The sequence below is a fragment of the Salmo trutta genome, chromosome 23 (genome assembly GCF_901001165.1).
Source record: "Salmo trutta chromosome 23, fSalTru1.1, whole genome shotgun sequence".
Taxonomy (NCBI): domain Eukaryota; kingdom Metazoa; phylum Chordata; class Actinopteri; order Salmoniformes; family Salmonidae; genus Salmo; species Salmo trutta.
This window is the reverse complement of record NC_042979.1, coordinates 49,724,138-49,868,316: the sequence shown is the minus strand read 5'-3', so window position 1 is coordinate 49,868,316 and position 144,179 is coordinate 49,724,138. Positions and strand designations below refer to the sequence as shown.

Sequence of the window (144,179 nt, the reverse complement as noted above, 5' to 3'; positions counted from 1 at the left end):
GCTGTTCTATCTGGTATATCTATGTACAGTATAATAAACAGTCTGTTCTGCTCTGTTCTATCTGGTATATCTACATACAGTATAATCTACAGGCTCTTCTGCTCTGTTCTCTGATACATCTATATACAGTATAATCTACAGTCTGTTCTGCTCTGTTCTATCTGGTATATCTACGTACAGTATAATAAACAGTCTGTTCTATCTGGTATATCTACGTACAGTATAATAAACAGGCTGTTCTATCTGATATATCTACATACAGTATAATAAACAGTCTGTTCTATCTGATATATCTACGTAGAGTATAATAAACAGTCTGTTCTATCTGATATATCTATATACAGTATAATTTACAGTCTATTCTATGTGATATATCTATATACAGTATAATAAACAGTCTGTTCTATCTGAAATATCTACGTACAGTATAATCTATAGGCTCTTCTGCTCTGTTCTATCTGATATATCTAAGGTTGTAGTCAGTAGTTCGCATACACTTAGGTTGGAGTCATTAAAACTCATTTTTCAACCACTCCACAAATTTCTTGTTAACAAACTAGTTTTGGCAAGTCGGTTAGGACATCTACTTTGTGCATGACACAAGTAATTTTTTCCAACAATTGTTTACAGACAAGGTATTTCACTTACAATTCACTGTATCACAATTCCAGTGGATCAGAAGTTTACCTACATAATGTTGACTGTGCCTTTAAACATCTTGTAAAATTCCAGAAAATTATGTCATGGCTTTAGAAGCTTCTGATAGGCTAATTGACATCATTTGAGTCAATTGGAGGTGTCCCTGTGGATGTATTTCAGGGCCTACCTTCAAACTCAGGGCCGCTTTGCTTGACATCATGGAAAATCTAAAGAAATCAGCCAAGACCTCTACAAGTCTGGCTCATCCTTGGGAGCAATTTCCAAACGCCTGAAGGTACCACGTTCATCTTTACAAACTTCTTTGTATGTGAGTATAAAAACCATGGGACCACGCAGCTGTCATACTGCTCAGGAAGAAGACACGTTCTGTCTCCTAGAGATGAACGTACTTTGGTGCGAAAAGTGCAAAAGTCGATATGTTTGGAAGAAAAAGGGGGATGCTTGCAAGCTGAAGAACACCATCCCAACTGTGAAGCACGGGTGTGGCAGCATCATGTTGTGGGGGTGCTTTGCTACAGGAGGGACTGGTGCACTTCACAAAATAGATGGCATCATGAAGTAGGAAAATGATGTGGCAATATTGAAGCAACATCTCAAGACATCAGTCAGGAAGTTAAAGCTTGGTCGCAAATGGGTCTTCCAAATGAACAATGACCCCAAGCATACTTCCAAAGTTGTGGCAAAATGGCTTAATGACAACAAAGTCAAGGTATTGGAGTGGCCATCACAAAGCCCTGAACACAATCCCATATAAAATGTGTAGACAGAACTGAAAAAGCATGTACGCGCAAGGAGGCCTACAAACCTGACTCAGTTACACCAGCTCTGTCAGGAGGAATGGGACAAAATTCTCCCAACTTATTGTGGGAAGCTTGTGGAAGGCTACCCGAAACGTTTGACCCAAGTTAAACAATTTAAAGGCAATGCTACCAAATACAAATTGAGTGTATGTAAACCCACTGGGAATGTGATTGAAAGAAATAAAAGCTGAAATAAATCATTCACTCTACTATTAATCTGACATTTCACATTCTTAAAATAAAGTGGTGATCCTAACTGACCTAAGACAGGGAATTTTTACTAGGATTAAATGTCAGGAATTGTGAAAAACTGAGTTTAATTGTATTTGGCTAAGGTGTATGTAAACCTCCGACTTCAACTGTATATACAGTATAATCTACAGTTTATTCTGTTCGGTTCTAAATCTATTCTGTTTTATTCTGTTTTATTCTATTCTGTTGTATTCCGTTCTATTCTATATTCATTTTCAGTCTATTGCATCAAAGCTGGAGTGTGTACCAACATTATTGCCTTAAGTGGAATTACAGAATAGGGGTCATTTTAACGATTTAACATGGACTGAAAAAGCGAAAGAACATGATCACTGAACAGGGGAAGATAGAACAAGATCACTGAACAGGGGAAGCTGTAATATCAGTCTACAGCGATAGAACATGCTCACTGAACAGGGGAAGCTGTAATATCAGTCTACAGCGATAGAACATGTTCACTGAACAGTGGAAGCTGTAATATCAGTCTACATCGATAGAACATGATCACTGAACAGGGGAAGCTGTAATATCAGTCTACAGCGATAGAACATGATCACTGAACAGGGGAAGCTGTTAATAGTAGTCCTAAAGCCTCTTCTATACCTGGTGCTGGTCTAAAGCCTCTTCTATACCTGGTGCTGGTCCTAAAGCCTCTTCTATACCTGGCGCTGGTCTAAAGCCTCTTCTATACCTGATGCTGGTCTAAAGCCTCTTCTATACCTGGTGCTGGTCTAAAGCCTCTTCTATACCTGGCTCTAGTCCTAAAGCCTCTTCTATACCTGGCGCTGGTCTAAAGCCTCTTCTATACCTGGTGCTGGTCTAAAGCCTCTTCTATACCTGGTGCTGGTCTAAAGCCTCTTCTATACCTGGTGCTGGTCTAAAGCCCCTTCTTTACCTGGCGCTGGTCCTAAAGCCTCTTCTATACCTGGCGCTGGTCTAAAGCCTCTTCTATACCTGGCTCTGGTCCTAAAGCCTCTTCTATACCTGGCTCTAGTCCTAAAGCCTCTTCTATACCTGGCTCTAGTCCTAAAGCCTCTTCTATACCTGGTGCTGGTCTAAAGCCTCTTCTATACCTGGTGCTGGTCTAAAGCCTCTTCTATACCTGGCGCTGGTCTAAAGCCTCTTCTATACCTGGCGCTGGTCTAAAGCCTCTTCTATACCTGGCGCTGGTCTAAAGCCTCTTCTATACCTGGCTCTGGTCCTAAAGCCTCTTCTATACCTGGCTCTAGTCCTAAAGCCTCTTCTATACCTGGCTCTAGTCCTAAAGCCTCTTCTATACCTGGTGCTGGTCTAAAGCCCCTTCTATACCTGGCGCTGGTCCTAAAGCCTCTTCTATACCTGGTGCTGGTCTAAAGCCTCTTCTATACCTGGCTTTGGTCCTAAAGCCTCTTTTATACCTGGCGCTGGTCTAAAGCCTCTTCTATACCTGGCTCTAGTCCTAAAGCCTCTTCTATACCTGGCGCTGGTCTAAAGCCCCTTCTATACCTGGCGCTGGTCTAAAGCCCCTTCTATACCTGGCGCTGGTCCTAAAGCCTCTTCTATACCTGGTGCTAGTCTAAAGCCTCTTCTATACCTGGCGCTGGTCTAAAGCCTCTTCTATACCTGGTGCTGGTCTAAAGCCTCTTCTATACCTGGCGCTGGTCTAAAGCCTCTTCTATACCTGGCGCTAGTCTAAAGCCTCTTCCATACCTGGTGCTAGTCTAAAGCCTCTTCTATACCTGGTGCTAGTCTAAAGCCTCTTCTATACCTGGCACCAACAGGCATCGTGGTCTTGTCTATTCTGTTCACTTTCAGGCATGCGTCTAAATTGTGTCTCGTTATCAGTCCACTGTATCCGCATTGTGACAAGATTTCCTGGTCCCTCCCTGTATTCAAATTATTTGACATAATGTATATTCTTTAAGAAATAATATTTATTTATGATTTTTGATTCACATCTTGATGCCTTAAGACAGGATATAGATTATTTAAATGTATTTTACTGTCCATCTTAAAAAATGCATTATCCAATCCCATGGTGGAATATAGTGGCTTTCAGAAAGATCTCAAGGTGACTTTCAGAAAGATCTCACGGTGACTTTCAGAAAGATCTCACGGTGACTTTCAGAAAGATCTCACGGTGACTTTCAGAAAGATCTCACGGTGACTTTCAGAAAGATCTCACGGTGACTTTCAGAAAGATCTCACGGTGACTTTCAGAAAGATCTCACGGTGACTTTCAGGGAGATCTCATGGTGACTTTCAGGGAAATCTCATGGTGACTTTCAGGGAGATCTCATGGTGACTTTCAGTCAAATCTCAAGGTGACTTTCAGAAAGATCTCACGGTGACTTTCAGAAAGGTCCCATGTTTACTTTCAGACTGATCTCAAGGTGACTTTCAGGCTTCCAGTATAGCTTGAAGCGAGGACTGAGCCAGTGCTGGGGGTGACTGAATGTATAAGTGAACAGCCAGGGGCTGTCTGGATCTGAATGTGAAGACTAAAAGGGTTTCTGTACATTTGCTGGTGTTTCTCCCTCCCTCCCTACTTTTGTACCTCGCTCCCTCCTATCTCCATCCCCAGCCCCCCTGTAGGTCTGTCTCTCTTCTCTCCAGACCAATCTCTTCATACCACTAGTTGTTACAGTCCCCTGTATGTCTGCCTCTCCCCTTTCTGCCCTCCAGACCAATCTCTTCATACCAGTAGGTGTTACTTATCTGATTGCAGAGACCCTGTTTAAGCAGTGAGTGCTGCTCTGCACAGCTCATACTGTATATCATACTACAGTCTATACCACTATCTCCTCTCTCCTAGCCTTAACCCATACTATAGCAGAACACAGCCTCAACCCCTACAGTACTGTAGCTAGCAGAACACAGCCTCAACCCCTACAGTACTGTAGCTAGCAGAACACAGACTCAACCCCTACAGTACTGTAGCTAGCAGAACACAGCCTCAACCCCTACAGTACTGTAGCTAGCAGAACACAGTCTCAACCCCTACAGTACTGTAGCTAGCAGAACACAGCCTCAACCCCTACAGTACTGTAGCTAGCAGAACACAGTCTCAACCCCTACAGTACTGTAGCTAGCAGAACACAGCCTCAACCCCTACAGTACTGTAGCTAGCAGAACACAGCCTCAACACAGCCTCAACCCCTACAGTACTGTAGCTAACAGAACACAGCCTCAACCCCTACAGTACTGTAGCTAGCAGAACACAGCCTCAACCCCTACAGTACTGTAGCTAGCAGAACACAGCCTCAACACAGCCTCAAACCCTACAGTACTGTAGCTAGCAGAACACAGCCTCAACCCCTACAGTACTGTAGCTAGTAGAACACAGCCTCAACAGTACTGTAGCAAGGGGCAGCAGTGAAGGCTAACTCAGTGAAAGTCCCGGCTTGAATGTGAGACACCACTTGTTTACAGCTCCAGTTTTTAGCTGTTGCCTTGTCCAGGGTGGTAGGTATTGGAAGGGACAGGATACTGTATCTGGGAACAACAGCACACTGCTTTAACCCTTTGCAGCGGCAATGAGGTGCAACGGCAATGGCTGACAGGCTGTGCTTAGGGAAAGACCCTTTCTAACAGGCAATGTCAGTCAGACTGCAGTTCCACACCAGCTGTTTGTGTACAGTACAGGATGGATCCCAAATGGCACCCTATTCCCTATGGTGTGCACTACTTTTGACAGGCCTTGTTTTAAAGTAGTACACTACAGTGCCTTCAGAAAGTATTCACACCCCTTGATTTTTTTCTTCCACATGCTGTTGTGTTACAGCCTGAATTTAAAATGTATTACATTGAGATATTGTGTCACTGATCTACACACACATGAAATGTCTTCAGTCAATGTATTCAACCCCTTTGTTATGGCAAAACTAAATAAGTTCAGGAGTAAAATGTGCTTAGCAAGTCACATAATAAGTTGTATGGACTCATTCAGTGTTCAATCATAATGTTTAAAATGATTTCTGTACCCCACACATACAATTATCTTCCAGGTTTCTCAATCGAGTAGTAAATTAAAACAGATTCAACCACAAAGACCAGGGGGGGTTTTAATGCTTCGCAAAGAAGGGCACCTATTGGTAGATGTGTAAAAAATAATTTAATATCCCTTTTAACATGGGCAAGTTATTAACTTTGGATGGTGTATCAGTACACAGTCACTACAAAGATACAGGCATCCTTTCTAACTCAGTTGCCAAAGAGGAAGGAAACTGCTCACAGATTTCACTATAAGCCCATTGGTGATTTTAAAATTGTTACAGAGTTTAAGGGTTGTAATATGAGAAAACTGAGGATGGATTAACAACATTGTAGCTACTCCACAATAATTACCTAATTGATAGTGAAAAGAAGGAAGCCAGTACAACGTTAAAAAAAATCCAAAACATGCATCCTGTTTGCAACAAGGCACTTCATTAATACTATAAAAAATGTGTCAAAGAAATTAACTTTCTGTCCTGAATACAAAGCGTTATGTTTGGGGTAAATCCAACACAACACATCACTGAGTACCACTCTTCATATTTTCAAGCATGGTGGTGGCTGCATCATGTTATGGGTATGCTTGTCATCGACATGGACTAAGGAGTTTTTGTTTAAAAAAAAAATTATGAAAACAGCACAGGCAAAATCCTAGAGGAAAACCTGGTTCAGTCTGCACTACACCAGACACTGGGAGACAAATTCACCTTTCAGCAGGACAATAACCTAAAACACAAGGCCAACTCTACACTGGAGTTGCTTACCAAGACAACATTGCATGTCCGTGAGTGACTGAGTAACAGTTTTGACTTAAATTGGCTTGAAAATCTATAGCAAGACTTGAAAATGGCTGTCTAGCAATGATCAACAACCATCTTGACAGAGCTTGAATAATAAAACAATGACAATGGGCAAATATTGTACAATCCAGGTGTGCAGTAGTTCAGAAGACTCTGTATTCGCCTCCAAAGGTGATTCTAACGTATTGACCCAGGGGTGTGAATACTTATGTAAATCAGATATTTCTGTATTTCATTTTCAATAAATGTTTAAACATTTCTAAAAACATGTTTTTACTTTGTTATTATGAGGTATTAAGTGTAGATGGGTGAGAAAAAAACATATTTAATACATTTTCAATTCAGGCTGTGACAATGAAATGTGAAATAAGTGGCGGCAGGTAGCCTAGTGGTTTGAGCATTGGGCCAGAAACTGAACGGTTGCTGGATTAAATCCCCGAGCTGACTAGGTAAAAATCTGTCATTCTGCCCCCTGAACAAGGTAGTTAACCCACTGTTCCTAGGCCATCATTGTAAATAAGAATTTGATCTTATTTGACTTGCATAGTTATGTAAAGGTTAAATTTTAAAAATGTAAAGGGGTCGTGAATACTATCTAAAGGGGTGTGAATACTATCTAAAGGGGTGTGAATACTATCTAAAGGGGTGTGAATACTATCTAAAGGGGTGTGAATACTATCTAAAGGGGTGTGAATACTTTCTAAAGGGGTGTGAATACTATCTAAAGGGGTGTGAATACTTTCTAAAGGGGTGTGAATACTATCTAAAGGGGTGTGAATACTATCTAAAGGGGTGTGAATACTATCTAAAGGGGTGTGAATACTTTCTAAAGGGGTGTGAATACTATCTAAAGGGGTGTGAATACTTTCTAAAGGGGTGTGAATACTATCTAAAGGGGTGTGAATACTTTCTAAAGGGGTGTGAATACTGTGGTGGAGAAATCAGAATTAGATAGTTAAGATGTCTTATCTGCAGAATATGCTGATGTGATTCAACTGTTGAACTCTTGTCATTAGAATGTCTCCTTTCGGACCCTTGTGATGACAGCTGTACTTCCTCCCTCACATGGGCCTCAGTCACCTTGGGCCCAGAGAGTGGAGCAGTCAGGCTTCTCTATCGCATGTCCCTGTTGCTATGCAGAATACCAGAAATAGAATAGGGCAAAGGAGGTCAGAAGGAAACATTGTTTCCTTCTGTGAATACGTGTCTTTACCTATTGCAAACCATGTGAAGGGATGGCGTGAGTAATGGAAACCGGGCACTTGTCTCCACAATGTCTGTACGTCAGTCACCCCTTTATTGGGCCTTGGGGGAGATTGTTCTCTACCCTGGTTCATTTTTAACAAGGTGGAAACTAAGGAACAACAAATTCACTTTTAAGATCTTAGCACTGAAAAAAAAGAAGAAGTTCTTTCTTCCTGGGGCCTAAGGTCTGGCTCAACGTGTGGGTTTAGTGTCTGGAACCATTGTACGTCATCTCTGAGGTTGCACCTATCCTGAGGTAGTATATAACCCAGAGGCTCCACTCGACTCAGTGGGCTCTGACTCTATCCACTCTATGTGCATGTTGTGATGGATTACTTATTAATAAGTACAATAAAAAAATTTGATCAGGTATAATTGGTGATTGTTTCTGGCTCTCCTCATTTGGTAATTTAGATACTTTCAAAAGGGGTGTGAATACTTTCAAAAGGGGTGTGAATACTATCTAAAGGGGTGTGAATACTATCTAAAGGGGTGTGAATACTATCTAAAGGGGTGTGAATACTATCTAAAGGGGTGTGAATACGTTCTAAAGGGGTGTGAATACGTTCTAAAGGGGTGTGAATACGTTCTAAAGGGGTGTGAATACGTTCTAAAGGGGTGTGAATACGTTCTAAAGGGGTGTGAATACTATCTAAAGGGGTATGAATACGTTCTAAAGGGGTATGAATACGTTCTAAAGGGGTGTGAATGCTATCTAAAGGGGTGTGAATGCTATCTAAAGGGGTGTGAATACTATCTAAAGGGGTGTGAATACTATCTAAAGGGGTGTGAATACGTTCTAAAGGGGTGTGAATACTATCTAAAGGGGTATGAATACATTCTAAAGGGGTGTGAATGCTATCTAAAGGGGTGTGAATATGTTCTAAAGGGGTGTGAATACTATCTAAAGGGGTATGAATACGTTCTAAAGGGGTATGAATGCTATCTAAAGGGGTGTGAATGCTATCTAAAGGGGTGTGAATGCTATCTAAAGAGGTGTGAATACGTTCTAAAGGGGTGTGAATACGTTCTAAAGGGGTGTGAATATGTTCTAAAGGGGCGTGAATACTATCTAAAGGGGCGTGAATACTATCTAAAGGGGCGTGAATACTATCTAAAGGGGCGTGAATACTATCTAAAGGCAAAGGTGCCTTTTGAGACACAGGGTCTCCTGCTCTGTCACCACATGGCTCCTGTCTTCTCTTCACTGTTCTGTTCTCTGTCACCGCATGGCTCCTGTTTTCTCTTCACTGTTCTGCTCTCTGTCACCACATGGCTCCTGTCTTCTCATCACTGTTCTGCTCTCTGTCACCACATGGCTCCTGTCTTCTCTTCTCTGGGGCTACAATTTAATTAATTTCATTTTTATATTACCTTTATTTTACCAGGTAAGTTGACAAAGAACACATTTTCATCATTAAACTAACATATGGAATTATTTTAAGATGGTCAGACCATGAATCATTTAGCTATTAGATTTTGAATCGTAGGACTCCTTTAGGCTTCTCCCAAAAAATGTACAACTATTATTTCATAAACTTTTGAATTTGACCTTTACTTCTATAGTCCATAGAAGCACATTGAATAACACATTCAGAATTGGCAAAACAGACAGTGAAAAAAATAAATCAAAAGGAAAAAAACATTTTGAAGTGTCGTTCCTATATCTAGGAGATATAAGAAAGCTCAGGAAATATATATTTAGACATATTTAACCCCATATTTTTTTGGGGGGGGCGCAAAACGACCTTCATACTTCCATTTGTTTGAAAGGGTTATTTTCAGACGAGTCTTGTGACACTTGTTGGAGATCAAAACTAAGAACACCATTGTGTTCGTGAGAGTCTCCCGTTTCCATAGAAACTAGGCCAAACCGTTCAGACTCCACAGACGTTTTCATGAGAAGACCAATTTTTGGGATGTCTCATGGTCTGTAACAATGGAGTAAATCATGCTTCTATTTTTGATTCTGATGGGGCGAGAGAGTTGAACTAAGCACATGAGATAAATCTAAGCTATATTCTTCAATGGGTATGAACAGTTGAAATCGGAGGTTTACATACACTTAGGTTGGAGTCGTTAAATCTCGTTTTACAACCACTCATCAAATGTCTTGTTGACAAACTATAGTTTTGGCAAGTCAGTTAGGTAATCTACTTTGTTCATGACACAAGTAATTTTTCCAACAATTGTTTACAGACAGATTATTTCACTTATAATTCACTGTATCACAATTCCAGTGGGTCAGAAGTTTACATACAATAAGATGACTGTGCCTTTAAACAGCTTGGAAAATTTCTGAAAATGATATCATGGCTTTAGAAGCTTCTAATAGGCTAATTGTCATAATTTGAGTCAATTGGACGTGTACCTGTTGATGTATTTCAAGGCCTACCTTCAAACTCAGTGCCTCTTTGCTTGACATCATGGGAAAATCAAAAGAAATCAGCCAAGACCTCAGAAAAAAATTGTAGCCCTCCACAATTCTGGTTCATCCTTGGGAGCAATTTCCAAACACCTGAAGGTACCATGTTCATCTGTACAAACAATAGTATGCAAGTCTAAACACCATGGGACCACGCAGCAGTCATACCGCTCAGGAAGGAGACGTGTTCTGTCTCCTAGAGATGAACGCACTTTGGTGTGAAAAGTGCAAATCAAACCCAGAACAACAGCAAAGGACCTTGCGAAGATGCTGGAGGAAACAGGTACAAAAGTATCTATATCCACAGTAAAATGAGTCCTATATCGACATAACCTGAAAGGCCGCTCAGCAAGGAAGAAGCCACTGCTCCAAAACCGCCATAAAAAAAGCCAGACTACAGTTTGCAACTGCACATGGGGAAAAAGATCGTACTTTTTGGAGAAATGTCCTCTGTTCTGATGAAAGAAAAATAGAACTGTTTGGCCATAATGACCATTGTTAAGTTTGGAGTAAAAAGGGGGATGCTTGCAAGCCGAAGAACACCATCCCAACCGTGAAGCACGGGGGTGGCAGCATCATGTTGTGGGGGTGCTTTGCTGCAGGAGGGACTGGTGCACTTCACAAAATAGATGACATCATGAGGATGGAAAATTATGTGGATATATTGAAGCAACATCTCAAGACATCAGTCAGGAAGTTAAAGCTTGGTCGCAAATAGGTCTTCCAAATGGACAATGACCCCAAGCATACTTCCAAAGTTGTGGCAAAATGGCTTAAGGACAACCAAGTCAAAGTACTGGAGGGGCCATCACAAAGCCCTGACCTCAATCCTATAGAAAGATTGTGGACAGAACTGAAAAAGCGTGTGCGAGCAAGGAGGCCTACAAACCTGACTCAGTTACACCAGCTCTGTCAGGAGGAATGGGCCAAAATCCACCCAACTTATTGTGGGGAGCTTGTGGAAGGCTACCCGAAACGTTTGACCCAAGTTAAACAATTTAAAGGCAATGCTACCAAATACTAATTGTGTGAATGTAAACTTCTGACCCACTAGGAATGTGATGAAAGAAATAAAAGCTGAAATAAATCATTCTCTACTCTTATTCTGACATTTCACATTCTTAAAATAAAGTGGTGATCCTAACTGACCTAAGACAGGGAATTTTTACTAGGATTAAATGTCAGGAATTGTGAAATATGGACTTTAAATGTATTTGGCTAAGGTGTATGTAAACTTCCGACTTCAACTGTTTATATAATTAATTTAAAAGTGCAATCACAGATTTCCCTTTTAACAAAGGCATTACCTGTTCACAAATAATAACATTGTTATCGTCCATTGTCTATCGATATGTTTATATCTTCAGATAGTCTTAGAAAATAGATTTGATCCATGTAATAGAGGTATTGGGCTTAGTTGTCCACAACAGTACTGTAGGGGTTGAGGCTGTGTTCTGTTAGCTACAGTACTGTAGGGGTTGAGGCTGTGTTGAGGCTGTGTTCTACTAGCTACAGTACTGTAGGGGTTGAGGCTGTGTTCTGCTAGCTACAGTACTGTAGGGGTTGAGGCTGTGTTCTGCTAGCTACAGTACTGTAGGGGTTGAGGCTGTGTTCTGCTAGCTACAGTACTGTAGGGGTTGAGGCTGTGTTCTGCTAGCTACAGTACTGTAGGGGTTGAGGCTGTGTTCTGCTAGCTACAGTACTGTAGGGGTTGAGACTGTGTTCTGCTAGCTACAGTACTGTAGGGGTTGAGACTGTGTTGAGGCTGTGTTCTACTAGCTACAGTACTGTAGGGGTTGAGACTGTGTTGAGGCTGTGTTCTGCTAGCTACAGTACTGTAGGGGATGAGGCTGTGTTCTGCTAGCTACAGTACTGTAGGGGGTTGAGGCTGTGTTCTGCTAGCTACAGTACTGTAGGGGTTGAGGCTGTGTTCTGTTAGCTACAGTACTGTAGGGGTTGAGACTGTGTTCTGCTAGCTACAGTACTGTAGTGGTTGAGGCTGTGTTCCGCCTTAGAGTTGTGTTTTGTTCAGACGTTGTGAGTTGTTTTTGCGATGGTCTTCGGGCAGCAGTCTCCAGTACCTAATATCTAACGTTCAGTAGATAATGAACAGGAGACAGTGGGCCTCTGAGTTCTATGAAATAGTGGTTTTGCTATGCAGGTGCTGTATTGTGGTTGGGAAAGTTGACCATCGACTGAAAGGTATTATATCTATGGACCAGACTGTTAAAGTTGTGGTTAGACCAGTCTGTTGTGATGCAGCAGTCTACAATAGAAAGCGTCAATAAAGAGGAACCTAGAGAGGTAATGTATTTGTGGGACCTGGGCCTCGTTTCCCAGTTGTAACTTAAGCATTACGATCATCGTACCAGTTGTATCGTTATTTACAAACCAACTTCTAACATTTGAAAAATATAAATAAGTACATGTGATTAAGTGTTTCCCAAACAAGCACGTGGACAGACCATTTCTAAGTGCATCATTAGACCATGTGTCGATACTGATAGTATCGAAAGAAAAGCAACGCTTCTCTCAAATCAGCCAACTCCACTCAAATCTTACAGTATTAACATTAGATCTGCCTTCTGAAAGTATTCACTGTGTTCTTGGTAAGCAACTCCAGTGTGGATTTGGCCTTGTGTTTTAGGTTATTGTCCTGCTGAAAGGTGAATTCATCTCCCAGTGAGGAAAGCAGACTGAACCAGGTTTTCTCTAGGATTTAGCCTGTGTTTAGCTCATTCCGTTTCTATATTTGACTTGTTATGCAAATGTTTACTCATGAACTTATTTAGACTTGTAATAACAGAGGGGTTGAATACTTGACTCAAGACATTTAAGCTTTTAATTTTCAATTAATATGTAAACATTTCTAAAAACATAATTCCACTTTGACATTATTTATTTATTTATTTATTTAACTAGGCAAGTCAGTTAAGAACAAATTCTAATTTTCAACAACAGTGGGTTAATTGCCTTGTGCAGGGGGCAGAATGACAGATTTTTACCTTGTCAGCTCTGAGATTCGATCTTGTAACCTTTCAGTTACTAGTCCAACACTTTAACCAATAGCTGCTGCCCCATTATGGGGTATTGTGTGTAGGCCAGTGACACACTATCTCAATTTAGTCCATTTTAAATGCAGGCTGTAACACAACAACATGTGGATAAACTCAAGTGGTACGAATACTTTTTTTCACAGCAGAGTATTCCACAGCTCCTAGAGAGATATTACCACCTATGGCTGCAAATAGGCTATGGAGGCGACTTATTCTAATGCATACCCAATTATAATGGACACACTCACAGATTGGACACATCGTTGCACATGATATTAACGCTACGAATGCTCTTGGAGTCGTCCCTCATCATACCTCATCTCCATACTGCGCTCCTGTGAAATTAGATGAACAAACTGTAGCCAGTGTTGCTGACTAATCTGCATAAACAACCTTCGACAGTTGTTTTGTAAATGTATTTTATGAGGCAATATGTTCAATGGATGTGTTTTGTGGACATGTTTTGTGGATGTGTTTTGTGGACGTGTTTTGTGGATGTGTTTTGTGGATGTGTTTTGTCAGACGTGAGTTACATATCGGTGGCTGGCGTTAGTCATTTAGTTTAGTTTAACATAATAGTTCAGCCTCATTAGTTCAAAGTAGAAATGTAATAAATGAAATGCCAAAGTGCTTTAACACGTTTTAAGGTAGGACCCAGGTGCAGACCGTTTTGAAGAAACAAAAGTGTATTCCTCAAACAGGGGCAGGCAAACAACAGGTCAAGGCAGGCAGGCGTCAATAATCCAGAGAGGGTGTAAGGCACCGGACAGCAGGCAGGCTCAGGGTCAGGTCAGGCAGAGGTCAGTAATCCAGAGAGGGTGTAAGGCACAGGACAGCAGGCAGGCTCAGGGCAGGCAGAACGGTCAGAACCGGGAAACTAGAAAACAGGTGCATAGAGCAGGCGGGAGCAGGGGAACAAAACGCTGGTAGGTTCTACAAAACAGGAGAAAAAGGGCTGTAAGACATGGTTTTAATTCTAGACACAGGAAAGGTAGGCGGTATGCGGAGGGTACGGGGCAACAGAGGACCAACAGAAGAGGGGCAAATGATCTTGGAGCGGGGGCAAAGGTCTAGGCTTCTGGGGGTGTAGCCGCGGGGCAATAGCAGCTGGCCAGCGCATCTGGATTGATCCTCTTGGATACCGGTCAGTGCTGCGGAAGCGAAGTGGCCTGGGCCTTACTGAACCCCTCCCGGAGGTCCTAGAACTCCGCGGAGAGGTCCGGGGAAATTTCCAAGCCCCCAGGAAGATTTATTTATTTTTTATTTCACCTTTATTTAACCAGGTAAGCTAGTTGAGAACAAGTTCTCATTTACAACTGCGACCTGGCCAAGATCAAGCAAAGCAGTGCGACACAAACAACAACACAGAGTTACACAATGAAAAAACAAGCGTACATAACACAATAGAAGAAAAGAAAGTCTATATACAGTGTGTGCAAATGGCATGAGGAGGTAAGGCAATAAATAGGCCATAGGAGTGAATAATTACAATTTAGCAGATTAACACTGGAGTGATAAATGAGCAGACGATCATGTGCAAGTAGAAATACTGGTGTGCAAAAGAGCAGAAAAGTAAATAAAAACAGAATGGGGATGAGGTACGTAGATTGGGTGGGCTATTTACAGATGGACTATATACAGCTGCAGTGATTGGTTAGCTGCTCAGATAGCTGATGTTCAAAGTTGGTGAGGGAAATGAAAGTCTCCAGCTTCAGCGATTTTTGCAATTCGTTCCAGTCATTGGCAGCAGAAAACTGGAAGGAAAGGCGGCCAAAGGAGGTGTTGGCTTTGGGGGTGACCAGTGAGATATACCTGCAGGAGCGCGTGCTACGGGTGGGTGTTGTTATGGTTACCAGTGAGCTGAGATAAGGCGGAGCTTTACCTAGCATAGACTTATAGATGACCTGGAGCCAGTGGGTCTGGCGACGAATATGTAGCGAGGGCCAGCTGACTAGAGCATACAGGTCACAGTGGTGGGTGGTATATGGCACTTTGGTGACAAAACGGATGGCACTGTGATAGACTGCATCCAGTTTGCTGAGTAGAGTGTTAGACTATTTTGTAAATGACATCGCCGAAGTCAAGGATCGGTAGGATAGTCAGTTTTACGAGGGTAGGTCTGGCAGCGTGAGTGAAGGAGGCTTTGTTGCGAAATAGGAAGCCGATTCTAGATTTAATTTTGGATTGGAGATGTATAATATGAGTCCGGAAGGAGAGATTACAGTCTAGCCAGACACCTAGGTATTTGTAGTTGTCCACATATTATAACTCAGAACCAGCGTAGTGATGCTAGTCGGGCGGGCGGGTGGGGGCAGCGAACGGTTGAAAAGCATGCATTTGGTTTTACTAGTGTTTAAGAGCAGTTGGCGGCCACGGAAGGAGTGTTGTATGGCATTGAAGCTCGTTTGGAGGTTAGATAACACAGCGTCCAACGAAGGGCCAGATGTGCACAGAATGGTGTTGTCTGCGTAGAGGTGGATCAGAGAATCACCCGCAGCAAAAGCGACATCATTGATATATACAGAGAAAAGAGTCAGCCAAAGAATTTAACCCTGTGGCACACCCAATAGAGACTGCCATAGGTCCTGACAACAGGCCTTCCAATTTGACACATTGAACTCTGTCTGAGAAGTAGTTGGTGAATCAGGCGAGGCAGTCATTTGAGAAACCAAGGCTGTTGAGTCTGCCTATAAGAATGTGGTGATTGACAGAGTCAAAAGCCTTGGCCAGGTCAATGTAAATGGCTGCACAGTACTGTCTTTTATCGATGGTGGTTATGATATCGTTTAGTACCTTGAGCATGGCTGAGGTGCACCCGTGACCAGCTCGAAAACCGGATTGCACAGCGGAGAAGGTACGGCGGAATTTCGAAATGGTCAATGATCTGTTTATTAACTTGGCTTTCGAAGACTTTAGAAAGGCAGGGCAGGATGGATATAGGTCTATAACAGTTTGGGTCTAGAGTGTCACCCCCTTTGAAGAGGGGGATGACCGCAGCAGCTTTCCAATCTTTAGGGATCTTAGACGATACAAAAGAGATTTTGAACAGACTGGTAATAGGGGTTGCAACAATGGAGGCAGATAATTTTAGAAAGTGATGGTCCAGATTGTCTAGCCCAGCTGATTTGTACTGGTCCAGGTTTCGCAGCCCTTTCAGAACATCTGCGATCTGGATTTGGGGAAGGAGAAGCTGGGTAGGCTTGGGCAAGTAGCTGCGGGGGGTGCGGAGCTGTTGGCCGGGGTTGGGGTAGCCAGGTGGAAAGCATGGCCAGCCATAGAGAAATGCTTATTGAAATTCTCAAATATCATGGATTTATCGGTGGTGACAGTGTTACCTAGCCTCAGTGCAGTGGGCAGCTGGGAGGAGGTGCTCTTATTCTTCATGGACTTTAGTGTCCCAGAACTTTTTGGAGTTAGAGCAAGGCATATTGACATTTGAGAGAGCCATAAAGCGAGGCATAAAGCAATCACAGGTGTTGATTGGGAGAGCTAGCTAAGACAACAAGAGGTACGACAACAGGGACAAAGATGTCCCGGGGCAGGCAGAGCTGACTTCAGGCAATGAGTGTGGCAGGACGGACTCCAGCCCACGATGGCACCAGTAGCCCAGTCAATAGAGGGATTGTGTCGCTGGAGCCAAGAGAATCCCAATACCACGGGAAACTGCGGAGACTCAACTAGCAGTGCTTTAACATCCATGGGAATGGAGAGGGGTTGAGTGGGGATGCCCAGCTCGACGCCAGGGTAACGTCCATAAGACTCACATCAGCCCCCGATTCGATGAGTACCTGGAGAGACTTGGACTGGTCACCCCACAGCAGGGTAGCATGGAGAGGGGGCGAGTAAGGGGAGAAGAACAATTATCTTTATTTTTTGTCTTCTCTCCTCTTCTCTCGGCTTGGCTTGTCTCTCTCCTCTCCTCTTCTCTCCTCTTCTCTTCTCTCCTCTTCTCTTGTTTTCTCTTGTCTTCTCTTCTCTTGTTTTCTCTTGTCTTCTCTTCTCTTGTTTTCTCTTGTCTTCTCTTCTCTTGTTTTCTCTTGTCTTCTCTCCTCTTCTCTCGGCTTTGCGTGTCTTTCTCCTCTTCTTTTCTCTCCTCTCCTCTCTTGGCTTCTTTTCTCTTCTCTATCTTGACTTAGCTTGTCATCTCTTCGCTCCTCTCGGCTTGGCTTCTCTGCTCTTCACTTGGCTTCTCTCCACTTCTCTTCTCTCCTCTCGGCTTGTCTTCTCTGCTCTTCACTTGGCTTCTCTCCACTTCTCTTCTCTCCTCTCGGCTTGTCTTCTCTGCTCTTCACTTGGCTTCTCTCCACTTCTCTTCTCTCCTCTCGGCTTGTCTTCTCTGCTCTTCACTTGGCTTCTCTCCACTTCTCTTCTCTCATCTCGGCTTGGCTTCTCTCCTTTCCTCTAGGCTTGATTTCTCTCCTTTCCCCTGGACTTGGCTTGTCTACTCTCCTCTCCTCTTGTCTCCAGTGTTACCATAATAACTACAAGCAGAAATGTGAAGAAGAAATACGTGACCAACCAGCTCGATTTGGTCTTATGTAGCAAAATTTGAAATTGTGTTTTTTACGTTTGGTAAAAGTAGAGACTCAGAACTAGAATATGGTATATCATACACTACAGTTGAGGAACAATGGGAAAGTAATTCTGCTGTGAAAGTTGATACACTTGTACCCTCACCTTTGAGAAAATGGCCCTTGAATATTTTTGGTACAGCAGCTCACTCTGACCATTTTACTCACCCTAGCAGAACCATTTTACTCACCGTAGCAGAACCATTTTACTCACCCTAGCAGAGCCATTTTACTCACCCTAGCAGAACCACTTTGCTCATCCTAGCAGAACCATTTTGCTCACCCTAGCAGAACCATTTTACTCACCCTAGCAGAACCATTTTACTCACCCTAACAGAACCATTTTACTCACCCTAGCAGAACCATTTTACTCACCCTAGCAGAACCATTTTACTCACCCTAGCAGAACCATTTTACTCACCCTAGCAGAACCATTTTACTCACCCTAACAGAACCATTTTACTCACCCTAACAGAACCATTTTACTCACCCTAGCAGAACCATTTTACTCACCCTAGCAGAGCTGGTTAGGCTGTTCACATGTTATCCAGAAGGCATTTCTGCGCTTCTGTGAAGTAGTGAGAAGCGACATACGCCTAGTTTCCTGAAACGAGTCACATACAGTTAGAATGTGCCATATGATATACATATAATCTGACGTAAGACATTTTCTGAAGGGCCCTTAGAAGTTGTATTGGGATATGCATCTTAGATCACCTGGGTTTGTCTTTGTAATGCTGTAACTCGAGCCCCTCCCAGTAGGCTACGGGTGTTGTGTTAGCAGAGGATCAATCCCTGAGGTCAGAGGTACTGTCAGAGGTACTGTCAGAGGTACTGTCAGAGGTACTGTCTGAGGTGCTGTCTGAGGTGCTGTCTGAGGTGCTGTCTGAGGTGCTGTCTGAGGTGCTGTCTGAGGTGCTGTCTGAGGTACTGTCTGTCAGACAGAGAGAAAGACAGTGGTGGTGTGGTGGTGGTGGTCTACCTTTTGGGAGGAATCTAAGAGGAAGGAAACATAAACCAAACTGACAGTTCATTCCTGTGGCGTGTGGATAATAGACTAGGATTCATCCCAAATGACACCTACTGTACTACCTTTATAGAGTACTGCTTCCCTTTATAGAGTACTGCTTCCCTTTATAGAGTACTGCTTCCCTTTATAGTGTACTGCTTCCCTTTATAGTGTACTGCTTCTCTTTATAGTGTACTGCTTCCCTTTATGGGGTGATGCTTCTCTTTATGGGGTGATGCTTCCCTATATAGTCTACTGCTTCCCTTTATGGGGTGATGCTTCCCTTTATGGGGTGATGCTTCCCTTTATAGTGTACTGCTTCCCTTTATAGTGTACTGCTTCCCTTTATAGTGTACTGCTTCCCTTTATAGTGTACTGCTTCCCTTTATAGTGTACTGCTTCCCTTTCTAGAGTACTGCTTCCCTTTCTAGTGTACTGCTTCCCTTTATAGTGTACTGCTTCCCTTTATAGTGTACTGCTTCCCTTTACAGTGTACTGCTTCCCTTTATAGTGTACTGCTTCCCTTTATAGTGTACTGCTTCCCTTTATAGTGTACTGCTTCCCTTTCTAGTGTACTGCTTCCCTTTATAGTGTACTGCTTCCCTTTCTAGAGTACTGCTTCCCTTTATAGTGTACTGCTTCCCTTTATAGTGTACTGCTTCCCTTTACAGTGTACTGCTTCCCTTTATAGTGTACTGCTTATAGTGAACGTCTCTGACCTGTTTTCCTAGGCAGAGTAAGAGAGGCAAGGATGGGTCATCTTTACCTTAGAGACAACCAGAGAGACAGAGATCCAAACAGACAGTCAGACAGACGTCACTGTGTTCGTGGTCCCCTGCCTGTACCTGTCTGTCCCTGCCTGATACGCCCTGTCTGCCCCTCAGAGGGCATCGGGCCAACGTCGCCATGGCACAAAGACACCAGAGAAACATGAATGGTTGAGTTGATAACAAAGGAGACAGAATTATGCCGGCAATCAGATGTCATTTCTTCAAAGGAATCGTTATAATAAAGTTAGAGTGGTATCTGGACAAGAAAAGAACCTACCAAGACTCTGACTGAGAATTATGGTAATATGATGGCTGTGAAAGTGGCCTGGATGATCTACACACACACACACACACACACACACACACACACACACACACACACACACACACACACACACACACACACACACACAGTCTACAACATTTTTATCACTGAAGAGGAATTATCAACAGAGAAGTAGTCTGAAGTTGAGCTGTCCTTTTATAATTCAGTCATTTTATATCAGTATGTATTTGACCCGCTTCTATTTTTCTCTTCACATCAACATCAAGAATCCTAATTGGGTCCATGCTTTGAACAGTGAACTATAAAGCCCTAATTGACCTGCTACGGAGCTGTATCTACAAAATAAAGAAAGAAAAGGAAACAGCTGCACACTGCTGCTCATGCTCCCATGGGATTCTATTATAACAACGACGAAGATCCTTAGGTCTTCATCATCCACCCTTAGGTCTTCATCAGGCATCCATATCCCAGTTGGGGCTGGAAGGTCCTATTCAGTGCCTTCAGAAAGTATTCAGACGCTTTGACTTTTTCCACATTTTGTTACATTACAGCCTTATTCTAAAATTGATTATATAGTTTTTTTCCCTCATCGATCTACACACAATACCCCACAGTATGCAGACCCTTTACTCAGTACTTTGTTGAATCACATTTGACAGCGATTACAGGCTGGAGACTTCTTGGGTATGACGCTACAAGCTTGGCACATCTGGATTTTGGGAGTTTCTCCCATTTTTCTCTGCAGATCCTGTCAAGCTCTGTCAAGATGGATGGGAAGCGTTGATGCATAGCTATTTTCAGGTCTCTCCAGAGATGTTCGATCGGATTCAAGTCTGGGCTCTGGCTGGGCCACTCAAGGACATTCAGAGACTTGTCCCAAAGCCACTCCTGCATTGTCTTGGCTGTGTGCTTATGGTCGCTGTACCGTTGGAAGGTGGAAGCTTCTCTCTGGAGCAGGTTTTCATCAAGGATCTCTTTGTACTTTGCTCCGTTCATCTTTCCCTCGATCCTGACTAGTCTCCCAGTCCCTGAAAATCATCCCCACAGCATGATGATGCCACCACCATCTCATCACCTTAGGGATGGTGCCAAGTTTCCTCCAGACATGACGCTTGGCATTCAGGCCAAAGAGTTCAATCTTGGTTTCATCAGACCAGAGGACCTTGTTAATCATGGTTTGAGAATCTTTAGGTGGCTTCCGTCTGGCCACTCTACCATAAAGGCCTAATTGGTGGAGTACTGCAGAGATGGTTGTCCTTCTGGGAGGTTCTCCCATCTCCACAGAGGAACTCTAGAGCTCTGTCAGAGTGACCATCGGGTTCTTGATCACCTCCCTGACCAAGACCCTTCTCTCCTGATTGTTCAGTTTGGCCGGGCGGCCAGCTCTAAGAGTCTTGGTGGTTCCAAACTTATTCCATTTAAGAATGATGGAGGCCACTGTGTTCATGGGGACCTTCAATGCTGCAGAAATGTTTTGGTACCCTTCCCCAGATCTGTGCCTCAACACAACCTGTCTCGTAGCTCTACGGACAATTCCTTTGACCTCATGGCTTGGTTTTTGCTCTGACATGCACTGCCAACTGTGGGACGTTATATAGATAGGTGTGTGCCTTTCCAAATCATGTCCAATCAATTGAATCTACCACAGGTAGAAACATCTCAAGGATGATCAATGGAAACAGGATGCACCTGAGCTCAATTTCGAGTCTCATAGCAAAGGGTCTGAGTACTTATGTAAATAAGGTATTTCTGTTTTTTATTTTTAATATATTTGCAAAAATGTCTAATAGCCGGTTTTTGCTTTGTGACTATGGGGTATTGTGTGTAGATTGCTGAGGAAATTTGTTAATTTAATATATTTTCGAATAAGGCTTTAACGTAACAAAATGTGTAAAAAGTCAACGGGTCTGAGTACTTTCTGAAGGCATTGTATATAGGGGCAGTGCTCAGTGACATCACTTCCTGAAACAGGAGGTAAAAATATATAAAATAGGTTCACAATATCTGTCACGATTACGCATGGAGTCAGGAAGCAAGTGCAGAAGGAGAGTTTAATAACAATGTTGAAAGGCAAATGAACAAACAGGAGAAATGAACATGAAAACAAACCAATAGTGCCTGATGGCTGAGGCCTAAATAAAGAGAAGGTAATCAAGGTAATGATGAAGTCCAGGTGTGTGTAATGATGGGGAGCAGCTGTGTATAATGATGATTTGAAAATAAGGGAGAGCCGCACACTCTAGGAGCTCAGATGCAAAAATGTAATATCCAACGTTTCCACAGCCAAGCTGTCTTCATCAGGGAATGATCACAAACACTGAGAGATGACTCGTTTATATAGTGTCAAAAGACACACAGGTGTCTGTAATCATGGCCAAGTGTGGCCTAATATCATTGGTTAATTCTCAAATATTAAAATGGCATTCAAAGAACACCATACAAAAAAACAAATAGATAGCATACGATCATAGATGAATTTTAGACTACACAAGCTAACAAACAATTACAATGGCAAAGTCACAATAATCACAAGAATGGCTTCAGATCAAAGTCTATGTTGAGACTGAAGGGTGCAAGGGTCTTTAAGTTAAAGATCCAGGCAGCCTCTCGTTTTAACAATAAATTATCAAGGTTCAAGGTCTCCCTCTCCTAGGGAGGATGACATGTTCGATGCCAATATAACGCAGAGACAAAATCGGATGGTTTGCTTCCAAAAAGTGGGCCGCAACTGGGTAAGTCGAGTTTTTGCACCTAATGGTGCTACGATGCCCTGAGATACGTACTTTTAATTCACGCTTTGTTTTACCCACATCATTTTTACCATAAGGACAAGTTATAAGATAAATAACTGCCTTAGTGGAGCACGTAATAAAACCTTTTATTGGGATCGATTTCCCTGTTTGTGGGTGTTTAAAGGATCTACATTTATAAGTGCCATTGCATTGAGCACAACCATTACACTTGTAAGTTCCATCCAGTAGGGGCGCAAATAGACGTTGTTCAGGAATATCCTGGGGTGGTAAATCAGAGTGTGCCAATTGGTCTCTGAGATTTCTGCCCCACGAGAATACGACCAAGGGAAGGTCAGAAAACACATTACCGAGACTATCATCGTATTTTAGTATGTGCCAATGTTTGTGAATGATCAAATCAAATTTATTTATATAGCCCTTCGTACATCAGCTGAAATCTCAAAGTGCTGTACAGAAACCCAGCCTAATACCCCAAACAGCAAGCAATGCATGTGAAAGAAGCACGGTGGCTAGGAAAAACACTCTAGGAAAAACTCCCTAGAAAGGCAAAAAACCTAGGAAGAAACCTAGAGAGGAACCAGGCTATGAGGGGTGGCCAGTCCTCTTCTGGCTGTGCCGGGTGGATATTATAACAGAACATGGTCAAGATGTTAAAATGTTAATAAATGACCAGCATGGTCAAATAATAATAATCATAGTAGTTGTCGAGGGTGCAACAAGCACGTCCAGTGAACAGGTCAGGGTTCCATAGCCGCAGGCAGAACAGTTGAAACTGGAGCAGCAGCATGGCCAGGTGGACTGGGGACAGCAAGGAGTCATCATGCCAGGTAGTCCTGAGGCATGGTCCTAGGGCTGAGGTCCTCCGAGAGAAAGAAAGAAAGAGAGAATTAGAGAGAGCATATATAAATTCACACAGGACACCGGATAAGACAAGAGAAATACTCCAGATGTAACAGACTGACCCTAGCCCCCGACACATAAACTACTGCAGCATAAATACTGGAGGCTGAGACAGGAGGGATCAGAAGACACTGTGGTCCCTTAATTTGTTCAGTGCACTTTGAATAGCGGGTAGTTAGAACGCAAGAATGCGTCTTTTTGCGAGACTGACCTTTTGAGTGACAAAGTGAGTTCTGGGTATACTCCGCCCAGGGAATGAACCGGGCCCACCACTCCCCGTGTCGGTCCTGGCAGTGAATCCTTAGGAACCTCCCCAGCTCCTGGTTCGTCCTCTCCACCTGCCCATTGGACTGAGGCCGGTACCCGGATGTCAGGTTGGTCATGGCCCCCAGCTTCTCCATGAAGACTCTCCATACCCGCGACGTGAACGATGTCCCCCGGAAGACCTGCTGAAACAGTGCCTCAGTGACCTGGAGAGCGTTAGGGAGACCAGAGAGAGGGATAGAACGGCAGGATTTGGAGAATTGGTCCACAACAACCATAACAGTGGTGAAACCATCATACGGGGGTAGATCAGTAACGAAGTCTAGATGGGAGATGAGACAAAGGCCACTGAGGCATGGGAAGGGGAAGTAGTTTCCCTGCTGCAGCCCTCACTGCTGGATACCTGGGTGTCCCTCTCTAGAGCCTGATGGATGTCCACATCTACGTCCCAAAACACGGCCAACGATACGGGGGGACCAATTGATGGGCTGGAGGGCACTTACAGGACTCTCACCTGCCATGGAACCACAGAGCAGGTCCTCCGGCATCCTGGTCCCCAGGCGGTGACTTTCATCCTCGACCAGGAGATAGTGGGGTTGAGACATGGGAGGCCGAGGATTGCTTTGTATACAGGTGCGGTAGTGATGAGAAAGGGAAGGCTTCTCTGGTGCATGGTTCCATAGGTGAGGGTGAGGGGTGCTATGATGTGCGTGATTGTGCCGGATCCCAATGGTCACTTATCCAGGGCTTGAACCAGAAAAGGAGAGGAGAGCAGGTATGAGGTTATGTTCAGGGAGGATGCGAGGGGCTGGTCAATAAAATTCCCTGCTGCACCGGAGACCACTAGAGCCGTAGAGACAACATTGAGGGACAGCTAGCGAGTGAAATGGGAACCAGAAAGGGTTTGGCGGAAAACGATGATATGGAATACTCACACCTACCCTGAGAGAAGGAAGGACATAGGGACGCCCCTCTGCCCTAGTAGACCCCGGGTTGGGATGCACCGGACAATGCCCAAGCTGGTTCCCCTCCTGGCCGCAATAGGGACAAAGCCCCAGCTGTCTCTGCCGAGTGGTGTGTGGCCCCTACCTCCATGGTTTCAGGCTCTGCCTCAGGACAGCCAAAGGAGGGGGGCGAGTGGCGAGGTGGGCACCGGCGCTCCCGAAGAAGGTTATCCAGTTAGATGGGTTGTCGTCCCGACACGCCAACTCCGTCTGGACCTCTTTTGCAGTCCTCACCGGAATAGAGTGCAGAGCGCCGGCTCTTTCCATCCGCTGGAGGCTGCCACAATCCGAAAAGTGAGGGCGTACTCCGCAGCGGTCTGGGCACCTTGCTGGATTTGGAGAAGTCGCTCATCTCCCTCACTGTGAAGACCGCCCTGAGGAGGAACCCAGATCCTCCTCTCCCCTCTCCGAGACGGCCGTAGCCCACTCCAACGCCCGCCCGGTGAGTAGGGAAATGGCAACCTTGGACCTATCGGTGGTGGGGCTCCCGTCTGATGGGTGAAATAGAGGGAGCACTGGAGTAGGAAGCCATGGCATTTTGATGGAGTACAGTCAAACTTCTCCGGAAGGGTTGTCGGCAATCGCTGATCTGGGCAGACGGCTGGGTAGGCTGGGGGACTGGTTCACTGTGGCAACCCATGGTAGGAGGCCCTCTAATAGGGGTATAGAGAGCCTCGCTGGTGGTGTCTATGCTGTGGAGAACGCGGAGGACCTCCTCCATGGCCGTACCCAGTTGCACCAACTGGTCGTGGTGTTGGTGGAGTAGATGACCCTGTTCGTTGACAGTCTGGAAGATGGTTTTATCTTCTGCTGCTTCCATACTGCGAGGCAGTATTCTGCCACGATTATGCAGGGAGTCAGGAAGCAGGTGCAGAAGGAAAGTTTAATAATAAATGAACAAAACAAGGGATGTGTACTGAACATGAAAACAAACCAATACTTCCTGATGACTGAGGCTACTGGGGGCTAAATAAAGGGAAGGTGATCATGGTGATGATGAAGGTTAATAATGGGGAGTAGGACCGGTTGTTTGTGGTCCGTGTCGTCGAGTGCTGGAGAGGGGGAGCGGGTATAGGCGTGACAATATCAACATTGGGATCCGGCAAAGCTGTCATCAAGGCAAATGGTGGCTACTTTGTAGAATCTCAAATATAAAATATATTTATATTTGTTATTAATAGTTGTGATGTCTTCTCTATTATTCTACAATGTAGAAAATAGTAAAAATAAAGAAAAACCCTGGAATGAGTAGATGTGTCCAAACCTTTGACTGGTTCTGTAGATCTTTTGTTAAAGTACAACTGATCAGTAGCAATTGAAGTCTGATTAAAGTAAACAATCTGGAGACATTTTATTAGTCCCGAAAAGGTGAAACGCTATTTCTAGGGGGTTTAGGGTTAAAGTTAGAATTAGTGTCAAGGTTAGATTTAGGTTTAAGGTTAGGTGTAAGGGTTAGGGGTTAGGGAAAATAGTATTTTGAATAGGACTGAATTGTGTCCCCACAAGGTTAGTTGTACGACACTGTGTGTGTGCAAGGAAATCAAAAATGTTGACTCACCCTACTTGCAGACAGCAATGCCATCCTCCTCTCTTTCATGTTGGCAAAACGGTCTGTATCTGTCATGCAGTACACTTTTAGTTTTTGCTGTCATAGGCTACCTAGCTAAAAGGCTTGCTAGCCTTCCTCAACAATGACCCAGCTAAGTTAGCTAGCTAGTTAACGTGAGCCTACTAGGCTGCATCTTGGCTACATATTGAACTTCAATCGTCTCAGGCCAGTGGCACAACATATTCATTTATGGCTAGATCAAAATCGCAATCATAATCATTGGCCTGGACAGATAATGAAGTCAAAACCACAAGTCCAAATCTCCATATCATCCATGGTTTTGGAAATGGACGATTTAGCAAGCTAGCTACTGCAGGACATCAACACAAGCAGACCAGAAACAGACACGTTTTTCTGACATTGATGTTTTGCTTAGGATGCGATTTGATTGGTCTGAAGCCAAATCCAAACTGGTCTCCCTTGGGGGGTGTTTTGCTGCGCTAGGACAACCCATAGTTGAGCTCAACTAAATGCTGATTGGCTAATTATTTAAAACCTGTTGGGGATAGGGGGCAGTATTGAGAATTTTGGAAAAAATATGTGCCCATTTTTAACTGCCTCCTCCACCAACTCAGAAGCTAGAATATGCATATTATTCAGGTTTGGATAGAAAACACTCTGAATTTTCTAAAACTGTTTGAATGGTGTCTGTGAGTATAACAGAACTCGTATGGCAGGCAAAAACCTGACAAGGTTTCAAGCAGGAAGTACCCTGTCTGACAAGGAGTCGTGCGTCTTGCATCTGTTTATTGAAAAGTAAGGATCTTAGCTGTAACGTGACAATTCCCAGGGCTCCGATAGGCTCTCAGAACCTGGGAAATACCTGAAGGTTGACGAGGGAGCCTCAGGCTGAAACACATTATCGGCTTTGGTAAGTGGCGGCTCAGAGGACCTTTGAATGAGGCGCGTGCACGATTCGCTCCTGAGGAGAAATTTAATTTGGCTGTTTAGGCTCAATGCATATTCCCGGTCGGAATATTATCCCTTTTCTACGAGATAAATGGCATAAAAATTGGTTTTAAACAGCGGTTGACATGCTTCGAAGTACGGTAATGGAATATTTAGACATTTTTTGTCACGCCAATGCGCCATGCGCGAGACCGTGATGAAGCATTCTGATAGTGTCTAGATCTCACGAACAAAACGTCGCTGTTTGGATATAACGATGGATTATTTGGGACCAAACCAACATTTGTTATTGAAGTAGAAGTCCTGGCAGTGTATTCTGACGAAGAACAAGCAAGGTAAGAACATTTTTCTTATAGGAAATGTGATTTTGGTGGAGGCTGACCTAGGTGGGTGTCTAAATAGCTAGCCCTGTGATGCCGGGCTATGTACTTAGATTAATGCAAAATGTGCTTCATCCGAAAAGCTATTTTAAAATCGGACATATCGAGTGCATAGAGGAGTAATTTATCTATAATTCTTAAAATAATTATTATGCTTTTTGTGAACGTTTATCGAGAGTAATTTAGCAAACTGTTAGTAAATTCCCCGGAAGTTTGCGGGGGTTATGCTAGTTCTGAACGTCACATGCTAATGTAAAAAGCTTTTTTTTTTATATAAATATGAACTTGATTGAACAGACATGCATGTATTGTATAACACAATGTCCTAGGTGTGTCATCTGATGAAGATCATAAAAGGTTAGTGCTGCATTTAGCTGTGGTTTGGGTTTATGTGACATGATATGCTAGCTTGAAAAATGGGTGTCTGATTATTTCTGGCTGGGCACTCTGCTGACATAATCTAATGTTTTGCTTTCGTTGTAAAGCCTTTTTGAAATCGGACAGTGGGGTTAGATTAACGAGATTCTTGTCTTTAAATAGCTGTAAAATAGTAATATGTTTGAGAAATTGAAGTAATAGTATTTCTAACGATTCAAAAATCGCGCCACTGGATTTCAGTGGCTGTTACGTAGGTGGGACGAGTTCGTCCCACATGCGCCAGAGAGGTTAATTAATTTTTTTATCAAGGGAGACCAAATGCTTACTGGCATCAATCAATCAAATGCTACAGCGGTAACATGTCTCTTTTGGTCCAGACAAAATCAAATACATGGGCTACACATACTGAGACAGAGGGGCCCTGTTTCTCTTGCTCAGATGATTTCTCTGGTGATGTTCAGCCAGTTGGGAATTGATGGAAAATTATGAAAAGACAAAAGATCGAGATGAAAGCATCGAGCTAAAGGCTAGAGCTGCCGCTTTTAAGGAGCGGGAGACTAATCTGGGCGCTTATAAGAAATCCCGCTATGGCCTCAGATGAAGCATCAAACAAGCAAAGCTTCAATACAGGATTAAGATTGAATCCTACTACACCGCCTCTGAAGCTTGTTGGATGTTGCAGGGCTTGAAAACTATTATGGACTACAAAGGGAAACCCAGTTGCGAGCTGCCCAGTGACGTGAGTCTACCAGACGAGCTAAATGCCTTTTATGCTCGCCTCGAGGCAAGCAACACCGAAGCATTCACGAGAGCACCAGCTGTTCTGGATGACTGTGTGATAATGCTCTCGGGAGCCGATGTGAACAAAACCTTTAAACAGGTCAAGATTCACAAAGCCGCTGGGTCAAACGGATTACCAGGATGTGTACTCACAGCATGCAAGGACCAACTGGCAACTGTCTTCACTGTCATTTTCAACCTCTCCCTGACCGAGTCTATAATACCTACATGTTTCAAGGAAGCGAAGGTAACCTGCCTAAATGATTACCACCCCGTGGCTGAAAGGCTGTTCACTGACAGGCTGGTCATGGCTCATATCAACAGCATCCTCCCAGACACACTAGACCCACTCCAATTCGCTTACCGCCCATACAGATCCACAGATGATGCAATCGCACTCCACAGCTCCCTTTCCCACCTGGACAAAAGGGACACCTATGTAAAGAATGCTATTCATTGACTACAGCTCAGCGTTCAACACCATAGTGCCCACGAAGCTCATCACTAAGCTAAGGACTCTGGGACTAAACACCTCCCTCTGCAACTGGATCCTGGACTTCCTGACAGGCCACCCTCAGGTGGTAAGAGTAGGCAACAACACGTCTGCCATGCTGATCCTTAACACTAGGACCCCTCAGGGGTGTGCACTTAGTCCCCTCCTGTATTCCATTTTCACCCACGACTGCGTGGCTAAACATGACTCCAACACCATCATTAAGTTTGCTGATGACACAACAATGAGACAACGATGAGACAGGGAGGTCGTCAGATTACTGGCAGTGTGGTGCCAGGACAACAACCTCTTTCTCAACGTGAGCAAGACAAAGGAGCTGATCGTTGACTACAGGAAAAGGCAGGCTGAACAGGCCCCCATTAACATCGACGGGGCTCTAGTGGAGTGGGTCGAGAGTTTCAAGTTCCTTGGTGTCCACATCACCAACAAACTATCACGGTCCAAACATACCAAGACAGTCGTGAAGAGGGGACGACAAAACCTTTTCCCCCTCCAGAGACTGAAAATAATTGGCATGGGTCCCCAGATCCTCAAACGGTTCTACAGTTGCACCATAGAGAGCATCCTGACCGGTTGCATCACCGTCATCATTATGGGGTATTGTGTGTAGGCCAGTGACACACTATCTCAATTTAGTCCATTTTAAATGCAGGCTGTAACACAACAACATGTGGAAAAACTCAAGTGGTACGAATACTTTTTTTCACAGCAGAGTATTCCACAGCTCCTAGAGAGATATTACCACCTATGGCTGCAAATAGGCTATGGAGGCGACTTATTCTAATGCATACCCAATTATAATGGACACACTCACAGATTGGACACATCGTTGCACATGATATTAACGCTACGAATGCTCTTGGAGTCGTCCCTCATCATACCTCATCTCCATACTGCGCTCCTGTGAAATTAGATGAACAAACTGTAGCCAGTGTTGCTGACTAATCTGCATAAACAACCTTCGACAGTTGTTTTGTAAATGTATTTTATGAGGCAATATGTTCAATGGATGTGTTTTGTGGACGTGTTTTGTGGACGTGTTTTGTGGATGTGTTTTGTGGATGTGTTTTGTCAGACGTGAGTTACATATCGGTGGCTGGCGTTAGTCATTTAGTTTAGTTTAACATAATAGTTCAGCCTCATTAGTTCAAAGTAGAAATGTAATAAATGAAATGCCAAAGTGCTTTAACACATTTTAAGGTAGGACCCAGGTGCAGACCGTTTTGAAGAAACAAAAGTGTATTCCTCAAACTGGGGCAGGCAAACAACAGGTCAAGGCAGGCAGGGGTCAATAATGCAGAGAGGGTGTAAGGCACCGGACAGCAGGCAGGCTCAGGGTCAGGTCAGGCAGAGGTCAGTAATCCAGAGAGGGTGTAAGGCACAGGACAGCAGGCAGGCTCAGGGCAGGCAGAACGGTCAGAACCGGGAAACTAGAAAACAGGTGCATGGAGCAGGCGGGAGCAGGGGAACAAAACGCTGGTAGGTTCTACAAAACAGGAGAAAAAGGGCTGTAAGACATGGTTTTAATTCTAGACACAGGAAAGGTAGGCGGTATGCGGAGGGTACGGGGCAACAGAGGACCAACAGAAGAGGGGCAAATGATCTTGGAGCGGGGGCAAAGGTCTAGGCTTCTGGGGGTGTAGCCGCGGGGCAATAGCAGCTGGCCAGCGCATCTGGATTGATCCTCTTGGATACCGGTCAGTGCTGCGGAAGCGAAGTGGCCTGGGCCTTACTGAACCCCTCCCGGAGGTCCTAGTACTCCGCGGAGAGGTCCGGGGAAATTTCCAAGCCCCCAGGAAGATTTATTTATTTTTTATTTCACCTTTATTTAACCAGGTAAGCTAGTTGAGAACAAGTTCTCATTTACAACTGCGACCTGGCCAAGATCAAGCAAAGCAGTGCGACACAAACAACAACACAGAGTTACACATGGAAAAAACAAGCGTACAGTCAATAACACAATAGAAGAAAAGAAAGTCTATATACAGTGTGTGCAAATGGCATGAGGAGGTAAGGCAATAAATAGGCCATAGGAGTGAATAATTACAATTTAGCAGATTAACACTGGAGTGATAAATGAGCAGACGATCATGTGCAAGTAGAAATACTGGTGTGCAAAAGAGCAGAAAAGTAAATAAAAACAGTATGGGGATGAGGTAGGTAGATTGGGTGGGCTATTTACAGATGGACTATATACAGCTGCAGTGATCGGTTAGCTGCTCAGATAGCTGATGTTCAAAGTTGGTGAGGGAAATAAAAGTCTCCAGCTTCAGCGATTTTTGCAATTCGTTCCAGTCATTGGCAGCAGAAAACTGGAAGGAAAGGCGGCCAAAGGAGGTGTTGGCTTTGGGGGTGACCAGTGAGATATACCTGCAGGAGCGCGTGCTACGGGTGGGTGTTGTTATGGTTACCAGTGAGCTGAGATAAGGCGGAGCTTTACCTAGCATAGACTTATAGATGACCTGGAGCCAGTGGGTCTGGCGACGAATATGTAGCGAGGGCCAGCTGACTAGAGCATACAGGTCACAGTGGTGGGTGGTATATGGCACTTTGGTGACAAAACGGATGGCACTGTGATAGACTGCATCCAGTTTGCTGAGTAGAGTGTTGGAGACTATTTTGTAAATGACATCGCCGAAGTCGAGGATCGGTAGGATAGTCAGTTTTACGAGGGTAGGTCTGGCAGCGTGAGTGAAGGAGGCTTTGTTGCGAAATAGGAAGCCGATTCTAGATTTAATTTTGGATTGGAGATGTATAATATGAGTCTGGAAGGAGAGATTACAGTCTAGCCAGACACCTAGGTATTTGTAGTTGTCCACATATTATAAGTCAGAACCGTCCAGCGTAGTGATGCTAGTCGGGCGGGCGGATGCGGGCAGCGAACGGTTGAAAAGCATGCATTTGGTTTTACTAGTGTTTAAGAGCAGTTGGAGGCCACGGAAGGAGTGTTGTATGGCATTGAAGCTCGTTTGGAGGTTAGATAACACAGCGTCCAACGAAGGGCCAGATGTGCACAGAATGGTGTCGTCTGCGTAGAGGTGGATCAGAGAATCACCCGCAGCAAGAGCGACATCATTGATATATACAGAGAAAGGAGTCAGCCAAAGAATTGAACCCTGTGGCACCCCCAATAGAGACTGCCATAGGTCCGGACAACAGGCCTTCCAATTTGACACATTGAACTCTGTCTGAGAAGTAGTTGGTGAATCAGGCGAGGCAGTCATTTGAGAAACCAAGGCTGTTGAGTCTGCCGATAAGAATGTGGTGATTGACAGAGTCAAAAGCCTTGGCCAGGTCAATGAAAATGGCTGCACAGTACTGTCTTTTATCGATGGTGGTAATGATATCGTTTAGTACCTTGAGCATGGCTGAGGTGCACCCGTGACCAGCTCGAAAACCGGATTGCACAGCGGAGAAAGTACGGCGGAATTTCTAAATGGTCAGTGATCTGTTTATTAACTTGGCTTTCGAAGACTTTAGAAAGGCAGGGCAGGATGGATATAGGTCTATAACAGTTTGGGTCTAGAGTGTCACCCCCTTTGAAGAGGGGGATGACCGCAGCAGCTTTCCAATCTTTAGGGATCTTAGACGATACAAAAGAGAGTTTGAACAGACTGGTAATAGGGGTTGCAACAATGGAGGCAGATAATTTTAGAAAGTGATGGTCCAGATTGTCTAGCCCAGCTGATTTGTACTGGTCCAGGTTTCGCAGCCCTTTCAGAACATCTGCGATCTGGATTTGGGGAAGGAGAAGCTGGGTAGGCTTGGGCAAGTAGCTGCGGGGGGTGCGGAGCTGTTGGCCGGGGTTGGGGTAGCCAGGTGGAAAGCATGGCCAGCCATAGAGAAATGCTTATTGAAATTCTCAAATATCATGGATTTATCAGTGGTGACAGTGTTACCTAGCCTCAGTGCAGTGGGCAGCTGGGAGGAGGTGCTCTTATTCTTCATGGACTTTAGTGTCCCAGAACTTTTTGGAGTTAGAGCAAGGCATATTGACATTTGAGAGAGCCATAAAGCGAGGCATAAAGCAATCACAGGTGTTGATTGGGAGAGCTAACTAAGACAACAAGAGGTACGACAACAGGGACAAAGATGTCCCGGGGCAGGCAGAGCTGACTTCAGGCAATGAGTGTGGCAGGACGGACTCCAGCCCACGATGGCACCAGTAGCCCAGTCAATAGAGGGATTGTGTCGCTGGAGCCAAGAGAATCCCAATACCACGGGAAACTGCGGAGACTCAACTAGCAGTGCTTTAACATCCATGGGAATGGAGAGGGGTTGAGTGGGGATGCCCAGCTCGACGCCAGGGTAACGTCCATAAGACTCACATCAGCCCCCGATTCGATGAGTACCTGGAGAGACTTGGACTGGTCACCCCACAGCAGGGTAGCATGGAGAGGGGGCGAGTAAGGGGAGAAGAACAATTATCTTTATCTTTTGTCTTCTCTCCTCTTCTCTCGGCTTGGCTTGTCTCTCTCCTCTCCTCTTCTCTCCTCTTCTCTTGTCTTCTCTCCTCTTCTCTTGTTTTCTCTTGTCTTCTCTTCTCTTGTTTTCTCTTGTCTTCTCTTCTCTTGTTTTCTCTTGTCTTCTCTCCTCTTCTCTCGGCTTTGCTTGTCTGCTCTTCACTTGGCTTCTCTCCACTTCTCTTCTCTCCTCTCGGCTTGTCTTCTCTGCTCTTCACTTGGCTTCTCTCCACTTCTCTTCGCTCCTCTCGGCTTGGCTTCTCTGCTCTTCACTTGGCTTCTCTCCACTTCTCTTCTCTCCTCTCGGCTTGTCTTCTCTGCTCTTCACTTGGCTTCTCTCCACTTCTCTTCTCTCCTCTCGGCTTGTCTTCTCTGCTCTTCACTTGGCTTCTCTCCACTTCTCTTCTCTCCTCTCGGCTTGTCTTCTCTGCTCTTCACTTGGCTTCTCTCCACTTCTCTTCTCTCCTCTCGGCTTGGCTTCTCTCCTTTCCTCTAGGCTTGATTTCTCTCCTTTCCCCTGGACTTGGCTTGTCTACTCTCCTCTCCTCTTGTCTCCAGTGTTACCATAATAACTACAAGCAGAAATGTGAAGAAGAAATACGTGACCAACCAGCTCGATTTGGTCTTATGTAGCAAAATTTGAAATTGTGTTTTTTACGTTGGGTAAAAGTAGAGACTCAGAACTAGAATATGGTATATCATACACTACAGTTGAGGAACAATGGGAAAGTAATTCTGCTGTGAAAGTTGATAAACTTGTACCCTCACCTTTGAGAAAATGGCCCTTGAATATTTTTGGTACAGCAGCTCACTCTGACCATTTACTCACCCTAGCAGAACCATTTTACTCACCGTAGCAGAATCATTTTACTCACCCTAGCAGAGCCATTTTACTCACCCTAGCAGAACCATTTTACTCACCCTAGCAGAACCATTTTACTCACCCTAGCAGAACCACTTTGCTCACCCTAGCAGAACCACTTTGCTCACCCTAGCAGAACCATTTTGCTCACCCTAGCAGAACCATTTTACTCACCCTAACAGAACCATTTTACTCACCCTAGCAGAACCATTTTACTCACCCTAGCAGAACCATTTTACTCAACCTAGCAGAGCTGGTTAGGCTGTTCACATGTTATCCAGAAGGGATTTCTGCGCTTCTGTGAAGTAGTGAGAAGCGACATACGCCTAGTTTCCTGAAACGAGTCACATACAGTTAGAATGTGCCATATGATATACATATAATCTGACGTAAGACATTTTCTGAAGGGCCCTTAGAAGTTGTATTGGGATATGCATCTTAGATCACCTGGGTTTGTCTTTGTAATGCTGTAACTCGAGCCCCTCCCAGTAGGCTACGGGTGTTGTGTTAGCAGAGGATCAATCCCTGAGGTCAGAGGTACTGTCAGAGGTACTGTCAGAGGTACTGTCAGAGGTACTGTCTGAGGTGCTGTCTGAGGTGCTGTCTGAGGTGCTGTCTGAGGTGCTGTCTGAGGTGCTGTCTGAGGTGCTGTTTGTCAGACAGAGAGAAAGACAGTGGTGGTGTGGTGGTGGTGGTCTACCTTTTGGGAGGAATCTAAGAGGAAGGAAACATAAACCAAACTGACAGTTCATTCCTGTGGCGTGTGGATAATAGACTAGGATTCATCCCAAATGACACCTACTGTACTACCTTTATAGAGTACTGCTTCCCTTTATAGTGTACTGCTTCCCTTTATAGAGTACTGCTTCCCTTTATAGTGTACTGCTTCCCTTTATAGTGTACTGCTTCCCTTTATAGTGTACTGCTTCCCTTTATAGTGTACTGCTTCCCTTTATAGTGTACTGCTTCCCTTTATGGGGTGATGCTTCTCTTTATGGGGTGATGCTTCCCTATATAGTCTACTGCTTCCCTTTATGGGGTGATGCTTCCCTTTATGGGGTGATGCTTCCCTTTATAGTGTACTGCTTCCCTTTATAGTGTACTGCTTCCCTTTATAGTGTACTGCTTCCCTTTATAGTGTACTGCTTTCCTTTCTAGAGTACTGCTTCCCTTTCTAGTGTACTGCTTCCCTTTATAGTGTACTGCTTCCCTTTATAGTGTACTGCTTCCCTTTACAGTGTACTGCTTCCCTTTATAGTGTACTGCTTCCCTTTATAGTGTACTGCTTCCCTTTATAGTGTACTGCTTCCCTTTATAGTGTACTGCTTCCCTTTATAGTGTACTGCTTCCCTTTATAGTGTACTGCTTCCCTTTACAGTGTACTGCTTCCCTTTATAGTGTACTGCTTCCCTTTATAGTGTACTGCTTATAGTGAACGTCTCTGACCTGTTTTCCTAGGCAGAGTAAGAGAGGCAAGGATGGGTCATCTTTACCTTAGAGACAACCAGAGAGACAGAGATCCAAACAGACAGTCAGACAGACGTCACTGTGTTCGTGGTCCCCTGCCTGTACCTGTCTGTCCCTGCCTGATACGCCCTGTCTGCCCCTCAGAGGGCATCGGGCCAACGTCGCCATGGCACAAAGACACCAGAGAAACATGAATGGTTGAGTTGATAACAAAGGAGACAGAATTATGCCGGCAATCAGATGTCATTTCTTCAAAGGAATCGTTATAATAAAGTTAGAGTGGTATCTGGACAAGAAAAGAACCTACCAAGACTCTGACTGAGAATTATGGTAATATGATGGCTGTGAAAGTGGCCTGGATGATCTACACACACACACACACACACACACACACACACACACACACAGTCTACAACATTTTTATCACTGAAGAGGAATTATCAACAGAGAAGTAGTCTGAAGTTGAGCTGTCCTTTTATAATTCAGTCATTTTATATCAGTATGTATTTGACCCGCTTCTATTTTTCTCTTCACATCAACATCAAGAATCCTAATTGGGTCCATGCTTTGAACAGTGAACTATAAAGCCCTAATTGACCTGCTACGGAGCTGTATCTACAAAATAAAGAAAGAAAAGGAAACAGCTGCACACTGCTGCTCATGCTCCCATGGGATTCTATTATAACAACGACGAAGATCCTTAGGTCTTCATCATCCACCCTTAGGTCTTCATCAGGCATCCATATCCCAGTTGGGGCTGGAAGGTCCTATTCAGTGCCTTCAGAAAGTATTCAGACGCTTTGACTTTTTCCACATTTTGTTACATTACAGCCTTATTCTAAAATTGATTATATAGTTTTTTTCCCTCATCGATCTACACACAATACCCCACAGTATGCAGACCCTTTACTCAGTACTTTGTTGAATCACATTTGACAGCGATTACAGGCTGGAGACTTCTTGGGTATGACGCTACAAGCTTGGCACATCTGGATTTTGGGAGTTTCTCCCATTTTTCTCTGCAGATCCTGTCAAGCTCTGTCAAGATGGATGGGAAGCGTTGATGCATAGCTATTTTCAGGTCTCTCCAGAGATGTTCGATCGGATTCAAGTCTGGGCTCTGGCTGGGCCACTCAAGGACATTCAGAGACTTGTCCCAAAGCCACTCCTGCATTGTCTTGGCTGTGTGCTTATGGTCGCTGTACCGTTGGAAGGTGGAAGCTTCTCTCTGGAGCAGGTTTTCATCAAGGATCTCTTTGTACTTTGCTCCGTTCATCTTTCCCTCGATCCTGACTAGTCTCCCAGTCCCTGAAAATCATCCCCACAGCATGATGATGCCACCACCATCTCATCACCTTAGGGATGGTGCCAAGTTTCCTCCAGACATGACGCTTGGCATTCAGGCCAAAGAGTTCAATCTTGGTTTCATCAGACCAGAGGACCTTGTTAATCATGGTTTGAGAATCTTTAGGTGGCTTCCGTCTGGCCACTCTACCATAAAGGCCTAATTGGTGGAGTACTGCAGAGATGGTTGTCCTTCTGGGAGGTTCTCCCATCTCCACAGAGGAACTCTAGAGCTCTGTCAGAGTGACCATCGGGTTCTTGATCACCTCCCTGACCAAGACCCTTCTCTCCTGATTGTTCAGTTTGGCCGGGCGGCCAGCTCTAAGAGTCTTGGTGGTTCCAAACTTATTCCATTTAAGAATGATGGAGGCCACTGTGTTCATGGGGACCTTCAATGCTGCAGAAATGTTTTGGTACCCTTCCCCAGATCTGTGCCTCAACACAACCTGTCTCGTAGCTCTACGGACAATTCCTTTGACCTCATGGCTTGGTTTTTGCTCTGACATGCACTGCCAACTGTGGGACGTTATATAGATAGGTGTGTGCCTTTCCAAATCATGTCCAATCAATTGAATCTACCACAGGTAGAAACATCTCAAGGATGATCAATGGAAACAGGATGCACCTGAGCTCAATTTCGAGTCTCATAGCAAAGGGTCTGAGTACTTATGTAAATAAGGTATTTCTGTTTTTTATTTTTAATATATTTGCAAAAATGTCTAAAAGCCGGTTTTTGCCTTGTGACTATGGGGTATTGTGTGTAGACTGCTGAGGAAATGTGTTAATTTAATATATTTTCGAATAAGGCTTTAACGTAACAAAATGTGTAAAAAGTCAACGGGTCTGAGTACTTTCCGAAGGCACTGTATATAGGGGCAGTGCTCAGTGACATCACTTCCTGAAACAGGAGGTAAAAATATATAAAATAGGTTCACAATATCTGTCACGATTACGCATGGAGTCAGGAAGCAAGTGCAGAAGGAGAGTTTAATAACAATGTTGAAAGGCAAATGAACAAACAGGAGAAATGAACATGAAAACAAACCAATAGTGCCTGATGGCTGAGGCCTAAATAAAGAGAAGGTAATCAAGGTAATGATGAAGTCCAGGTGTGTGTAATGATGGGGAGCAGCTGTGTATAATGATGATTTGAAAATAAGGGAGAGCCGCACACTCTAGGAGCTCAGATGCAAAAATGTAATATCCAACGTTTCCACAGCCAAGCTGTCTTCATCAGGGAATGATCACAAACACTGAGAGATGACTCGTTTATATAGTGTCAAAAGACACACAGGTGTCTGTAATCATGGCCAAGTGTGGCCTAATATCATTGGTTAATTCTCAAATATTAAAATGGCATACAAACAACACCATACAAAAAAACAAATAGATAGCATACGATCATAGATGAATTTTAGACTACAATTACAATGGCAAAGTCACAATAATCACAAGAATGGCTTCAGATCAAAGTCTATGTTGAGACTGAAGGGTGCAAGGGTCTTTAAGTTAAAGATCCAGGCAGCCTCTCGTTTTAACAATAAATTATCAAGGTTCAAGGTCTCCCTCTCCTAGGGAGGATGACATGTTCGATGCCAATATAACGCAGAGACGAAATCGGATGGTTTGCTTCCAAAAAGTGGGCCGCAACTGGGTAAGTCGAGTTTTTGCACCTAATGGTGCTACGATGCTCTGAGATACGTACTTTTAATTCACGCTTTGTTTTACCCACATCATTTTTACCATAAGGACAAGTTATAAGATAAATAACTGCCTTAGTGGAGCACGTAATAAAACCTTTTATTGGGATCGATTTCCCTGTTTGTGGGTGTTTAAAGGATCTACATTTATAAGTGCCATTGCATTGAGCACAACCATTACACTTGTAAGTTCCATCCAGTAGGGGCGCAAATAGACGTTGTTCAGGAATATCCTGGGGTGGTAAATCAGAGTGTACCAATTGGTCTCTGAGATTTCTGCCCCACGAGAATACGACCAAGGGAAGGTCAGAAAACACATTACCGAGACTATCATCGTATTTTAGTATGTGCCAATGTTTGTGAATGATCAAATCAAATTTATCTATATAGCCCTTCGTACATCAGCTGAAATCTCAAAGTGTTGTACAGAAACCCAGCCTAATACCCCAAACAGCAAGCAATGCATGTGAAAGAAGCACGGTGGCTAGGAAAAACACTCTAGGAAAAACTCCCTAGAAAGGCAAAAAACCTAGGAAGAAACCTAGAGAGGAACCAGGCTATGAGGGCTGGCCAGTCCTCTTCTGGCTGTGCCGGGTGGATATTATAACAGAACATGGTCAAGATGTTAAAATGTTAATAAATGACCAGCATGGTCAAATAATAATAATCATAGTAGTTGTCGAGGGTGCAACAAGCACGTCCGGTGAACAGGTCAGGGTTCCATAGCCGCAGGCAGAACAGTTGAAACTGGAGCAGCAGCATGGCCAGGTGGACTGGGGACAGCAAGGAGTCATCATGCCAGGTAGTCCTGAGGCATGGTCCTAGGGCTGAGGTCCTCCGAGAGAAAGAAAGAAAGAGAGAATTAGAGAGAGCATATATAAATTCACACAGGACACCGGATAAGACAAGAGAAATACTCCAGATGTAACAGACTGACCCTAGCCCCCGACACATAAACTACTGCAGCATAAATACTGGAGGCTGAGACAGGAGGGATCAGAAGACACTGTGGTCCCTTAATTTGTTCAGTGCACTTTGAATAGCGGGTAGTTAGAACGCAAGAATGCGTCTTTTTGCGAGACTTACCTTTTGAGTGACAAAGTGAGTTCTGGGTATACTCCGCCCAGTGAATGAACCGGGCCCACCACTCCCCGTGTCGGTCCTGGCAGTGAATCCTTAAGAACCTCCCCAGCTCCTGGTTCGTCCTCTCCACCTGCCCATTGGACTGAGGCCGGTACCCGGATGTCAGGTTGGTCATGGCCCCCAGCTTCTCCATGAAGACTCTCCATACTCGCGTCGTGAACGATGTCCCCCGGAAGACCTGCTAAAACAGTGACTCAGTGACCTGGAGAGCGTTAGGGAGACCAGAGAGAGGGATAGAACGGCAGGATTTTGAGAATTGGTCCACAACAACCATAACAGTGGTGAAACCATCATACGGGGGTAGATCAGTAACGAAGTCTAGATGGGAGATGGGACAAAGGCCGCTGAGGCATGGGAAGGGGAAGTAGTTTCCCTGCTGCAGCCCTCACTGCTGGATACCTGGGTGTCCCTCTCTAGAGCCTGATGGATGTCCACATCTACGTCCCAAAACACGGCCAACGATACGGGGGGACCAATTGATGGGCTGGAGGGCACTTACAGGACTCTCACCTGCCATGGAACCACAGAGCAGGTCCTCCGGCATCCTGGTCCCCAGGCGGTGACTTTCATCCTCGACCAGGAGATAGTGGGGTTGAGACATGGGAGGCCGAGGATTGCTTTGTGTACAGGTGCGGTAGTGATGAGAAAGGGAAGGCTTCTCTGGTGCATGGTTCCATAGGTGTGGGTGAGGGGTGCTATGATGTGCGTGATTGTGCCGGATCCCAATGGTCACTTATCCAGGGCTTGAACCAGAAAAGGAGAGGAGAGCAGGTATGAGGTTATGTTCAGGGAGGATGCGAGGGGCTGGTCAATAAAATTCCCTGCTGCACCGGAGACCACTAGAGCCGTAGAGACAACATTGAGGGACAGCTAGCGAGTGAAATGGGAACCAGAAAGGGTTTGGTGGAAAACGATGATATGGAATACTCACACCTACCCTGAGAGAAGGAAGGACATAGGGACGCCCCTCTGCCCTAGTAGACCCCGGGTTGGGATGCACCGGACAATGCCCAAGCTGGTTCCCCTCCTGGCCGCAATAGGGACAAAGCCCCAGCTGTCTCTGCCGAGTGGTGTGTGGCCCCTACCTCCATGGTTTCAGGCTCTGCCTCAGGACAGCCAAAGGAGGGGGGCGAGTGGCGAGGTGGGCACCGGCGCTCCCGAAGAAGGTTATCCAGTTAGATGGGTTGTCGTCCCGACACGCCAACTCCGTCTGGACCTCTTTTGCAGTCCTCACCGGAATAGAGTGCAGAGCGCCGGCTCTTTCCATCCGCTAGAGGCTGCCACAATCCGAAAAGTGAGGGCGTACTCCGCAGCGGTCTGGGCACCTTGCTGGATTTGGAGAAGTCGCTCATCTCCCTCACTGTGAAGACCGCCCTGAGGAGGAACCCAGATCCTCCTCTCCCCTCTCCGAGACGGCCGTAGCCCACTCCAACGCCCGCCCGGTGAGTAGGGAAATGGCAACCTTGGACCTATCGGTGGTGGGGGCTCCCGTCTGATGCGTGAAATAGAGGGAGCACTGGAGTAGGAAGCCATGGCATTTTGATGGAGTACAGTCAAACTTCTCCGGAAGGGTTGTCGGCAATCGCTGATCTGGGCAGACGGCTGGGTAAGCTGGGGGACTGGTTCACTGTGGCAACCCATGGTAGGAGGCCCTCTAATAGGGGTATAGAGAGCCTCGCTGGTGGTGTCGATGCGGTGGAGAACGCGGAGGACCTCCTCCATGGCCGTACCCAGTTGCACCAACTGGTCGTGGTGTTGGTGGAGTAGATGACCCTGTTCGTTGACAGTCTGGAAGATGGTTTTATCTTCTGCTGCTTCCATACTGCGAGGCAGTATTCTGCCACGATTATGCAGGGAGTCAGGAAGCAGGTGCAGAAGGAAAGTTTAATAATAAATGAACAAAACAAGGGATGTGTACTGAACATGAAAACAAACCAATACTTCCTGATGACTGAGGCTACTGGGGGCTAAATAAAGGGAAGGTGATCATGGTGATGATGAAGGTTAATAATGGGGAGTAGGACCGGTTGTTTGTGGTCCGTGTCGTCGAGTGCTGGAGAGGGGGAGCGGGTATAGGCGTGACAATATCAACATTGGGATCCGGCAAAGCTGTCATCAAGGCAAATGGTGGCTACTTTGTAGAATCTCAAATATAAAATATATTTATATTTGTTATTAATAGTTGTGATGTCTTCTCTATTATTCTACAATGTAGAAAATAGTAAAAATAAAGAAAAACCCTGGAATGAGTAGATGTGTCCAAACCTTTGACTGGTTCTGTAGATCTTTTGTTAAAGTACAACTGATCAGTAGCAATTGAAGTCTGATTAAAGTTAAGTAAACAATCTGGGGACATTTTATTAGTCCCGAAAAGGTGAAACGCTATTTCTAGGGGGTTTAGGGTTAAAGTTAGAATTAGTGTCAAGGTTAGATTTAGGTTTAAGGTTAGGTGTAAGGGTTAGGGGTTAGGGAAAATAGTATTTTGAATAGGACTGAATTGTGTCCCCACAAGGTTAGTTGTACGACACTGTGTGTGTGCAAGGAAATCAAAAATGTTGACTCACCCTACTTGCAGACAGCAATGCCATCCTCCTCTCTTTCATGTTGGCAAAACGGTCTGTATCTGTCATGCAGTACACTTTTAGTTTTTGCTGTCATAGGCTACCTAGCTAAAAGGCTTGCTAGCCTTCCTCAACAATGACCCAGCTAAGTTAGCTAGCTAGTTAACGTGAGCCTACTAGGCTGCATCTTGGCTACATATTGAACTTCAATCGTCTCAGGCCAGTGGCACGACATATTCATTTATGGCTAGATCAAAATCGCAATCATAATCATTGGCCTGGACAGATAATGAAGTCAAAACCACAAGTCCAAATCTCCATATCCATCCATGGTTTTGGAAATGGACGATTTAGCAAGCTAGCTACTGCAGGACATCAACAAAAGCAGACCAGAAACAGACACGTTTTTCTGACATTGATGTTTTGCTTAGGATGCGATTTGATTGGTCTGAAGCCAAATCCAAACTGGTCTCCCTTGGGGGGTGTTTTGCTGCGCTAGGACAACCCATAGTTGAGCTCAACTAAATGCTGATTGGCTAATTATTTAATTAATTTTTTTATCAAGGGAGACCAAATGCTTACTGGCATCAATCAATCAAATGCTACAGCGGTAACATGTCTCTTTTGGTCCAGACAAAATCAAATACATGGGCTACACATACTGAGACAGAGGGGCCCTGTTTCTCTTGCTCAGATGATTTCTCTGGTGATGTTCAGCCAGTTGGGAATTGATGGAAAATTATGAAAACACAAAAGATCGAGATGAAAGCATCGAGCTAAAGGCTAGAGCTGCTGCTTTCAAGGAGCGGGAGACTAATCTGGGCGCTTATAAGAAATCCCGCTATGGCCTCAGATGAAGCATCAAACAAGCAAAGCTTCAATACAGGATTAAGATTGAATCCTACTACACCGCCTCTGAAGCTTGTTGGATGTGGCAGGGCTTGAAAACTATTATGGACTACAAAGGGAAACCCAGTTGCGAGCTGCCCAGTGACGTGAGTCTACCAGACGAGCTAAATGCCTTTTATGCTCGCCTCGAGGCAAGCAACACCGAAGCATTCACGAGAGCACCAGCTGTTCTGGATGACTGTGTGATAATGCTCTCGGGAGCCGATGTGAACAAAACCTTTAAACAGGTCAAGATTCACAAAGCCGCTGGGCCAAACGGATTACCAGGATGTGTACTCACAGCATGCAAGGACCAACTGGCAACTGTCTTCACTGTCATTTTCAACCTCTCCCTGACCGAGTCTATAATACCTACATGTTTCAAGGAAGCGAAGGTAACCTGCCTAAATGATTACCACCCCGTGGCTGAAAGGCTGTTCACTGACAGGCTGGTCATGGCTCATATCAACAGCATCCTCCCAGACACACTAGACCCACTCCAATTCGCATACCGCCCATACAGATCCACAGATGATGCAATCGCACTCCACAGCTCCCTTTCCCACCTGGACAAAAGGGACACCTATGTAAAGAATGCTATTCATTGACTACAGCTCAGCGTTCAACACCATAGTGCCCACGAAGCTCATCACTAAGCTAAGGACTCTGGGACTAAACACCTCCCTCTGCAACTGGATCCTGGACTTCCTGACAGGCCACCCTCAGGTGGTAAGAGTAGGCAACAACACGTCTGCCATGCTTATCCTTAACACTAGGACCCCTCAGGGGTGTGCACTTAGTCCCCTCCTGTATTCCATTTTCACCCACGACTGCGTGGCTAAACATGACTCCAACACCATCATTAAGTTTGTTGATGACACAACAATGAGACAACGATGAGACGGCCAATAGGGAGGTCGTCAGATTACTGGCAGTGTGGTGCCAGGACAACAACCTCTTTCTCAACGTGAGCAAGACAAAGGAGCTGATCGTTGACTACAGGAAAAGGCAGGCTGAACAGGCCCCCATTAACATCGACGGGGCTGTAGTGGAGTGGGTCGAGAGTTTCAAGTTCCTTGGTGTCCACATCACCAACAAACTATCACGGTCCAAACATACCAAGACAGTCGTGAAGAGGGCACGACAAAACCTTTTCCCCCTCCAGAGACTGAAAAGAATTGGCATGGGTCCCCAGATCCTCAAACAGTTCTACAGTTGCACCATAGAGAGCATCCTGACCGGTTGCATCACCGCCTGGTATGGCAACTGCTCGGCATCGAACCATAAGGCGCTACAGAGGGTAGTGTGAACGGCCCAGCACATCACTGGGGCCAAAGCTTCCTGCCATCCAGGACCTATATAATAGGAGGTGTCATAGGAAAGCCCATAAAATTGTCAGAGACTCCAGTCACCCAAGTTAATGACAGTTTTCTCAGCTACCGCACAGCAAGCAGTACCTTAGCGCCAAGTCTAGGACCAAGAGGCTCCTCAACGGCTTCTACCCTGAAGCCGTAAGACTGCTGAACAATTAATAAAATTGCCACCCGAAAAATTACACTGACCCCCCCCCCTTTCGTACAATGCTGCTACTCGCTGTTTAAAATCTGTTCAAAGTCACCCCCATCTCAAGTAACCTGTACCCCCGCACACTGACTTGATACCGGTTCCCCCTGTATATACAGTTGAAGTCAGTAGTTTACATACACCTTAGCCAAATACATTTAAACTCAGTTTTTCACAATTCCTGACATTTAATCCTAGTAAAAATGTACCTGTCATAGGTCAGTTAGGATCACCACTTTATTTTAAGAATGTGAAATGTCAGAATAATAGTAGAGAGAATGATTTATTTCAGCTTTTATTTCTTTCATCACATTCCCAGTGGGCCAGAAGTTTACATACACTCAGTATTTGGTAGCATTGCCTTTAAATTGTTTAACTTGGGTCAAACGTTTCGGGTAGCCTTCCAAAAGCTTTCCACAATAAGTTGGGAGAATTTTGGCCCATTCCTCCTGACAGAGCTGGTGTAACTGAGTCAGGATTGTAGGCCTCCTTGCGCGTACACGCTTTTTCAGTTCTGCCCACATATTTTCTATAGGATTGAGGTCAGGGATTTGTGATGGCCACTAATACCTTGACTTTGTTGTCCTTAAGCCATTTTGCCACAACTTTGGAAGTATGCTTGGGGTCATTGTCCATTTGGAAGACCCATTTGCGACCAAGCTTTAACTTCCTGACTGATGTCTTGAGATGTTGCTTCAATATATCCACATAAGGAAGAAAAATTATGAAGCCATCTATTTTGTGATGTGCACCAGTCTCTCCTGCAGCAAAGCACCCCCACAACATGATGCTGCCACCCCCGTGCTTCACGGTTGGGATGGTGTTCTTCGGCTTGCAAGCCTCCTCCTTTTTCCTGCAAACATAACGATGGTCATTATGGCCAAACAGTTCTATTTTTTTTCATCAGACCAGAGGACATTTCTCCAAGAAGTACGATCTTTGTCCCCACGTGCAGTTGCAAACTGTAGTTTGGCTTGTTTAAGGTGGTTTTGGAGCAGTGGCTTCTTCCTTGCTGAGCGACCTTTCAGGTTATGTCGACATAGGACTCGTTTTACTGTGGATATAGATACTTTTGAACCTGTTTCCTCCAGCATCTTCACAAGGTCCTTTGCTATTTTTCTGGGATTGATTTGCAGTTTTCGCAACAAAGTACGTTCATCTCTAGGAGACAGAACGCGTCTTCTTCCTGAGCGGTATGACGGCTGTGTGGTCCCATTGTCACAACGGTCGTATTGAGGAGACCAAAATGCAGCGGGTATAGTGATCTTTTATTAATTACTAAATAAAGTGAACACGTAAACGAAAACAATAAACGACAACCAATAGTTCTGTAAGGTAAACCAACTATACAGAAAGCAACCACCCACAAAACACAAGTGAAACGAACACAACTAAATATGGCCTCCAATTAGACAACAACCAGCTGCCTCTAATTGGAGGTCATTGCCACAAACCAACATAGAACTAGAAAACTAGAATAAACATAGAAATATAAAACAGAACAAAACCCCCAAAACATCAAAACACCCAAAACAAACACGCCCTGCCACGCCCTGACCAATGACAAATAACCCCTTTTACTGGTCAGGATGTGACACCCGTCTCCTTCCTGAGCGGTATGGCAGCTGCATGGTCCCATGGTGTTTATACTTGCATACTATTGTTTGTACAGATGAACGTGGTACCTTCATGCGTTTGGAAATTGCTCCCAAGGATGAACCAGACTTGTTGAGGTCTACAATTGTTTTTCTGAGGTCTTGGCTGATTGCCTTTGATTTTCCCATGATGTCAAGCAAAGAGGCATTGAGTTTAAAGGTAGGCCTTGAAATACATCCACAGGTACACCTCCAATTGACTCAAATTATGTCAATTAGCCTATCAGAAGCTTCTAAAGCCATGACATAATTTTCTGGAATTTTCCAAGCTGTTTAAAGGCACAGTCAATTTAGTGTATGTAAACTTCTGACCCACTGGAATTGTGATACAGTGAATTATAAGTGAAATAATCTGTCTGTAAACAATTGTTATAAAAATGACTTGTGTCATGCACAAAGTAGATGTCCCAACCGACTTGCCAAAACTATAGTTTGTTAACAAGAAATTTGTGGAGTGGTTGAAAAACGAGTTTTAATGACTCCAAACGAACACAACTAAATATGGCCTCCAATTAGAGTTCGTATGTAAACTTCCGACTTCAACTGTAACCTCGTTATTGTTTTTCTTGTTGTGTTACTCTTTTATTGTTACTTTTTATTTTAGTTTACTTTGTACATATTTTCTTCTTCTTGAACTGCGTTGTTGGTTAAGGGCTTGTAACATTTCACGGTAAAGTCTACACGTTGTTGTTGGCACCTGAGACAAATAAAGTTTGATTTGATTTGAAAGATAAATTATTTCATTTTAATTTATTTATTGGTTAAATATTTGCGGAAGCCTGTCTTCCTTTGGCATCCAATGAATACACACCACTGCTAATGATATTGATACCGTATTTGTCGCAAACCCTTTAAAAACTCTCGGAGAAAATTAACACACACATACATACAATTCACTATTGTAATTCACTATGTGGTTGGTTCCTTGAAGCTCACTGCTTTCTGACGAGGGAGAGTGACTGGTCAACGAGACCAAATTGGAGTTTGTCTTTTTTTCAGCTGCAGTTTTACCGAAACGTGAACTGTCCCGTGACAAATGTTTTTATTAGTACAAGTGGCAATACGGACAACCCGCGGGCGCCTGCGTTAGTGGATTTTTTAGCAGACATTTGGACAGTGTCTAGTGGATGAAATGAGGAAGAGAATACCGGATGTTTTTTTCTCCAGATCATATGGATGATAATGGAATTTATTTTTGGGAAGTTTTAACGTATTTTACTAACAGAAAATGAGAGGGAACCTCACAATAAGTTATGAATAATACCCAAACTGTAACGATGTGTTGATCATTCCCAAATCTGCATTATTTTTTCTTAATATGTTATTTTCCATTGATCTGCAAACCAAAACGGAAACTCGATCATGTTCTTATATAAATGCATTTATTTATAATATTTTTTAGATGAAAAGCTGCAGGTTTGGCCAATATTTTTTGTGTCTGTGCGTGAGTTATGGCCGCGCTCGCTCCTGTTGGTGTCTGACCGAGATCATTACACGGTACCGGTGCTGTGCTGGGACATCAAGAGGGGCAGGGGAACGAGTGGAGATCCGTTTTTCGGTGTGCTCGGAGGTCCCTGTTTGCGTGATGACGGGGCTTAGGATTTGGGTTGCGTTTGGCCGGTTGGTGCTGCTCCCTTTGCTCGCACCACGCACCTTACTGTTGTGCGTTCTGATTCCAGTATGTCTCTCCCACCCGCAGCCTTGTCAAATCCTCAGGCGGATTGGGCACACGGTACGCGTGGGGGCCCTGCAACTGCAGCCGCGGCTCTTCAGTCACGTTTCCACCTTCAGAGGCGGTAAAGAAGACCCTGTCCCCGTGGATGAATGGGATATACACGGCGGCACGAGGGAAGCAGTGGAGAGACAGTTTGAAAATATTACCAAAAGTGTCAATGAACACGATTTACGCAGCCTAGGGACTAAGGCGTCGGTAAACAGCCAACACAAGGACAGTGAGAGGGACAGGGACAGGGACAGGCGGGGTAAAAGTAGAAACATGTACAAACAGAACGAGAGTGAGAGAAGTGTGTTTATGCCGAGGGACTCTATCCTATTAGCCACGGAGACGTTGAATCGCATGGCCGGTCTGTTACCATATAACCTCTCACTGGAGGTGGTGATGGCTGTGGACGCGGGGCTCGGGGAATTACCCACGTTCTCCTCCTCTACCCCGGTCTGTGAAGACCCCATGTCTTTTCTGGAGAGTGTTTGTCATACTGTTATAGTCCAAGGAGTTTCTGCTATGATGGCTTTTCCTCAGACCAGGGACGACCTGGTGAAGTTGGAATTCATCGCGTCAACGCTTCAGATTCCTGTCATCAGTGTTGTCCAAGACGTATTCAAACGGCAGAGTAAGGTAAGGCACATAATGTCTGTAGGCTTTAACACTGGTGTAGTATCAACATAATATTGTCTTTGCCGTGTGTGGTGTATGAACAAAGTGCTCAAGTTTAGAAAGTACAAGCATGGACAGTTGAAGAAAGAACGGTGTGCGTTTGTTAATTCAGCACCACGGACAGCACTCCTCATGCTGCTTTTGGGATTTCAACTCGACGAGTAAATGTTTATATTTTTTTTATTAACTTGTCCTTGGTAACGTGGGCAGCTAAATTCACACTCCATAAGCAATCTATCCCACATATATCACAACATCTGCCCACGTTTTACACACACACACACACACTTTTTATTTTTTGCCCCTAGCACTACACAGCTGTTTTAAATAATCAAAGCTTGAAGATGAATTGGTTATTTGAATTAGCTGTGTAGTGCTAGGGCAAAAAACCTAGTCTGTACCCCAGCATCATGGCAGCATAGTGGTTAGATCTACACCCCCAGGGATCTCTCTCTATCAGTCTGAACCCCAGCATCATGGCAGCATAGTGGTTAGATCTACACCCCCAGGGATCTCTCTCTATCAGTCTCTACCCCAGCATCATGGCTGCATAGTGGTTAGATCTACACCCCCTGGGATCTCTCTCCCACTACCTGCTCATGATGCTGGGGTAGAGACTAACAGAGAGAGGTCCCAGGGGGCATTTTAATAGCTACTTACTGCCACCTGCTATGTTACAGCAGCACAGCAAAACGCTACTCGCTAATTATGCATTTTAATAGCTTTTTACTGCATGTCAATGAACACTGAATAGCAACTAGAACAGTGGTCTGTTGTTTGATGTGTCCCAAATTGCACCCTATTCCCTACGTAGTGAACTACTGACCAGGGCCCATAGCTACATAGTGAACTACTGACCAGGGCCCATAGCTACATAGCTACATAGTGACATAGCTACATAGTGAACTACTGACCAGGGCCCATAGCTACGTAGTAAACTACTGACCATGGCCCATAGCTACATAGTGACATAGCTACATAGTGAACTACTGACCAGGGCCCGTAGCTACATAGTGAACTACTGACCAGGGCCCATAGCTACATAGCTACATAGTGACATAGCTACATAGTGAACTACTGACCAGGGCCCATAGCTACGTAGTAAACTGCTGACCATGGCCCATAGCTACATAGCTACATAGTGACATAGCTACATATTGAACTACTGACCTGGGCCCGTAGCTACATAGTGAACTACTGACCTGGGCCCATAGCTACATAGTGAACTACTGACCTGGGCCCATAGCCTCATAGTGCATTTCTTTTCACCAGGGCCCATAGCCTCATAGTGCATTTCTTTTCACCAGGGCTACGGACCCTGGTCAGTAGTTCACTAGATGTGGAATATGTGTGTGTGCGTTTGAGTGGAGCAGAGGACAGCAGTGATTAGCAATGTAAGACCAATATACTCCGTCAATCTGCATCACAGTCCTATATGTCAGGTTTATCTATGTCAGGTTTATCTATGTCAGGTTTATCTATGTCAGGTTTATCAAAGTCAGGTTTATCTATGTCAGGTTTATCAAAGTCAGCTTTATCTAAGTCAGGTTTATCTAAGTCAGGTTTAGCTAAGTCAGGTTTAGCTAAGTCAGGTTTAGCTAAGTCAGGTTTAGCTAAGTCAGGTTTATCAAAGTCAGGTTTATGTCACTCAGATTTATCTACAGAATAATTCAATCATTTGGACACAGCTACTCTTTCATTGGTTTCTCTTTATTTTTTACTATTTTCTACGTTGTGGAATAATAGTGAAGACATCGGAACTATAAGATTTACATTTTACATTTTTACATTTTTAGTCATTTAGCAGACGCTCTTATCCAGAGCGACTTACAGTAGTGAATTCATACATTTCATACAATTTCATACATATCATACTTTTTTTTTTCTGTGCCTGATTCCATAACACATATGGAATCAGGTAGTAATCCCAAAAGTGTTAAAAATATATGTTATATTTGAGACTCTTCAAAGTAGTCACCCTTTGCCTTGATGACAGCTTTTCACACTCATGGCATTCTCTCAACCAGTTTCACCTGGAATGCAGTCTTGAAGGAGTTCCCAAATATGCTGAGCACTTGTTTGCTGCTTTTCCTTTACTCTGCGGTCCAACTCAACCCAAGCCATCTCAATTGGGTTGACGCCAGGTCATGTGATGCAGCCCTCCATCACTCTCCTTCTTGGTCAAATAGCCCTTACACAGCCTGGAGGTGTGTTTTGGGTCATTGTCCTGTTGAAAAACAAATGATTGTCCCACTAAGCACAAACCAGATGGGATGGTGTATCGATGCAGAATGCTGTGGTAGCCATGCTGGTTAAGTGTGCCTTGAATTCTAAATAAATCACTGACAGTGTCACCAGCAAAGCATTCACAAAACATCACACCTCCTCCATGCTTCACGGTGGAACCACACATGCAGAGATCATCTGTTCACCTACTCTGCGTCTCACAAAGACACAGCGGTTGGAACCAAAAATCAAAATTTGGACTCATCAGACTGAAGGACAGATTTCCACTGGTCTAATGTCCATTGCTCGTGTTTCTTGGCCCAAGCAAGTCTCTTCTTATTGGTGTCCTTTGGTAGTGGTTTCTTTGCAGCAATTTGACCATGAAAGTCTGATTCACACAGTCTCCTCTGAACAGTTGATGTTGAGATGTGTCTGTTACTTGAACTGTGAAACATTTATTTGGGCTGCAATTTCTGAGGCTGGTAACTCTAATGAACTTATCCTCTGCAGCAGAGGTAACTCTGGATCTTCCTTTCCTGTGGTGGTCCTCATGAGAGCCAGTTTCATCACAGCACTTGATGGTTTTTGCAACTGCCCTTTAAGAAACTTTCAAAGTTCTTGAAATTCTCCGTATTGACTGACCTTCGTGTCATAAAGTAATGATGGACTGTCGTTTCTCTTTACTTATTTGAGCTGTTCCATAATATGGACTTGGTCTTTTACCAAATATGGCTCTCTTTTGTATACCACCCCTACCTTGTCACAACACAACTGATTGGCTAAAATGCATTAAGGAGAATAGAAATTCCAAAAATTAACTTTTAACAAGGCACACCTGTTAATTGAAATGCATTCCAGGTGACTACCTCATGAAGCTGGTTAAGAGAATGCCAAGAGTGTGCAAAGCTGTTATCAAGGCAAAGAGTGGCTACTTTGAAGAGTCATAGTTTTGATGTGTTCACTATTATTCTGGGTTGTAGAAAATAGTAAAAAAGAAATAAAAAACCTGTAATGAGTAGGTGTGTCCAAACTGTTGACTGGTATGGTAAGTAAAGTAATTAATGTCCTGACATGGTTCACACCGTAGGGTGTGAGACAGCTTCATGTATAAGTACACCCTCTGGATAGGACACTAGTTTGTCTCTGGGTTTTCCCCGCAATCCAGCTAATTAATTCTGAGTGCCAAATGGAAAAGCACTTTTATAGTCTTTGGTATGACTTGACCTGGGTCAAAGACTGGTCATACCCACACTCTCAGGACGGACACTAACCCCATGGATACTGCGTTGGTCTTATTGCACTTCGAACTGACAAGACTGTATTATTCACCGCAGGGCTAATATTCTGGAGACTGACTGTATTACCTCAGGGCTAATATTCTGGTTGCTGACTGTATTACTCACCTCAGGGCTAATATTCTGGAGACTGACTGTATTATTCACCGCAGGGCTAATATTCTGGATACTGACTGTATCTGTCAGACTGTATTCCTCACCTCAGGGCTAATATTCTGGTGACTGACTGTATTCCTCACCTCAGGGCTAATATTCTGGTTACTGACTGTATTACTCACCTCAGGGCTAATATTCTGGTTACTGACTGTATTACTCACCTCAGGGCTAATATTCTGGTTACTGACTGTATCTGTCAGACTGTATTACTCACCTCAGGGCTAATATTCTGGTTACTGACTGTATTACCTGAGGGCTAATATTCTGGTTACTGACTGTAATACTCACCGCATGACCCGGTTCTGATTACCAAGAGCTGTTCTCTTGGATCTCTGGAGAGACTAGACCACCAGCTCTTCTCTGGAGCGACTAGACCACCAGCTCTTCTCTGGAGCGACTAGACCACCAGCTCTTCTCTGGAGTGACTAGACCACCAGCTCTTCTCCGGAGAGACCAGACCACCAGCTCTTCTCCGGAGAGACCAGACCACCAGCTCTTCTCCGGAGAGACCACCAGCACTTCTCTGGAGAGACCAGACCACCAGCTTTTCTCTGGAGAGACCAGACCACCAGCTCATCTCTGGAGAGACCACCAGCTCTTCTCTGGAGAGACCAGACCACCAGCTCTTCTCTGGAGAGACCAGACCACCAGCTCTTCTCTGGAGAGACCAGACCACCAGCTCATCTCTGGAGAGACCAGACCACCTCACTCTGCTCATCATCAAGCCTCTCTGGAGCAGACCTGGGTTCAAATACTATTAGACATTTTTCAAATATACTATGAGTGTTTGCTTGAGTCTAGCCAGAGTGCCAAATGAGCAAGGTTTGCAGTTTTGTGATTATTCTATTGGTTTCATTGCGCCAGGCAAGCTCAATCAAGCCTAGATAAAGTAGCAGCCTCCACTCTTCTGGGAAGGCTTTCCACTAGATGTTGGAACATTTCTGTGGGGACTTGCTTCCATTCAGCCACAAGAGCATTAGTGAGGTCGGGCACTGATGTTGGGTGATTAGGCCTGGCTCGCAATCAGCGTTCCAATTCATCCCAAAGAGTGTTCGATGGGGTTGAGGTCATGGCTCTGTGCAGGCCAGTCAAGTTATTCCACATCGATCTCAACAAACCATTTCTGTATGGACCTTGCTTTGTGAATCCGGGCATTGTCATGCTGAAACAGGAAATGGCCTTCCCCAAACTGTTCCCACAAAATCATTCCCACAGAATCATCTAGAATGTCATTGTATGCTGTAGCGTTAAAATTTCCCTTCACTGGAACTAAGGGGCTTAGACCCAAACATGAAAAACAACCCCAGACCATTATTCCTCCCTCACCAAAGCTTTACAGTTGGCACTATGCATTCGGGCAGGTAGCGTTCTCCCGGCGTTCGTCAAACTCAGATTTGTCCATCGGACTGCCAGATGGTGAAGCGTGATTCATCACTCCAGAGAACGTGTTTCCACTGTTCCAGAGTCCAATGGCGGTGAGCTTTACACCACTCTAGCCAACGCTTGGCATTGCGCATGGTGATCTAAGACTTGTGTGCAGCTGCTCGGCCAGGGCCACCCATTCCATGAAGCTCACAACGAACAGTTCTTGTGGTGATGTTGCTTCCAGAGGCAGTTTGGAACTCGGTAGTGAGTGTTGCAACTGAGGACAGATGCTTTTTACACGCTACACGCTTCAGAACTCGGAAGGCCCATTCTGTGAGCTTGTGTGGCCTAGCACTTCGCAGCTGAGCCGTTTCCACTTCGGGGATGTCCACATACTTTTGTGTATATATAGTGTATCTCAGGATAGGAAATGTCCATGTGTGATATTCAGAGTAATCCCAATATCATATTCACTGAGTGTACAAAACATTACGAACACCTGCTCTTTCCATGATGTAGACTGACCAGGTGAAATCTATGATCCCTTATTGATGTCCACTTGTCAAAACCACTTCAACCAGTATAGATGAAGGGGATGACAATGGTTAAATAAGGATTTTTAAGCCTTGAAACAATTGAGAAATGGATTGTGTATGTGCGCCATTCAAAGAGTGAATGGGCAAGACAAAATATTTTAAGTGTCATTGAACGGGGTATGGTAGTAGGTGCCAGGCGCACCGGTTTGTGTGTGTCAAGAACTGCAACACTGCTGGGTTTTTCACGCTCAACAGTTTCCAGTGTGTATCAAGAATGATCCACCACCCAAAGGACATCCAGCCAACTTGACAACTGTGGGAAGCATTGGAGTCAACATGGGCCAGCATCCCTGTGGAACGCTTTCAATACTTTGTAGAGTCCATGTCTTGACGAACTGAGCCTGTTCTTAGGAAGGTGTTCTTAATGTTTTGTGCGCTCAGTGTATTTCTAAAAGACACATCGGGATAGAGAATGTCAGGATATGGTGCATATCCCCAAAACTCTAAATATGTATTGGACATGGTCAAAAACATGTCATGTAAAGATGTCCCCTGATATGGACCCTTTTTGCCCAGTGGAGGGACAGACCAGACCAGCTAGGGGATGAGGGTTATTCACTGTTTTTCTATGCATCTTCTATTTACCAGCTAGGATTAGGGTCTTAAAACGAGGCCCCCCGATCATCAAACCAATCACTGAACTAAAACACAGCAGCAACCTGGATGTCAAACCAATCTCTAATAAACTTCTTGGTAAATAACTAGAGTTGATGTCCGCAGCCCTGTTGAAATCGAATTAACACAAAAAAATCCCATCAAAATCTCTGTTTAAGCTATAAATATCTAACCCTAACCTTAACCCCTAACCCCTAACCCCTAATCCCTAACCCCTAACCCATTTTTGTTATTACATGGACTGCGTCTCAATCCACTTCATCCGCCGATGTCGCACTTCTGCATCTGAGGTGAAAGGTGACAGAGTAGAACCCTCACCCAATGTCCTCTTCACTGTTATATGCAAGAATATCTAGCCTGAGTGCCAGTCTGGTTGTGCTATCATGCTAACTCCTTGTCACTAATTGACATGCCAATAACATCAACAGATTTGGCAAGAGCACAAACAGACCTGAACCCAAGCTAAGGAATATCCCCTTTCTGGAGACACTGGAGGAATTGTTACTTGGACATAGCGGTTTTGGGGAAAGGTCTGAGATAGGTCAGAGCTAAAGTTGGTTTTATAATGGGGTTTTAGCACCAGGGCTGGGGATGGAGGCTAAGGAAATAGAGTTTAGTTGGAGACGGAATCTGCAGCTGGCAGTATACAGAGGCTATCCATCTATTTGCTTTTAGAATGTTTATTGCTGACAGGTTCTGGATCCATCTCCTTTGTTAGATCATTTATTGAGTTTGTTTATTGCTGACAGGTTCTGGAACCATCTCCTTTGTTAGATCATTTATTGAGTTTCTTTATTGCTGACAGGTTCTGGAACCATCTCCTTTGTTAGATCATTTATTGAGTTTGTTTATTGCTGACAGGTTCTGGAACCATCTCCTTTGTCAGATAATTTATTGCTTCTGCTAGTATTTCTGTCACACTCTATGGGACCCATTTAGGCTCGGTAGTAAATTATGCAGATGAATAAGGATTGTTGAATTTCCATGTTAATGGAGAAGGATTAAACCAATTGAGGCAATTAGTTAAATCTTGATCATTTAGTGATTTTGCATTAGGCAGAATTTAGGATCAATTAGCCTAATATAAAACTTGCTGACCTCTGGAAGGAAACTAACCACAGCACTGATCTTTCGGCTCCTTTACAAACTACTGCCAAAGTCAGTGCTATAAGTACACACATCAGAGGGCTACAAGTACAGGCAGCAGAGGACTACAAGTACAGACAGCAGAGGGCTATAAGTACAGGTAGCAGAGGACTATGCGTACAGGCAGCAGAGGGCTACAAGTACAGGCAGCAGAGGGCTACAAGTACAGGCAGCAGAGGGCTACAAGTACAGGCAGCAGAGGGCTATAAGTACAGGTAGCAGAGGACTATGCGTACAGGCAGCAGAGGACTATGCGTACAGGCAGCAGAGGGCTACAAGTACAGGCAGCAGAGGACTACGAGTACAGGCATCAGAGGACTACGAGTACAGGCATCAGAGGACTACGAGTACAGACAGCAGAGGACTACAAGTACAGACAGCAGAGGACTACAAGTACAGACATCAGAGGACTACAAACATCAGTCTCTGTATTATTATTTATTTATTTGGACAGGGACAATGTACAACAGGAACATACAGTACCAGTCAAAAGTTTGGACACACCTACTCATTCAAGTGTTTTTCCTTATTTGTTCTATTTTCTACATTGTAGAATACTAGTGAAGACATCAAAACTATGAATTAACACACATGGAATCATGTAGTAACCAAAAAAATTGTTATACAAATCAAAATACATTTGATATTTGAAGTTCTTTAAGTAGCCACCCTTTGCTTTGATTACAGCTTTGCACACTCTTGGCATTCTCTCAACCAGCTTCATGAGGTAGTCACCTGGAATGCATTTCAATTAACAGGTGTGCCTTATTAACATGTATTAACATGTAACCAAACTTTTGACTGGTACTGTAAGTCTCAGTAAACAGAGAAATTATGCATTGCACGAGATTTAGCAAAGTGAGAGAGAGTGAGAGAGAGAGACAGAAAAGAGGGAGAGAATGAATAAGGGAGATGGAGGAAGGGAGGATAGCAGCAGTAGCAGTATGATGACTCACACATCTACTGTGATAATTACATGATTTAAATTTACATTTACGTCATTTAAATGAATACAAAAGGTTTCAGTTCAAGTCCAGCTACTTATCTGGAGCCATAAAATATCAGTAAAAAACAGCGTCAGTGATAACTAGGACTGGACAATATTTTTTTTTGTGTGTAGAACGAACAGCTGACTGAAGACAGGGTGTGTCATGCACTGACCTAAGAGAGCTGTTTTTTCTCTGTTTAGTGAGGTCAGGGTGTGATAGGGGTGGGCATTCTATGTTTTTGTTTCTATGTTTTGGCCGGGTATGGTTTCCAATCAGAGGCAGCTGTCTATCGTTGTCTCTGATTGGAAGCCATACTTAGGCAGCCTGAGCACTCAACACGCTGCGCTTTGATCCCCTCTATACGACACCCGTTACAGAACTACCCACCACGATTGGATCAAGCGGCGTGCCCGGGCAGAGATGGATACCTGGTCGATGGAGGAGTGGATTGAAAGGAGAAACTGGACTTGGGGCCAGGTTTTGGACAGGTATCGTAGCCTACCGGGGAAGAACGAGAGGCAGCCCCCCAAAAAATTTGGGGTGGGGGCACACGGGTAGTTTGGCTGGGCCAGGGGTGATACCTGAGCCAACTCCCCGTGCTTATTGTGGGGAGCATGTGTCTGTTCCTCACACTCTCTCTCCAGTGCGCCTCCATAGCCGAGTACGTCCGGTGCCTGCTCCTCGCACTCTCCCTCCAGTGCGCCTCCACGGTCCAGTATACCCCTTGCCAGTTCTGCGCACCCGGTCCTCAGTGCGTCTCTCCAGTCCGGTGAGACCTGTTCCAGCTTCACGAGAAAAGCCTCCAGTGATAATCTATGATCCAGCCTTTAGAGATGATCCATGGCACGAAGCCTCCAGAGATAATCCATGTCAAGAAGTCTGTAGGGATTATCCATGGCACTAAGCCTCCAGTGATGATCCATGGCGCGGAACCTGTATTGATGATCCATGGCATGGAGCCTGCAGCAACGGTCCCTAGTCCGGAACCTACAACGACGCTCCCCAGTCCGGAACCTACAACGACGCCCCCAGTCCGGAGCCTCCAGCGACGGTCCGCAGCCCCGAGTCTTCAGCGACGGTCCGCAGCCCCGAGTCTTCAGCGACGGTCCGCAGCCCAGAGTCTTCAGCGACGGTCCGCAGCCCAGAGTCTTCAGCGGCGGTCCGCAGCCCAGAGTCTTCAGCGGCGGTCCGCAGCCCAGAGTCTTCAGCGGCGGTCCGCAGCCCAGAGTCTTCAGCGACGGTCCGCAGCCCCGAGTCTTCAGCGACGGTCCGCAGCCCAGAGTCTTCAGCGGCGGTCCGCAGCCCAGAGTCTTCAGCGGCGGTCCGCAGCCCAGAGTCTTCAGCGGCGGTCCGCAGCCCAGAGTCTTCAGCGACGGTCCGCAGCCCCGAGTCTTCAGCGACGGTCCGCAGCCCAGAGTCTTCAGCGACGGTTGGCGGTTCAAAGCCTCCGGCGATGATCCAGTGTGGTTCCTCCGGACACACAGAAGCGGGGCTATCAGCGGGCAGTGGGGGTGCTAACGCCCTGAACCAGAGCCGCCACCAAGTACAGATGCCCACCCGGACCCTCCCCTATAGGTTCAGGTTTTAAGCCGGGAGTCCACACCTTTGGGGGGAGTACTGTCATGCCCTGACCTAAGAGAGCTGTTTTTTCTCTGTTTAGTGAGGTCAGGGTGTGATAGGGGTGGGCATTCTATGTTTGTGTTTCTATGTTTTGGCTGGGTATGGTTTCCAATCAGAGGCAGCTGTCTATCGTTGTCTCTGATTGGAAGCCATACTTAGGCAGCCTTTTTCCCACTTGGTTTTCGTGGGTAGTTGTTTTCTGTTTCGTTTGTGTAACCTGACAGAACTGTTGGCTGTCGTTTTTGTTTATTTGTCTAAGTGTTCGATTTCATTAAAATACAATATGAGCACTCAACACGCTGTGCCTTGGTCCCCTCTATACGACGCCCGTTACAGGGTGGTCCGGCATTTGTGGAGTTGAGTTTGTTTCTGCGGTCACATGTACTCTTAACAACGTGATGAAACTTTGTTGCTCCTTGTTGAAACAAATTTCGGTTGCCTAGCCAATGCCCCCCTCCCTGTAGCAGCAGAACACATAGAAATAGAATGAATTGAACAGGCTGGGAATTTCTAACTCTGGTAATATTATATGTTTTATTTACCTTCCCTGTAGCTCAGTTGGTAGAGCATGGTGTTTGCAACACCAGGGTTTGGGTTCGATTCCCACGGGGGGCCAGCACAGAAAAAAAAATGTATGAAATGAAATGTATGCATTCACTACTGTAAGTCGCTCTGGATAAGAGCGTCTGCTAAATGACTAAAAATGTAAATATTTATTTCACCTTTATTTAAACCAGGTAGGCCAGTTGAGAACAAGTTCTCATTTACAGCTGCGACCTGGCCAAGATAAAGCAAAGCAGTGCGACACAAACAACAACACAGAGTTACACATGGAATAAACAAACATACAGTCAATAATTCATAGAAAAGTCTATATACAGTGTGTGCAAATGAGGTAAGATTAGGGAGGTAAGGCAATAAATAGGCCGTAGTGGTGAAGTAATTACAATTTAGCAATTAAACACTGGAGTGATAGATGTGCAGAAGATGAATGTGCAAGTAGAGATACTGGGGTGCAAAGGAGAAGAAAAAAAATCGAAGAAAAATAATAAATAACAGTATAAAGGGATGAGGTAGTTGGATGGGCTATTTACAGATGGGCTATGTACAGGTGCAATGATCTGTAAGCTTTAAGCTTTAACTGGTAAATAGAATGAATAGAACAGGCTGGGAACCTCTAACCCTGGCAATATGACTGGTAAATAGAACAGACTGGGAACCTGTAACCCTGGTAATATGACTGGTAAATAGAACAGGCTGGGAACCTGTAACCCTGGTAATATGACTGGTAAATAGAACAGGCTGGGAACCTGTAACCCTGGTAATATGACTGGTAAAGAGAACAGGCTGGGAACCTGTAACCCTGGTAATATGACTGGTAAAGAGAACAGGCTGGGAACCTGTAACCCTGGTAATATGACTGGTAAAGAGAACAGGCTGGGAACCTGTAACCCTGGTAATATGACTGGTAAATAGAACAGGCTGGGAACCTGTAACCCTGGTAATATGACTGGTAAATAGAACAGGCTGGGAACCTGTAACCCTGGTAATATGACTGGTAAATAGAACAGGCTGGGAACCTGTAACCCTGGAAATATGACTGGTAAATAGAACAGGCTGGGAACCTGTAACCCTGGTAATATGACTGGTAAATAGAACAGGCTGGGAACCTGTAACCCTGGTATTATGACTGGTAAATAGAATGGATAGAACAGGCTGGGAACCTGTAACCCTGGTAATATGACTGGTAAATAGAACAGACTGGGAATCTGTAACCCTGGTAATATGACTGGTAAATAGAACAGGCTGGGAACCTGTAACCCTGGTAATATGACTGGTAAATAGAACAGGCTGGGAACCTCTAACCCTGGTAATATGACTGGTAAATAGAACAGGCTGGGAACCTGTAACCCTGGTATTATGACTGGTAAATAGAATGGATAGAACAGGCTGGGAACCTGTAACCCTGGTAATATGACTGGTAAATAGAATGGATAGAACAGGCTGGGAACCTGTAACCCTGGTAATATGACTGGTAAATAGAACAGGCTGGGAACCTGTAACCCTGGTAATATGACTGGTAAATAGAACAGGCTGGGAACCTGTAACCCTGGTAATATGACTGGTAAATAGAACAGGCTGGGAACCTGTAACCCTGGTAATATGACTGGTAAATAGAACAGACTGGGAACCTGTAACCCTGGTAATATGACTGGTAAATAGAACAGGCTGGGAACCTGTAACCCTGGTAATATGACTGGTAAATAGAACAGGCTGGGAACCTGTAACCCTGGTAATATGACTGGTAAATAGAATGGATAGAACAGGCTGGGAACCTGTAACCCTGGTAATATGACTGGTAAAAAGAACAGGCTGGGAACCTGTAACCCTGGTAATATGACTGGTAAATAGAACAGACTGGGAACCTGTAACCCTGGTAATATGACTGGTAAATAGAACAGGCTGGGAACCTGTAACCCTGGTAATATGACTGGTAAATAGAACAGGCTGGGAACCTCTAACCCTGGTAATATGACTGGTAAATAGAACAGGCTGGGAACCTGTAACCCTGGTAATATGACTGGTAAATAGAACAGGCTGGGAACCTGTAACCCTGGTAATATGACTGGTAAATAGAACAGGCTGGGAACCTGTAACCCTGGTAATATGACTGGTAAATAGAACAGGCTGGGAACCTGTAACCCTGGTAATATGACTGGTAAATAGAACAGACTGGGAACCTCTAACCCTGGTAATATGACTGGTAAATAGAACAGACTGGGAACCTGTAACCCTGGTAATATGACTGGTAAATAGAACTGGCTGGGAACCTCTAACCCTGGTAATATGACTGGTAAACTCTCAGGTACACTGGCAGTGGCTGCCTGGTATTGTGATGTAATAATTTCCATGGTAATTTATCATGTTCAATCAAATGATGTTAACTGATGTGGCTCATGTAATGGCCGCCAGTCCACTTCCTGCTTTTACTTCCTGCTTTGCTCTTTGTAGTGGCCACCAGTCCACCCATTATGCCATCATTGACTTGAATGGGGACTCCTGTTCTATTGATTCCGTTTCTATGGCAGCACATGTAGTCAGGAGTGAAGGAGATTTGAGAGAATGCAAAGATTGTGCAGAGCTGTCATCAAGGCAAAGGGTGGCTACTTTGAAGAATCTCACATTTTAAAATATGTTTAGATTTTTTTTAAATACTTTTTGGGTTACTATATGATTCCATATGTGTTATTTCATAGTTTTGATGTCTTCACTATTATTCTACAATGTAGAAAATAGTTAAAAAAATAATTGACTGGTACTGTATCTCCCGCTCTACCTCTTCTCTTCCCTCTCTCCCTCCTTTCAGAACCCTCTTCATTTCCAGATGCCGATGCAGAGCCCGGCCCTGCCCCAGGTGGAGCTGCTCTACTCCCTGCTGGTGATCAACAGCTGGTATGACGTCAGCCTCCTGCTCTGTCAGGAATGGAACGTCTCCAACTTCCTGGTTCGTCTCCGTAACAACACTAAGTTCCACCTGGGCTCTGTGGTCAACATCACCACCTACACTACCTCCTCTGGATCTCACCCCAACAGCTCTGCCGCCATGGCTGACTTATACACCTCTCTGCAGGGATACCTGGAGTCCATCAAGGAGTCCACGTCCACAGTGGTCACATTCGGCTGTGACATCCGGGACATCAAGAGGATCTTTAATGTGGTGACCAAGCTGGGCCTGATGCTGCCAGAGTACCACTGGGTGTTGGGGGACACGCAGGACGTGGAGGAGCTGAGGACCGAGGGGCTGCCGGCGGGACTGCTGGCCCATGGCAGGATGGGGGCTCCCTCCCTGGATCATTACGTCCAGGATGGGCTGGAGCTGGTGGCCCGGGTGGTGGGGTCAGCTGCGTACCGCTCCCCTGAGCTAGCTCTCATCCCCTCCATCACCAACTGCATGGATACACAGAGCAGCCAGAGCAGGAACATGACCTCAGGGAAATATCTGTCCAGGTACAGTACTGATTCACTACTCCTATAAGCATCATTAAAGAAGAGTGTGGTGATTTAATCCTAGTGCATGTTTAAGGACAAAAGCTCTGTATTGGTCAATACCTGTTAATACATAACCTAGAAGACATACTGTATGTCTTTTATAAAACTCCACAACAACAACAACCTTGCCAAAACAGAAAGAGCTGAGATCCCCCTTATTTTCTCCTGTGAGATCTGGAGCACATCTGACCCCATGATAGAGATATCTACAGTCTGCTATAATCTGACCCCCTGATAGAGATATCTATAGTCTGACCCCATAATAGAGATATCTATAGTCTGACCCCCTGATAGAGATATCTATAGTCTGACCCCATGATAGAGATATCTATAGTCTGACCCCATGATAGAGATATCTATAGTCTGCTATAGTCTGACCCCATGATAGAGATATCAGTATTCTGACCCCCTGATAGAGATATCTATAGTCTGACCCCATGATAGAGATATCTATAGTCTGACCCCATGATAGAGATATCTATAGTCTGACCCCATGATAGAGATATCTATAATCTGACCCCCTGATAGAGATATCTATAGTCTGCTATAGTCTGACCCCATGATAGAGATATCTATAGTCTGCTATAGTCTGACCCCCTGATAGAGATATCTATAGTCTGACCCCATGATAGAGATATCTATAGTCTGACCCCATGATAGAGATATCTATAGTCTGACCCCATGATAGAGATATCTATAATCTGACCCCCTGATAGAGATATCTATAGTCTGACCCCATGATAGAGATATCTATAGTCTGACCCCATGATAGAGATATCAGTATTCTGACCCCTTGATAGAGATATCTATAGTCTGACCCCATGATAGAGATATCTATAGTCTGACCCCATGATAGAGATATCTATAGTCTGACCCCATGATAGAGATATCTATAATCTGACCCCATGATAGAGATATCTATAGTCTGACCCCATGATAGAGATATCTATAGTGTGACCCCATGATAGAGATATCTATAATCTGACCCCCTGATAGAGATATCTATAGTCTGACCCCATGATAGAGATATCTATAGTCTGACCCCATGATGGTTCTGTTTGACCAGCAGGTCTATGCCTTTACTGGCATCGGGGCTCAGGCCCTGCCAAAAGGTTTCAGAATGAACCTGCCTTGTGCAGCTTAGAGCTCATCCCAGTAGCTAGGTTTCAATGTGCTAAGACAATGCTGTCTGATGCAGAGGTTTAGTCACACGTACAGGTGTAAAGAATTATATGATTTCATTGAGATTCATGAACAGAAGACAGTCTCACATCAAAATCACCTGGTGTGGTTCTCTGTTCTGGCCTATAACTCTGAATTGTAATCCTCAAATTCACCCTTTATCCTAGAACCTCATCTGTTTCTCTGCCCCCCCCCCCCTGCAGGTTTCTGTCCAACACGTCGTTTGATGGTCTGAGCGGTTTCATCTCGTCCCAGGAGGAGACAGTGATCTCCTCAGAGAGCCATCACTTCATCTGGTCCCTGCAACACGACCCCATAGGGAACCCCATGTGGACCAGGCTGGGCCGATGGAAGCATGACAGGGTGCTCATGGACTACACTGCCTGGACCAACAAACAGGTGAGAGGGAGGTGGAGAGAGAGAGGGGAGGGAGGGGCTCAGAAAAATACACTTCCCCTGGTCTCTCCTTACTAATAGATATGTTCCAACTTCCCCCTGGTCTCTCCTTACTAATAATGAGTACTCAATTTACAAACATTCCCCCACACTTCCCTACCAGCGAATCAAGGACATTCTCCCTCTTCCCTACCAGCGAATCAAGGACATTCTCCCTCTTCCTTACCAGCGAATCAAGGACATTCTCCCTCTTCCTTACCAGCGAATCAAAGACATTCTCCCTCTTCCCTACCAGCGAATCAAGGACATTCTCCCTCTTCCCTACCAACGAGTCAAGGACATTCTCCCTCTTCCTTACCAGCGAATCAAGGACATTCTCCCTCTTCCTTACCAGCGAATCAAGGACATTCTCCCTCTTCCTTACCAGCGAATCAAGGACATTCTCCCTCTTCCTTACCAGCGAATCAAGGACATTCTCCCTCTTCCTTACCAGCGAATCAAGGACATTCTCCCTCTTCCTTACCAGCGAATCAAGGACATTCTCCCTCTTCCTTACAGCGAATCAAGAACATTCTCCCTCTTCCCTACCAGCGAATCAAGGACATTCTCCCTCTTCCTTACAGCGAATCAAGGACATTCTCCCTCTTCCTTACCAGCGAATAAAAGACATTCTCCCTCTTCCCTACCAGCGAATCAAGGACATACTCCCTCTTCCCTACCAGCGAATCAAGGACATTCTCCCTCTTCCTTACCAGCGAATCAAGGACATTCTCCCTCTTCCTTACCAGCGAATCAAGGACATTCTCCCTCTTCCTTACCAGCGAATCAAGGACATTCTCCCTCTTCCTTACCAGCGAATAAAAGACATTCTCCCTCTTCCCTACCAGCGAATCAAGGACATACTCCCTCTTCCCTACCAGCGAATCAAGGACATACTCCCTCTTCCCTACCAGCGAATCAAGGACATACTCCCTCTTCCCTACCAGCGAATCAAGGACATTCTCCCTCTTCCTTACCAGCGAATAAAAGACATTCTCCCTCTTCCCTACCAGCGAATCAAGGACATACTCCCTCTTCCCTACCAGCGAATCAAGGACATACTCCCTCTTCCCTACCAGCGAATCAAGGACATTCTCCCTCTTCCTTACCAGCGAATCAAGGACATTCTCCCTCTTCCCTACCAGCGAATCAAGGACATTCTCCCTCTTCCTTACCAGCGAATCAAGGACATTCTCCCTCTTCCCTACCAGCGAATCAAGGACATTCTCCCTCTTCCTTACCAGCGAATCAAGGACATTCTCCCTCTTCCTTACCAGCAAATGAAGGACATTCTCCCTCTTCCCTACCAACGAATCAAGGACATTCTCCCTCTTCCTTACCAGCGAATCAAGGACATTCTCCCTCTTCCTTACCAGCGAATCAAGGACATTCTCCCTCTTCCTTACCAGCGAATAAAGGACATTCTCCCTCTTCCTTACCAGCGAATCAAGGACATTCTCCCTCTTCCTTACCAGCAAATGAAGGACATTCTCCCTCTTCCCTACCAACGAATCAAGGACATTCTCCCTCTTCCTTACCAGCGAATCAAGGACATTCTCCCTCTTCCTTACCAGCGAATCAAGGACATTCTCCCTCTTCCTTACCAGCGAATAAAGGACATTCTCCCTCTTCCTTACCAGCGAATCAAGGACATTCTCCCTCTTCCCTACCAGCGAATAAAGGACATTCTCCCTCTTCTCTACCAGCGAATCAAGGACATACTCCCTCTTCCCTACCAGCGAATCAAGGACATTCTCCCTCTTCCTTACCAGCGAATCAAGGACATTCTCCCTCTTCCTTACCAGCGAATCAAGGACATTCTCCCTCTTCCTTACAGCGAATCAAGAACATTCTCCCTCTTCCCTACCAGCGAATCAAGGACATTCTCCCTCTTCCTTACAGCGAATCAAGGACATTCTCCCTCTTCCTTACCAGCGAATAAAAGACATTCTCCCTCTTCCCTACCAGCGAATCAAGGACATACTCCCTCTTCCCTACCAGCGAATCAAGGACATTCTCCCTCTTCCTTACCAGCGAATCAAGGACATTCTCCCTCTTCCTTACCAGCGAATCAAGGACATTCTCCCTCTTCCTTACCAGCGAATCAAGGACATTCTCCCTCTTCCTTACCAGCGAATAAAAGACATTCTCCCTCTTCCCTACCAGCGAATCAAGGACATACTCCCTCTTCCCTACCAGCGAATCAAGGACATACTCCCTCTTCCCTACCAGCGAATCAAGGACATTCTCCCTCTTCCTTACCAGCGAATAAAAGACATTCTCCCTCTTCCCTACCAGCGAATCAAGGACATACTCCCTCTTCCCTACCAGCGAATCAAGGACATTCTCCCTCTTCCTTACCAGCGAATCAAGGACATTCTCCCTCTTCCTTACCAGCGAATCAAGGACATTCTCCCTCTTCCTTACCAGCGAATCAAGGACATTCTCCCTCTTCCTTACAGCGAATCAAGGACATTCTCCCTCTTCCCTACCAGCGAATCAAGGACATTCTCCCTCTTCCTTACAGCGAATCAAGGACATTCTCCCTCTTCCCTACCAGCGAATCAAGGACATTCTCCCTCTTCCTTACAGCGAATCAAGGACATTCTCCCTCTTCCCTACCAGCGAATCAAGGACATTCTCCCTCTTCCTTACAGCGAATCAAGGACATTCTCCCTCTTCCTTACCAGCGAATCAAGGACATTCTCCCTCTTCCTTACCAGCGAATAAAAGACATTCTCCCTCTTCCCTACCAGCGAATCAAGGACATTCTCCCTCTTCCTTACCAGCGAATCAAGGACATTCTCCCTCTTCCTTACCAGCGAATCAAGGACATTCTCCCTCTTCCCTACCAGCGAATCAAGGACATTCTCCCTCTTCCCTACCAGCGAATCAAGGACATTCTCCCTCTTCCTTACAGCGAATCAAGGACATTCTCCCTCTTCCTTACCAGCGAATCAAGGACATTCTGAAAAGCGTGACAAGGTTTGATGATATAACGTTAAGAGTAAAGTAGGAAGGCCAGGTTTCAATAGGCAACAGGATATTAATGTGACATGAAGGAAGTGAATACATGTGATCTGGCGAAGCGGTTTAATGCTCTGACTGAATGCAAGCTGATAATTATGAGTTTTGGTCCCAGCAGGTCTCAGGAACAAATGATGAGTCCTCGCTTTCCGAGACCGAGTCAAAACCGAGTACCAATGTATCCGACACCGAGACAAGACCGAGACACTAAATATGTAGACTCCAGTACTACAACACTAGGTCATGGACTATGCTGCCTGGACTAGAACATTATAGCCTGCGTACCAGACCTGTTTGTGCTATTATTCCTCTCCTTGCCACCTCTTGTCAGATGCCAAACATGTAAATGCTGCTGCTGCTGCTATGGTTAACCTCTCTTTTCCACCTTCCTCATGTTTTCTTTCTTTCTCTCTCTCTGCTTCCCTCTCCCTCACTCCTTCTACCCCTCCCTTCCTGCCGGACTATGTTGCCTGGTCTAACAAACAGGCATCCTATCAGGGCGGGGACTGGAGGTCCCCGTCGCGACTCCATCTGCGGGTGGTCACCCTGGTGGAGCACCCCTTCGTCTTCACCCGGGAGGTGGATGAGGACGGTCTCTGTCCCGCTGGTCAGCTCTGCCTGGACCCCCTCACTAACAACACAGCCCTACTCCAGTCTCTCTTCCTCCAGATGCGGGGGCCTAACGATAGCATTCCCGTGGAGTATAAGAAGTGTTGCTATGGCTACTGCATCGATATACTGGAGAAACTAGCGGAGGACATGGGATTTGACTTCGACCTGTATATTGTAGGCGACGGCAAGTACGGTGGGTTTAAGAACGGACGTTGGACAGGGCTAGTGGGGGATCTTCTCAGCGGAGCGGCCCACCTGGCGGTCACATCCTTCAGTATAAACTCGGCCCGGAGCAGGGTTATAGACTTCACCTCCCCGTTCTTCTCCACCTCTCTGGGCATCCTCGTACGGACCCGGGACACGGCCGCGCCCATCGGGGCCTTCATGTGGCCCCTGCACTGGTCCATGTGGCTGGGTATATTCATCTCTCTACATGTTACTGCCGTATTCCTGACCATCTACGAGTGGAACAGTCCGTTTGGGATGACGCCGCGAGGCAGGAACAGAGATAAGGTGTTCTCCTTCTCCTCGGCTCTGAACGTCTGCTATGCCATCCTGTTTGGCCGTACAGCTGCCATTAAACCTCCTAAGTGCTGGACGGGGCGGTTCCTCATGAATCTCTGGGCCATCTTCTGCCTGTTCTGTCTGTCCACCTACACAGCCAATCTGGCCGCTGTAATGGTGGGGGAGAAGACCTTCCAGCAACTCTCAGGAATACACGATCCAAAGGTAGGAAAGACTACTCAGCTGTATTAACTCCTATCCAATATTTGTAGATGAGTACTACAATACGTGCATAAATAGTGCACCGTAGGGTGTTGTGGGACTGAGGCCTGAAGCTGGGGAGAGAGGACGTGGGAGAGGGGCTGGGGTAAGGGGGACTGGAGAGAGGGGTTAGGGAGAGGGGACTGGGGAGAGGGGCTGGGGTAAGGGGGACTGGAGAGAGGGGTTAGGGAGAGGGGACTGGGGAGAAGGTCCTGGGGAGAGGGGTTAGGGAAAGGGAGAGGGGAGAGGGGTTAGGGAGAGGGGACAGGGGAGAGGGGTTAGGGAGAGGGGACTAGGGAGAGGGGACTGGGGAGAGGGGACTGGGGAGAGGGGACTAGGGAGAGGGTCCTGGGGAGAGGGGCTGGGGAGAGGGTCCTGGGGAGAGGGGTTAGGGAGAGAGTCCTGGGGAGAGGATTCTGGGGAGAGGGGTTAGGGAGAGGGTCCTGGGGAGAGGGGTTAGGGAGAGGGTCCTGGGGAGAGGGGTTAGGGAGAGGGGACTGGGGAGAGGGTCCTGGGGAGAGGGGTTAGGGAGAGGGTCCTGGGGAGAGGGGTTAGGGAGAGGGTCTTGGGAGTTCCAGTTTAAAGTGCTGTATCACCACAATTAATCAGTTGTCTGTCTGGGGCAGTCCTACTGGTCTAAGCCGCTGCCTCCAGAATAGGTCATATAATGTATCAGTGTGAATGTGGGATCGAATCCAACCCACTGATATTTTAGATCACCCTCTCATCCTATCTTTCCTGTCAGTCTTTCACTGTCCTGTCTAAACAATATATGTGAAATGGTTGCACAGCCCAACTCCTTTAAAAATTAAACAAATAACGATCGCAGTTTAAAGGTAGCAGGAGCTAAGAGAGCTCTGTAACAGGTAAGCTGTGATGAGGAGGTTATAGACCACAGTTACAGACCACAGTTACAGAAGGTTATAGACTACAGTTACAGGAGGTTATAGACTACAGTTACAGGAGGTTATAGACCACAGTTACAGGAGGTTATAGACTACAGTTACAGGAGGTTATAGACCACAGTAACAGTTACAGGAGGTAATATATAGCAAGTTACAGGAGGTTATAGACCACAGTTACAGGAGGTTATAGACCACAGTTACAGGAGGTTATAGACCACAGTTACAGGAGGTTATAGACCACATTTACAGGAGGTTATAGACCACAGTTACAGGAGGTTATAGACCACAGTTACAGGAGGTTATAGACCACAGTTACAGGAGGTTATAGACCACAGTTACAGGAGGTTATAGACCACATTTACAGGAGGTTATAGACCACAGTAACAGTTATAGGAGGTAATATATAGAAAGTTACAGGAGGTTTTAGAACACAGTGAGTTACAGGAGGTAGGAGCACAGAAAAACAGTTACAGAAGGTACAAGACCACAATTACAGGAAGAATAGAGCACAGTTATAGGAGGCATATATATATATATATATATATATATATATATATATATATATATATATATACACACACATACATACATACATACATACATACATACATACATGCATACATGCATACCTATATACATACATGCATGCATACATACATACATACATACATACATACATACATACATACATACATACATAATAGAACACAGTAACAGATTTAGGATAAAACTAGACCACAGTAACAGTTACAGGAGGTAATAGATCACAGTTACAGGAGGTAATAGAGCATCATTACAGGAGGCAATATAAAGCACAGTAACAGTTACAGGAGGTACTAGATCACAGTAACAGTTACAGGAGGTGATAGAGCACAGTAACAGATTCAGGATAAAACTAGATCACAGTAACAGTTACAGGAGGTACTACAGTCGTGGCCAATAGTTTTGAGAATGACACAAATATTAATTTTCACAAAGTCTGCTGCCTCAGTTTGTATGATGGCAATTGGCATATACTCCAACATGTTATGAAGAGTGATCAGATGAATTGCAATTAATTGCAAAGTCACTCTTTGCCATGCAAATGAACTGAATCTCAAAAAAACATTTCCACTGCATTTCAGCCCTGCCACAAAAGGACCAGCTGACATCATGTCAGTGATTCTCTCGTTAACACAGGTGTGAGTGTTGACGAGGACAAGGCTGGAAATCACTCTGTCATGCTGATTGAGTTCGAATAACAGACTGGAAGCTTCAAAAGAAGGGTGGTGCTTGGAATCATTGTTCTTCCTCTGTCAACCATGGTTACCTGCAAGGAAACACGTGCCGTCATCATTGCTTTGCACAAAAAGGGCTTCACAGGCAAGGATATTGCTGCCAGTAAGATTGCACCTAAATCAACCATTTATCAGATCATGAAGAACTGCAAGGAGAGCGGTTCAATTGTTGTGAAGAAGGCTTCAGGGCGCCCAAGAACGTCCAGCAAGTGCCAGGACCGTCTCCTAAAGTTGATTCAGCTGCGGGATCGGGGCACCACCAGTACAGAGCTTGCTCAGGAATGGCAGCAGGCAGGTGTGAGTGCATCTGCACGCACAGTGAGGCAAAGACTTTTGGAGGATGGCCTGGTGTCAAGAAGGGCAGCAAAGAAGCCCCTTCTCTCTAGGAAAAACATCGGGGACAGACTGATATTCTGCAAAAGGTACAGGGATTGGACTGCTGAGGACTGGGGTAAAGTCATTTTCTCTGATGAATCCCCTTTCCGATTGTTTGGGGCATCCGGAAAAAAGCTTGTCCTGAGAAGACAAGGTGAGCGCTACCATCAGTCCTGTGTCATGCCAACAGTAAAGCATCCTGAGACAATTCATGTGTGGGGTTGCTTCTCAGCCAAGGGAGTGGGCTCACTCACACTTTTGCCTAAGAACACAGCCATGAATAAAGAATGGTACCAACACATTCTCCGAGAGCGACTTCTCCCAACCATCCAGGAACAGTTTGGGGACGAACAATGCCTTTTCCAGCATGATGGAGCACCTTGCCATAAGGCAAAAGTGATAACTAAGTGGCTCGGGGAACAAAACATCGATATTTTGGGTCCTTGGCCAGGAAACTCCTCAGACCTTAATCCCATTGAGAACTTGTGATCAATCCTCAAGAGGCAGGTGGACAAACAAAAACCCACAAAGTCTGACAAACTCCAAGCATTGAATATGCAAGAATGGGCTTCCATCAGTCAGGATGTGGCCCAGAAATTAATTGACAGCATGCCCGGGCGGATTGCAGAGGTCTTGAAAAAGAAGGGTCAACACTGCAAATATTGACTCTTTGCATCAACTTCATGTAATTGTCAATAAAAGCCTTTGACACTTATGAAATGCTTGTAATTGTACTTCAGTATTCCATAGTAACATCTGACAAAAATATCTCAAGACACTGAAGCAGCAAACTTTGTGGAAATTAATATTTGTAATTCTCAAAACTTTTGGCCACGTCTGAAGACAACAGTAACAATTACAGGAGGTACTAGAGCACAGTTACAGGAGGTACTAGAGCACAGTTACAGGAGGTAATATAGATCCCACTAGCAGTTACAGGAGGTACTAGACCCCACTAGCAGTTACAGGAGGTACTAGACCCCACTAGCAGTTACAGGAGGTACTAGACCCCACTAGCAGTTACAGGAGGTACTAGACCCCACTAGCAGTTACAGGAGGTACTAGACACCACTAACAGTTACAGGAGGTACTAGACACCACTAACAGTTACAGGAGGTACTAGACCCCACTAACAGTTACAGGAGGTACTAGACCCCACTAGCAGTTACAGGAGGTACTAGACCCCACTAGCAGTTACAGGAGGTACTAGACCCCACTAGCAGTTACAGGAGGTACTAGACCCCACTAGCAGTTACAGGAGGTACTAGACCCCACTAGCAGTTACAGGAGGTACTAGACCCCACTAGCAGTTACAGGAGGTACTAGACCCCACTAACAGTTACAGGAGGTACTAGACCCCACTAACAGTTACAGGAGGTACTAGACCCCACGAGCAGTTACAGGAGGTACTAGACCCCACTAGCAGTTACAGGAGGTACTAGACCCCACTAGCAGTTACAGGAGGTACTAGACCCCACTAGCAGTTACAGGAGGTACTAGACCCAACTAACAGTTACAGGAGGTACTAGACACCACTAACAGTTACAGGAGGTCCTAGACCCCACTAACAGTTACAGGAGGTCCTAGACCCCACTAACAGTTACAGGAGGTACTAGACCCCACTAACAGTTACAGGAGGTGCTGACCCCAGTAACTGTTCCGTATTTTCTGTTGTTCCAGCTCCATCACCCATCACAGGGGTTCCGCTTCGCCACGGTCCGGGAGAGCAGTGCCGAGGATTACCTGAAGAAAAGCTTTCCAGAGATGCACGAATACATGAGACGATACAACGTTCCAGCAACCCCAGGTGGAATAGAACATCTGAAGTGAGTCATGACTATACAATACTGACTCATCACAGCTTTAACATGGGTACCAAGATTATACAATACTGACTCATCACAGCTTTAACATGGGTACCAAGATTATACAATACTGACTCATCACAGCTTTAACATGGGTACCAAGATTATACAATACTGACTCATCACAGCTTTAATATGGGTACCAACATTATACAATACTGACTCATCACAGCTTTAATATGGGTACCAAGATTATACAATACTGACTCATCACAGCTTTAACATGGGTACCAAGATTATACAATACTGACTCATCACAGCTTTAATATGGGTACCAACATTATACAATACTGACTCATCACAGCTTTAATATGGGTACCAACATTATACAATACTGACTCATCACAGCTTTAACATTAACAATACTGACCCATCACAGCTTTAATATGGGTACCAACATTATACAATACTGACTCATCACAGCTTTAACATTAACAATACTGACCCATCACAGCTTTAATATGGGTACCAACATTATACAATACTGACTCATCACAGCTTTAACATTAACAATACTGACCCATCACAGCTTTAATATGGGTACCAACATTATACAATACTGACTCATCACAGCTTTAACATTAACAATACTGACCCATCACAGCTTTAATATGGGTACCAACATTATACAATACTGACTCATCACAGCTTTAACACGGGTACCAACAGGGAGACTTCATAACTGTTCTGAATATGTCCCACTCATAATACTCTGTCACATAGGGCTAGATTTAACACGTTTAGTACTGCAGTAAAACACCATAATACTGCAGTAAAACACCATAATACTCTAGATTTAACATGTTTAGTACTGCAGTAAAACACCATAATACTCTAGATTTAACACGTTTAGTACTGCAGTAAAACACCATAATACTGCAGTAAAACACCATAATACTCTAGATTTAACATGTTTAGTACTGCAGTAAAACACCATAATACTGCAGTAAAACACCATAATACTCTAGATTTAACATGTTTAGTACTGCAGTAAAACACCATAATACTGCAGTAAAACACCATAATACTCTAGATTTAACATGTTTAGTACTGCAATAAAACACCATAATACTCTAGATTTAACATGTTTAGTACTGCAGTAAAACACCATAATACTGCAGTAAAACACCATAATACTCTAGATTTAACATGTTTAGTACTGCAATAAAACACCATAATACTCTAGATTTAACATGTTTAGTACTGCAGTAAAACACCATAATACTGCAGTAAAACACCATAATACTCTAGATTTAACACGTTTAGTACTGCAGTAAAACACCATAATACTGCAGTAAAACACCATAATACTCTAGATTTAACACGTTTAGTACTGCAGTAAAACACCATAATACTGCAGTAAAACACCATAATACTCTAGATTTAACACGTTTAGTACTGTAGTAAAACACCATAATACTGCAGTAAAACACCATAATACTCTAGATTTAACATGTTTAGTACTGCAGTAAAACACCATAATACTCTAGATTTAACATGTTTAGTACTGCAGTAAAACACCATAATACTGCAGTAAAACACCATAATACTCTAGATTTAACACGTTTAGTACTGCAGTAAAGCACCATAATACTCTAGATTTAACACGTTTAGTACTGTAGTAAAACACCATAATACTCTAGATTTAACACGCTTAGTACTGTAGTAAAACACCATAATACTCTAGATTTAACATGCTTAGTACTGTAGTAAAACACCATAATACTCTGCCACACAGGGCTCGATTTAACACAGACAATAAGACGTCAATAGGAATGTCTCCATCTATTGATAGTATGTGAGTGACAGCGTTAGTGGCTCTGAACTCTGTTCCAGCCTCTCTGGTACAACACCTATTTGAAACCCAGGTCTGCTGGAGGTGCTAGCTATGCATCCCACTATGTTGCCTTCGATCCTCTCCAATATCTGCTAGCTAATCTGAAACGGTTTCTCAAGTCATCTCACATCTTCTCTGGAGCAGAGCAGAGTTACTGGATCTGAGTGCAGGTTGGGTGTGATGACATATACAGTACCAGTCAAATGTTTGGACATTCAAGGGTTCTCTTTATTTTTTACTATTTTATACGTTGTAGAATAATGGTGAAGACATCAAAACTATAACATAATACATATGGAATCATGTAGTAACCAAAAAAAGTGTTAAACAAATCAGAATACACATGGAGCTGGTTGAGAGAATGCCAAGATTGTGCAAAGCTGTCATCAAGGCAAACACTTGGCTACTTTGAATAATCTCAAATCTATTTTGATTTGTATAACACTATTTTTTTTGGTTACTACATAATTCCATATGTGTTATTTCATCGTTTTGATGTGTTCACTATTATTCTACAATGTAGAAAATAAGTACAAATAAAGAAAAACCCTTGAATGAGTAGGTGTGTCCAAACTTTTGACTGGTACTGTACATACCTTTCTCTCTGTGTGTGGGAGTAGAGGAGATGACTGGCACCTGCTCGCCACTGATAAGATCCTTCTGGAATGTATTTTGATAAGGACGTGCACACTGTATCTGCTCTGCCTGAGTTTCTTTCAGAGACGGAGAGATAGTCCTCCCACATCTTTACTATAGCAACAATATATATTAGTATGCACTGCATGAGAAAGGGCTTAACTGTAACGGCTGTCGTAGAGAGGGGACCAAAGAGCAGCGTGTTGAGTGCTTGTGATGAATATTTATTTTAACTCAGAACACTATAGAAAAAAATAACAAACAAACGGCCAACAGTTCTGTCAGGTACATAAAACTAAACAGAAGACAACTACCCACAAATACAGGTGAAAAAAAATAACTACTTAAGTATGATCTCCAATTAGAGACAACGAGGACCAGCTGCCTCTAATTGGAGATCATCCCCCAAAAAACAACAACATATAAATAGAAAAACTAGAACCTAAACATAGATATACAAAAACATAGAAAAACACAAAACACCCCCTGTCACGCCCTGACCTACTCTACCATAGAAAATAACATCTTACTGTGGTCAGGACGTGACATTAACATGTGGACGCCTGGAAGTTATAAAAAAATGTAATTGAAAAATAGCTAACGTCAGGCAGCCTAACGATTAAGAGCGTTGGGCCAGTTACCAAAAGGTAGCTGGTTCGAATCCCTGAGCTGACTAGGTGAAAAGTCTGTCTGTGCCCTTGAGCAAGGCACTTCACCCTAATTGCTCCAATAAGTCACTCTGGATAAGAGTAAATGACAAAAATGTAAAATTTTGCATGTCAGTAGGTAAGACTCAATCATGGACACTCTTACTGACAGTTGTGGCTGCTTTGTGTGATGTATTGTTGTCTCTACCTTCTTGCCCTTTGTGTTGTTGTTTGTAACCGATAATGTTTGTACCCTGTTTTGTGCTGCTGCCATGTTGTGTTGCTGCCATGTTGTGTTGCTACCATGCTGTGATGTCATGTTGTGTTTCTACCATGCTGTGTTGTCATGTTGTTTTTCTACCATGCTGTGTTGTCATGTTGTGTTGCTACCATGTTGTGTTGCTGCCATGCTGTGTAGTCATGTTGTGTTGCTACCATGCTGTGTTGTCATGTGTTGCTGCTACCATGCTGTGTTGTCATGTGTTGCTGCCATGCTGTGTTGTCATGTTGTGTTGCTACCATGCTGTGTTGTCATGTTGTGTTGCTGCCATGCTGTGTTGTCATGTTGTGTTGCTACCATGCTGTGTTGTCATGTTGTGTTGCTGCCATGCTGTGTTGTCATGTTGTGTTGCTGCCATGCTGTGTTGTCATGTTGTGTTGCTGCCATGCTGTGTTGTCATGTTGTGTTGCTGCCATGCTGTGTTGTCATGTTGTGTTGCTACCATGCTGTGATGTCATGTTGTGTTTCTACCATGCTGTGTTGTCATGTTGTGTTGCTACCATGCTGTGTTGTCATGTTGTGTTGCTACCATGCTGTGTTGTCATGTTGTGCTGCTACCATGCTGTGTTGTCATGTTGTGTTGCTGCCATGCTGTGTTGTCATGTTGTGTTGCTACCATGCTGTGTTGTCATGTTGTGTTGCTGCCATGCTGTGTTGTCATGTTGTGTTGCTGCCATGCTGTGTTGTCATGTTGTGTTGCTGCCATGCTGTGTTGTCATGTTGTGTTGCTGCCATGCTGTGTAGTCATGTTGTGTTGCTACCATGCTGTGATGTCATGTTGTGTTTCTACCATGCTGTGTTGTCATGTTGTGTTGCTACCATGCTGTGTTGTCATGTGTTGCTACCATGCTGTGTTGTCCTGTTGTTTTTCTACCATGCTGTGTTGTCATGTTGTTTTTCTACCATGCTGTGTTGTTGTCTTAGATCTGTCTTTATGTAGTGTTGTCTCTCTTGTCGTGATGTGGGTTTCGTCCTATATTTTTATTTAATTTGTTTATATTTTTAATCCCAGTCCCCCGTCCCCGCAGGAGGCCTTTTGCCTTTTGGCAGGCCGTCATTGTAAATAAGAATTTGTTCTTAACTGACTTGCTTTATTAAATAAAGGTTAAATAAAAAAATAAAAAGGTTGAATTAATAAATGTTGATGTTGATTTTAGTCCATGTTCAAGACTGCATCTCAAATAGCATCTTATATCCTATTGGCCCTGGTGAAAAGTAGTGCACTAAATAGGGACTAAGGTCTCATTGGGTCACAGACAATGTTAGAGAGATGCAATGTATTCAGTGGCAAATGTTGTGTCTTTTCAGGCATGATCCACAGCAACTGGATGCTTTCATCATGGACAAGGCCTTACTAGACCACGAGGTGTCTATAGATGCAGAATGCAAGACACTCACCGTGGGAAAACCATTTGCAATTGAAGGCAAGTAGATTGACGTGAAATAAGGTGTTAATCCTGTATCCATAATGAAGAGGAACAAGACAGGTATGCCCCCTGTCCCCTCTCCTTTTCGTGCTAGCTACAGAACCACTGGTAGAAAGGGTGAGACAATACATTATCATATAGAACCACTAGTAGAAAGGATAAGACAATACATTATAATACAGAACCACTAGTAGAAAGGATAAGACAATACATTATCATATATAACCACTAGTAGAAAGGATAAGACAATACATTATCATACAGAACCACTAGTAGAAAGGATAAGACAATACATTATAATACAGAACCACTAGTAGAAAGGATAAGACAATACATTATAATACAGAACCACTAGTAGAAAGGATAAGACAATACATTATCATATATAACCACTAGTAGAAAGGATAAGACAATACATTATCATACAGAACCACTAGTAGAAAGGATAAGACAATACATTATCATATATAACCACTAGTAGAAAGGATAAGACAATACATTATCATACAGAACCACTAGTAGAAAGGATAAGACAATACATTATCATACAGAACCACTAGTAGAAAGGATAAGACAATACATTATCATACAGAACCACTAGTAGAAAGGATAAGACAATACATTATCATACAGAACCACTAGTAGAAAGGATAAGACAATACATTATCATATATAACCACTAGTAGAAAGGATAAGACAATACATTATCATACAGAACCACTAGTAGAAAGGATAAGACAATACATTATCATATATAACCACTAGTAGAAAGGATAAGACAATACATTATCATACAGAACCACTAGTAGAAAGGATAAGACAATACATTATCATACAGAACCACTAGTAGAAAGGATAAGACAATACATTATCATACAGAACCACTAGTAGAAAGGATAAGACAATACATTATCATATATAACCACTAGTAGAAAGGATAAGACAATACATTATCATACAGAACCACTAGTAGAAAGGATAAGACAATACATTATCATACAGAACCACTAGTAGAAAGGATAAGACAATACATTATCATATATAACCACTAGTAGAAAGGATAAGACAATACATTATCATACAGAACCACTAGTAGAAAGGATAAGACAATACATTATCATACAGAACCACTAGTAGAAAGGATAAGACAATACATTATCATACAGAACCACTAGTAGAAAGGATAAGACAATACATTATCATACAGAACCACTAGTAGAAAGGATAAGACAATACATTATCATATATAACCACTAGTAGAAAGGATAAGACAATACATTATCATACATAACCACTAGTAGAAAGGATAAGACAATACATTATCATACAGAACCACTAGTAGAAAGGATAAGACAATACATTATCATACAGAACCACTAGTAGAAAGGATAAGACAATACATTATCATACAGAACCACTAGTAGAAAGAATAAGACAATACATTATCATACAGAACCACTAGTAGAAAGGATAAGACAATACATTATCATACAGAACCACTAGTAGAAAGGATAAGACAATACATTATAATACAGAACCACTAGTAGAAAGGATAAGACAATACATTATAATACAGAACCACTAGTAGAAAGAATAAGACAAGGCTATAAATTATATTACTGATCCTCAGATGCAGACAGATAAAGCGATGTACACACATCCATGTGCAACACCAGTTTAAGATCACAAAAGTGCATCTGATTGATATGTTTTCTGTCGCTCTATGTGTCTGTTTCTAGATGTAACTGAAGGCGAGTAGTTTGAGATTAAATAACTGCTATACAAGGTGACCCCTGTCCTCTCTCCCATTTCACACCGCTATAGTACTGCTGGTGTCTATATTCATTCCCACTTCCCAGATGACGGCATCGCCCTGCTGTGTTTTCTAAGTCATTCTGTGTGTGTGTATCTGTACCCAGGTTACGGCATCGGCCTGCGCCAGAACTCTCCGCTGACCTCTAATATCTCAGAGCTGGTGAGCCAGTACAAGTCAGACGGCTTCATAGACATGCTGCATGATAAGTGGTACAAGGTGGTGCCCTGTGGGAAACGGAGCTTCGCAGTCACAGAGGTAATGTACATCATACTACTTCAATCAGTCACAGAGGTAATGTACATCATTCTACTTCAATCAGTCACAGAGGTAATGTACATCATGCTACTTCAATTAGTCACAAAGGTAATGTACATCATACTACTTCAATCAGTCACAGAGGTAATGTACATCATTCTACTTCAATTAGTCACAAAGGTAATGTACATCATACTACTTCAATCAGTCACAGAGGTAATATAATGTACATCATACTACTTCAATCAGTCACAGAGGTAATGTACATCATACTACTTCAATCAGTCACAGCGATAATGTACATCATTCTACTTCAGTCAGTCACAGAGGTAATGTACATCATGCTACTTCAATCAGTCACAGCGATAATGTACATCATTCTACTTCAATCAGTCACAGAGGTAATGTACATCATGCTACTTCAATCAGTCACAGAGGTAATGTACTGTACATCATGCTACTTCAATCAGTCACAGCGATAATGTACATCATACCACTTCAATCAGTCACAGAGGTAATGTACTGTACATCATGCTACTTCAATCAGTCACAGCGATAATGTACATCATACCACTTCAATCAGTCACAGAGGTAATGTACTGTACATCATACTACTTCAATCAGTCACAGAGGTAATGTAGATCATTCTACTTCAATCAGTCACAGCAATAATGTACATCATACTACTTCAATCAGTCACAGAGGTAATGTACTGTACATCATACTACTTCAATCAGTCACAGAGGTAATGTACATCATACTATTTCAATACTAATACTGATGTACTAAATCACAATGCTAAATCATCTCTATTCTGTGTTTTTCAAAAAGTCTTAATGATGTTCATTATAAATTACAGAAGCTTGTCGCTGCAACAGAAAATAAAACTGCCCATTTTTTTTCTTCAATAAGCTTCCATAAATAAGACGCTATTTGAAAAATGTGTGAAATAGTTACGTTTGATTGTTATGCAAATCTACAAATTATGAATTTATTGATATGCTGAACTCACAGTATACAGTACAATCTGTGTTTTATATCCTGTGTGTTTGTCTCTGCTCTCTCCAGACCCTACAGATGGGCATTAAGCATTTCTCAGGCCTGTTTTTGATGCTGTGTGTTGGGCTGGGTCTGTCTCTCCTCACCACCCTGGCTGAACATATCATCTACCATTTCGTCATCCCCAGAGTCAAGGACCCCAAGTTCAAGTACTGGCTTCATACTAGTCAGGTAACTAACTTATCTATTGCCATCTTTACTGGTTTAATACTACTCAGGTGTGTTAACTAGTAGTGGCTTCATACTAGACAGGTAACTAACTTAACTATTGCCATCTTTACTGGTTTAATACTAATCAGGTGTGTTAACTAGTACTGGCTGCATACTAGACAGGTAACTTATTTAACTAACTTCATGAGTCAGGTGTGTTTACAAGCGTCATACTTGTCAGGTAGCTAATGTAACTATCAACTGGGTTGTGGGTTCGATTCCCACGGGGGGCCAGTATGAAAAAAAATAAAAAATGTATGAAATGAAATGTATGCATTCACTACTGTAAGTCGCTCTGGATAAGAGCGTCTGCTAAATCACTAAAATGTAAAATGATGTAAATGTAACTGTCTTTATTAGCTCCCGAGTGCCGCAGCGGTCTAAGGCACTGTACAAATTCTGTGCAACTTCCAGTGTGCGTTTACTGTATATGTTGAGGTTCTACCTGCTTTAAGTTACAGTTTTAACAGTGTCCAAGTAGGCTACTTTGGCTATTTGATCATAATGTAGACCTACCAGAGTGGCATCCCATAACATTTTAACATGTCCAGCTGTTCTATCGTTCGCCCTACGGCAGCAGCCAATGTGTGGTGTTTAATATAGGACTACATTCCTTAAGTCTTAAAACAAAAAACATGCAGGGCTTGACATTAACCTGTTGATCCACTTGTCCTTCAGACAAGGAGGTGACTGAAGATGTTGTTGTTTGATGCAAGAAACCACTTTACAAAATAAAATGGATTATTTTTCCCATATCATTATTACAGAGAATGAGACATATTATGCTACCCCTCTGCCTATTGGCTACTTAGCTTATTCAAGACTGCCTCAAAATACAACACTGCCCCTTTAAGACATAGAAAAGCTCTTGACCTGACTGGCTTTTCAAAGATGTCTAGAAATGTACACGTTTTGTGCTCTTGTAGGAAGCAATCACTCCCTTATCGTTGACAAGAAATTATCTATAACTGGACTAATAACTCACTAACTCGCAAATAATATGAACAAAATGTGCCCAGGTGGCTACATGCAGCTCTCAATTTGATCTCAAAACAAGTGCATCTACTCATGACTGCTCATGCTGTAAACACAGTCCAGTTCAACGTGAATGAAACAGATCCATATATGGCAATGGTCTATTTGCATATAGGCTTACTGCAGCCCTGATTGGATATGGTGCACCGGTCTGAGTAGAGTAGAGTATGAGTCCTTTTGTTTTGTTTCGGTATGTTGCGATCACAATTAGAACAGTAAAGGGAAATATAGATAGTGTTAACAGGGAAACCTCTAGGAAGTTGAGTGAAGTCTAATCTCATGCTCCGCCTCCGTGGGCTGATAGTACTCCTCTCCGTGGGCTGATAGTACTGCTCTCCGTGGGCTGATAGTACTGCTCTCCGTGGGCTGATAGTACTGCTCTCCGTGGGCTGATAGTACTCCTCTCCGTGGGCTGATAGTACTCCTCTCCGTGGGCTGATAGTACTCCTCTCCGTGGGCTGATAGTACTGCTCTCCGTGGGCTGATAGTACTCCTCTCCGTGGGCTGATAGTACTGGTCTCCGTGGGCTGATAGTACTGGTCTCCGTGGGCTGATAGTACTGTTCTCCGTGGGCTGATAGTACTGCTCTCCGTGGGCTGATAGTACTCCTCTCCGTGGGCTGATAGTACTCCTCTCCGTGGGCTGATAGTACTCCTCTCCGTGGGCTGATAGTACTGCTCTCCGTGGGCTGATAGTACTGCTCTCCGTGGGCTGATAGTACTGCTCTCCGTGGGCTGATAGTACTCCTCTCCGTGGGCTGATAGTACTGCTCTCCGTGGGCTGATAGTACTCCTCTCCGTGGGCTGATAGTACTGCTCTCCGTGGGCTGATAGTACTGCTCTCCGTGGGCTGATAGTACTCCTCTCTGTGGGCTGATAGTACTGCTCTCCGTGGGCTGATAGTACTGCTCTCCGTGGGCTGATAGTACTGCTCTCCGTGGGCTGATAGTACTGCTCTCCGTGGGCTGATAGTACTGCTCTCCGTGGGCTGATAGTACTGCTCTCCGTGGGCTGATAGTACTGCTCTCCGTGGGCTGATAGTACTCCTCTCCGTGGGCTGATAGTACTGCTCTCCGTGGGCTGAGAGTACTCCTCTCCGTGGGCTTGATATTTCTTCTGCCTGGCACCTTCAGAAATGACTGAAATTCTTCTGAGAATATCATACACTGTTATCCATATAGTTTCTGTTTGACATATTATGTCTGCTCTGTCCCACAGAGGTTACATCGAGCAATGAACTCATCTTTCAATGACGATAAACTGCAGACCGTAGCCAAGCCAGAAGAAAGGTAACAATGTCCTGTTTACCTTCACATAAAAGCCATACAGAAAAAGACCATTGATTGACTGGTGATTTAATTTAAAGGTGGCAGTTTGACAGCGTGTGTCACTGGTTTTAATCACAGGGAAATGTAATTGTCAGTGAAGTCAAAGACACTATTCCCTACATAGTGCACTACTTTTGACCAGGACCTAATGGAATAGGGGGGTCCATTCTTGGACGCACACTTCGATGACTCACCCTACTAACTGGCCCGTAGAAAATATCCTATTCTGTCCAGTAATAGATAGTGAATCTCATTTAAAAATAACTTTAATGTGGATAGATTACTCACCATGTATTGAGTCAGTCTTGCATATCACTGTAAAATAATGACCTGACAGACACCTCATTTTATGTTGCACTATAGTCTTAGAAACGTGGCTCTCTATCACAGGAGGTTGGTGGCAACTTATTTGGGGAGGACGGGCTCATGGTAATGACTGGAGAATAATTAGCGGAATGGTATCAAATACATCCAACACATGGTTCCCATGGTTTCCATGTGTTTGATGCCGTTCCATTTACTCCATTCCAGCTAATAGTATGAGCCCTCCTCCCCTCAACAGCCTCCACTGATCTCTGTATATTGTAGATTAGGTTTCCGGCTGCTTTTTTAAAAATTAACGGCCACTGCCAAATTGACTGTGGAAAAGAACGACAGGGTGACCAGTGGCATAGAAAGAATACTGGAAAAAAAACAAGATCACAACTCCACAATAAAATCTGTGTTTTTTTTGTTTTTTTCGACCCCCAAGGTGCATCATGGGTAACAACCAACAACAACTGCAGCCATGTGTACTATGGAACAGCCCAAACTGCAACAGGAGGAAGATCCCACCTCAGGAGTCCCAGCTAAACGTTATGGAGTCTCCTCCCTGTGATTGCTCTCCTCCTCCACCTCCCTCAGCCCTTCCACTTCCTTCCTCTCTTCCTCCTTCTCCTCAGGTAGCATTGCCACCTCAAGCACAGGACACATTTTTAAAACACCTGTAAGAGCTATTTCTTGTACTCTAGAGCCTTAATTATTTCAAATAAAGATAGCCAATACCAGTAGTTACAATTCATTCATAATGGATTGATCAAATAAGGTAATTTCTAAAATAAATAAAATAATTTCTCTAATTTTCCTTCAGAAAGCATTCAACCCCCTTGATTTTTTTGACATTTTGTTGTGTTACAGCCTGAATTTAAAATGGATTAAATTTAGATTTTGTGTCACTAGTCTACAAACAATATCTCAAAATGTCAAAGTTGAATTTAGTTTTTAGAAATGTTTACAAATGTATAAAAAATTAAAAGCTGAAATGTCCTGACTCAATAAGTATTCAACCCCTTTGTTATGGCTAGCCTAAATAAGTTCAGGAGTAAGAATTGGCTTAACAAGTCAGATAAGTTGCATTGACTCACTCTGTGTGAAATAATAGTGTTTGACATGATTGTTAATAAATGACTACCTCATCTCTGTGCCCCCACACACACAATCATATGGAAGATCCCTCAGTCAAGCAGTGAATTTCAAACACAGATTCAACCACAAAGACCAGGGAGGTTTTCTGATGCCTGGCAAAGAAGGGCACCGATTGGTAGATGGGTAAAAAAAAAAAAAACGGACAAATGCATATCCCTTTTTAGTTTACCTTTCTTTAACCCGGTGAAGCGGTGAAGCTATTAATTACCCTTTGGATGGTGAAGTTATAAATTACCCTTTGGATGGTGAAGTTATAAATTACCCTTTGGATGGTGAAGTTATTAATTACCCTTTGGATGGTGAAGTTATTAATTACCCTTTGGATGGTGAAGTTATTAATTACCCTTTGGATGGTGAAGTTATTAATTACCCTTTGGATGGTGAAGTTATTAATTACCCTTTGGATTGTGAAGTTATAAATTACCCTTTGGATGGTGAAGTTATTAATTACCCTTTGGATGGTGTATCAATACGCCCAGTCGCTACATAGACACATGCGTCCTTCCTAACTCAGTTGCCAGAGAGGAAGGAAACCGCTCAGAGATTTCACCATGAGGCCAATGGTAACTCTAAAACAGTTACAGAGTTTAATGGCTGTGACAGGAGAAAACTGAAGATGGATCAACAACATTGTAGTTACTCCACAATACTAACCTTATTGACAGAGTGAAAAGAAGGAAGCCCGTACAGAATAAAATGATTCCAAAACATGCATCCTGTTTGCAACAAGGCATTAAATGAATACTGCAAATAATTAAATACAATTTTTGTCCTGAATACAAAGCATTATGTTTGGTGCAAATCCAACAACACACTCTTAATATTTTCAATCATCGTGGTGGCTGCATCATGTTATGGGTATGCTTGTCATTTTTCTGCACAGGCAAAATCCTAGAGTAAAACCTCATTCCCCTTTTGAACAGGACAATAACCTAAAACACAAGGCCAAATCTACACTGCTTACCAAGATGATATTGAATGTTCCTGAGTGGACTAGTTACAATTGACCTAAAAACTGGCTTGAATCTATGGCAAGATTTGAAAATGGCTGTCTAGCAATGTTCATCAATCAACTTGACAGAGCTTGAAGAATTTTGGAAAGATTGATGGGCAAATATTGTACAATCCAGGTGTGCAAAGCTCTTATAAACTCAGAGCTATAGATTCTGACAGGTCTTTCTAACATGTATTGACTCAGGTGGTCTAATCAAGATATGTTATTGTTTTATTTTTAATATATTTTACACATTTTGAAAAAATGTCTTCCACTTTCACATTCTTTTGTATTTTTGTGTAGATTGTTTACAAAAAAATTACAATTAAATCCCACTTTGTAACGTAACAAAATGTGGAAAAAGTCCAGGGGGTTGAATACTTTCTGAAGCACTGTAATTTATATTTTGATTGGGGGACCATTTTAATTGGAGGGGAGGCGTCCAAATGTATCTTATTTTGTCCTCTTCCTCCACAGGTGAAGAGCCTGGTCCCCCGGCAGGCAACCTCTAACGGGAGGACAGACCTGGTCCAGGTGGGTCTGCAGGCCAGGACCATCCCCATGCTGCAGGAGCTGTCAGAGCTGGAGACACACATCACCATCATCAAACAACAGCTGCACATCGCCATGACGAAGAAGAGGGAGCTGGAGCTACCAGGAGACACACAACTAGAGGAGAGGATTGGTACCAGGAGACACACAACTAGAGGAGAGGACTGGTACCAGGAGACACACAACTAGAGGAGAGGACTGGTACCAGGAGACACACAACTAGAGGAGAGGACTGGTACCAGGAGACACACAACTAGAGGAGAGGATTGGTACCAGGAGACACACAACTAGAGGAGAGGATTGGTACCAGGAGACACACAACTAGAGGAGAGGACTGGTACCAGCAGACACACAGGACAGAGGAGAGGACTGGTACCAAGAGACACACAGGACAGAGGAGAGGATTGGTACCAGGAGACACTCAACATCGCTGAGTAGAGGACTGGTCTGGTCACAAAATGACTGAGATTAAGCTATAGAAAATAAACCAATTTGATATTATGAGGGAAGATATTTTAACCTCTGTTACAGTGGTACCAGCAGACACACAGGAACACTGAGTCTGAGAGCAGCACAGAGGACCAGCAGGAGGACAACCAGCCTGAGACCCAGAGACCAGCCAGACTCACTCAAAACCCAGAGCCCTCTACCCAGACCCATATACCCAGACCCAGAGCCCTGTACCCAAACCCAGAGCCCTCTACCCAGACACCCAAACCCAGACCCATGTACCCAGACCCAGAGCCCTGTACCCAAACCCAGAGCCCTGTACCCAGACAATCAGACCCAGAGCCCTCTACCCAGGCAATCAGACCTAGAGCCCTGTACCCAGACCCAGAGCCCTGTACCCAAACCCAGAGCCCTCTACCCAGACACCCAATCCCAGAGCCCTCTACCCAGACACCCAGACCCCTCTACCCAGACCCAGAGCCCTGTGCCCAAACCCAGAGCCCTCTACCCAGACACCCAAACCCAGACCCATGTACCCAGACCCAGACCCCTCTACCCAGACCCAGAGCCCTCTACCCAGACACCCAAAACCAGAGCCCTCTACCCAGACACCCAAACACAGAGCCCTCTATCCAGACACCCAGACCCAGAGCCCTGTACCCAGACCCAGAGCCCTCTACCCAAAACACCCAAACCCAGAGCCCTCTACCCAGACCCAGAGCCCTGTACCCAGACAATCAAACCCAGAGCCCTCTACCCAGACACCCGGATCCCTCTACCCAGACACCCAGACCCAGAGCCCTGTACCCAGACCCAGAGCCCTCTACCCAGACACCCAAACCCAGAGCCCTGTACCCAGACAATCAGACCCAGAGCCCTCTACCCAGACACCCAGACCCAGAGCCCTGTACCCAGACAATCAGACCCAGAGCCCTCTACCCAGAGCCCTGTACCCAGACAATCAGACCTAGAGCCCTGTACCAGAGGAACATGGTGTGTCCTGATCCCTGGAACCGTCTGCTCTCCATCTCCAACCAACCTCCCAGCTCTCTCTGACAGGAGATAACCAGAGGACACTGTCTGTACCCAAAGCCTTGCTCCCGGTCCGACGGTGGATTATTTCAATAGATCTTCTAGTGCTCCCTTTTTTAACTCTCTCTGAACATCATATCGCACATCTTATTTGATAAAGAATGGGATCTTTTGGATGTTTTCCGACCAGTACTGTTTGCTGTCTCAATACACTTAACATGAAGAAAGAGGGTACTGAGGAACTGATTATACAATATTATATTGAAGCAGAACTTTTCCTCATGAATAGATTTACAGACTTACAGTTCATTTAGATTTGTGAAAGATGTGGTTTTAGGGAGACAGAGAGTGACTGTGCAACAGAGGTGTGTTGGTGTCAGGGGGTGGTGAACATTTGGAGCCGTGGGTAGAGATATCAGGGGGTGGTGAACATTTGGAGCCGTGGGTAGAGATATCAGGGGGTGGTGAACATTTGGAGCCGTGGGTAGAGATATCAGGGGGTGGTGAACATTTGGAGCCGTGGGTAGAGATATCAGGGGGTGGTGAACATAGCTGTAGAGGTGTCAGAGGGTGTACGATAGTTGTAGATGTGTCAGGATGCTCTATGATAGCTGTAATCACTGCATCTGACAACCTTCAACTAGCAGAGGATACTCTGCCACCAGTCGACCCAGCGAGTCAGTCCATTCAGCAGTCCGCCCAGGTCGGCAATGCCCATTTGTCCCTCCCGGATAAATATGACGGAGTAGAGGATTGGTACAAGCACGGAATCCCATCTAAGTGGCTTCCTACTCAAGTGCTCCCTCTATTTTGCGCAACAGATGGGAGCCCTCACCACCGAGAGGTCCCAGGTTGCCATGGTTATTTCTCTGCTGACTGGGCGGGCGTTGGAGTGGGCTACAGCCGTCTGGGAGAGAGGAGAGGAGGAGCTGGCTTCGTATGAGGGGTTCATGGCTCTGTTCAGAGGTATCTTCGATCATCCGCCCAGATGACCAGAACGCTGCCGAGTACATGCTCACCTTCCAGACTGTAGCAGCATCCAGCGGATGGAATGAGCCGGCACTCTGTACGCTATTCAGAAGAGGACTGCGCGAGGAGGTCCAGACACAACTGGCATGTCAAGACGACAACCTCTCCTTGGAGCCTGAACGACGCAGACGGAAACAGCTGGGGCTCTGTCCCTATTGTGGTCAAGGGGGGCACCAGCTTCAGCAATGTCCGGTACTTCCCAACTCGGGATCCACGTGAGCAGAGAGACGGTCACGTGATAATCCACCTCCTGGGGCAGTTGTGAGTATCCCATCTTCAGAATTTTCTGCCAAACCCTTTTTAGTGTCGGTCACACTAGCTGGCTGTCCCTCATGTACTGTTTATACAGAACTAGTGGATTCCGGTGCCACTGGGAACTTTAATGACCAGACTCTTACCTCCTCTCTGAACATCACCTCATACCAGCTCTTCTCTCTGTTTCCGGATCAAGCCTTTGATAATCGCCCACCAGGATCCGGAACCATCACACATCATCACGCCACTCACCCTCATCGTGGAGTCCATTCATCAGGAAAACATTCCCTTCATCATTAGTGCACCAGCTCCTCTGCCTCCCATGGCTCCAACACCATAACCCCACCATCTCATGGTCGAGGATGAGAATCACGGACCGGTCACCTGAATGCCGGAGGAACTGCTATCCCGTCCCCTCTCGAGTCGTAGCCCCTGTGGTCTGTGACGTTGATGTGGACATTCGTCAGTCTCTGGAAAGGGAAACCACACCCACTACCTCCCACGGGGATAAGGGATCGGCTGCTAACTTGGGCGCACACAGCTATCGTCGCTGTAAATCCAGGGATCACCCGTACTATACAATCTCTCTCCAAAAAGTATTGGTGGCCCACCTTGGCGTAGGATGTCATTTAGTACGTCAACTCCTGTTCCGTATGTGCCCAAACTGAATCTCCCCGGCACGCTCCAGCAGGGAAACTCCTTCCCCTGCCCGTGCTTCAGCATCCCTGGTCACATCTGTCCATTGATTTTGTCACTTATGTCCCCTCCTCTGATTGTATCGCCACCATTTTGGTGGTTGCAGATAGATTCTCTAAATCCTGCCGTTCTATCCCTCTCTCTGGTCTCCCTACTGCTCTCCAGGTCGCTGAGGCACTGTTCTAGTAGGTCTTCTGGCATTATGGCCTTCCGGAGGACATCGTCTCCGACTGTTGCCCCCAATTTGACATCACGGACATGAAGAGCCTTCATGAAGAAGCTCGAGGTCACGGTCAGCCTCACTTCCGGGTATAGGCCTCAGTCTAAAGGGCAGGCGGAGAGGATGAACCAGGAGCTGGGGAGGTTCCTGAGGAGCCACTGCCAGGACCGGCAGGGGGAGTGGGCCCGATTCCTTCTGTGGGCAGAGTATGCCCAGAATTTGTTACGTCACTCCTCCACCAGACTGACTCCATTCCAGTGTGTTCTGAGTTATCAGCCGGTCCTGGCTCCGTGGACCCCGGGCCAGACCGAAGCTCCTGCAGTGGTTTAGGCACCCAGAAGAAGTATGGAGCAATACCCATATGAGACTCCAGCGCGCCGTCCAATGTCAGGAGTCGGAGGATCGCCACCGCAGTGAAACTCCCGTGTTCCATCGTGTATGGCTCTCTACCAGGAACCTCCCACTCCACCTGCCCTGCAAGAAGCTGAGCCAAGGTTCTCCGGAGGGTCAACGAGGTGACGTATAGATTACAGCTCCCCAGTGACTATCGTATCTCACCTTCCTTTCATGTCTCCCTTCTCAGGCCGGTGGTTCCTGGTCCCCTGGCGGGGACGGACGGAAGGACGGACGGATGGGGGATTACTGTCACGCCTACTCCCGCTTCCCCTCTCCGGCGCTCGACGTCGCCGATTTACATTTACATTTAAGATTTACAAATCACTGCCTCTGACAACCATCATTACGTACACCTGGAACCATCGTTACCCACACAAGCGCCTCATTATGAGACTCACCTGGACTCCTTCACTGTTTACCTCCCATATATCTGTCGCTCCCTTCGTTCCACTCCCCAGGCAGTATTGGTTGTGTGTTTCATGTCCAAACGCTACTCTTGTTTTGTATCGTTCCATGTTCATTGTATTATTAAACTCACCACCTGCTTCTCGACTCCCAGCGTCTGTGTTAGTCTCGTTCCAGAGTAAAGCTGTTCTGTTCCCTGGGGGCTGTCAGGATATATTAGGATGAGGAGTTATTTTCATGGGTTTGAATTTGTTCCTATTGATTAACAAAGATAATCATGTTTCATCTCCACTCCAGTGTATTCTCTGCTGCGTGTACAGTGGGCCTGGACTCGTGTGTGTGTGTGTGTGTGTGTGTGTGTGTGTGTGTGGCTAAACTCTTTGCAATGATATCCTACTGACAGACACATCTAGATGATTTTGTTGTGATTATAATTACATAGTCACCAAATCACCAAAAAAATGGAGCACTGATTATATCTACCACTATTCCCTTTATAATGCACTACTTTTGACCAGGGACCATTGGGACTATAAGGAATAGGGTGTCGTTTGGGACACATGCAGGAGTTGACTGGATAACCATTAAGATCCAGTCTTGGAGCCACTGAACAAGATGACAAATGAACATAATTCATAACTAAACATTACTAAACACTTGTGGAAGACTACTCAGTCAAATTATATTGTCACTTGCATTATAATCTTTGGGAATGCAGTCCACACAATTTAATTAAATGATGACTGCTAAATTTACGCTAAATATTACCATTAAGTGTTAATGCCTTCGAAGCCGGTGTTTGGAGGATATATTGGCACAGGTGTTGTTAGGCCCGACACGAAGTCGAACAAAGTTAAACACCGGCTTTGAGGGCATTATCATTTTTATACAAACGGGTTTCCAACATATTGAAATATTAATAATAAAATAAAACGATTCATATAACATACAAATGAATGAAAAAATGATTGACATATTTTCATTTTTTTTTTAAAAGACATTTATTTATACCATTTCATCCTGTCACAAGATATAGTCCTGACACAAATCTATGGTTGCTACCCAAGCCGGCTAGTCGTTCAAATCAAATCAAACTTTGGTCACATGCGCCGAATACATCATGTGTAGACCTTACCGTGAAATGCTTACTTACAAGCCCTTAACCAACAGTGCAGTTCAAGAAAGAGTTAAGAAAATATTTACCAAATAATCTAAAGTAAAAAATTATAAATAGTAACAACAAAATAACAATAACGAGGCTGTATAGAGGTGGTACTGAGTCAGTGTGTGGCGGTACAGGTTAGTCAAGGTAAGTCAATGTAATTGTACGGTGGCCATTTTATTAATTGTTCAGCAGTCTGATGGCTTGGGGGTAGAAGCTGTTAAGGAGCCTTTTGGTCCTAGACCTGGTGCTCCAGTACCGGTTGCCTTGCGGTAAAAGAAAAAACAGTTTATGACTTGGGTGACTAGAGACTGACAATTTTTTGGGGCTTTCCTTTCTGACACAGCCTAGTACATAGATCCTGGATGGCAAGAAGCTTGGCTCTAGTGACGTACTGGGCTGTATGCACTACCCTCTGTAGCGCCTTATGGTCAGATGCCGAGCAGTAATAGGTGGTAATCCGTCTGGCCCCGCAGCTTTGTGAATGTTGACCTGTTTAAAGGTCTTGCTCACATCGGCTACAGAGAGCATTATCACACAGTCATCCAGAACAGCTGGTGCTCTCATGCATGCTTCAGTGTTGCTTGTCTCGAAGCGACCATAAAAAGGCATTTAGCTTGTGTCTGGGTTTCCCTTTGTAGTGTGGAATAGTTTAAGCCCTGCCACATCTAACGAGCGTCAGAGCCGGTGAAGTTGTTCTATCGGTTCGGTTGCTCGATGCGACCCAGTCGTTCAGTCTTTTTGTTCTGTATTTATGGAGGGGACCCAGTCGTTTGTTCTAAATGTTCCATTGCCATACTGACTGGCAATGTTCATATCCCTTGCTTGTTAGCTAGCCAACTATGGCTAACTTAGTCACGTTAAAAAGTGCAGCCAGAATAACAGCAAAGTAGCTACATTTGCATTTGTTTAAGCTGTTTTCTAGTGACATTTATCTGGATACATCCATAAGAATGAGCTAATGAGGTGCGATTTCACCTGGCATAGAACATGTGCTCACTCGTCAGGACACTGTTGTTCAGAGGAGCTAGCTAACAACACAGCCAACACAATCACTTCAAACTGAAGCTGAAAAGACTGCAAACTAGCTGCACTTCCTTTTGTTTGACATTTCTTTGTATTTATCCATAAAAATGATGCCAGCTGATTCATGATTTCAACTGGTTGAGAAACGCTGCCTGCCTGTCTGTCGCATAGAGATTCTCGGCACGTTCATTACTATGGGCCACCTGGAGATCGAATTTGAATCTTGAAACAATGTTGCAAATGTCGGAGACAGACAGCAAGGTTTATACAAATCTCTGCTGTTAGTCTAAATTAAATGTGAGATAATATCTAGATGCTTTTTATAGCGGACATCAAGTTTATAAATTGCCTGGCTGGGCTGATGAGACGGTGGATTGCAGTCAGATGGAACAGAGTAAATAGGCATTTTAAGGTCATAGATTTAGCCGGTGGTAATTTGTGGATTAGACACCAGCTGGAATGCGCTTTTAACCAAATAAGCATTCAGGATTAGACCCACCCGTTGTATAAAGGGATTAGACCCACCCGTTGTATAAAGGGATTAGACCCACCCGTTGTATAAAGGGATTAGACCCACCCGTTGTATAAAGGGATTAGACCCACCCGTTGTATAAAGGGATTAGACCCACCCGTTGTATAAAGGGATTAGACCCACCCGTTGTATAAAGGGATTAGACACACCCGTTGTATAAAGGGCAACAAAGACTGTTGAGGTTTGGAATAAAATTCCCACACAATTGATACTCTGCTACGGACTATTTATTTTGTTCACAAATCAAGAAAAATATATGCAGCATTTCTAAATAAATATGTATTTTTCAAAGAAAGACACTATACAAATAAGGAATATCTATTTAAAACAGTTCAACTGTTTAGTTCCATGCTGAGAGAACGGCAGCTTCTGTATTCTGCCATGAAGGAAAACAATACCACACCAAGTCACAATCCAATGAGACGCTTTTTTCCCAAAAAATTATGAATACCAAAAACATTCCTGAAAAACAGCAGGCAAAAAAAAAAAGTGACCAAATATTTTATACAGCGATAAAAATAAAAAAATATAACTTTAGTCAATAAACAGAATAGATCGAAGTATTTGTACAAATACCACAGAATGACATCAATATTTCCATAACATTAGATACTGCATATTAGATTTACTTTGTGATGTAAAACATGATGAGAGAGAGGAATGACTATGTAAGTCAGTCTTGACAGACAGTTCAGTTCAGATCAGGGTTGGAACTTTCCCTAAGTTCCCAGAAATCCCAGGAGGATTCACAGATTTCCTGCTTATTATTTACAAACCTACAGTAACATCTTCAGGGTTAGATAGGCTACAGCACATACTCCCTTATACAAAAAATGTACAAAACATCAGCCTCTAACTAGTTACACCAGAATACTGTCCTTTTTTTTACAGTAGTAGGACAGTACAAAACATTGTGCCTAGAAGTTGTGTTGAGGAGAGGTGACCCGGTGTTGCCCCCCCGTGGTCCCCGCTAGTCATGTGACCTCAGTCATCGATGCCGAATGATTCTGGAAGACAGAAGGGAGACATTTTATTTTCTAAGAAACAAACAAAAAATGTTACGTTTATACTGTGGTTGATGTCCAACATAAAGCAAGCGAGTGTGGTATGCATATCCCAAACTTGACAAAACCAGTGCTGAGCAAAAATAAGATTCTGGAAGACAGAGGCATTTTTGTTAAGAATTTCATAAGCAACTAAGAATTACTAAGAAAACTAAATTGAGGCAAAAATGTTTTGGCATATACTGAATTTAAACCAAAATGGAGGCATATACTGAAGCATAGGTAACTGCCAGCACAAAGTCTCTTAATAGAGACGACCAGCCAGAACAGCTTCAATGCACCTTGGTATAGATTCTACAAGTGTCTGGAACTCTATTGGAGGGATGAGACACCATTCTTCCACGAAAGATTCAATATTTTGGTGTTTTATTGATGGTGGTTGGAAACGCTGTCTCAGGCACCGCTTCAGAAACTCCCATAAGTGTCCAATTGGGTTGAGATCTGGTCACTGACATCCATGGCATATGGTTTACATCGTTTTCCTGCTCATCAAACCATTCAGTGACCACTCGTGCCCTGTGGATGGGGGCATAGCCATGGTAGCCAAAATAATGGCCCATAATTTTTTTTTACATGACCCTAAGTATGATGGGATTGTAATTGCTTAATTAACTCAGGAACCACACCTGTGTGGAAGCAACTGCTTTCAATATACTTTCTAGCCCTCATTTACGCAAGTGTTTCCATTATTTTGGCAGTTACATGTACAGTGGAAAAGCAAATGGACGTGTATTCATGCACATCCTAAACCTGAGAAAACCAGAGCTGAGAAAATATATCCTGACAGTAAAAAGTAGAGTAGCTGAATAGTAAAGCAGGCGATGGCCTCAGTACAGCAGCTGAATAGTAAATATAGTGTTGACAGTATAGACAGTAAGGGAAACTTCAGTTGTGTTCACTAAACGAGATCTTAGGAAAAGTCTAGCTGTTGTGTGTTAAGGACATTTATCACTGTTGTGAGTAAACATGTGAATGTACAGTTGTGGCCAAAAGTTTTGAGAATAACACAAATATTAATTTCCACAAAGTTTGCTGCTTCAGTGTCTTTAGATATTTTTGTCAGATGTTACTATGGATACTGCAGTATAATTACAAGCATTTCATAAGTGTCAAAGGCTTTTATTGACAATTACATGAAGTTGATGCAAAGAGTCAATATTTGCAGTGTTGACCCTTCTTTTTCAAGACCTCTGAAATCTGCACTGACATGCTTTCAATTAAATTCTGGGCCACATCCTGACCGATGGCAGCCCATTCTTGCATAATCAATGCTTGGAGTTTGTCAGTATTGGTGGGTTTCTGTTTGTCCACCCGCCTCTTGAGGATTGACCACAAGTTCTCAATGGGATTAAGGTCTGAGGAGTTTCCTGGCCAAGGACCCAAAATATCGATGTTTTGTTCCCCGAAACTGTTCCTGGATGGTTGGGAGAAGTCGCTCTCGGAGAATGTGTTGGTACCATTCTTTATTCATGGCTGTGTTCTTAGGCAAAAGTGTGAGTGAGCCCACTCCCTTGGCTGAGAAGCAACCCCACACATGAATTGTCTCAGGATGCTTTACTGTTGGCATGACACAGGACTGATGGTAGCGCTCACCTTGTCTTCTCAGGACAAGCTTTTTTCCGGATGCCCCAAACAATCGGAAAGGGGATTCATCAGAGAAAATGACTTTACCCCAGTCCTCAGCAGTCCAATCCCTGTACCTTTTGCAGAATATCAGTCTGTCCCCGATGTTTTTCCTGAAGAGAAGTGGCTTCTTTGCTGCCCTTCTTGACACCAGGCCATCCTCCAAAAGTCTTCGCCTCACTGTGCGTGCAGATGCACTCACACCTGCCTGCTGCCATTCCTGAGCAAGCTCTATACTGGTGGTGCCCCGATCCCGCAGCTGAATCAACTTTAGGAGACGGTCCTGGTGCTTGCTGGACTTTCTTGGGCGCCCTGAAGCCTTCTTCACAACAATTGAAACGCTCTCCTTGAAGTTCTTGATTATCAGATAAATGTTTGAATTAGGTACAATCTTACTGCCAGCAATATCCATGCCTGTGAAGCCCTTTTTGTGCAAAGCAATGATGACGGCACGTGTTTCCTTGCAGGTAACCATGGTTGACAGAGGAAGAACAATGATTCCAAGTACCACCCTCCTTTTGAAGCTTCCAGTCTGTTATTCGAACTCAATCAGCATGACAGAATAATCTCCAGCCTTGTCCTCTTCAACACACTTTGCAATTAATTGCAATTCATCTGATCACTCCTCATAACATTCTGGAGTATATGCAAATTGCCATCTTTCAAACTGAGGCAGCAGACTTTGTGAAAATTAATATTTGTGTCATTCTCAAAACTTCTGGCCACAATTGTACTTGTCAGTAGTATGGTATAGTCAAAGGACTGTGGAGTCGTTCCACCTCAAAAAACACAAGAGAATATTCAACAGTAGTGTTAAGTGGTTACCTGTGCAGTAGTATTGAACAGTAGTGTTAAGTGGTTACCTGTGCAGTAGTATTGAACAGTAGTGTTAAGTGGTTACCTGCGCGCTGAGCGTCTCCAGGGGGCTCTGAATGCGGGGGAAGGTCATTAGAGGGAGACCACGGTAATCCTCAGTCTTCTGTTTGGCAGGAGGGGAGTGAGCTCCTTTAAATTTGTTCACCACACAGATACCCTGAAGGAGACAACGTCACTGGAACATTCCCCGACATGGAAAACGTTGCAGAGCAAAAGGCTGCACCGTATTAGGGTTCCCAGGGTTACACATTCCATGATCCCATTTCCATGACTACAGCAAAGAAGAATATCCACGAGAAGAGCCACTGGCCAATCAATTCATTTGATCCATTTATAAAATTCACCCGTGGGCAATGTTTCAACTCAATTATTTTGGCACTGAGCAAATTTCAGGTCTGCTGAGTGCACACTTCAACATTGTGAAAATGCTGTGCAACTTCCAGTGTGCGTTTACTGTATACGTTGAGGTTCTACCTGCTTTAAGTTCCAGTTTTAAAAACAGTGTCCAAGTAGGCTACTGTGGCTATTTGATCATAATGTAGGTTTACCAGAGTTGGACTACCATAAAAAACTATGGAGAAAATACTTCCCATAACATTTTAACATGGAAATAGCTGTTACATCATTCAGCCTACAGTAACAGCCAATGTGTGGTGTTCAATGTAGGACTACATTCCATAAGACGTTTGGAAAAATGCCATGCAGGGCTTGACATTAACCTGTTAATCCACTTGTCCTTCAGACAAGGAGATGACTGAAGATGTTGGGTTGTTAAATGAAAATCATTATTATCCCCATACCATTATTACAGAGAATCAGACATATTATACTAACCTCTGCCTATTAGCTACTTAGCATATTCAAGACTGCCTCAAAATACAACACTGCCCCTTTAAGACATAGAAAAGCTATTTACCTGACTGGCTTTTCAAAGATGTCTAGAAATGTACATGTATTGTGCTCTTGTAGGAAGCAATCACTCCCTTATCGTTGACAAGAAATTATCTATAACTGGACTAATAACTCACTAACTCGTAAATAATATGAACAAAATGTGCCCAGGTGGCTACATGCAGCTCTCACTTTGATCTCAAAACAAGTGCATCTACTCACAACTGTTCATGCTGTAAACACAGTCCAGTTCAAAGTGAATGGAACAGATCCATATATGGCAATGGTCTATTTGCATATAGGCTTACTGCAGCTGTGATTGGATATGGTGCACCAGTCTGAGTAGAGTACAGGCCTGCATGTCAGTGCAAAAAAAAAAAATCTCTTGCACAGTTAGTTTTGCATACTAAATCTTGCAAATTTAATTTTGGTATGTTACATTGAAAGTGGCTAATATTGCTTTGATCACAATTCCCACAGTAAAGGGAAACATTGATAGTGTTAATTAACTAAGGGGGAAAACTGTCGAAAGTTCAATCTTGTGCTTCTCTGCGCGGGCTGATATTTACTCTGCGTGGCACGCAGCTTAGAGGAAACATTGCCAGTGGGAACCATTTAGATGCCGAGGAAGATTTTGACCAATAAGAATACAAGACATTCTCATCAGGAAGATCAGCTCCCATTGTGTGCTAAAAGAGATAACATAACCAGATGAAAACGTCCGTTTGTCCTCACCAGGAAGAGAGCGATACAGCTACCAAGGATGAACCCAGCGATGACATCAGAACAGTGGTTCCGGTACTCCGAGACCCGGTTGAGCCCGGTGAGGAAGGCTGTACACAGGATACCCAGGCACAGCACCGGTTTGGCCAGGCGGCTACTCTTAGTCTTTATGGTGCTAGTGATGTACATCTGGAAGAGAGAGAGACATGATGAGAGGTAGAACTGTCTCTATGGTGTCTGCCCAAGCTAAACATGTCTCCATCATCATTAATAAGAAAGTTGGGCCAGTTCCAGCAGTACTCAGTGACGCAGACAGCGGAGTACACACAGAGAGCCGTGTAACAATGACTACATTTAATACTACTATGCTGCTGACAGTATTACTCATTCTGATAATCATAACCCTTACGGTGACATAGACAGCCGAGTAGACGCTGAGCGAAGCGTCTTTGGAAGGGAAGGAGCGTCGAGCCTTCTCCACGATGACCGCGCTACCGGTACAGATGTTACCGTTGGAGATGAACTGGTGGTTGAAGCGACACTCGGTGCCGGTGTAGTTGGGCTTACACACAGACAGGAAGTAAGGCGTCAGGTTGCCCGTCACCACCTGCCCAGCGTTTACAAAGATGTCTGTCGCAAACAGACCGAACGCAAACACACCTGGAGAGAGACAGAGAAAAGATAGACACATGAAACTAAAATGCTTCATTTTCAATGTTCATGAAATATGACCTATTATCTGCCCTTTGTATTGTAATTCTCTGAGCCTGGCTGTGCCCCTCTGTCTGGGGGTCCTGTGTTCTGAAGGGAGAGACTGAGAACATTGAGCAGTGTAACAGACGTAGTGTAACACGGTGTCATTGAGCAGCGTAACACGGTGTCATTGAGCAGTGTAACACGGTGTCATTGAGCAGCGTAACACGGTGTCATTGAGCAGCGTAACACAGTGTCATTGAGCAGTGTAACACAGTGTCATTGAGCAGTGTAACACAGTGTCATTGAGCAGTGTAACACGGTGTCATTGAGCAGCGTAACACGGTGTCATTGAGCAGCGTAACAGACGTAGTGTAACACGGTGTCATTGAGCAGTGTAACACGGTGTCATTGAGCAGTGTAACACAGACGTTCTACTAGAGAGACGTGGCGTCAATAGAAACCATGAAGACAGTATTTACATCTTGGAGAGTTTCAAACTGCTTTCATAACTACAGCTTCAATCACACTAACTGAATGGGTCCTGCATGTCCCCATACTGACCTGCAGCAGATGCTTGTATGAAAGTCTAGTGGTTAAGAGAAGGTGGGCCAGTAACTGAAAGGTTGCTGGTTCAAATCCCAGAGCTGACTTGGTGAAAAATGTGTCACCGTGCCCTTGAACAAGGCACTTAAACCTAATTGCTCCTGTAAGTCGCTATGGACAAGAGTGTCAGCTAAATGAAAAATAAATATAAAAAAATACTATAGTTTGCTAAGAGTTGGCTACTCAACATGTAACTATGTTCAACATCTAATATACAAGTAACACCACTGACGTAACCAGTAGGTCACCAATAACTCACCAATAAACCTGACGACTCTCCTGACGAGGGGGTTCAGGTAACAGCACTCCCCCGTCACCATGGTCTTCTCCTGGGTTAGTAGCACCGCCCGCGTGGACTTCATGACGTACAAGGAGACCTCCCCGATGAAGATCTGACGACAGACACGGTAATATTAACACATCTAGCATAACCTCGAACCCACAACCCTGGCGTTGCACACACCATGCTCTACCAACTGAGCCACAGGGAAGGCCACAGGTAATGTTAACACATTTAGCCTAACCTTGAACCCTGGTGGACTTCATGACGCACAGTGGTTCTTCCTTTAAAAGTTTGGAGCTTATGCCCGCGACGGTTTGTGGTAGATGGTGTCAGATTGTGGTAAATTGCATCATTCTGGCAACAATGGCTGCCACTTTAAATAACGTGCCGTAGAATTCTGCGGCACCCTGCAAGCTGTGCTGCAGTTCGCAGCAACTTTTAAAGGAAGAACCACTGTACTTGGAAACCTCCCCTATGAAGATCTGACGACAGACAGATACAGTGTGACCACATTGTTACACTGAGTGTACAAAATATTTAGAACACCTGCTCTTTTCCATGGCATAGACAGATCAGGTGAAAAGCCTTGATGTAACAGAGGGTGAATGGGCAAGACAAAATATATAAGTGCCTTTGAACAGGGTATGGTGGTACGTGCCAGGAGCAACAGTTTGTGTCAAGGCTGCAACGCTGCTGGGTTTTTCATGCTCAACAGTTTCCTGTGTGTATCAAGAACGGTCTACCACCCAAAGGACATCCAGCCAACTTCACAACTGTGGGAAGCATTGGAGTCAACATGGGGCCAGCATCCCTGTGGAACACTTTCGACACCTTGTAGAGTCCATGTCCCGACAAATTAGCATTAACACTCAGCCCTAACCCTTGTGTCACCTAAAACCCTCACAAACTTTTACAGATGCACAATTGAGAGCATCCTGGTCGGGCTATATCACCGCCTGGTACGGCAACTGCACCGCCCTCAACCGCAAGGCTCTCCAGAGGGTAGTGAGGTCTGCACAACGCATCACCGGGGGCAAACTACCTGCCCTCCAGGACACCTACACCACCCGATGTCACAGGAAGGCCAAAAAGATCATCAAGGACAACAACCACCCGAGCCACTGCCTGTTCACCCCGCTACCATCCAGAAGGCGAGGTCAGTACAGGTGCATCAAAGCTGGAACCGAGAGACTGAAAAACAGCTTCTATCTCCAGACCATCAGACTGTTAAACAGCCATCACTAACTCAGAGGCTGCTGCCAACAAACAGATTCAAATCACTGGCCACTTAAATAAATTAACTTAAAGGTATCAGTAGTCACTTTAAATAACGCCACTTTAATAATGTTTACATACCCTACATTACTCATCTATGTATATACTGTATTCTATACCATCTACTGCATCTTGCCTATGGCACATGGCCATCGCTCATCCATATATTTATAAGTACATATTCTTATTCCATCCCGTTACATTGTGTGTATAAGGTAGTTGTTGTGGAATTGTTAGATTACTTGTTAGATATTACTGCACGGTCGGAACTAGAAGCACAAGCATTTCGCTACACTCGCATTAACACCTGCTAACCATGTGTATGGACCAATAACATCTGCTAACCATGTGACCAACAACATCTGCTAACCGTGTGTATGGACCAACAACATCTGCTAACCGTGTGTATGGACCAACAACATCTGCTAACCGTGTGTATGGACCAACAACATCTGCTAACCGTGTGTATGGACCAACAACATCTGCTAACCGTGTGTATGGACCAACAACATCTGCTAACCGTGTGTATGGACCAACAACATCTGCTAACCGTGTGTATGGACCAACAACATCTGCTAACCGTGTGTATGGACCAACAACATCTGCTAACCGTGTGTATGGACCAACAACATCTGCTAACCGTGTGTATGGACCAACAACATCTGCTAACTGTGTGTATGGACCAATAACATCTGCTGACCATGTGTATGGACCAATAACATCTGCTGACCATGTGTATGGACCAATAACATCTGCTGACCAATAACATTTATTTGAACATCCAAGCCCTAAAACCCAGCCCCAAAACCACCCAGCCCCGACACCCCGCACCACCCAGCCCCAGCACCACCACCAACACCCAGCCCCGACACCACCCAGCCCCGACACCCCGCACCACCCAGCCCCGACACCACCCAGCCCCGACACCACCCAGCCCCGACACCCCGCACCACCCAGCCCCAACACCACCCAGCCCCAACACCACCACCAAGCCCCAACACCACCACCAAGCCCCAACACCACTACGGTGTATCCGAGTAGTTTTCCACCATGACAGACACAAGGAAGACAGTCATTACACATTCTAAATACATTTTCAAGAAGTACATTTCTCTGTAATTGAATGTAGTGCAAAGAGCTTTTTCTGCCAAAAGACAGTGTTAGAATTGGGCTTTGTATCCTGGGGCAACATGGTAGCTTCTATGACGAGGACAGTGTTAGAATGGAGCTTTATGTCGTCGTCCTCCTCCTCCCAAAAAAATCATTTCATTAACCAACACTCACGCCTGAACCCCCTCTCACCAGGACTGGGATATGTAGTCTCACCAGGGCTGGGATATGTAGTCTCACCAGGGCTGGGATATGTAGTCTCACCAGGGCTGGGATATGTAGTCTCACCAGGGCTGGGATATGTAGTCTCACCAGGGCTGGGATATGTAGTCTCACCAGGGCTGGGATATGTAGTCTCACCAGGGCTGGGATATGTAGTCTCACCAGGGCTGGGATATGTAGTCTCACCAGGACTGGGATATGTAGTCTCACCAGGACTGGGATATGGTTGTTTCACCTAGTTATCTTAAGATGAATGCACTAACTAAAAATCACTCTGGATAGGCGAGTCTGCTAATTGACTAAAATGTAAATATAACAGTACTCTGGATTGGAAGGTGTTAATTGGTCTTGTACAGACACCGGTTAGTCAGGCTGAGTGAGGTAGTATGTACATGTAGATATGGTTAAAGTGACTATGCATATATAATGAACAGAGAGTAGCAGTAGAGAGGCTATATACAGACACCGGTTAGTCAGGCTGAGTGAGGTAGTATGTTCATGTAGATATGGTTAAAGTGACTATGCATATATGATGAACAGAGTAGCAGTAGCGTAAAAGAGGGGTTGGTGGGTGGTGGGACACAATGCAGATAGCCCGGTTAGACAATGTACGGGAGCACTGGTTGGTCGGCCCAATTGAGGTAGTATGTACGTGAATGTATAGTTAAAGTGACTATGCATATATGATGAACAGAGAGTAGCAGCAGTGTAAAGAGGGGTTGGGGTGGAACACAATGCAAATAGTCCAGGAGTCTTATGGCTTGGGGGAGAAACTGTTGAGAAGCCTTTTTGTCCTAGACTTGGCACTCCGGTACCGCTTGCAATGCGGTAGCAGAGAGAACAGTCTATGACTGGGGTGGCTGGGGTCTTAAACTATTTAGGACTTTCCTCTGACACCGCCTGGTATAGAGGTCCTGGATGGCAGGCAGTGATGTACTGGGCATTACCCTCTGTAGTGCCTTGCGGTCGGAGGCCGAGCAGGTGCCGTACCAGGCAGTGATGCAACCGGTCAGGATGCTCTCCATGTTGCAGCTGTAGAACCTTTTAAGGATCTCAGGACCCATGCCAAATCTTTTTAGTTTCCTGAGGGGGAATAGGCTTTGTCGTGCCCTTTTCACGACTGTCTTTTTGTGTTCGGACCATTCTAGTTTGTTGTCGATGTGGACACCAAGGAATTTAAAGCTCTCAACCTGCTCCACAGAGCTGACAAGGTAAAAAAAAAGTTGTTCTGCCCCTGAACAAGGTAGTTAACCCACTGTTCCCCGGTAGGCCGTCATTGTAAATAAGAATTTGATCTTAACTGACTTGCCTAGTTAAATAAAGGTTCAGCCTGTGTTGGCGCCAGAGACAGGCATGTAGATCTGCTATGGCTGCTGACTGACTGTAGGCAGCAGATCTACGGTGTAGCAACATCGCCATCCAGTGTTCGGTCTCTGAACTAATGAAACAGTGTCAGTGCCTCAGTGACTTCAAAAAACCATCTGTTATTTTCCCAGTGAATCTAGCAGTCATAATTAAACCCAATATTTCAGTAGAAATGAGGCTAAGGGAGCATTTGACCTGTAATTAATACAGATGCAGGATCTTAATTCGAGCCACTTTGTTACAGGAGGAATAATCCTTAATACATTTTTCGGAAGGGGAAATCAAGTCTGAAATGTAAAAAAAAGTGGAAATTACAAACTTCAGAAACCTTCTTAAAACTCAAAATTCTCAACAAAAGAGCGGTCAAATTAAGAGCCTACATCATTAGGATATCTCTTCATTAAATTTATAATTTCAACAAAGATAATGGAGAATAATTTGAGATGATGTACTGAGAAAGCAAGATGGAGAGAGCGAGAGGAAATCAGACAGAGAAACAGTTACTGTACTCAAGATGGCGATGGGAGCCAAGCCACTTATTGTGACAGAGAGAGAAGGGGCAAAGAGAGAGAAAGAGAGAGGAAGATCCAGAGCCAGCAAGATAGACAGAGAGTCAGTCAGTAACCTAGTACTCACGATGGTGGTGGGAACTGCGGTGACCACGCAGTAGAGGATGAGGGGAGGGATGAAGCTGCTCTCGTCCACCCCGGGGTAAGGCTTCATCAGGTCAGCATCGTTGCAGAAGAACCCCTGGACGTGGATGCCGAACGTGTCGGTCAGCTCAAAGTAGTAGGCCAGCAGTACGGTCCCTGCCATTATCACTAGCTGGAGAGAGAACATCAGGGAGAACCCAAATGTAAAGTAGCAGGCTGTGTGTCTAACCACAACCAAACTAAACCTATTCATACCTGCTGGGGCGACAGGTAGTCTAGTGGTTAAGAGCGTTGGGCCAATAAGCGAAAAGTCTCTGGATCCAATCCCGGAGGGACTAAGTAAAGATTTGTCGATATGCCCTTGAGCAAGGCACTTCACCCTAATTGCTCCTGTAAGTCGTTCTGGAAAAGAGCGTCTGCTAAATGACTAAAATGTAAAAAAAAAAAAAGTACCTTGACACTTCGGACTGAAAATGTTTCAACACCAAAAGTGAGGTCCCACCTCTAGCAGGCAGCCTCGCTCTACCGTTTACCTCCAGCCTCGCGCTACCGTTTACCCCCGGCCGGCAGCCTCGCGCTACCGTTTACCCCCGGCCGGCAGCCTCGCTCTACCGTTTACCCCCGGCCGGCAGCCTCGCTCTACCGTTTACCCCCGGCCGGCAGCCTCGCGCTACCGTTTACCCCCAGCCTCGCTCTACCGTTTACCCCCAGCCTCGCTCTACCGTTTACCCCCAGCCTCGCTCTACCGTTTACCCCCGGCCGGCAGCCTCGCGCTTCCGTTTACCCCCGGCCGGCAGCCTCGCGCTACCGTTTACCCCCGGCCGGCAGCCTCGCGCTACTGTTTACCTCCAGCCTCGCGCTACCGTTTACCCCCGGCCGGCAGCCTCGCGCTACCGTTTACCCCCAGCCTCGCGCTACCGTTTACCCCCAGCCTCGCGCTACCGTTTACCCCCAGACTCGCGCTACCGTTTACCCCCGGCCGGCAGCCTCGCTCTACCGTCGTTTACCCCCAGCCGGCAGCCTCGCGCTACCGTTTACCCCCAGCCTCGCGCTACCGTTTACCCCCAGCCTCGCGCTACCGTTTACCCCCAGCCTCGCTCTACCGTTTACCCCCAGCCTCGCGCTACCGTTTACCCCCGGCCGGCAGCCTCGCTCTACCGTCGTTTACCCCCAGCCGGCAGCCTCGCGCTACCGTTTACCCCCAGCCTCGCTCTACCGTTTACCCCCAGCCTCGCTCTACCGTTTACCCCCAGCCTCGCTCTACCGTTTACCCCCAGCCTCGCGCTACCGTTTACCCCCAGCCTCGCGCTACCGTTTACCCCCAGCCTCGCGCTACCGTTTACCCCCAGCCGGCAGCCTCGCGCTACCGTTTACCCCCAGCCGGCAGCCTCGCGCTACCGTTTACCCCCAGCCGGCAGCCTCGCTCTACCGTTTACCTCCAGCCTCGCGCTACCGTTTACCCCCAGCCGGCAGCCTCGCTCTACCGTTTACCCCCAGCCTCGCGCTACCGTTTACCCCCGGCCGGCAGGCTCGCGCTACCGTTTACCCCCAGCCGGCAGCCTCGCCGGCTGTAAATACGAATACAATTGCTAAATAATGAGCCCAGTTGGTTTAGCCACAGAAAAAGTTAGCAACCTTCCCACTAGCAGTGGTGTAAAGTAAGAATTATATACTTTTTACTTCATAAATTTTCCCTGGCACCCAAAAGTACTCTTTACATTTTGAATGCTTAGCAGGACAGAACTGGTCCAATTCACGCAGTTATCAAGAGAACATTCCTGGTCATCTCTACTTCCTCTGATCTGGCAGACTCACTAAACACAAATGCTTTGTTTCTGAATGATGTCTGGCTAACTGCAAAACCCCCCCCCCAAAAAAAACACCAACAATTGTGCCATTTGGTTTGCGTAATAGGGAATTTGAAATTATTTATACTTTTAATTTTGATAAAGTACCTTCTTGCAATTAATTTACTTTTGACACTTAAGTATATTTAAAACCCAATACTTTTACTCAAGTAGTATTTTCCTGGATGACTAAATTTTGAGTAATTTCCTATTAAAAAAGATAGATACTTTAACTCAAGTATGACAATTGGGTACTTTTTCCACAACTTCCCGCTAGCCATGATTGGCTGAGATAATGGATGGGCTGGACATGCCGGGAGATTGAGTTTGGATTGGTCTGCCATGTAGCACGCTTCTGTCTATAACGTGAGCTGCTCAGTATGTGTTGATTTGTCCTTTCTACCGTGGTGTTGTTGAAAGATACAACGTTAGACATCGAGAACGACAACAGTTTTTCTACTTTTCTCAACAACATTGATGACCTGAATTTAGCAGGCGCTAACGACAGATCAGTTACAAAACGTGATGGGCTACTTTCTGCACAAGCCACGGTCAGTGGCAACCTGGAGGGACTTGACACAACGCTGGCTGAACAAGACGTAGCTACAAACAAAACTGAGTTAAATGGTGTTCATCCATGTATACGGGTAAGAGTCTATTTTCAGATATTTTAAAGTTTCCAATTGTCAGAACGTCATTTTCATTGCAAGTTAAGGCGCACTGTTCGCTAGATAACGTTACGTATATGATCTGTGTAGTAGATTTCTGATTCAAAAATATTATTTGCATTGCTCGTTATAGCCTAACGTTAGCTAGATAACATTGAACCTAGTTGGTTACCGTTAGCTACCTACAGATATGACAATATATGTATTGATAGTAGTACGAGTTGGGATTATGCCGGTTAGCTAGCTACCTACGTGTCTAAACAAAAAGACACCACTTCAACAGATGATTACGTCACCCATCAAGTTATCAAGTTAGCCAGATGTGTCTGGGGGTGATTATAGGTGGTCCCGTGGGGCTCAGTTGGTAGAGCATGGTGTTTGCAATGCCAGGGTTGTGGGTTTGATTCCCACCGGGGACCAGTACGGGAAAAAAAGGTATGAAATGTATGCATTCACTACTGTAAGTCTCTCTGAATAAGAGCGTCTGCTAAATGACTAAAATGTAAATGTAAAATTACAGCCATCGATTGTATTTCATCAGCATGTGTACATGTCTAGATAATAGTGACCCATCCACTTAGCTAGATGTGTCTGGGGGTGATTACAGCCATCTATTGTATTACATGAACATGTCTAGATAATAGTGACCCATCCACTTAGCTAGATGTGTCTGGGGGTGATTACAGTCATCTATTGTATTACATGAACATGTCTAGATAATAGTGACCCATCCACTTAGCTAGATGTGTCTGGGGGTGATTACAGTATTTCTTTCTCATGACCCATCAATTTAGACCAGTGTGTCTGTTAAGCATCAGCTAATATTTATATCTTGACACTTTAAATTTTGATTTTGCTACTATGCAAATATACAAGTAACCATTTAACTGTACCGCTCATACCTTCTGTATCCTGCGCATGTGACAAATAAACATAGATTTTATTTGATATAGTGTGTGTTTACCAGAGACGGAAATATGAAGAACAACATGACCTGCACCAAAGTTAGATTAGGATACAGGCCAAGGACTAGATAAAGTATATTTTTACCTGGAGTTTTTCCCCTTATTGTAGGCTGCTACTTTTAGTCTTGAAATCTTTGGTTGTTTACTACACTACCTTACTCCCTCTGTTTAGCACATGGCCTCACAAGTGAATCCTGAAAGGGTGTCGAAGGCGTGGAGGACTGAATTCACCTGGGTGAAAATGGCTCCCGGCTGCTTTCAAACATCCGAAAGGTTCTTGGTGAACTAAATTGATGTGAGGACAATATTAGCATTACATGGAAGTCTGTTTTTAACCAACTCCTCTTTAGTGTCTATGAGAGTTCCACACAACAGACAGTCTAACCTCTATGATCACTGTACTACCTGTCATTAGGTAACACCAGACAGACTGTTAGTCTAACCTCTATGATCACTGTACTACCTGTTATTAGGTAACACCAGACAGACTGATAGTCTAACCTCTATGATCACTGTACTACCTGTTATTAGGTAACACCAGACAGACGGACAGACAGTCTTACCTCTACGAAGATGAAACAGGGGATGATGGAGTAACTGCGCTGTGTGTTGTCAGAAGCCATGTTGTCTCAGCAAGGAACGGATCAGTCTGGATCTCAGTCTACAGGAGGAGTAGGACTGTGAATATTATGAAATATCGGGAGTCCATTCTAAATCCCATTCCTAAGTTCCTGGAGTCGAGAATTGACTCCAAATGGAGTCAATTTCAAACCATGAACTGATTCCAGAAAAATACAAAATACAATGTCACAGAACAGAGGGTGACGGGACAACATACAGTGAAACTACAATAGAGGGTTAAACATTCAAACAAAACACTGGCTGCATAAAGTACATGTGTTATATACAAACAGGGTTGGCAAATAGTGCTCAGAGACTAGTCAGACAAGAGAGTCGGTAAAGAGAGGGAGGAAGAGGGGAGCGTCGGTAAAGAGAGGGAGGAAGAGGGGAGCGTCGGTAAAGAGAGGGAGGAAGAGGGGAGAGTCGGTAAAGGGGGGAGGAAAGAGGTGGTAAAGAGGGGAGGAAAGAGGGGAGAGTCGGTAAAGAGAGGAGGAAGAGGGGAGAGTCGGTAAAGAGAGGAGGAAGAGGGGAGAGTCGGTAAAGAGGGGAGGAAGAGGGGAGAGTCGGTAAAGAGGGGAGGAAGAGGGGAGAGTCGGTAAAGGGGGGAGGAAGAGGGGAGAGTCGGTAAAGGGGGGAGGAAGAGGGGAGAGTCGGTAAAGGGGGGAGGAAGAGGGGAGAGTCGGTAAAGAGGGGAGGAAGAGGGGAGAGTCGGTAAAGAGGGGAGGAAGAGGGGAGAGTCGGGTAAAGAGAGGGAGGAAGAGAGGAGAGTCGGTAAAGAGGGGAGAGTTGGTAAAGAGGGGAGGAAGAGGGGAGAGTTGGTAAAGAGGGGAGAGTTGGTAAAGAGGGGAGAGTCGGTAAAGGGGGGAGGAAGAGGGGAGAGTCGGTAAAGGGGGGAGGAAGAGGGGAGAGTCGGTAAAGGGGGGAGGAAGAGGGGAGAGTCGGTAAAGGGGGGAGGAAGAGGGGAGAGTCGGTAAAGAGGGGAGGAAGAGGGGAGAGTCGGTAAAGAGGGGAGGAAGAGGGGAGAGTCGGTAAAGGGGGGAGGAAGAGGGGAGAGTCGGTAAAGGGGGGAGGAAGAGGGGAGAGTCGGTAAAGGGGGGAGGAAGAGGGGAGAGTCGGTAAAGGGGGGAGGAAGAGGGGAGAGTCGGTAAAGAGGGGAGGAAGAGGGGAGAGTCGGTAAAGGGGGGAGGAAGAGGGGAGAGTCGGTAAAGGGGGGAGGAAGAGGGGAGAGTCGGTAAAGGGGGGAGGAAGAGGGGAGAGTCGGTAAAGAGGGGAGAGTCGGTAAAGGGGGGAGGAAGAGGGGAGAGTCGGTAAAGGGGGGAGGAAGAGGGGAGAGTCGGTAAAGAGGGGAGGAAGAGGGGAGAGTCGGTAAAGAGGGGAGGAAGAGGGGAGAGTCGGTAAAGAGGGAGGGAAGAGGGGAGAGTCGGTAAAGGGGGGAGGAAGAGGGGAGAGTCGGTAAAGAGAGGAGGAAGAGAGGAGAGTCGGTAAAGAGGGGAGAGTTGGTAAAGAGGGGAGGAAGAGGGGAGAGTTGGTAAAGAGGGGAGAGTCGGTAAAGAGGGGAGAGTTGGTAAAGAGGGGAGAGTCGGTAAAGGGGGGAGGAAGAGGGGAGGTCGGTAAAGGGGGGGGAAGAGGGGAGAGTCGGTAAAGGGGGGAGGAAGAGGGGAGAGTCGGTAAAGGGGGAGGAAGAGGGGAGAGTCGGTAAAGGGGGGAGGGAAGAGGGGAGAGTCGGTAAAGGGGGAGGAAGAGGGGAGAGTCGGTAAAGGGGGAGGAAGAGGGGAGAGTCGGTAAAGGGGGGAGGAAGAGGGGAGAGTCGGTAAAGAGGGGAGGAAGAGGGGAGAGTCTGGTGAAAGAGGGGGAGAGTTTGGTAAAGAGGGGAGAGTCGGTAAAGGGGGGAGGAAGAGGGGAGAGTCGGTAAAGAGGGGAGGAAGAGGGGAGAGTCGGTAAAGAGGGGAGGAAGAGGGGAGAGTCGGTAAAGGGGGGAGGAAGAGGGGAGAGTCGGTAAAGAGGGGAGAGTCGGTAAAGGGGGGAGGAAGAGGGGAGAGTCGGTAAAGGGGGGAGGAAGAGGGGAGAGTCGGTAAAGAGGGGAGGAAGAGGGGAGAGTCGGTAAAGAGGGGAGGAAGAGGGGAGAGTCGGGAAAGGGGGGAGGAAGAGGGGAGAGTCGGTAAAGGGGGGGGGAAGAGGGGAGAGTCGGTAAAGGGGGGAGGAAGAGGGGAGAGTCGGTAAAGGGGGGGAGGAAGAGGGGAGAGTCGGTAAAGAGGGGAGAGTCGGTAAAGAGGGGAGGCAGAGGGGAGAGTCGGTAAAGGGGGGAGGAAGAGGGGAGAGTCGGTAAAGGGGGGAGGAAGAGGGGGAGAGTCGGTAAAGGGGGAGGAAGAGGGGAGAGTCGGTAAAGGGGGGAGGAAGAGGGGGGAGAGTCGGTAAAGGGGGAGGAAGAGGGGAGAGTCGGTAAAGGGGGGAGGAAGAGGGGGAGAGTCGGTAAAGGGGGGAGGAAGAGGGGAGAGTCGGTAAAGGGGAGGAAGAGGGGAGAGTCGGTAAAGAGGGGAGGAAGAGGGGAGAGTCGGTAAAGAGGGGAGGAAGAGGGGAGAGTCGGTAAAGAGAGGAGGAAGAGGGGAGAGTGGTAAAGAGGGGAGAGTCGGGAAAAGAGGGGGGAGTCGGTACAGGGGGGAGGAAGAGGGGAGCGTCGGTAAAGAGGGGAGGAAGAGGGGAGCGTCGGTAAAGAGAGGAGGAAGAGGGGAGCGTCGGTAAAGAGAGGAGGAAGAGGGGAGCGTCGGTAAAGAGAGGAGGAAGAGGGGAGCGTCGGTAAAGAGAGGAGGAAGAGGGGAGCGTCGGTAAAGAGAGGAGGAAGAGGGGAGCGACGGTAAAGAGAGGAGGAAGAGGGGAGAGTCGGTAAAGAGAGGAGGAAGAGGGGAGCGTCGGTAAAGAGAGGAGGAAGAGGGGAGCGTCGGTAAAGAGAGGAGGAAGAGGGGAGCGTCGGTAAAGAGAGGAGGAAGAGGGGAGCGTCGGTAAAGAGAGGAGGAAAGAGAGGAAGAGAGGAGGGTTGGTGAAATGTGGAAGGAAGAGGAAGCAAGCAGAGAGAGGTTACAGTGGTTCCCAATGTGGGGGGGTTTAGGTCCCCTGAAAAAATCTATACTAATCTTATCAAACAAGTTACAAACTTTAAAATAAGGTTTGTTTCAAAATGAACACGTTCTATAGGTCTACAAACAAATACAAACAGTGCTAAACACGTTTAAAAACACTGCTTGTTCAGCTCAAATCGTCCACTGGAGTTTACAGTTCACCCATTACCAACCTTTTAAACCACTACATTACTGATGCAGAATCCTAAGTAATATTCTAATAATTCATGTGAATGAGATAATATTATATGTGTGCGTCATTGATGTCTGTTTGTGCGGAGCTTGATTAGTAATGCCTAGGAATACAGAATGTGAACGCCATGTCATTAGAGAAACGAGGTATGTAAGGAGTTGATGATTTTATTCAATACATCATTAAAACTAACTTTATAGTCCTGATGCTACGTGTTAGTTTGAATCATTGTCATAGTTACCCCTCTTCCAGGGGTAAAACATTACAGCTATATAGCTAATAGGCTAGGTGTAGATGGACTGAGGTGAATGAACCAACAGCATCCAAGGTGATAATTACTGGGCTCATTTTTACTTGTTTTTGTTGTTGTTTTCCAAATAGGATGTTACAGTTTTCTATTATCTAGAAATAAAGTAAATGAGCTCCCACTGGCCGATGACAGGGGAGTACCGGGGGGGAGTACCGGGGGGGGGGGGGGGAGTACCAGGGGGGAGTACCGGGGGGGGGGAGTACCAGGGGGGGAGTACCAGGGGGGGGGGGGCGTACCAGGGGGGGAGGGCGTACCAGGGGGGGTGGTGGCATCTCAAATGGAAACCTATTCCCTATATAGTGCACTGCTTTTGAACAGGACACACAGGGATTGGTCAACAGTAGAGCACTACACTAGCTGACGGACCAATCACCTAGGATGACAATAATGATGACGATGGTGATCCCCTGAAGAAGTCATTGGTGGTATAATGAGATTACCCAACAGAGATGAAGTCAATCACCCACGTTGATATAATACTGTATGGCTAAATAGCAACAACAAGCTGTTGGGAGTTGGGCTGTGGGAGGACGCTGTGGAAGGACGCTGTGGGTGGCTATGTGTGGCATCATGTGCCATCAGGGTGGAGTTCACAGAGAGAGATCAGAGGATAACGTCACCCCGTCTATGGCATCTTATTCTGACTGATCCTAAATCAGCCGTCCTACTCCGAGACACTTGATCTTTACGGCCCCAGACCACAACCAAAGCAACTGGAATGACACACAGACAAGCAAATTGTCTGTATCACCAATCATGCTCGTGATCCTACTAATGACGAACAAAATGATGTCCATGAATGATCAGTCTCTGTCTCTCTGTCTCTCTGTCTCTCTGTCTCTCTGTCTCTCTCTCTGTCTCTCTGTCTCTCTGTCTCTCTGTCTCTGTCTCTGTCTCTCTCTCTCTCTCTCTGTCTCTCTCTCTCTCTCTCTCTCTCTCTCTCATAACTCCAAGTATGAAACACGAGGCCGTTGAGGTAAGTCTACAACAATCACGGTTTAAATGACTTCCAGAGAGACAGGTGTTAGTCTGAGTTTACGGATCCTCCCTGGTAAAAGACCATTTGAATAATGAAATGTCCCTCGGACAACCATGATAGTATCAGCCGCTCCTCCCTCTGCAACGGGTGGCTTCATTCTCAGGACTGACCATCGCAACAAAGTACCGCTCTAGTGAAACACTGACTATATTTAATCAGCTGAAATAACAATTTAAACACTCCAGCAATATCGGAACCAATTCCCCATCGCGCTCAGCCACAGCACATGAGCCTATCGACCCGCAGACGCGGTGAGAAGCAAGACAATAGCTGAATAGACGAGTAGCAACAACAATTTGTCTATTTCTCTTACCGAGTGGCCGTGGCTGCCACCGACTGCATCACGGAGAACTTACCGTGTGATGAACGTTTATTCCAATGGACGTTCACATCCATCAAAAAGAATGGAAGAAAATAATGGCCAAACGCGTGCATGCTACTCCATATTGTTAACCAGCGCTACAGTGTCTGTTAGTAGCTGTGACATGGGTGATGAGAAACCCATCAAGGACCCCTCGCAAACGCACACACGACGAGGAGGAGTCTAAATTCTATTCTTTAAATTTTGGCGGATCGCAACCAACTGAAAGGTGCATCCACCGCCACCTACTGTACCGGAGAGGGAGTCCGGTCAGTGCCTCCCTATTCATCTGTTTCTCTCATCTTGACCTGTGTTTCTCACCTACTGTTCTAGAGTGTGAATTCATTACACTTTGTGACACAAAAAGGACAGAGAAAAGGGAAGAAACACTGCCCTTCCAACGAACCCTACACCCATTAAAACCTCCCCACTATACCAACTAACCCTAGACCCATTAAAACCTCCCCACTATACCAACTAACCCTAGACCCATTAAAACCTCCCCACTATACCAACTAACCCTAGACCCATTAAAACCTCCCCACTATACCAACTAACCCTACACCCATTATAACCTCCCCGCTATACCAACTAACCCTACACCCATTAAAACCTCCCCACTATACCAACTAACCCTACACCCATTAAAACCTCCCCACTATACCAACTAACCCTACACCCATTAAAACCTCACCACTATACCAACGAACCCTACACCCATTAAAACCTCCCTGCTAACTAACTAACCCTACACCCATTTAAACCTCACCACTATACCAACTAACCCTACACCCATTATAACCTCCCCGCTATACCAACTAACCCTACACCCATTAAAACCTCCCACTATACCAACTAACCCTACACCCATTAAAACCTCCCCACTATACCAACTAACCCTACACCCATTAAAACCTCCCCGCTATACCAACTAACCCTACACCCATTAAAACCTCCCCACTATACCAACTAACCCTACACCCATTATAACCTCCCCGCTATACCAACTAACCCTACACCCATTAAAACCTCACCACTATACCAATTAACCCTACACCCATTATAACCTCACCACTATACCAACTAACCCTACACCCATTAAACTCTCCCCACTATACCAACTAACCCTACACCCATTAAACCTCACCACTATACCAACTAACCCTACACCCATTAAAACCTCCCTGCTAACTAACTAACCCTACACCCATTTAAACCTCACCACTATACCAACTAACCCTACACCCATTATAACCTCCCCGCTATACCAACTAACCCTACACCCATTAAAACCTCCCCACTATACCAACTAACCCTACACCCATTAAAACCTCCCCACTATACCAACTAACCCTACACCCATTAAAACCTCCCCGCTATACCAACTAACCCTACACCCATTAAAACCTCCCCACTATACCAACTAACCCTACACCCATTATAACCTCCCCGCTATACCAACTAACCCTACACCCATTAAAACCTCCCCACTATACCAACTAACCCTACACCCATTAAAACCTCACCACTATACCAACTAACCCTACACCCATTAAAACCTCACCACTATACCAATTAACCCTACACCCATTAAAACCTCCCCACTATACCAACTAACCCTACACCCATTAAAACCTCCCCACTATACCAATTAACCCTACACCCATTAAAACCTCCCCACTATACCAACTAACCCTACACCCATTAAAACCTCACCACTATACCAACTAACCCTACACCCATTATAACCTCACCACTATACCAACTAACCCTACACCCATTAAAACCTCACCACTATACCAATTAACCCTACACCCATTATAACCTCACCACTATACCAACTAACCCTACACCCATTAAACTCTCCCCACTATACCAACTAACCCTACACCCATTAAAACCTCACCACTATACCAACTAACCCTAGACCCATTAAACTCTCCCCACTATACCAACTAACCCTACACCCATTAAAACCTCACCACTATACCAACTAACCCTAGACCCATTAAAACCTCCCCACTATACCAACTAACCCTACACCCATTAAAACCTCACCACTATACCAACTAACCCTACACCCATTATAACCTCACCACTATACCAACTAACCCTACACCCATTATAACCTCCCCGCTATACCAACTAACCCTACACCCATTAAAACCTCACCACTATACCAACTAACCCTAGACCCATTAAAACCTCCCCACTATACCAACTAACCATACACCCATTAAAACCTCACCTCTATACCAACTAACCCTACACCCATTAAAACCTCACCACTATACCCATTAAAACCTCCATACCAACTAACCCTACACCCATTATAACCTCCCTACCAACTAACCCTAGACCCATTAAAACCTCCCCACTATACCAACTAACCCTAGACCCATTATAACCTCCCCACTATACCCATTAAAACCTCCATACCAACTAACCCTACACCCATTAAAACCTCCATCCCAACTAACCCTATACCCATTAAAACCTCCCCACTATACCAACTAACCCTACACCCATTAAAACCTCCCTACCAACTAACCCTACACCCATTAAAACCTCACCACTATACCAACTAACCCTACACCCATTATAACCTCCCCACTATTATTGTTGACGCGCCAGACTGGTTTGCTTATACCGTGTTGTTCACGAAGATGTTTATTGTTAAACATAAATTATTGTGACTGTTTTGCGCGTTTTGCCTCTGGGCTGGAGGTTTTGACGGAGTTGCGTCCGTCTGTTGGTTTCTCCTGCCTCAATAAAGTGTGCGCCTGTTCACAACTCTCTGCTCTCCTGCACTTGACTTCTCTACCAGTCCACACAAAGGTAATGATGCTTCGAGGGTGACTGTTGATGTGTGCAGAGGGTCCCTGGTTCGAGCCCAGGTAGACGCGAGGACAGGGACTGAAGGAAAACTGTTACACCTACACCCATTAAAACCTCACCACTATTCCACTTTTTGGCCCCATCTGATCCCACACCAGGCCAGCAGCCTGGGAGGTCGGGACACTATCGTTCAACACACCTTGTAACTCCTCTGCAGTACAAAATCTTGTACACCCAAGTATGTAAGTAAGTTATGCAGCTGCCACCACATCCATTCCCTGGGATTGATGTTCCATTTATGTTCCATTTCCATTTACAGTTGATAAGCATGGCTATGAATGCTAAGAAACCAACCTTACTGAAGCACGTTATTCCTATCACTCTATTGGCCTACTCAAAGGTAGCCTCCTAGGATCCCTCACCCTGGACCCATCTTCCTCTACTACTCTCATAATACAACACCTTCTGTTATACTCTGACCCTGGCAACCTTTCTCACGCACCGGACACTTCTGATCACCAGCAACATGGGCGTTACCACAATTGACACACTGCTGCAACATGACCATAAACTTGGCATCTGAAACACCTTAGTGGGTTTGGCACAAAAGTGCTCACGGGATAAATGACATATCCTAACATGATTTTGACAGGTCAAAACTCAAAAGAACATACAGTGTCTTCTCAGATTCACCATGCTCGCCACCGTGTCTGCGTCACACCAAACGGCAGGTGTCACAGACACAAGGAATCTTCAATTTCAGTTGTTCCACCTCAACACTTAACGCCACCCCAGTAATTCCTCCTTTCAAAGGCACCCTGCACCGGAGAGCAAAGCAAGTCAGAGGTCTTGTGCCAAGGCACGTGATGCGACGCGCCCGCTCCCTCTAGGAGAAAGAAACACAGAACATCTTCACAAGACCACTTCGAGCTACCTTCCACCAATTTAACAGTTCCCAACTTATTTTCTACCCAGCCTGATACCACATATGTGTCTGCCAACAGGCAGGGATCCACTTTCTCAAAACTCTCTCACCTTGAGCTAAATTCATCCTTTGCATGACCTTCAGGGCGAGGCTCAGAGTCAGAGGTCTTCACCACACCTGCAACCACAGGTACTGTAACTCATCCTCTGTCACACCCTGATCTGTTTCACCTGTCCTTGTGATTGTCTCCACCCCCTCCAGGTGTTGCTGATTTATTTTACCCAGTGTATTTATCCCTGTGTTTCCTGTCTTTCTGTGCCAGTTCGTCTTATATGTTTTTCCAAGTCAACCAGCGTGTTTTTCCCGTTCTGCTTTTTGCATTCTCCTTTTTCTAGTCCTGGTTTTGACCCTTGCCTGTTTCTGGACTTTGTACACGCCTGCCTGACCGTTCTGCCTGCCTTGACCACGAGGCTGTCTGCCACTCTGTACCTCCTGTACTCTGATCTGGTTTTGACCTTTTGCCTGTCCACGACCATTCTCTTGCCTAATCCTTTTGGATTAATAAACGTTGTGTGCTGTCACCAGTTTTCTCTGTTTTGCAGAACCTTCCAGCCTGTATTCCAGAGATCTAGGCACTAGCCCTGGGTGGGGTCGACTCTGGGCCAGAAGTTTTCATTGGTTGGTCCGCATTCTCATTCCACCACACTCGAAACAATGTAGCATGCATGGAGAGACGTCAGCAGTACATGTCATTATAGGTGTACAGAGACACATCTAACAATACAAATCAATGTTTTCTAATCTATTTTTGGGTACTTTTATGTATGCTTATGGTATTATAGCATTTTGCTTTTCACACATCGCAAATGTTTGATTACATCGTTGCTATGCCCACCAGCGGCTGTGATCCTCCTTGTGTGCAATATAAGTCCCTCATTGAAAGTGATGCAAACAGATATAAATAGTGGAATCATGCCACATTTGGACTAGATATTGTTAATGCTAAACAAGGCTGCTGATGGGATGGGTCCACTGTGAGCTGGCGGCAGGCAGGGATGGGTCTACTGTGACTTGAAGGGATGGGTCTACTGTGAGTTGAAGGGATGGGTCTACTGTGAGCTGGCGGCAGGGAGGGATGGGTCTACTGTGAGTTGAAGGGATGGGTCTACTGTGAGCTGGCGGCAGGGAGGGATGGGTCTACTGTGAGTTGGAGGCAGGGCCAAAGCGTGTACCACTGGGGACCCGTTAGAGGAGGACCATGTACTCTGTGAATTTTATACTCAATGTATTCACATCATCAAATAACTGAATAAAATACACGGTTTTTCAGTGAAGGTCTACAGTGAAGGTCTATTAGTTTTTAAATCAAACAGTGTGGACGTTAGACAGAACAAGGCACATTGGAGGTACCAATTTTCGGGATGTCTCCTGGTCTGACTAACAGTGCTGTAGCCATGGACATTAAAACCAGTAGACAGTGATACCGCTGACGTCATCCACATATTCCTGTGGAAAACTCCCGATGGCGCATGAAGCCGGAAGGATTTGAAGCGCCATATTGCTGAATCACTGAGGTATAGTTAAGCAATAAGGCTGGAGGGGGTATGGTATATGGCCAATATACCACAGCTAAGGGCTGTTCTTATGCACCCATGACTGTAAGTCGCTTTGGATACATGGACTGTATTATGACTACCTCAATAAAACAGTTCACCATTTTCAAGTTTCCTTCCAGCTAATTTCTTAGTTACATGTTTGTATAACTAGCAAAGGAGTTTTTGAAGTTGAGGGTGCAGTATTTATGAAGTTTGGGAATGAGGACTAAATCTAGCATAGTTCAGCTAGCCAGCTAGTTTAGCCAGGGATAACCGGGGAAACCGAACTCGGGCCTGGTGCGCGTATTTAATCTGGAGCTGGCGGCTAAAGTTTGATAACTTTCAGAGACTAGGGCCTTCCGAGTGGCGCAGTGGTTTAACTATGATAATCAGATTTACAGGAAAAATATTAACATTACTCTTTTGAGTGATGATTTGTAGAGTTAAATACAGAACATACCAGCATGGTGACTCTCTATGTCAAATCGAACTCAAATTGGCTAAAATTGAAGTGCGTGCCAGTACCCTATCTAGTCTAGACATCACATGACCATGATCCGTACACCTGGAAATAAAAATGGAATGGGTAACCATCACAACAACCGATCACAACTCGGTTAGGCTAGACTGGATTACCCCATGAGAAAAGTCTGGATTACCCCATGAGAAAAGCCTGGATTACCCCATGAGAAAAGCCTGGATTACCCCATGAGAAAAGCCTGGATTACCCCATGAGAAAGGCCTGGATCACCCCATGAGAAAAGCCTGCATTACCCCATGAGAAAAACCTGGATTACCCCATGAGAAAAACCTGGATTACCCCATAAGAAAAGCCTGGATTACCCCATGAGAAAAGCCTGGATTACCCCATGAGAAAAGCCTGGATCACCCCATGAGAAAAGCCTTGATTACCCCATGAGAAAAACATGGATTACCCCATGAGAAAAGCCTGGATTACCCCACGAGAAAAGCCTGGATCACCCCATAAGAAAAGGCTGGATAACCCCATGAGAAAAGCCTGGATTACCCCGTGAGAAAAGCCTGGATCACCCCGTGAGAAAAGCATGGATCACCCCATGAGAAAAGCATGGATCACCCCTTGAGAAAAACCTGGATTACCCCATGAGAAAAGCCTGGATTACCCCATGAGAAAAGCCTGGATTACCCCATGAGAAAAGCCTGGAATACACCATTAGAAAAGCCTGGAATACCCCATGAGAAAAGCCTGGATTACCCCATGAGAAAAGTGGACTACAGAGTTCCGAAAAAAACTTTCTAATTTTCTCAATATTTGCATATATTTTTTATACTGAATGTTATCTGATACAGAGCAGAATTTATGGTTCCTTCTATTAAGGCAAGTCGTCCAGGTCCTTAGGCAGCAAAACATCCCCAAACCATCACACTACCACCACAATGCTTGACCGTTGGTATGAGGTTCTTACTGTGGAATGCAGTGTTAGGTTTTTGCTAGGCATATTGGGACCCATTACTACACCCTGCTACATCATCCCAGGTAGATGTCTCCTACACCCTGCTACATCATCCCAGGTAGATGTTCTCTACTGTCTCCAACACCCTGCTACATCATCCCAGGTAGATGTTCTCTACTGTCTCCTACACCCTGCTATATCATCCCAGGTAGATGTTCTCTACTGTCTCCTACACCCTGCTACATCATCCCAGGTAGATGTTCTCTACTGTCTCCTACACCCTGCTATATCATCCCAGGTAGATGTCTCCTACACCCTGCTATATCATCCCAGGTAGATGTTCTCTGTCTCCTACACCCTGCTACATCATCCCAGGTAGATGTTCTCTACTGCCTCCTACACCCTGCTACATCATCCCAGGTAGATGTTTTCTACTGTCTCCTACACCCTGCTACATCATCCCAGGTAGATGTTCTCTACTGTCTCCTACACCCTGCTACATCATCACAGGTAGATGTTCTCTACTGTCTCCTACACCCTGCTACATCATCCCAGGTAGATGTTCCCTACTGTCTCCTACACCCTGCTACATCATCCCAGGGTGATGTCTTCTACTGTCTCCTACACCCTGCTACATCTCCCAGGTAGATGTTTTCTACTGTCTCCTACACCCTGCTACATCATCCCAGGTAAATTTTCTCTACTGTCTCCTACACCCTGCTACATCATCCCAGGTAGATGTTCTCTGTCTCCTACACCCTGCTACATCATCCCAGGTAGATGTTCTCTACTGCCTCCTACACCCTGCTACATCATCCCAGGTAGATGTTTTCTACTGTCTCCTACACCCTGCTACATCATCCCAGGTAGATGTTCTCTACTCTCTCCTACACCCTGCTACATCATCACAGGTAGATGTTCTCTACTGTCTCCTACACCCTGCTACATCATCCCAGGTAGATGTTCTCTACTGTCTCCTACACCCTGCTACATCATCCCAGGGTGATGTCTTCTACTGTCTCCTACACCCTGCTACATCTCCCAGGTAGATGTCTTCTACTTTCTCCTACACCCCGCTACATCATCCCAGGTAGATGTTCTCTACTGTCTCCTACACCCTGCTACATCTCCCAGGTAGATGTTTTCTACTGTCTCCTACACCCTGCTACATCATCCCAGGTAGATTTTCTCTACTGTCTCCTACACCCTGCTACATCATCCCAGGTAGATGTTCTCTACTGTCTCCTACACCCTGCTACATCATCCCAGGTAGATGTTCTCTACTGTCTCCTACACCCTGCTACATCCTCCCAGGTAGATGTTCTCTACTGTCTCCTACACCCTGCTACATCATCCCAGGTAGATGTTCTCTACTGTCTCCTACACCCTGCTACATCTCCCAGGTAGATGTTCTCTACTGTCTCCTACACCCTGCTACATCATCCCAGGTAGATGTTCTCTACTGTCTCCTACACCCTGCTACATCATCCCAGGTAGATGTTCTCTACTGTCTCCTACACCCTGCTATATCATCCCAGGTAGATGTTCTCTACTGTCTCCTACACCCTGCTACATCATCCCAGGTAGATGTTCTCTACTGTCTCCTACACCCTGCTATATCATCCCAGGTAGATGTCTCCTACACCCTGCTATATCATCCCAGGTAGATGTTCTCTGTCTCCTACACCCTGCTACATCATCCCAGGTAGATGTTCTCTACTGCCTCCTACACCCTGCTACATCATCCCAGGTAGATGTTCTCTACTGTCTCCTACACCCTGCTACATCATCCCAGGTAGATGTTCTCTACTGTCTCCTACACCCTGCTACATCATCACAGGTAGATGTTCTCTACTGTCTCCTACACCCTGCTACATCATCCCAGGTAGATGTTCTCTACTGTCTCCTACACCCTACTACATCATCCCAGGTAGATTTTCTCTACTGTCTCCTACACCCTGCTACATCATCCCAGGTAGATGTTCTCTACTGTCTCCTACACCCTGCTACATCATCCCAGGTAGATGTTCTCTACTGTCTCCTACACCCTGCTACATCTCCCAGGTAGATGTTTTCTACTGTCTCCTACACCCTGCTACATCATCCCAGGTAGATTTTCTCTACTGTCTCCTACACCCTGCTACATCATCCCAGGTAGATGTTCTCTACTGCCTCCTACACCCTGCTACATCATCCCAGGTAGATGTTTTCTACTGTCTCCTACACCCTGCTACATCATCCCAGGTAGATGTTCTCTACTGTCTCCTACACCCTGCTACATCATCACAGGTAGATGTTCTCTACTGTCTCCTACACCCTGCTACATCATCCCAGGTAGATGTTCTCTACTGTCTCCTACACCCTGCTACATCATCCCAGGGTGATGTCTTCTACTGTCTCCTACACCCTGCTACATCTCCCAGGTAGATGTTTTCTACTGTCTCCTACACCCTGCTACATCATCCCAGGTAAATGTTCTCTACTGTCTCCTACACCCTGCTACATCATCCCAGGTAGATGTTCTCTGTCTCCTACACCCTGCTACATCATCCCAGGTAGATGTTCTCTACTGCCTCCTACACCCTGCTACATCATCCCAGGTAGATGTTTTCTACTGTCTCCTACACCCTGCTACATCATCCCAGGTAGATGTTCTCTACTGTCTCCTACACCCTGCTACATCATCACAGGTAGATGTTCTCTACTGTCTCCTACACCCTGCTACATCATCCCAGGTAGATGTTCTCTACTGTCTCCTACACCCTGCTACATCATCCCAGGGTGATGTCTTCTACTGTCTCCTACACCCTGCTACATCTCCCAGGTAGATGTCTTCTACTTTCTCCTACACCCTGCTACATCATCCCAGGTAGATGTTCTCTACTGTCTCCTACACCCTGCTACATCTCCCAGGTAGATGTTTTCTACTGTCTCCTACACTCTGCTACATCATCCCAGGTAGATTTTCTCTACTGTCTCCTACACCCTGCTACATCATCCCAGGTAGATGTTCTCTACTGTCTCCTACACCCTGCTACATCATCCCAGGTAGATGTTCTCTACTGTCTCCTACACCCTGCTACATCCTCCCAGGTAGATGTTCTCTACTGTCTCCTACACCCTGCTACATCATCCCAGGTAGATGTTCTCTACTGTCTCCTACACCCTGCTACATCTCCCAGGTAGATGTTCTCTACTGTCTCCTACACCCTGCTACATCATCCCAGGTAGATGTCTCCTACACCCTGCTACATCATCCCAGGTAGATGTTCTCTACTTTCTCCTACACCCTGAGAAGCCAGGCTCTTCTCACTCCCAGCTGGCATGGACAGGGTTCTGCCACCACTAGAGAAGCCAGGCTCTTCTCACTCCCAGCTGGCATGGACAGGGTTCTGCCACCACTAGAGAAGCCAGGCTCTTCTCACTCCCAGCTGGCATGGACAGGGTTCTGCCACCACTAGAGAAGCCAGGCTCTTCTCACTCCCAGCTGGCATGGACAGGGTTCTGCCACCACTAGAGAAGCCAGGCTCTTCTCACTCCCAGCTGGAATGGACAAGAGTGTGTAAAGCTGTCATCAAGACAGAGAGTGGGTATTTTGAAAATATATAATATAAAAGCTATTTTGATTTGTTTAACACTTTTTTGGTTACTACCGTAAATTCCGGACTATAAGCCGCAACTTTTTTCCCAGGCTTTGAACCTCGCGGCTTAAACAATGACGCGGCTAATATATGGGTTTTACCCGCTTTCAATTTTTTTTCTCCAAAAAAACACATTCTGTGACGTGCTCAGTTTTTTGGCAGGATGAAGCTTTCATTAGACCAATGAAATTGCCGAACGGGTTAAGGTCAAACAACTTTTTTGTTTACTGTTTAGATTAAATCGAGCGCTCTCAAACTTCCCATCATTCTGATTACGGTAGTCATTTTGTCACCCTCATCATGGCAAAGACACGGAGAAATGCACATGATGCAGCTTTCAAGTTGAAGGCGATTGATCTGGCTGTTGGAAAAGGAAATAGAGCTGCTGCACGGGAGCTTGGTCTTAATGAGTCGATGATAAGATGTTGGAAACAGCAGCGTGAGGAATTGACTCAGTCCAAAAAGACAACTAAAGCTTACTGCTAATTTTTTATTTTTTGTTACAAGCCGTGTTTCGTTAAAGCCTATTTATTTTTGTTACAAGCCGTGTTTCGTTAAAGCCTATTTATTTTTGTTACAAGCCGTGTTTCGTTAAAGCCTGTGTAAAGTTAATTTGTTTCAATGTACCGGTAGGCACCTGCGGCTTATAGACATGTGCGGCTTATTTATGTTCAAAATAATATTTGTTTTTAAATTCAGTGGGTGCGGCTTATATTCAGGTGCGCTTAATAGTCCGGAAATTACGGTACATGATGTTTTATTTCATAGTTATGTTCTCACTATTATTCAACAATGCAAAAAATAAGGAAAAACAGCAGAATGAGCAGGTGTGTGACTGGTGCTGTATGTGATGGTGTGTGACTGGTGCTGTATGTGATGGTGTGTGACTGGTACTGTATGTGATGGTGTGTATAGTGTTGCAGCAGAGAGCTGACGAGGGGTGGAGTAAGTTATGCAGAAAAGAGTTTCTTAAGTACCACATTCCAGGCCAAGAGTTTACCGTTCTGTATTTGATGGCCCCCTTTCAAGCCTATCACAAGACAAATCAACTGCTCCCTTTACGACTGCTCCCTTCACGACTCTGGGATTCTCTGCCTCTACCCCTATTACAGGGGCTGAGTCACTGGCTTACTGGTGTTCTTCCATGCCGTCCCTGGGAGGGGTGCGTCACTTGAGTGGGTTGAGTCACTGACGTGGTCTTCCTGTCTGGGTTGGCGCCCCCCCTTGGGCTGTGCCGTGGTGGAGATCTTTGTGGGCTATACTCGGCCTTGTCTCGGGATGGTAGGTTGGTGGTTGGAGATATCCCTCCAGTGGTGTGGGGGCTGTGCTTTGGCAAAGTGGGTGGGGTTATATCCTACCTGTTTGGCCCTGTCCGGGGGTTTCATCGGATGGGGCCACAGTGTCTCCTGATCCCTCCTGTCTCAGCCTCCAGTATTTATGCTGCAGAAGTTTATGTATCGGGGGGCTAGGGTCAGTCTGTTATATCTGGAGTATTTCTCTTGTCTTTTCTGGTGTCCTGTGTGAATTTAAATATGCTCTCTCTAATTCTCTCTTTCTTTCTTTCTTTCTCTCTCTTGGAGGACCTGAGCCCTAGGACCATGCCTCAGGACTACCTGGCTTGATGACTCCTTGCTGTCCCCAGTTCACCTGGCCGTGCTGCTGCTCCAGTTCCAACTGTTCTGCCTGCGGCTATGGAACCCTGACCTGTTCACCGGACGTGCTACCTGTCCCAGACCTGCTGTCCCAGACCTGCTGGAACCCTGACCTGTTCACCGGACGTGCTACCTGTCCCCGACCTGCTGTTCTCAACTCTCTAGAGACAGCAGGAGCGGTAGAGATACTCTCAAAGATCGGCTATGAAAAAGCCAACTGACACTTACTCTTGTGTTACTGACTTGTTGCAACCTCGACAACTACTACGATTATTATTATTTGACCATGCTGGTCATTTATGATCATTTGAACCTCTTGGCCATGTGCTGTTATAATCTCCACCCGGCACAGCCAGAAGAGGACTGGCCACCCCTCATAGCCTGGTTCCTCTCTAGGTTTCTTCCTAGGTTTTGGCCTTTCTAGGGAGTTTTTCCTAGCCACCGTGCTTCTACACCTGCATTGCTTGCTGTTTGGGGTTTTAGGCTGGGTTTCTGTACAGCACTTTGAGATATCAGCTGATGTAAGAAGGGCTATATAAATACATCTGATTTGATTTGAATGGACTGAGGAGGACAAGAGACAAAGTACTGACTTTCTTTTATGACTCACTTGTTAATTTAAGGAAAGGGGGGGTTATTAGAGAATTTCGGCTGCCAGAGCAAAATTTCTCTTCCCACTCTTTGTAACAAAGACAAAATGGAGCTAGGTGCGCAGAAGGACAATTAAACACATTTTCTTGACTGTAGTGGAACTGTTGGAAACGTTGATATAACCTGAATGTACATGGCGATGCTCTTTCTCTCTTTTCCCATGTTATTAAGAGAGCAATAGGTGTTTTACTGTAACGTAAAATGTATGGATCTGATCATAGTTCCATTTGTACTCTACAGACTATGCATTTCACCCTAGAGATTGTTATTTTTATTCAAAACACCTTTTAACATTATATGAACACTTATGAGCAAATATTTAAAAAAAAACATGAAATGAAAATGAAATGTATGCATTCACTACTGTAAGTCGCTCTGGATAAGAGCGTCTGCTAAATGACTAAAATGTAAAAATGTAAATGTCCCAATATTGGCATGCCCTGTGGTAAACACGAAGGAGTGAACAGGCAATCTTCGTGACACTTCCTGGCTGAGCCCTCCCACAGTATAAGTAGTGAGGCTCGCACTTTTACTCATTAGATCAGGTACCACGGTGGACGCCACGCCCGTGAACAGATGTGGTGGCTAATTTCTGCATTACCAAATGATGAGAGTTACAAACTTCACACACCAGTCAGAGTTATACATAAACGACATCTTTAATAATTAAGATGATTTTGCAAAAGCACTTGACTTTCAATTATGCACTATCTCTAATGAACCATTGAAAAGTGACTACACAAAAGTACAAAGATCTTTTATAGCCAAGATACACCCCTCTCAACGTACATGACGAAGCACAAATACATAGAATGGGTTACAAGGTGTAGACAGCAACTGCTGTATCAACAGTGTTCATTGTATAGACCAGTGTCTGGTCCTCCTACTCCTAACTGGAACCGTCTCTCCCTGGTACGGTATAGAACAGACCAGTGTCTGGTCCTCCTACTCCAAACTGGAACCGTCTCTCCCTGGTACGGTATAGAACAGACCAGTGTCTGGTCCTCCTACTCCAAACTGGACCCGTCTCTCCCTGGTACGGTATAGAACAGACCAGTGTCTGGTCCTCCTACTCCAAACTGGAACCGTCTCTCCCTGGTACGGTATAGAACAGAACCATTAGCTCATGTCCTCTGGAATGCTCTTTAGGCATTATTACCCAAAGACATCGTAAATCTCCTCTGTCAGTGCTATCTCATAGAGGCCCATCCTCAGTAAAACACACACATACACACACAGATATGTAGACAATGTTCCATTCTGTCCTCTTCCCTTTTTGATATTCTGCATAGCACCAGGGACATGTAAAAGACAAGCCTGACCTCTCCCCTTTCTGGGCCCCACGTGACTGAGCCCCAGCTGAGGGAAAAATGCAACTGAAAGACACCAGAGTCCAAAGGAATACATTTTAATGACAAGTATCTCACATAAGCATATTATGCAAATAAAACATCTTTATTATCTATGTTACCCAACTAATTCTGATTCATCTGCCACACAGAGTGATCCCATCTCCTTGGAAACCAAAACATCGCTGCAAGAAACCTACACAACTTTGACTTGCACCATCCTACACAAACAGAAGGATTACCTGAGAGGAAACCGCATCTCTGCTTATTCACAACGAACTGCTGAGTTTTCACTCCCAAAAGGGGACCAAGCTTTTTCTCTAAGGACTGACGAATGGAGAACTGAACTGAGAAAGAACGAAGGGCCTATTCATGAGCCCCGTTGAGGGAGTTGATTCTTTCAACCACTTTCCCTGTCTACTACTCCGTCATAACGAAACTCAAATAAACCAGATTCACGTAAATACCTCGTTGCATTGAATTTCCCTTTTGTGTGACGTTGTGTCCATGTAAAACTGGTGACAGTAACTGATGATTATTGTAAGATTGTTACTCTTAATTACATATCATGATTTATACTGTCACTGCATTGTCTACGGATAGCCTAGCCGCTGGCAACTCCTGGTGGACGAGCCTAGAGCTTCCCGACTGGTGGACGAGCCTAGCCGCTGGCAACTCCTGGTGGACGAGCCTCGAGCTTCCCGACTGGTGGACGACCCTAGAGATTCACGACTGGTGGACGACCCTAGAGCTTAACGACTGGTGGACGAGCCTAGAGTTCCACGACTGGTGGACGACCCTAGAGCTTCATGACTGGTGGACAACCCTAGAGCTTCATGACTGGTGGATGACCCTAGAGCTCCACGACTGGTGGATGACCCTAGAGCTCCATGAATGGTGGACAACCCTAGAGCTCCACCACTGGTGGATGACCCTAGAGCTTCACGACTGGTGGACGACCCTGGAGCTTCACGACTGGTGGACGACCCTAGAGCTTCACGACTGGTGGACGACCCTAGAGCTCCACGACTGGTGGACGAGCCTAGAGCTTCGTGACTGGTGGACGACCCTAGAGCTTCACGACTGGTGGACGACCCTAGAGCTCCGCGACTGGTGGACGAGCCTAGAGCTTCGTGACTGGTGGACGACCCTAGAGCTTCACGACTGGTGGACGACCCTAGATCTTCACGACTGGTGGACGACCCTAGAGCTTCACAACTGCAAAAACGTACTGATGTAGCCTCTCCTTCACTCCTCCGTTTTCATGGATAAGAATTTCCAACTCTCCAAAGTTAAAGTGTTGTCATATCGGCCGACAAGTCCGTCAATGGATCTGTAGTGTTTCTCATGTCAGTGACTGTACTGCATTACATTTGTATGTTGCATATCAAACAACTGTATCAACCCAATTTTCCACCTGTTGGTCTAGTAATAAAACCTTGAAGTGAATCCTTTGTTGCATTGAAGTCCTTAAACGTGAGATTGGATTCTTGAAGTCTGAGAGTTCGATGACCATTCAGAATGAGAATATAGTAAATTGACTGTTGATTAATTAAGACTACTGTTGAAATAGGATATAACGGATACAACTGATAGAGTTAATTCAAGGGGCCTATTGAAATTAAAACCCTTAATGGTGACATCAGAACAGCGATGACTCACCTTGAACTGGATGAAGAATTTCTCTTTAATGAGTCAGACGAGAGGGATTTACTCCAGACACCCAAACAGGCCCTCATCCCCGTCATTCTCAGGAGAAAGAGAAGGAAAAAGAGATCGGGGTACCTTGTGAGGATCCGCTGATGAGTGGCTAATCTGCCATTACCATCTGTACTATTAGCCAACGTACAATCACTGAATAATAAATTGTCCGAACTAAAAGCAAGTATGTCAATTTGTAAGTCGCTCTGGATAAGAGCGTCTGCTAAATGACTTAAATGTAAAATGTAAAATGTCCTACCAACGGAACATTAAAAACTATAATATCTAATGTTTCACCGAGTCATAGCTGAATGACAACATGAATAACATACAGCTGACGGGTTATACACTGTATTGGCAGGATAGACCAGCGGCCTCTGGTAAGACAAGGGGTGGCGGTCTATGTATATTTGTAAACAACAGCTGGTGCATGATATCTAAAGGAAGTCTCGAGGTTTTGCTCGCCTGAGGTAGAGTATCTCATGATAAGCTATAGATTACACTATCTACCTAGAGAGATGTCATCTGCATTTTTTGTAGCTGTCTACATATCACCACAGACTGAGGCTGGCACTAAGACCACACTCAACGAGCTGTATACTGCCATAAGCAAACATGAAAACTTTAATGCAGGGAAACTTAATTGCAGGGAAACCTAATTTCCACCAGCATGTTAACTGTGCAACCAGAGGGAAAACAACTCTATACCACCTTTACTCCACACACAGAGACGCGTACAAAGCTCTCCCTCGCCCTCCATTTGTCAAATCTGACCATAATTCTATCCTCCTGATTCCTGCTTACAAGCAAAAATTAAAACAGGAAGCACCAGTGACTCGGTCTATAAAAAAGTGGTCAGATGAAGCCGATGCTAAACTACAGGAATGTTTTGCTAAAACAGACTGGAATATTTTCTGGAATTCTTCCGATGGAATTATAGTATACCACATCAGTCACCGGCTTCATCAATAAGTGTCACGTCCTGACCATAGAAAGTTGTTATTTTCTATGGGAGAGTAGGTCAGGGCGTGACATGGGGGTGTTTGTTCATTTTTGTATTTCTATGTTTAGTTTCTAGTTTTGTATTTCTAGGTTGGATTTTGTTTGGCATGACCTCCAATTAGATGCAGCCGGTTGTTGTTGTCTCTAATTGGAGGCCATATTTAAGTTGATGTTTGTCCCACTTGTGTTTTATGGGTGATTATATTTTGTGAGTGTGTTTGTTCCTCCTGCGTCACGGTGTCACGGTCGTCGTCGGTTAAGGAGGACCAAAACGCAGCAGGTATGTGTATGCTCATCTTGAATATTATTTATTTTCAAAAAATGAATACAAAAAGAACAAAAACACGAGAACTAACGAACGAACAACAACAAACAGTCTGGCAAAGCCTAAGGCTCAACACAGAACAATCTCCCACCAAAAGACAAACACAAACACACCCACATATATGGGACTCTCAATCAAAGGCAAATAGACAACACCTGCCTTCAATTGAGAGTGCCAACCCCAATGAAACCAAACATAGAAACAGACACACTAGACTCAACATAGAATTCATGAAACTCACCCAGTGCCCAAAACCCCGGAATACTAAATCAAATGCCCTCCTAACTCATACAACACCCAGAACCACATAAAACAAATACCCTCTGCCACGTCCTGACCAAACTACAATACTAATTAACCCTTATACTGGCCAGGACGTGACAGTACCCCCCCTTAAAGGTGCTAACCCCGGAAGCACCTTAAAAACAAAAAATAAAAAAACAACAACCCCAAACAACAACTACAACAACAAAAAATTCCCCCTTACTAAAGGGAGGGAAGGGAGGGTGGCTGCCGTCAACGACGGCACTGTGCTACACCCCCCCTCCCCAACCCACCTATATCAGGAGGTGGCTCCGGTTCTGGCCGTTCCAGGCAGTCGGGCCACTCTGGCAGTTCGGGGCAGTCTGGCAAGTCTGGCCGCTCGGGGCAGTCTGGCAGCTCGGTGCAGTCTGGGCAGTCTGGGCAGTCTGGCAACTCGGGACAGTCTGGGCAGTCTGGCAACTCGGGACAGTCTGGGCAGTCTGGCAACTCGGGACAGTCAGGGCAGTCTGGCCACTCCGGCAGTTCAGGGCAGTCTGGCCACTCCGGCAGTTCAGGGCAGTCTGGCCACTCCGGCAGTTCAGGGCAGTCTGGCCACTCTGGCAGTTCAGGGCAGTCTGGCCACTCCGGCAGTTCAGGGCAGTCTGGCCACTCCGGCAGTTCAGCACAGTCTGGCCACTCCGGCAGTTCAGTGCAGTCTGGCCACTCCGGCAGTTCAGCGCAGTCTGGCCACTCCGGCAGTTCAGCGCAGTCTGGCCACTCCGGCAGTTCAGTGCAGTCTGGCCACTCCGGCAGTTCAGCGCAGTCTGGCCACTCCGGCAGTTCAGCGCAGTCTGGCCACTCCGGCGACTGTTGACTGGCGGGCAGCTCCGACGACTGTTGACTGGCGGGCAGCTCCGACGACTGTTGACTGGCGGGCAGCTTCGACGACTGTTGACTGGCGGGCAGCTCCGACGACTGTTGACTGGCGGGCAGCTCCGACGACTGTTGACTGGCGGGCAGCTCCGACGACTGTTGACTGGCGGGCAGCTCCGACGACTGTTGACTGGCGGGCAGCTTCGACGACTGTTGACTGGCGGGCAGCTCCGACGACTGTTGACTGGCGGGCAGCTCCGACGACTGTTGACTGGCGGGCAGCTCCGACGACTGTTGACTGGCGGGCAGCTCCGACGACTGTTGACTGGCGGGCAGCTCCGACGACTGTTGACTGGCGGGCAGCTCCGACGACTGTTGACTGGAGGGCAGCTCCGACGACTGTTGACTGGAGGGCAGCTCCGACGACTGTTGACTGGCGGGGCTGGGTTTACGCACTTGAAGGCTAGTGCGGGGAGCGGGAACAGGACGAGTCGGACTGGGTTGACGCACTTCCGGGTCCGCACGAGAGACAGGAGCTGGAAACCCAGGGCTATGGAGGCGCACAGCCGGTCTAGATCTTACCTCCTGCACAACCCGCCTTGGCTGGATGGAACTAGTAGCCCTGTACGAGCGGGTGCTCGTACAGGGCAGACTGGGCTGTGCAGGGGCCTGATGGTTGCCGTGCGTAGAGCGGGAGTTGGGTAGCCTGGTCCTCGGAGGCGTACCGGCGACCAGATGCGCTGCGCAGGCATCCTCCTACCAGGTTGGATGCCCGCTCTAGCACGGCACCTGCGAGGGGCTGGAGTAACGCGCACCGGACTGTGCGTGCGTATGGGTGAGATAGTGTGCTCCTCAGCGAAACATGGCGCTCTCCACCCCATACGCTCCTCCATATAACTACGGGTAGCTGGCTTCCGGCTCTTCCTATGCCTAGCCCAACTACCCATGTGCCCCCCCTCAAAAATTTCTTGGGGGTGCCTCTCGCGCTTCAATGCTAGTCGTGTTCCTCGGAAACGTTCCCGGTCCATACCAGCCTTACTCCTTTCCTCTCTCTCGCTTACCACCTGTCCCCATGGAAGGCGATCTTTTCCTGCTTGGATTTCCTCCCAAGTGTAGGAGCCTTTTTCCTCCCAAGTCCATCTCTCTCGTTTGTCCAAATCGAAATTCCTCTGCTCCTTCCTCTGCTGCTTGGTCCTGGAATGGTGGGAGATTCTGTCACGGTTGTCGTCGGTGAAGGAGGACCAAAACGCAGCAGGTATGTGCAGGCTCATCTTGACTTTTATTAACTACAAAAATGAACGTACAAAAATAACAAAAAACACGAACGATCAACAAAAAACAGTCTGGTAAGGCACAAGGCGAAACACAGAATTCATGAAACTCACCCAGTGCCCAAAACCCCGGAATACTAAATCAAATGCCCTCCTAACTCATACAACACCCAGAACCACATAAAACAAATACCCTCTGCCACGTCCTGACCAAACTACAATACTAATTAACCCTTATACTGGCCAGGACGTGACACACGGTTTGTTGTTTTGTTCCTTCAGTTTATTTTGTATCGCATTAAGTTTCACTGTCCAATAAATATGTGGAACGAAACCGACGCTGCATTTTGGTCCGATCATTCGAACAGCCGTGACAATAAGTGCATCGATGACATCGTCCCCACAGTGACTGTACGTACATACCCCAACCAGAAGCCATGGATTACAGGCAACATCTGCACTGAGCTAAAGGCTAGAGCTGCCGCTTTCAAGGAGCGGGACTCAAATCCGGAAGCTTATCAGGTATCCCACTATGCCCTCAGACGAACCAACAAACAGGCAAAGAGTCAATACAGGACTAAGATCGAACTGAACTACACTGGCTCTGATGCATGTCGGATGTGGCAGGGCTTGCAAACCATTACAGACTACAAAGGGAAGCACAGCCACGAGCTGCCAAGTGACACAAGCCTACAAGACGAGCTAAATAACTTCTATGCTCGCTTCGAGGCTAGTAACCCCAAAGCCGTAAACACGGGCACCCTCATAGATATCATCCTAACCAACTTGCCCTCTAAATACACCTCTGCTGTTTTCAACCAAGATCTCAGCCTCATTGCCTGCATCCGTAATGGGTCAGAGGTCAAACGACCTCCACTTATCACTGTCAAACGCTCCCTGAAACACTTCAGCGAGCAGGCCTTTCTAATCGACCTGGCCCGGGTATCCTGGAAGGATATTGACCTCATCCCTTCAGTAGAGGATGCCTTGTTATTTAAAAAATGCCTTCCTCGCCATCTTAAATAAGCATGCCCCATTCAAGAAATTTAGAACCAGGAATAGATATAGTCTTTGGTTCTCCCCAGACCTGACTGCTCTTAACCAACACAAAAACATCCTGTGGCGTTCTGCATTAGCATCGAACAGCCCCCGCGATATGCAACTTTTCAGGGAAGTTAGAAACCAATATACACAGGCAGTTAGAAAAACCAAGGCTAGCTTTTTCAAGCAGAATTTTGGTTCCTGCGACACAAACTCAAAAAAGTTCTGGGACACTGTAAAGTCCATGGAGAATAAGAACACCTCCTCCCAACTGTCCACTGCTCTGAGGCTAGGAAACACTGTTACCACCGATAAATCCACTATAATTGAGAATTTCAACAAGCATTTCTCTACGGCTGGCCATGCTTTCCACCTGGCTACCCCTACCCAGGTCAACAACACTGCACCCCCTACAGCAACTCGCCCAAGCCTTCCCCATTTCTCCTTCACCCAAATCCAGTCAGCTGATGTTCTGAAAGAGCTGCAAAATCTGGACCCCTACAAATCAGCCTGGCTAGACAATCTGGAACCTTTCTTTCTAAAATTATCTGCCGAAATTGTTGCAACCCCTATTACTAGCCTGTTCAACCTCTCTTTCGTGTCGTCTGAGATTCCCAAAGATTGGAAAGCAGCTGAAACACAGGACTACTGAAACACAGGACTGATCAGTAGCAGTACTGAAACACAGGACTGATTATACACTAATGTGGCAGTACTGAAACACAGGACTGATTATACACTAATATGGCAGTACTGAAACACAGGACTGATTATACACTAATGTGGCAGTACTGAAACACAGGACTGATTATACACTAATATGGCAGTACTGAAACACAGGACTGATTATACACTAATGTGGCAGTACTGACATGGCTATTGTTATTTACCAATTGAAATGTCAAAATCCTGTTTTTTGGACACACAGAATGTCACATAGAAGCCTGTCTGAAACAAACCCGTGGTGTTTCTCTCCCAGGGGAAGGTGGTAATCTGTTCTTAAGATACGGCTGTGTGTCTCTGTTACAGTCTTCCTTTCACACAATCCACCGTAGAAAAACAGAACAGGATTTTACACCCAGTATTCTGTTGTCGTTGTGACGTCTTCTCTTCAGCAGGGGGTTCAGCTCTTTCCAGTCACGTTAGTTCCCACAGACAATAGCCACATCATCACCACCAGTCTATTTCAGGACAGATATATTTTCATTATAATAGCTGTCAATCAATACGCTACATTTGTTTCCAAGAGCGTATGTTATTGTTTGTATTTTACGATAAAGATGAACTTTGTCTTTTTCTGTTGATACTTTGAAATAACCCATATGTAAATGTATTATAATGCCCTAATAGCATTTCCACACTGTAGATATTAGTGAAATAGAGTTCATTATCAAATGCATGTTTGTATGATACATTTCTGTCTTCCTTTTCCTCATCCTGTATTGCCCATGTTGTCTGTTTTTTGGCAACCATTTTTTGGCAGCACTGGGTTGTTTCTCACAGTGAGGGGGAGAGAGAGAGAGAGAGAGAGAGAGAGAGAGAGAGAGAGAGGGACGGAGAGAGAGAGGAGAGAGAGTGAGAGATACTGTATATGGAGATAGAGGGGGGAAAGAGAAAAAGTGATTCTGTATATGGAGATAGAGGGGGGAAAGAGAAAAAGTGATTCTGTATATGGAGATAGAGGGGGGAAAGAGAAAAAGTGATTATGTATATGGAGATAGAGGGAGGAAAGAGAGAAAGAGTGATTCTGTGTATGGAGATAGAGGGAGGAAAGAGAGAAAGAGTGATTCTGTGTATGGAGATAGAGGGAGGAAAGAGAGAAAGAGTGATTCTGTGTATGGAGATAGAGGGAGGAAAGAGAGAACGAGTGATTCTGTGTATGGAGATAGAGGGAGGAAAGAGAGAAAGAGTGATTCTGTATATGGAGACAGAGGGAGGAAAGAAAGAGGGAGCTCAGCTATATATCTCTTACTGCTGCTATAAATAACCAGGGCTGGCTGAGGAGGTATCCATGGTAATGTCAAAACCAATGTTACACCAAGAATACTACTCTCCCAAACAGACAGAGATGAAGGGAAGATGAGGAATGGAGAGAGCGGGACGGAGAGGGAGAGGGATGAGAGAGAGAGGGACGGAGAGGGAGAGGGATGAGAGAGAGGGACAGAGAGAGAGGGATGGAGAGAGGGATGGAGAGAGAGGGACGGAGAGGGAGAGGGATGGAGAGGGACGGAGAGAGAGGGATGGAGAGAGAGAGGGATGGAGAGAGAGGGACGGAAAGGGAGAGGGATGGAGAGGGATGGAGAGAGAGGGATGGAGAGAGGGATGAGAGAGAGGGACGGAGAGGGAGAGGGATGGAGAGAGAGAGGGATGGAGAGAGAGGGATGAGAGAGAGAGGGATGGAGAGAGGGATGAGAGAGAGGGAGAGGGATGAGCGCGTGGTATGCTTTTGCCATTAAGCCGAATGGAAATTGGACAACACAGTGAGATTAACAAGAATTTAAGCTTTTAAATGATATAAGATACTTGTATGTTCATGAATGTTTAATATTACGATTAGTTATTTCAATTGCGCGCCCTCCAATTTCACCGGATGTTGTCGGGACGCCTATCCCTAAGAATTAACACAGTGTCCAAAGAAGGGCCAGAAGTATACAGAATGGTGTCGTCTGCATAGAGGTGGATCAGGGAATCACCAGCAGCAGAATTATAGAGCACCCTGTCTTCTCCACTAACTCACTGCTAGCCTACACTGGGAGTCTGGGCTTCATCATGTTAGGTCCACTAACTCACTGCTAGCCTGGGAGTCTGGACTGCATTATCTTCTTTGGGATAGGGGGCAGTATTCGGAAGTTTGGATGAATGAGGTGCCCAAAGTAAACTGCCTGTTACTCAGGCCCAGAAGCTAGGACATGCATATAATTGGTAGTATTGGATAGAAAACACTCTAACATTTCCAAACTGTTAAAATAATGTCTGTGAGTATAACAGAACTGATATGGCAGGAAAAAACCCGAGGACAATCCATCCAGATCTTCTTTTTTTTCAGCTCACCACTGATTACAATGGCTGGGAATGGGAATATAAAAGGAATACCTCCCAGATTGCAGTTCCTAGGGCTTCCACTAGATGTCAACAGTCTTTAGAAAGATTTTCAGGCTTGTTTTTTGAAAAATTAGCTTTATTTTGTAGTTTTTGTAAGAGGCTCCCATTTTGGCTGTAGTGTTTGTTGCGCGTTCCGGTGAGGGCGCGCACTTCGTTGTTTATCTCCGGTAATGAATATATTATTCTCCGTCTTAAATTGTATCATTTATTTACATATTAGGGTACCTGAGGATTGATTAGAAACGTTGTTTGATATGTTTGGAAGAAGTTTATTGGTAACTTAAGGGATTCATTTGTATGCATTTTGAACGAGGGAAACCGGTGGATTACTGAGTCAAGTGCGCCAACTAAACAGATTTTTTGGGGATATAAAGAAGGACTTTTTTGAACAAAAGGACCATTTGTCATGTAGCTGGGACCCTTGTGATTGCAAACAGATGAAGATCTTCAAAGGTAAGTGATTTATTTTATCACTATTTCTGACTTTCATGATGCCTCTGCTTGGTTGGAAATGTATGTAATGCTTTTGTGTGCGGGGCGCTGTCCTCAGATAATCGCATGGTGTCCTTTCACCGTAAAGCCTTTTTGAAATCTGACAAAGCGGCTGGATTAACAAGAAGTTAAGCTTTTGAATGATGTATGACACTTGTATTTTCATGAATGTTTAATATTACGATTTTTGTAATTTGAATGTCGCGCTCTGCAATTTCACCGGATGTTGTCGAGGCTGGGCGCTAGCGGTACGCCTATCCCAAAGAGTTAGCTCCACTAACTCACTGCTAGCCTGGGAGTCTGGGCTGCATCATGTTAGCTCCACTAACTCACTGCTAGCCTGGGAGTCTGGGCTGCATCATGTTAGCTCCACTAACTCACTGCTAGCCTGGGAGTCTGGGCTGCATCATGTTAGCTCCACTAACTCACTGCTAGCCTGGGAGTCGGGGCTGCATCATGTTAGCTCCACTAACTCACTGCTAGCCTGTACTGGGAGTCTGGACTGCATCATGTTAGCTCCACTAACTCACTGCTAGCCTGGGAGTCTGGGCTGCATCATGTTAGCTCCACTAACTCACTGCTAGCCTGTACTGGGAGTCTGGACTGCATCATGTTAGCTCCACTAACTCACTGCTAGCCTGGGAGTCTGGGCTGCATCATGTTAGCTCCACTAACTCACTGCTAGCCTGGGAGTCTGGGCTGCATCATGTTAGCTCCACTAACTCACTGCTAGCCTGGGAGTCTGGGCTGCATCGTGTTAGCTCCATGTTCATCTTAGGGGCACAGGACCCCGTTCCCCAAAAGCATCTGATGGCTAAGTTAATCTTAAAAGCACAGGACAGTATGCAACCTGAGTGATTCATCTCATGACCAGCTTCAACTTGGTCTCTGTCGTCATGCTGATCCCTTTGCACTGTCTTCCTGCATGTATCACATGACCGCTCTCCTCAGCTCTGCTCTGCCATGTAGACAAACAGGGACAAGTAAAGGACACATCACACAGGGACAAGTAAAGGACACATCACACAGGGACAAGTAAAGGACACATCACACAGGGACAAGTAAATGGCATCTCACCTGACCCCCTCTTCGCCCTCTCTTTCCCCCCCCTCTCTCTCTTTCTCCCCCCATCTCCCTCTCGCTCCCAATCTCCCCCCGTAGATAATAAACAAAAGTGAAATAAACAATAAAAATGAAGAGTAAACATTACACTCACAAGTTCCAAAACAATAAAGACATTACAAATGTCATATTATGTATATATACAGTGTTGTAACGATGTGCAAATGGTTAAAGTACAAAAGGGAAAATAAATATATATGGGTTATATTTACAATGGTGTTTGTTCTTCACTGGTTGCCCTTTTCTTGTGGCAACAGGTCAAAAATCTTGCTGCTGTGATGGAACACTGTGGTATTTCACCCAGTAGATATGGGAGTTTATCAAAATTGGGTTTGTTTTCAAATTCTTTGTGGATCTGTGTAATCTGAGGGATATATGTGTCTCTAATATGGTCATACATTGGGCAGGTGGTTAGGAAGTGCAGCTCAATTTACATCTCATTTTGTGGGCAGAGTGCCCAAAGCCTGTCTTCTCTTGAGAGCCAGGTCTGCCTACGGTGGCCTTTCTCAATAGCAAGGCTATGCTCACTGAGTCTGTACATAGTCAAAGCTTTCCTTAAGTTTGGGTCAGTCACAGTGGTCAGGTATTCTGCCACTGTGTACTCTCTGTTTAGGGCCAAATAGCATTCTAGTTTGCTCTGTTTTTTTGTTTATTCTTTCCAATGTACCAAGTAATTATCTTTTTGTTTTCTCATGATTTGGTTGGGTCTAATTGTGTTGCTGTCCTGAGGCTTTGTGGGGTGTGTTTGTGAACAGAGCCCCAGGACCAGCTTGCTTAGGGGACTCTTCTCCAGGTTCATCAATTAACCTTATATACTGGCCAGGACGTGACAGTACCCCCCCCTTAAAGGTGCTACCCCGGAAGCACCTTAACAAAAAAAAAATACCCCCAAACAATACCCAAAAGAAAAATTCCCCCTTACTAAAGGGAGGGAAGGGAGGGTGGCTGCCGTCAACGACGGCACTGTGCTACACCCCCCCTCCCCAACCCACCTATTTTTTGGAGGTGGCTCCGGCTCAGGCCGTTCCAGGCTGTCTGGGCAGTCTGGCAGCTCGGGACAGTCTGGGCAGTCTGGCAACTCGGGACAGTCTGGGCAGTCTGGCAACTCGGGACAGTCTGGGCAGTCTGGCCACTCCGGACAGTCTGGGCAGTCTGGCCACTCCGGACAGTCTGGGCAGTCTGGCCACTCCGGACAGTCTGGGCAGTCTGGCCACTCCGGCAGTTCAGGGCAGTCTGGCCACTCCGGCAGTTCAGGGCAGTCTGGCCACTCCGGCAGTTCAGGGCAGTCTGGCCACTCCGGCAGTTCAGGGCAGTCTGGCCACTCCGGCAGTTCAGGGCAGTCTGGCCACTCCGGCAGTTCAGCGCAGTCTGGCCACTCCGGCAGTTCAGCGCAGTCTGGCCACTCCGGCAGTTCAGCGCAGTCTGGCCACTCCGGCAGTTCAGCGCAGTCTGGCCACTCCGGCAGTTCAGCGCAGTGCCCTGTACGAGCGGAGTGCTCGTACAGGGCAGACTGGGATGTGCAGGGGCCTGATGGTAGCCGTGCGTAGAGCGGGATTCGGGTAGCCTGGTCCTCGGAGGCGTACCGGCGACCAGATGCGCTGCGCAGGCATCCTTCTACCAGGCTGGATGCCCGCTCTAGCACGGCACCTGCGAGGGGCTGGAATAACTCGCACCGGACTGTGCGTGCGTATGGGTGAGATAGTGCGCTTCTCAGCAAAACATGGCGCTCCCCACCTCATACGCTCCTCCATATAACCACGGGTAGCTGGCTTCCGGCTCTTCCTTCGCCTAGCCAAACTACCCGTGTGCCCCCCCAAAATTTTTTATTGGGGGTGCCTCTCGTGCTTCTGCCTCAGCGCGTCTCTGGCCTCGTACCATCGCCTCTCCGCCTTGGCTGCCTCTATTTCCCACTGCGGGCGGCGATACTCCCCAGCCTGATGCCAAGGTCCGGCCCCGTCCAGAATTTCCTCCCAAGTCCACTTCTCCCGCCAGTCCAACTCGAACGCCGTCTGCTCCTTCCTCTGCTGCTTGGTCCTTGAGTGGTGGGTGATTCTGTCACGGTTGTCGTCGGTGAAAGAGGACCAAAATGCAGCAGGTACGTGTATGCTCATTTTGACATTTATTTAATTATCAAAAGAACACTCCAAAAACAACAAAACACGAAAACGAACGAACAACAAAACAGTCTGGCAAAGCCTAGGGCTGAACACAGAACAATCACCCACAAATCACAAACACAAACACACCCTTATATATGGGACTCTCAATCAAAGGCAGATAGACAACACCTGCCTTCAACTGAGAGTCCCAACCCCAATTAACCAACATAGAAACACACTCACCAGATTAGACATAGAAATACATAAACATAGACTATAAACCAAAACCCCGGAAATACTAAATCAAACCCCCTTTGAACAAACACACCACTCTGAACCACATAAAACAAATACCCTGTCACGCCCTGACCAAACTACAAAACAATTAACCTTATATACTGGCCAGGACGTGACATCATCTCTCTGTAGGTGATGGCTTTGTTATGGAAGGTTTGGGAATCGCTTCCTTTTAGGTGGTTGTAGGCTATTTTCTGGATTTTGATAATTAGCGGGTATCGGCCTATTTCTGCTATGATCCAGCAGCCCATACAGGAAACAGCATTATAATGATGATAATGCCGATGATGATGCTTTTTGATGTAGAACCTTGCACTTTACCTCGAAGATTTAGTGTCGTGGGAAAAGGTGTGGTGGGGGGGGGATTAACAGGGGCAGCAGGGTGATTGGTGGGCTGAGGGGGTCAACATGGGCGGGGGGGGATTATTAGGTCCCCCCCCAAAAATAAACCCTTTCCCCTGAAATCTCTGTTCTGTTCATCTTTTTGATCTGAATACCTCGTTTTCAGGCAGCTGTTCCACAACACAACATTCATAAACATACTGGTTTTGTTTGTCCTTGTGTCAGCTGTTACATCTGAATGGAGGTTTAGCTTGTGTTTTTTTTTTTTTGATGTGATGAATGAATACAGTAACGACGGGTTCAGTTCGTTATTGGGAGGGAAGCAACTCTGTCGAAGGCTTCCGTAGATAACAACTCCTTTCTCTATTACATGCAGGATCCATTTCATAAACCATATACCATTTTCAAAGACAAACTGAAATAGCAATGACTTTCTTCTCAGTCTTCAGAAATCTCCTGGGTAACTCAACGTCACGGTGGGGATTATGAAATCCTTTAATCTCAATCTTCTCTGGATATTACCTCAAGCGAGAGGTTTGGAGAGCTAACGTCTCATTCTGAGGTAAACCCCAGAGGGAACGATGATATAAATAACGTTAGATCAGAAAATCATTCCACGTTTTACATTTACATTTGAGTTAGCAGACGTTCTTATCCAGAGCGACTTACAGTTAGTGCATTCATCTTTAGATAGCTAGGTGGGACAACCACATATCCCTGTCACAGTAAGAACACGTTCCCTCAGTAAAGTAGCTGTCAGTAAAGTAGCTGTCAGTAGAGTATTTGTCAGTAAAGTAGCTGTCAGTAGAGTAGCTGTCAGTAAAGTAGCTGTCAGTTAAGTAGCTGTCAGTAAAGTAGCTGTCAGTAGAGTAGCTGTCAGTAAAGTAGCTGTCAGTAAAGTAGCTGTCAGTAAAGTAGCTGTCAGTAGAGTAGCTGTCAGTAAATTCACAGCTAGTCAGAGTGATAGTCCTCCATCATACCACTCTAACATCAAACATGACATATTATTGTTTATTTATGTGATACAAGGTCTCTCTAACTAGTAGTTACCCAGGACAGT

The 144,179-nt window shown here is 45.3% G+C and overlaps 2 protein-coding genes across 3 annotated transcripts; one reads left to right on the top strand and one right to left on the bottom strand.

Annotated features, from left to right (window-relative positions):
* Window positions 1-46,526: 46,526 nt before the first annotated feature.
* On the top strand, window positions 46,527-88,937 carry LOC115159837 (glutamate receptor ionotropic, NMDA 3A-like). Its single transcript, XM_029709890.1, has 13 exons — window positions 46,527-46,586; window positions 48,686-49,342; window positions 62,757-63,397; window positions 64,825-65,020; window positions 68,570-69,424; window positions 73,698-73,843; window positions 78,591-78,706; window positions 80,629-80,780; window positions 81,849-82,010; window positions 84,302-84,372; window positions 85,163-85,352; window positions 87,347-87,588; window positions 87,953-88,937. Exons 1-13 carry the CDS (start codon window positions 46,527-46,529, stop codon window positions 88,935-88,937), a joined length of 4,473 nt encoding a protein of 1,490 aa, XP_029565750.1.
* A 5,896-nt stretch (window positions 88,938-94,833) lies between these two features.
* On the bottom strand, window positions 94,834-119,062 carry LOC115160193 (phospholipid phosphatase-related protein type 1). 2 transcript variants are annotated; one of them, XM_029710578.1, is made up of 8 exons: window positions 118,999-119,062; window positions 110,052-110,149; window positions 105,992-106,180; window positions 101,360-101,492; window positions 100,211-100,461; window positions 99,814-99,990; window positions 98,213-98,344; window positions 94,834-95,631 (listed from the first exon to the last, which is right to left on the bottom strand). In XM_029710578.1, the coding sequence occupies exons 2-8, from the start codon at window positions 110,109-110,111 to the stop codon at window positions 95,599-95,601; spliced, it is 975 nt and encodes a 324-aa protein (XP_029566438.1). In that variant the 5' UTR covers window positions 110,112-110,149; window positions 118,999-119,062; the 3' UTR covers window positions 94,834-95,598. The 2 variants fall into 2 exon arrangements, with proteins under 2 accessions (XP_029566438.1, XP_029566437.1); XM_029710577.1 differs by lacking the exon at window positions 118,999-119,062 and adding an exon at window positions 115,121-115,298.
* Between the last annotated feature and the right edge of the window lie 25,117 nt (window positions 119,063-144,179).

Bases quoted from the DNA above. Each gene is read 5' to 3' on its own strand.
- LOC115160193 (XM_029710578.1), bottom strand. From the start codon at position 110,111: ATGGCTTCTGACAACACACAGCGCAGTTACTCCATCATCCCCTGTTTC. The intron at 101,493-105,991 runs GTGAGTACTAGG...GTCTGTCGTCAG, and splicing joins CCGCAGTTCCCACCACCATC to ATCTTCATCGGGGAGGTCTC. The intron at 95,632-98,212 runs GTAACCACTTAA...TCTGTCTTCCAG, and splicing joins TGGAGACGCTCAGCGCGCAG to AATCATTCGGCATCGATGAC.
- LOC115159837 (XM_029709890.1), top strand. From the start codon at position 46,527: ATGACGGCTGTGTGGTCCCATTGTCACAACGGTCGTATTGAGGAGACC. The intron at 46,587-48,685 runs GTATAGTGATCT...TCCCACCCGCAG, and splicing joins AGGAGACCAAAATGCAGCGG to CCTTGTCAAATCCTCAGGCG. The intron at 69,425-73,697 runs GTAGGAAAGACT...CTGTTGTTCCAG, and splicing joins CAGGAATACACGATCCAAAG to CTCCATCACCCATCACAGGG.